The 144179-nt window shown below is 35.7% G+C and overlaps 1 protein-coding gene across 1 annotated transcript; it reads left to right on the top strand.

Moving 5' to 3' along the window:
* Positions 1-50535: 50535 nt before the first annotated feature.
* Positions 50536-138166, top strand: LOC145692610 (uncharacterized). The gene is made up of 17 exons (XM_081767931.1): positions 50536-50673; positions 67003-67124; positions 75938-76040; positions 84877-85165; positions 90297-90350; positions 98627-98723; positions 106943-107037; positions 108755-109022; positions 116015-116149; positions 122360-122539; positions 124930-125052; positions 126375-126459; positions 127454-127739; positions 131503-131556; positions 132558-132666; positions 135988-136094; positions 138054-138166. The coding sequence occupies exons 1-17, from the start codon at positions 50536-50538 to the stop codon at positions 138164-138166; spliced, it is 2358 nt and encodes a 785-aa protein (XP_081624057.1).
* The last annotated feature ends 6013 nt before the right edge of the window (positions 138167-144179 follow it).

Genomic DNA, 144179 nt, shown 5'->3' with positions numbered 1-144179 from the left:
GTACTATTTTTCAGCCCGCTCCAGAGCTAGGACTGTGTCACATAGAATAAAGCTCGATCACTGATTTTCCTCCATCGTAAAGCATTATGCTTATTTTCCATTCAAATTCAAAAATAGAAAACAATTCCAATGAAATATAGGACTCAGTCTTTTAAAAATACACTTTCTTTTTCGAAGACTGTATTCAAAATTTCACCAAGGAAGATCACTAAATAACGAACGACAAACAAATCTCGTAATTTTAAAACAGATGGCGGTAATTTGTATGAGTGTTTCTTTGTCGAAAGGATAGAATGAGATTTTAAAATTTCAAGTTACGAAATAACCTTTAACAATAAAGAAGCAACAATGGTTATAACAATGATAATAAATACATTTTTCAACATTAATAAAATTCTGTTTTCAAAATACAATCTATGTGGTAGTAATGTATGTACAATATTATATTACAATTACTGTATTTTTTCCGAGTTGACCTGACCCGACCCGACCCGTTTGAGAGCACTACTTGTCACTTTACAAGAACTTGTAGCTGTCATTAAAAAAACTTGAAACCCAATCTTTCTATTTACTGTGTACATATTACAACTTCTTGAAAGCAAGAAAGGTATTTCCATCTATGCAGCACTGCACTCTAGTGGACAAACAGTGAATCTCCTCATTAAAAACGTATTTTGGTGCACTCCCCCAACCCTGTCCAAAAGAATCCAGTTTCGGAAGCGGTGAAACTGTTTTTTTCCTTTAGCGGGAGGGCGATAGCAGGTAGCAAGCAAGACGTCCCAAAAAGTTGCACACTGTTCAACTCCTTGCAAGACGGAAAAATGTTTTATGACCCTTTCAAGAATATGTGTATATGGTGAAATATGGTACGATTTCAAGATTTTCTTTTTTAATTACAGCTACAAATTCTTCAACGTGGCAACCCCCTTTAACGGTCGTGACACCCGCTTCTGAAAAACGAGAAGTGAGATACCAAGGAAGCAAGATAGGTTTTATTAGGCCGCCCTGGAGTCAGGCGTTGGCAATCGTAGTTTTTGAAAGGCAATTTTCAGAAAAAAGTAGAAATAATGAATATTTGAATGAAAGTAACTTCGCAAAAATCATCAATGATAAAAAATTTGAATTGACCAAAGTGCACAGAAAAGACACACAGATTGGTATTACACACAAAATGCACACACAGGGAAAAATTGCACACATTTTGTGTAATTACACACAGATTGGCAATGCTGATATTATCAAAACTTCCCTTGTCTATCCAACAAAAATTTTCGCAAATCGAAAAAAAAACTAATAATTATTTTGAAAGGTTATTAAATATTGTGAGATTTGGTGTAGAAATTCTTTAAACCATTATTGCCTTATTTTATAAACAAAATCCATTATTCAAGACACAAGTAATGAACAACAAAGGTATTTAAATTGGACAAGAGACATTTTGAAACTAAAAAATGGACAAGGGACGTTTTGAAAGCAAATCTGTCGAACGAGACAATTTTATACAAAATAATGAAAATCTGGAATTACTTTCTTCTTCTTGATTACTACTCATATCTATGAAAATGAACTGCGACACTACACAGACGTCTGACAAATAACTTTTCTAAGTGCTTTCAAACTTCAAGCACCACTTTTATTAAGAAATAAGTGGAACAATATGGCTGATATGACCAACAATGTAATCACCATAAAATATAAAGTTACCGCACGAATCTTTTGCCAATTATCTCGGTTGAGCCAAAGGTACCAACCAACTAGTTTGTGGACTTAAATATCCATTAAATGTTCTAGAAAGCAATAATTAATGCACATTTGTGTCAAGTAATTGCTGAGGAAAATCCATGGACAAGAGACAGTTTGAAATTAAAAAAAAAAAAAAGCAAGAATCGTGTTCAAGTGTGAATAGACATAGGACGTTTTGCTTCGAAACTTTATTGCTGTAAGGTGTCCGCCATTTTGCAGTGGACAAGAAACATTTTGAATAAAAGTGCATATTTCAAATCCATTTTAATCTCCGTTCTGGGTCGTTTTGACCAGAAATAAAAGTACAAAGAAGTAAATAATTATTCGATGATTCCGTGTGTATTATCATCTCGATTAAAAAAAAAAAAAAAAAAAAAAAATAGAACAAGAGACGTAAGCTTCACACTTGATATGTTTCGAATTCACAACACTTAAATCGATTTGAAAATATTATAGAACCCCGCATTTTCCTTATACTAAAATCCCTTCGGTATCTTCTTTAATTTGTTATATTTTTATTGTTCACATCTTACTGAAAAAGAAGTCATTATTTAAACAACTACCGGAAAGGCTTCCTAACTCTTCTAAACAAGTCCCTAAACATTAGGATCAAAGTGCTGTATGGGACAGTGGTGCCTCACTGGAAGAGCGTTCACCTATGGTGCATGGGATCCTTGGTTCGATCCCAGCTCGAACCAAGTGATCTTTGTAGTAGACACACATCGTGTGTGTGGATTTTCTCGAGCTTCTCTTGTTTCCTAGTACTTGCTTCAATCCACCATTTCATTTATTTCTCAGAATCACCGTCTCCTTTAGCCTAGCCGGCATAAGTGTGGGACGTAAAACTTAAAAATTCCATTTCATTTCTTTTAGATTGTGCTGTCAGTACAAATTTCACACAATAACATTTAAACGAAACTGATTTTAGAATTATGTTTTCTTGCAATAGATATCGGTAAATTTCTCTACCGAATTCGTTAATGAAGTCAATACCGTGCAGATTAAGAATATAGGGGCAACATTTTTACATCCTTAAGAACACATAATAAACTATTGAACGGAATAGAATGTTTCAGCCTTGTGTCTGCAATAGTAGCTAGACCTATTATCTCGGATGTGTATGAAAATGGAGTCAATCTCGTGCAGATTAACAACATGGTGACTACTTCTTACTTTCGTTACTCCACACGCCAATTCTTGAACGAAACCGATCTTCTTATTCTGTTTTTCCCTATAAAGAGCTCGAGTAATTCTTTCGGTTATGGAGTCAAGTCAGTGCAGTTTAAACATATGGAGGTTACATCATTACTTTCGTTACTCTTCAAGATAATTCTTCAACAATACAATCCCGGCTTCAATCCCCGCCAGGAAACGATTGAACTTTGAAATTATTATTGTGATTCGGATTCCAGCTTAAATTTAGAACAACAGTTGTTATAGCGTTGGTGTCGAACAGAAAAGATAATCTTCAACAAACGAAGTGAGTACTACAGTAATTCTGAGGATCTACAACACGATCTCTCGCAGTCTCACTATATGGCTATTCTCAAGTCATTAATTGAGTAATAGAGCGTAAATGTTCACCGGTATTTTAAACATATTATAATCCAAAAACATCAGTTTCAAACACACAACCATGTTATCATTGCTACCATATTTGGAGACTGCCAATAATCTTTCTAACCCTAATACATGGTAAAAGATTTTATATATATATATATATATGAGGCACGTCCAGAAAGTAAATTCCGTTTGGTAATAAAATTAAATTGTGTACAGATACAGAAAAATTATTTATTGCACAAAATCTACAACTCTTAAACTACTTTTCCACATAACTGCCGAAATTTTGCAGGCATTTGTCATAGCGTGTCACAAGGTTTTGTATACCTTCTTCATAGAAGTTTGCCGCCTGTGTCTTCAACCAGTTGGAAACAGTTTCTTTCAGCTCGTCGTCATTGTTGAAGTGTTGACCGCCAAGGAAAGACGTGAGATGTAAGAACAGATGAAAGTAAACCTGCGGTTTTCCTGGATCTTGTCATCAATAGCGTGAACCAGTTCTTCTGTAACCAAAGGTGGACGCCCACTTCGTTCTTCATCGTGCACGTCACTACGTCCTTCATTGAATTGTCGGACCCATCTTCTTACCATTGAATCACTCGTCGCATTTTGTCCGTAAACATCGCAAATTTACCGATAAATTTCACTTGGTTTCACTTTCCTCGCATTCAGAAAACGAATCACAAGCGGCAGGATTTTCATTGAACACCGACATTGTAAACAATCACAACAAAGCGTACGTGACTGACAGCGATCTCCAAATAGCGCACGTTTCTTCTCCTTGATACAGAGCGTCTACCACGCATGTGCGGAACTGCGATCGCAGCACTGCAGCGGAGATAAATTGAAACGAAACTTACTTTCTGGACGTGCTATATATATATATATATATATATATATATATATATATATATATATATATATATATATATATATATATATATATATATACAAACACGTCCAAATTTTATTTTATAGCCCACAAAACAGCCTTTCACTTTTCTAACTTTAGCCACACCCTGTCAACATGACGTGACCACAACAAATTACTCAATTCTGTGCCCGTCGTTGTATGATGGTCGTAGCAGTGAAAAAGTGACACAGCAAAAAATGAGGTGTTGAAACAACACAAAGTGACTACCACTTTAACGGGTTACGTGTATGTTAATTCAGCACCAAGCACATCGCCTTTGGAGCATATAAGAAATAACTCGTTTCTACCTGGGAGAATTTGCATCGGTATTTATTCTTTGTTACGAGCAAAGATTTGCGAAATTTATTTGGCATTTATACCAAGTAACGAATAATAGTATATAGTTTCTGTAATCGGTCACAATAATATTCTTGTAAACCTGTGAATCGTCTGACAACAGTAACATAGGTAACCGTTCTGCCATCTTCTGTTCTTATATGCTAAGACATAAGAATAACAGACAAAGAAAATAGATGGAAGCACAGCCATTCTTGTAACTGTTGTCAGACGATTCGCAGCTTTACAACATTATTATGACCGATTACAGAAAACATAGAATGTTATTAGTTACTTGCCGTAAATACAAAATATATTGCGCAAAGCTTTGCTGATACCAAACAATGAAAACCAATGCAAATACTCACAGCAAGTTACGTGGTATTTCTGATATGCTCGGAAGCCGATGTGCTTGGTGTTGAATTGACAGGCAAGCAACACGCTAAAATGGAAGTCAGTTTGTGTTGTTTAAACCATCTCCTTTTTACTTTGTAATAACGAATTTAATGATCTTGAAGTAGACTCAAGTAAATTTAACATGCAGAAGATACCTCGTTTATATTTTCTTCAATGACAAGAATGTAGACACAAGGAAATATGTTTCATCTCAAGTCATCTGAGCTCGTACTGTTCACAATATTATTTGTTGTTATTTGTTTTCTACAGAGACACACATACACTGATAGATTGCATGACATATACAAATTGTATGTTCTATAGTAGATGCGACCAAGATTTTAACTATCTATACACTATAGAATAAAATTTAGCTTAATCAAACTAATTGCTTATATGTTGCATATTTATTTATTTTACCCTTTGTTTACTTTGCTCATCAACCAACCAAACGTCATACCATATTTGTTTTCGCAATTATTCAAAGACATAAATGTTACAAAGACAAAGGCCATGGCGATTGGAACGAACGGATCGGTGTCAAATATAGAATTAGGAGGGTAGAAAATGAAACCAGTGACTAGTTTTTGATAACTGGGTAGTAGGCCTATTATTAGTAATGATATGCAATGTGAACGTGAAATAAAAGCAAGGATAGAAATGGGGATAGAAGCCTTAAGAGAAAGAAAATACTATTTTGTGGGATCTGGAATAAAGAGTTACGAAAAGTGACTCATAAAATGTTTCGTGTGGAGCATTATATTATATGGGCCAGAAATATGGACATTACGCAGAAATGATGAAAAGTGGCTGGAAGCTTACGAAATGTGGGTGTGGATAAGAACGGAAATAATTAGCTGGGTTGGGCAGAAAATGAGTGAGGGTCTTAGAAATAGTGAGGGAGAAAAGAACAATTTTAGATATTATTAAGAAAGAGGAACTGGGCGGGGCATTGGCTAAAAAGGAACTGTATGATGAGAGACGTGCTAGAGGGTATGGTGGCAGGAAAGAGAGGGAGGGTCGAAGGATACTACAATTGATGGACAATATCGAAACAGAATTCATAAGTGATTACGAAGAGCTTAGCTGAAGACCGTGGATAGTGGAAAATTCTCAGTTGTAGGAAGAGACCTGCCAATAATTGCAGAACACCTATGTTGATTATCTTTATGCACAACAAGTAGGAACATACCGTATATTAAGCACAAGAGTGATAGTGCACAGGTAACATCTTTTATCTTCTTATTAGCTTATTATTAGACATTAGCGTGAAAGGAATTTTTACCTACATTAGAAACCTTTTAAGTGGTGTTGTATAATATTCTTAGGATAGCGTGACGCAGATCGGTGTATTGTCCGTTTATAATTACGATCATAAAAGGTTGACATTAATTAATTATTTCTTTCTATTTAATAGGACTTTTGGGATATACCGAAGCATTAGAAAGAGAACGTTCCAACATTCCTTAGGGATATTTCCATCATGTCTTCTTCCGTATAATTAACACGGTCACACTAGTAGAAAACAGGGTTTTGTAATCTATAAGAAAACTATACAAACCATAATTGCTATGCTGTTTTATTTAATGAAGATTAATGATCCATTTCAACGGTAAAAGAAGGAAATCATCGTAAGGAATCTAATATATGAAATGTTAATGAAGCATACTCTTCCACGGATACAATATAATTATATAGCATTACATCGGACTATGGTGAAAAGGTTACAAATTGCCCAATAGATATAAAGAAAAACTAAATTACATTCTCTGGTTATACACCCCATGAATGTCTATGGCTGAGTAGAAGAAATGAGTGACGTGTGGCCAGCTCACATTTCTTGTGCCATTATTTTTGGTATCGTGGTCTGAAGTTTGCTAGTTCGTTATCCAGGTAACTCTCTAATTACCTTCCAATTCTCAGTCGAGAAAGGAAAATTTTGCTGACCCTACGGGAATATAACCAACAACCACGCAAACTTCAGTACGTGCATAGGTAGAGTGGGCCAACGGGGACAATTTTCCGTTCAGATTTTTTAAAACCTACAATTTTGCTTCAATTGAGAAACCAAATAGAGCATATTAAAGACTGATACATTGGGAACAGAGCACATTTCTTGGAGGACAATAGCAAAATATCTCATTAAAAATTTGTTGAAGCTACTTCGACAGTGGACTTTGTCTCGTTTGTCCACATTGGCAGATCAACTGTGACACTTGTTGGGGTCAACTGGAACAAAGTAATATGTGTGTAAATAATGGGGAGTTTACATTAAATGATCAACATTACACGGCAAATCAGTATCAGTTTTAAATATATGACTAAAAGGAACATCATACATAAGACCTATTTTTAATTGCTACTATTAGTGATCAAAATTGCATAAGTAACCTTTAAACGTATGGTCAAAAATTATGAGAAAAATGTTGAGAATGCTTCTAACTTTTATCTTATTAATTCTAATTTAGAAACTTTGTGAACATGAAGCATCCAATAAGTAGTTGGCAGGTGATAAAACTAGCCACAATGCAATGAGCATAAAGTTTGGTAATGTGAAGTAGATTATTAATGGAAAACAAAGCTTATAATAGAGTCCTTACGATTAACTGCTATTAAGTTTACAAAAAAAAAAATATATTAAGCTATTTACAGTATTAGAAGCAGTACATACAGAAACATATCCAGTGGGAACAACTGGTACACTGTCCCAGTTGTCTCCACTCGAATGGTCCCAGTTGACCATGCACGGCCATTTTTCATATTCCATCTCTTACTCAAACCCGTTTAGCCTAGTGCATGGAATCGGTTTCTGTGTTGGAGTCCCAAAAAGCATTTGTTGAAGTAGACCTTAAGAATACATAAGTGTTCTAAGGGAAAAATTGCATTCATAATATGATACAAAGAATTTACTTTTACCTGTAAAAAAATGTTCTTCTGGCTTTGCTGTTCTTCGGTTTGTTAGATTGTACGTCTGACACGTCATAAACAACAACCGTTTGACACTTCCTCCACAGTACTACAAAAAGTTCTCGTTACTCCCACCAGATAGTACCAGGAATCAATGTCCCACTTGACCTGCCGTCCAAGTTGTCCCCACTCTACCCTACACGTACTAGCAATTAGGCTATACATGGACTGAGTAATATTAGGAAGAAGTCCCTATCGGTTAAATATAGCGTTTCTCGGAAGTTAGCTTTCTGAACATAGCTGTACAATGCTTACTTTTCTGATAAATTATATAAAAGAACGTAACATCAGAAATTACAGGCAGAACACTCCATGCAAGTAAAATGAACTTTCTATACCACTGTACAAAGGAGGCAAGGGCTGGATCATTGCCCTTGTCTATGCCACTGTGTGAGCTCAAATATGTCTCTATATGGGTTCAGCTTTGGAAAAACGTATAGCGAAATAAGTATAAGGTAGTAGCGTCGTTTTAGCTTTTGCTTGGAGGGAGGAAGCAGTTTCTCCAACTATAAGTACACCAAAGTTTCGTTTCTTTCGTTAGTATATTCGTATTTCTTGTACTACACTATTGACCAACATGCCATTTGAAACTCTTACGGATATTTACTCTTTGACCCCTATGAACAACATATAGGTATTTCCGTTATCATCATGAAATAGCAAAGCAAGAAAATCAGAAAATGGTGGGCTTCACATGGTATTACCTTATTTCGGAATAAAGTAATTTGGAGGTAATATAAACACGTTAAAGAATTAATTAGAAAGAAAACTACGAGATGATAAGAGTAATCTACATGAAACGTACTCATTTTAAATTGTTGTTTTTATTTATCATAAATTTAGCATGGCTCCAAAGTACATGTAATGTAGGGTAAATAATAAAGATTTTAAACATTCCAAATTGCACATTTCAACTTAATATTAGATCAATATGCACATACAGGAAATACGCATATATGTGTCACTGAAATAGAAATAAAACAATGTTGATATCACTACAATATATAATTATAGTTACAAACATGTAATATGTGTAAAATACGAGGCACATCCAGAAAGTAAGTTTCCCACGCGTCCTATAGTAGAAAACGTATGTTGCGCGAAGTGACTACATGTACGTGAGAGAGTAATGTCCTAACATGGCGCATGCGCCAGCAGAACTTCCCTAGTGCTCTCAGTAGCGTCGTGGCAGTGGTTGAACATGGACATTCCTATTCCAGCTCCCGCCGCGTGTGAAGTGCGAGCAGTGATAAAGTTTTTGAATGCACAGGGCATAGCACCAATCGAAATCCATCGTTAGCTGTGCCAGGTCCATGACGTAATGAGCAAGCAGTTCCTGCAGATTTTTAGCTCCTTATTGCACACCAGGGTCACGGAATGCCTGTTGATCAAGAAGTTTTGTGTTGAAGCAACCGACCCTAGAGCAGAAAGCAATACGCACAGGGTCAGCATTGACATTTTTGCAACGATACAGCTGACGATGGATTTCAATCGGTGGTATGCCCTGTGCATTCAAAAACTTTTTCACTGCTCTCACTTCACACGCGGAGGGAGCTGGAATAGGAACACCAAACTTCAATCACCACCACGACGCTACTGAGAGAATTAGGGAAGTTCTACTGGCGCATGCGCCATGTTACGACCTTACTCTCTCACAGACATGCAATCGATTCGCGCAATATACGGTTTCCTTGCTGTGCGACAAGTGGGAAACTTACTTTCTGGATGCGCCTCGTATATAACAAGTATGTGCATGGCATTGAGAAACTATATGAAAAATCAAAAGGTTCACTTGCGCTTCAAATATTGATAATAAGGGTATCACCTAGAAACTGATAATGTATTTTTTAACTATCATAAATCCGCCATTGCGTCACATACAAATCTAGTTCACATGTCGCAGGTTTTTTATAAAAATACTGACATACTATGTCAGAAACACAGTCGGTGTTGGCGAATAATGTTAAGTGTGTTCACAATAGGAGTCGACTCCTTATTCTTAGGTTGCGTATTTAATACATAATTAACATGCGTTATCAACAAACCATCGTTTTTTCATAAGTTTTGCAACACATTCTGCATGACAAAAATACAGGCATTTCATACATCTAACTCAGTGGCCTAAATACCAAGATATGATGGTGTTAAAACAAGTCGATCTATCTATTACTGTTAGCGTTATTTCAACAAAAAGACCATCTTTTTCCTAAAGTATCATAAATATAGTACACATAGAAGCAAAATATACCTGAACGTATACCCATGATAGCTCAAAAAAATATCTGCATAAAACATTACAAGAAATATTACATATTGTTTCTTACTTGGCATACATGTCAAATTTACTACGTAAATGTTCGTACGTAGCTAAAATAACAATACACAATGTGATTGTCGCTTATTAAATATTTGGACGATGAGTTTGGTTTTGAGATAATACGCTAAGAGTGTTAGACAAATTGGACGATGAGTTTGGTTTTGAGATATTACGCTAACAGTGTTAGACAAATTTAATTGTTTCAACATCATCACGTGATAATAAGCTTCACAATAGTTGTTTGAATCAATCAGGTATGACTGAAATGGACTTCAAGAGGACCATCTTAACCTTGTTATCACATTCTTGGGATATTGTTAGCATATACAATTTTCCTTACATGGATGTGCGCATTGTACACCAAAATAGATAAAAATGTTCTAATTGACAGCACTTACACAACGATATTAATCAATGTCACTTGAAGTACATCACATTACACACCAGGCTTGGTAGTTGACTCCCATTTTTGTTTAACCCTACAATGGTTGGGCGGAAAAAAGTTTCATAAGCGGTCGGGCTGGGTCTGAGAAACGCGAGAAAATAAAACTCCATAATTAATTTGTAAAGGATATTTTTTAATAATAAAAAATTCTTTTATGTAGTTACAGGTATTTCTATAGCAGAAAAAGGCATTTCAGCTCAAAGCTAGTGTTTTCGCTAATTTTTAAAAAATATTTGTAATTGTTTACACATTTTTAGTAAATTATATGAGGTTTTCTAGAAAATTATATAAAAAGGAATACCGGTACTTGCTTTAAGGAATACTTGTTGTTATAGATAAGTAATATTGTGAAGGACACTTATAAGTTTATTGTGACTGTGGATTCACCACACATAGCATCAACAACGTCTACACCATTCTTGTTTTTTTTTTTTTTTTTTTTTTTTTTTTTGTAATAAGTTATTATGCTAGGGTTTTCTTTTCACTGCTTTATAAGTAAATTTCATTATCATTATGCAAGTATCATAATCACCAAATAATTCAAAATCACGATCTGCATCGGAATCACCCAGTCCACTTTCATTATCATATAAAATTCTATGAATTTCACTCACATAAACTATTGCACGTTAGATTATGTTCTAAAGTTGTTCAAAATACCAACTGAAATGTTGTTCGTATATGCACAATCAAAAAAATGTCAAATAGGTCATCACAATAAGAAAGTAAACTACTTACAAGATTGTTGACACTTGCAAAAAAAGAAAAAGAAAAAGAAAAAAGAAAGAAAAGTTACGTGAATGGTCGGGCTTGGCCTGAGAGGCAAAAGCGAAGTTCAGTTTTGCTAAAGGCAACCTAACAATAAATCAAAATGGTTTACGACACCAGCGTCTCTTATTGTGTGTTTTGTGTGTTTCAGGAAGCTATACGAAGCTTAAAAATTCAAACCCCTAACTTTAAGTTGGAAATTTTATTTAAAATATAAGTCGATGGGTCTCTGTTCTAGTGGTAATTCCACTCTGAAAACGGTATTATTATATTCCACCATAATTATGGTTGAATGTAACTATAAAGTATTGTCAATATAGCGCCAGCAAGAATTATGACTCGGAGTGCAATATTATATTGTTAAAAATCTCTAGCTGAGTCAACAAAAATTATGGTTGTCCTAGACATATTTATGATATTAACAACTATGTCAATCATTGTACTTGCAACTATACAGCTATATAGAATGGTTGTCGAGACAATCACAAGATTTATAATGGCTGTCCCAACAATATAAGACATGTTGCTTTAACCGTACTTAAAATGTCAAAATGATTGCTGTCACGTACGCACTTGCTTGTTGTGACAATCTATTTGGTGCTGCGCTTACCATAAGCCTCGAACTCAAAAAGTATCTTGAGGGTGGTATTGTCTCTTTAAACACACTATAATGCTGCAAGAGCAAGCAAAAGAAAAAAAAAAGACAGTGTGACACACTTCTAAGGTTATCATTATTTAAAAGGGGTCTTCAGTAGTAAGATAGTGAAATCGGCCCTTGATCCAAATTGGGTTGCTATTGACCCAAAAGGTTACCCTTGACCTAAAACTACCTCAAAAAAATTTTGATCCCCACCCCCTCCCCTTACCGAATTATCGTATCATACGTAGTGATGGATAAATTTCCGGGAAGATTCTCCAAAATGGGAATTTTCCGAGAATTTATGTATAATCACAAGAAAATTGCATTCTATTACTACAGTATGATTTCAAAGTTAAATTCGTTTTTATATCACAGTATATTATTACTGTTGTCCCCAGAGGAGTATTTAAAATGTATATTCTGAACGATATTATGTCATTTTAGTAACAATTTATTATATTTAGAGAGTACGCATAAATGGATATTTATTTACAATATGTTCTATGAAAGTAAATGTGTGTCAAAAATAATGTAGTAAGTCCACATAATTTAAACCGCTAAACAGTTTAAATTTATATGTAAGTGGATTTTCTAAACTTGACTCCACTACTGGCTGATATTATAAACATATTGAATTTTTAAATATTTTAAACTAATTAGGTTGGGTAACTGCCAGAAGACACATGCCCCACCATTTTATCAACGTTTGCACATAAATATGTATGTTCACAATATTTGCAAGATGCTTTCTTATCTTTATAATTTTGCACGTAACATTGCCACACACGACCTTTCCTCCTGCCAATTTCTCGAAATTTCATGCGTTACGTAATTCATGCGTAAGAGAAGTCCGAGTACCTCTTCAGAGATTCGAGTCACAGAGAGGAAACAGACCGACGTCTATTACTAACGGAGGTTCAGGGTTTATTAATAGTACTACATCTCTATTTCTACATAATTCTACATTACTTTACAAAATTGTTCCTTTTAATCAATTGCAAGTACTTTGCTTCCTTTTAGTGCAAATGAAAATGGAACCTAAAAAGAACATATTATTAGTTATATAAAGTACAGTAAAAGAATTTTAAATTTTCTAATCTTCAAATTATTTAAAACCTAGAAGTAAATCATAATGTATCAAAATAAAGTAATTAATCACATGATTCTTATAATTTGGAAGATAAAGTAAAGAAATGGAAATGAATTTCTTCCCGGGAATTTATATGCCAGGGGGAAAAACCGGGAATATTCCCATTTTTAAATTCCTTCCCACAGGGAATATTCCCACTGCCCATCTCTAATCATACATGCTGAAAATTGAATATTTTTTTTTAATTTTGGTGGGGGTGATCGAAAAAAATTCGAAGTTTCACAGATTGTAGATACTATTTTAGATGCAAATATGCAATTTTTTTCAAAATCATCGATGCGTATTTTCTTTTTTTCTTTTTTTTTGCGTGTTGAAAATTTCAAAAAAATTGTAGGAATTTTTTTTGGGGGGGACACGTCGCTGATTTTTTGGTTAACAATTTGTTATACCCTTGTGTACAACATATATTTTATTCGGGGCCTAAAAGTGATGGCAACATTGTCAAAAATAAATAAAACTAAAAGCAAACGTGTTTTCTCGGGCTCAAAAGACCTCGCGTCTGCTGAACGTATCTATCAGTGCTTGCTTCACTGGCCGCACACAGTGGCGCTCTCTACCGCGAGCTGATTGTAACTTTGTTGTGCAAGAGTCGTTGAAGTGTAAGCACTGTTACGAAGATATATTTGATGGTTCTATTCCAAAAACGACCCAATCGAAGCATCCGAAGAACAGCAGAAGCGGAAGGGACGCAAAAGAAAGGAAATTGTCAGCTTTAGCAAAGGATTGTTTGAAGGGGCCCTCACCTTCAGGCAATAAATGGTGGAAAAACTGTGAAAAAAAACACGTTTTCAGTTTTATATATTTTTGACAATGTTGCCATCACTTTCAGGCTCCGAAAAAAAAATATGTTGTATCTAAGGATATATCAAATTTTTAACGAAAAATCAGCGACGTGCCCCCCAATTTTTCCTACAATATTTTGAAAATTTCAACACGCAAAACAGTAAAGAAAATACACATCGATGGTTTTGAAAAAAAAATACTCATTTACATCTAAATTGTATCTACAATCTGTGAAACTTTCAAAATTTTTCGATCAACCACACGAAAATTAAAAAAAATATTAAATTTTGAGCATGTATGATACGATAATTCGGTAAGGGGAGGGGGTCAATTTTTTTTAGGTAGTTTTAGGTCAAGGGTAACCTTTTTGGGTCAATAGCGACCCAATTTGGATCAAGTGCCGATTTCACTATCTTATTAGGAGAAACCTTTTGCAATACTCCTTGTATTCATACCAGAAATATCTCATAACTAACAGTGATGAATCTAAGTTGGTCCTACCTTTTTGTTATAAGCAAAACTTTATGACATTTTTTTTCAAAAAAATGTACAACGGAAGATAAAATGGTTACTTTTCTTGCCATCTAATGTGCTTATTTTTACTAGAAACATGGCTTATTATGTTATAGTCATTTAAATACAAGAAAATGTATAATCTTCCGTAAATAAACTTTCATTCACATTTTTCTATTAGTTCATGTAGAGTCTGTGTACTTAATAAATGCTTTGTATTCCTTTGGACATATACACAATTGATAAGACTCTTCGTTCTTTAAAATTGCAAATGGCGTCAGTGTTTGTGTTTCACTTTGGTCAGCGCATATATATTGTCAGAACCATGTATATTGTTCACGCGACTATGTGTATTATGCGTGCAACTATAAAAGCAACAACAATATGGTATGTTTTATGTACCACAAAAGAATTTCCTCACATGATTCTGGTAACATAGGAGGTAATGTTAATATTGTTTATGTAACAGGAAATATGTTTCCAACGGCCACACCGTGTTTAACTATACTTTTATGGTTCTTATAGCCCTACTCGTTTTTTAGAGTGTACGCAAAAACTTTGATTCTAGTAATCATGTGTACAATATCCTAAAGTTGCAACGAACTTTCACAAGAAATTTAATGTCGACTAAAAACAGAGAGTTCGTGTTATTACTCAATTCGAAATGTCTTCGCGAATATTGTCGAGGAATTGGAAGCTTAAAATATATAAAACGATAATCATTACTGTTGTTCTGTATGGTTGCGAAAAATGGTCCCTTACTCTGGGTAAAGAGCATATATTAAAAGTAGTTGAAAACAAGATGGAGAGACGAATATTCGGACCCAAGAGGAACGGGAATGTGCAATGGTGGAAGCTTTGTAACGGGGAACTACAAAATTTATATGGTTTACCAAACATTGTTAGAAGGCTCAGGTGGGCAGGTCATGCAGCCAGCATAGAAGAAAGTAGAAACGATTTCAAAGTCCTAACTGGAAGACTAATCCAAAAATGATCATTAGGAAGACCTTGGCGCAAATGCGAGTACAATATTAAGATGGATCTCGCATAAATAGGAATACAAAGTAGAAACTGGATTCAGTTGGCTAAGGATAGAAGTCAATGGAGAGCTTTTGTGAACGCGGCAGTGAACCTTTGTGTTACATAGGCCATACAGTTAGTTAGGTACAATAAAATTATTGAAATACAAAAATAAGAGCTTTATTTATTCTTTGCAACAGCTCTTCAAATAAACACTTTCACATACCACTCATCATTGGTAGGATGTTACGCAGTAGAATGTCCGCATTGGTAGAATACGGATTAAACGCAGTACTACACATTTTTTCGCATGTGTATTATCTTCGCAATTATTCTATCTAATATACACGAAACATTTTACCCGGTCTCAAGAGAATAACATGTATATTCAGATGTTGTAATGTTTGAACAAAGCCTAATAACTGTCTATTGTCTCTCTTACAGACTATTCCGTCGACACATAGTAACATGTATATGTACAAAATATGCTAAATTCATAAAGTTTGGGATATCTGATGGAATTTTCATGCTAAACGTCTAACACGACAAAGATAAGTAAATTCAATCGATGTAGGTATTCATACACGCATAGAATATCTTTGCATGTTGTGTTCAGAATTATTTGCATAACTATTCCACTCGGGTCCTTTTAGTTGTAGCAGGATCTTCAATTTTGAATTTTAACTAGATCAGAATTCTGTCCAACTTTTGCAAATTTTTGTCCAACCAAGCAAATATTTTCAGTCATTCCAATTCACAAAGGAGGACCATTTCAAACTTTAGGCCACTTCGATCACCTGTAGAGCACGAATCTTCAGATTCGAATTTTATCTAGCTCAGAATTTTGTCCATTTTTGCACAACCAAGAAATAATTTTGTACCACTCAAATAAACGAAGGAGGGTCATTTCAAAATTTTAATGCCACATCGATCAGCTGTAGTTCTTTAATTGTATATTTGAATATACAATATTTTTCTTGATTTGACTAAAATGGGAAAAAATTGGACAAAATTCTGCTGAGCTAGTTAAAATTCAAATTTGGAGATGTCGCATTACAACTAAATGGAACCATTCCACTGCAAATATTACGATAAGATTTCCAAACACTTTCAAAAGTAAGGAGAAAACCACTTCATAGAAACTAATTGTTTCATCTACTTTAGTGTTCCTCTGAACACTATGGGTTAAAGCTGTGTTTTAATTAGTAGATCTATTTATTTACTCTTCATATTAATATACAATAAAGCATATTTATGCACAGAATCATTATCATCATCAATTTTCAAATTGATACATCAATTTAAATTGATACAATATAGTTTAAAACTACAAATAAATCATTATGTAGAATAAATGTTAGTGCTCAAATTTAAATATAATTTCCGCCCATGTCCCAGTATGAAAAATTAAATTCCAAGTATTCAGTTTTGAGTCACAACTGAATCCTTACATCAATTTTTAATCTGCAACTTGCCTGCACACTAGAAATACTTATTTACATAATACAATCAAGTAGTAACAGATATTAGCTTAATTCATATGTATCGTTAGCAATTAATGTTACTTACATACTAGGGTCTTTTGTATTATAATAGTAAAGTTTTGTTATTTATTTTACGACTGAAGTATTGAAAAATTAATGTAAAATGTATTGAATTTTGTATGTAATAATGCCAGATGACATGTTGCATCACTTAACATATTTGTATTTTCTTCCAGTTGGTTAAGAATATGTTTTACCTAAAGCAATATCTCAAAGAGACTTCAATCCATGGCTTATCTCATATTTCAAGGAAAGGATCGCATCCTCTTCTAAGGTATCATATTTTGCGTATTATTAGTGTATTCGAAGTTTAACTACAACCGTTAATAGAATACACAATATATCACAATATTTTTTGGTTATTCTTCATAACACTGTAACTAAAATACACAATATATCACAATATTTTTTGGTTATTTTTCATAACAATGTAACTAAAATCAATTTATGGGAAGGCATTTGATCTTAATTTCTATTTTGCGTTTATTGTTAAGTTAATGGGAATAAGTAAATGCAATATCAACAATAACACTAAATATGAAGTCCGAAAATTTCCAATTTCATATTTACTGCCAACGCAAGTAGATGCTGGTGGCACGGTGGCTCAGTGATAGAAAGTTTATCTATGGTGTGTTGGGTTCTAGGTTCGATACCTGGCTAAGTAAATTTATGGTGGACACCATCCCATCAGTATGTTTCCTTGGGGTACTCTGGTTTCCGCCTACATTTAGATCCCACCAATTCTTGTATCATCATTCACTTCCCTTGATTACCCTTCTATCTTAGCGCTAATGATATAATCGTTTGACTTTGAAAGGTTTCAAGATGCTATGCTTTGACAAGACACCGAGGAGAGAAACTTTAAGTACACGTAAATTTCGGTAATGAAATCGGAAGTAGTAGGCATAGAATTTGCAGTTCAAATAGACAGAGATTATCAAAGAACAAACTACTTTTTAGAACGCTGAACCTATATTAAATAGCAAGTTCATGTTATTTCTTTCCGTTCATGGTCTTTGAATATTAATTTTGAACCGGCAATGAGAAATAATTTCTGCAACTCCCTGTAATACACTCAAAATGAATTCGGATGTGGAATTAGAGATGCCCACCACAAGTGTTGGAAAACTATGCTGTAACAATCATTATTTTAAATACCAGAAACCATAGAGTGGCAGTCTATATCTGCGTAAAAGAAGTCACATGTGCGTTATTAAAAATCATATTACGGCAACGTGCATTTACAGTCCAGGGCATAGCTCCATCTCAAGCCCCAAATACTATTCTCAGATATGTTTTGATTTCAATGTGGGTTTAATGTATGCAAAACTTAAGTCTTCAAAGCACTGAGTACGGAATGCTTCAGGATAGGGTGACCATAAGATTTGGGCTGAAAACGGGACAAGTTCCGGCTTTTTAAAAATCAAGAGAAATGAGAAACAGGTCAGTGCGTAAATAAGTTCCTGTTACCTAAATAAAACTGTTAAAACCTTTGCTGCCTTTCGAGCCCCACTCCGAGCTGTTATCATCATATTTACCTAGATAATGTAGGGACTTTAGTTCAATTCTTGCCTCTTTATTATTAATTATTAATATCTTTACAAGGAGTAAAGGTAAACAGTTTGATATTTACTTTCTTCGCTTGCATGAAACGAGACAAATACTACTTTCTCCCATCTACCGACGGGAGGACCAGAACACGTCCGTAAAATGGTACTGTCCTGGTCAAAACGGGACGCATCCTACTTCAGGAGGATATCTGATATGTTTGGGAACGCCAAACGCTACAGTTTGTCGTGTTAAGAATAACTCTTGGAGCGATGTATTATATGACACTTATACGTGTATACTCATGTCCAAAATGATTGCCTCATATCTATAATTGTCCTCTTGTAAGAATATAATTTGATGATGATTTTGCAGGATACTTTTAATACTGATACTATGTGCATAATCGGAAAATGTATATTTGTGGTAAATTTCATAGGAAAACAATTATAAATACGAAATTTAGAATGAGTGAAACAAAATGTTGCTAAATGGACAAGAAAATTTTATTTTCGTTTTATTGTTGTTATTTACTGCTCTTTTGACATGAAATTTGCCATATGTATACATGTATTTTTCGATTATGCACATACGAATATTATAAGAAATACCGGGCTAATTCGTTATCAAAATATATTCCTAGTACAACATATCTATAGACATGCGACAATAATTTTGGACATGAGTGTACATGTAAAACAATGTGAAATGTACCGTGGAGCAACACAAAACACCATGCGTTATTGCCAACTCTACACTGAGAAAAATCCATTATCCGGACAGCGGTATATTGTACAAATACAAGGATTCGTTATGTTTACTAAGGAAATCTGTACGGAGCGTACTTTATCCATATGCTACACAGGTATTGCCTTTTACCCGCTTAGATGTTACATTATGCTGCTGCAGGATATCTGACATCTAACAATCTTCTTTATATTACATACGTATACGTATGTTTCATACGTCAGCTATATATTATATACGTCCATCTGTGTGTGAGATCCTGACCGTCTATAGACACTCTTTCTTTCGCCATGGCTGACGTCATTGAACTACCGTCTTTTGCTTGGGAAACGAGGTTGTTTACAAACGGAAAAGAAGAGAGAAAGGAAACAAATTCCTGGGTAAGTACAATAGTTAACTATTATTTTAGTTAAATATTCCATTAATTATATATTCTTTTAGTGTAACTTGCTTTAATATAGTACTAAGTAATGTAGTTTATGACAATTCATACTATTGTAACTCGTTAATGATTGAGGAGAATGGAATGGGTGTATCTGAATTTTGAGAAATCTTTGAATATTAATGTTTTGAAACATTTTACGTTTCAAGGTAGCAAAATGAATGTTATGTGTTTATTCATTCCGTTTTATATGTGACGATTACTTGGTGCAGATTTACTACAGGACTGCTTAACATAATTGCTAATAAACCGTTTTCAGCGCGAAAATTTCCTTGTGTAGTGAAGATTTAGGATTTAGAATTCTGGGTTTTCGACATCAATGGCCTTGTTATTCCGTCACATATGAGGAATGACTTTCCTCGGTGAGTACACTATCCGGGGAAAGGAAGGGAAGAAAGGATTGGGGAAGGAAGAAAACGGCCTGGGACCTATATGTTAGGTACCACTCCGGCATTTGCCTGCTGTGAATGAGGAAAACCCAAGGAAACCTCATTCAGGATGGCTGGACTTAAAATCTTTTGATACTTTTTCGACCGAGTTCTCCCCCGGGATCGAACCCGGGACCGTTCGCACCGAAGGCGAGAGCGCTAGCGACTACCCTACGCGGGGCCACTTGTGTAGTCTAGAAAATTCATTTTTACTAGGATATTTGCAAGATTTTTTTTCTTTTAGTTTAACGCCCCATGATTGTACATCAATGTAAGAGAGAAGGTGACGATGAGATACATGATAATGGTGGAATCAAGAAAATGTAAGGAAACTGGAAAGTGTTAAGAATAACCACACCTACAGTGTTCACCAAAAGCCTATTTGTCGGGAGCAGGAATCGAACCAGGGACCTAACGCGTCAGAGGTAAGCGCTCTACTACAAAGCTTTCTTTTGTTTAAAGAACTTGTTTACATTGAAACATATATTTTACGAAGATATTGACATATTTTACAGCCTCACTGAAATTAAAAAAAAGTAGTCAGGGAGAGTTTACTTGTCAGATTTTTATTTTTTAATTTAATTTATTTTTATTTATTTTTGCTTTGTTATGTTCCCTAGTTAATTAATGTTTGGGTTACTGAAAATTAAAACCTTTTTAGTATTATTGTTATGTCATCACTTTGGAACCAAAAAAGTTAGATTTTTTTCTTGTGTTTTCATATAGGAAGTTGGTAAGTTTGTGCCTTAGCATTGGTTTGGTTTCTAGAACGTAATTGAAGGTCATGTTGAGTTGAGTCTTGGCGGGTTTGAGTTCGTGAAGTGTCAGGCACTGTTTGTGCTCCTGTCTTCTGTCTGTGATGTTTCCTGGCTTTGGGCTGTGAGGTACTTATGTTGAGGAGTACCAACGCAGGCCGCGTGATATACAGGTAGCTACAACACAGCTTCAACAGCTACGAGTGTCAGGTGTTTGAATTTCAGCTTTCGTTACGGCGTGACTAATGCAGTATAGTACTAGGTTCAAATTGTATGGGTGGTAAAAATGGTATATTACTTTCGTGGTGTGGTAAGAAATACAACGTAATTGTTATTAGTTTATTAGTGTTTCTTCATAGTATAGTTTCACTATTTCTAGAAGGAATTAAGTATTAACGAAGTAATGAATAAGCAAAAGCACACTTTGATTGACGTTAACTATTTCTCATACTCCATTGGGAATGTTTTGATCCTCAGTTGCGCAAACATCCAGTGTGTGTTTTTTTGTTTGCTTACACTGCCTTACAGATGAGCTCCCTCGTGGCTAAGTGGTTAGTGAACACACCTTTGGCGTGGGATACCCGGGTTCGATTCCCGGCTGGGGGCCGCGGTGGCTCAGTGGTAGAAGGTTCACGTCTGGTGCTTGGGGTCCCGGGTTCGATCCCAGCCCCGCCAAGTGAACCTTGTGGTGGACAAACACCGTGCGCGTGGGTTTGCTCGGGGTTCTCCCGTTTCCTCCCACTTTCTTCATTCCACCATTTAATTCATTACTCATCACCGTCTCCATTAGCCTAACCGGCATAACCGTGGGACATAAAACTCAAAGATTTCATTTCATTTTTTCGATTCCCAGCCGAAGCTTATGTGGTTCGGATTCCACGTTAATCTGTAGGTCCACGTCTCATACAGCCTTGCTGCTGAAAGGAACGTTAAAATCAACTCAGCACTGTTTTACAGATGCAATTGTTCGATTCCAAGTTCGAATGAAGCTTTTTACGGGCAGGGGGCGACTTTTATATATACAATCCAAGGATTTTAGTTATCAGCCAGTGATGCAATATATAGACCTATATATATTACAAAATTGAAAGTGACTATGTTTGTGACTCTTAATCTCTTAAGAGCTGCGGTGGCTCAGTGGTAGAGCGTTCACCTCCGATACTTGGGGTCCCGGGTTCGATCCCAGCCCCCGTCAAATGAACTTTGTGATGGACAAACACCGTGTGCGTGGGTTTCCTCGGGGTTCTCCCGTTTCCTTCCACTTTCTTCATTCCACCATTCAAAGGTTTCATTTCATTTTTTCTTAATCTCTTTGGAATCTTGTACTTAGGTTTACAGCGGAAGCGACGAAATAACTCGACTCATCCATTGTAGCTCTCTTCGCAACCAGTGTTGCCAAAATGTTGGCAATAAGTTTGCGAAACGAGAGGTGACGACTCCAATTTTGGGTGAAAAGTCGCTATAAAAAATAATCGAGAAATTCATTGTCTATAAGCATTGTTTTAAAGTTGTAGATGTAAACTAAACAATATGTTAAACTCACTGGCGCAAATCCGGGGGGGGATGACGGATACATGTCCCCTCCAATCCTGGAACTGAGGGGGACTTCTCCCCAATAATCCGATTTGAAATGTGCTTTTTGGGAGAAATTTGATTATTTTTGTCCGATTGCTACAAAGGAACGTGAGATAAAATAGATGTCCCCCAGAATAAGCCTCAAATCTGCAGCCTCCCAACGCTGAAGACAACTCTGATCCTCCACAACATTGTTTTTCAACTTCATAATTATTTCGGACATCGCCAAAAAAAAGTATGGTAGCGGTCTTACCCCCCCCCCAATGTTGAAGACAGATTTGCGCCGCTGGTTCTACTCACATCTTTGTAAACAGGGCGCAACCAATCCTTTAATTCAGGGATCATTTCAGGTTGCTTCGGGTACTTTTGTTCATATTGTGGTCAAAATAGTTCCGAAATAATTAACACTACAGTACTTACGTTAAGCAATTTTTTTGTAAAAGAAAAAGTGCAGAATAATTAAAAGACCCCAAAGGGCAAATATAACAAACATCTTCTTCGCCTTTATTCACGCATCTATAGCTAATCTTGTTGCTATCGGTAATGATGTATTACGTGTGTCTCTCAACGGAAACTCTGCGAACTAAAGGACATCAAGTTTGTAGTTGTTCTTCGTTAGAGGGCAAGGGTAACATAACAATGCAGGATTGTGGGGCAGTGAGTACGCTGTATTTCCAAACTCTTCATCAGTTGCGCTGATTAAAACAAACAAAGAGAAAAAAAGAACGTAAAAACTGTTTTGAACTAATAATGCTTCTCTACAGTTGAACATTTTGTTTGCAGCAAAAAGTCGCTAAATGTGTAAGTAGGTAAATCGTCATTTAAAAATCACCCAAAAAAAGTCTCCAATCGGAAAAAATATTTTTTGTCGCTATCGTAGGGCGACCATACGTCCCATTTTGACCGGGACAGTCCCGTTTTAGGGGCGTGTTCCGGCCGTCCCGTCAGTAGATGGAAAAAAACTAGTATTCGTCCCGTTTTATGTAAATGAAAGAAGTAAATAACAAACCCAGGACCTTTACTCCTCTTAAAAGTATTAATAATTAATAATAGCAAAGAGGCAAAAATTGAACTGAAATTCCCTATATTAAACATACTCTATAGTTCGCAGTACTGCTCGAAAGGCAGCAGAGGTTTTAGCAGTTGGTTGTGTGTTGAACAAATTTCAACGTGTCTTTCCTTTTTGATAAGTACCCGCTCTGTAACAAAGAGAGAGAGGAGGAAATCTGATATCAAGGCACTGATAAGAACAAAGGTAGATCTAAAAGTCTAGGGTTGCAAGAACCTGTCCCGTTTTTAGCTGAAAATTTTATGGTCAACCTACGCTATCGTTGAGGTCGAATTCCCCTTATTTAGCGACTTTACCCAAAATTGGCAACATTGACCCCCACCGAACAACACCCCGTTTTCTTTAGCCTAGCCAGTATAATAGTGGGACGTAAAACTTAAAGATTTCATTTCGAACAACACTCCCAGAAACCTATTGTTATACCATTCCCAAAACACCCTTTTGTACAGTTCTCCCTATTCGAAAAAAATTGTAAATAGCAGTGTTCATAGATAAATATGGAACTCAATTTCTCTGAATTTTCCAGGTTTTCCAGGTATTTATTTTGCAATTTCCAGGTCTAGTGGAAGAAACTAATAGTACGAGAACACATAAATTTTAAGAATACTATATTTATATATTTGAGAATGGCCACCCTTCTACCTTATGAACGATTGGAATTAAATATTGAGTCACAAGAAAATAAATAATTAAAATAAATAAAATTTAAGTTGAAAAATATTAAGTTGAGAAGCCTACTAAGGGAATTATATAATACTTTTGTTCCATACTTGAATACATTCAAAATATACAAAAATATTGGCTTGGGGAAGAAAAAAGGGCCCGCGAGATTTTAACTGATTCTTATAGTACTCAACGACAGAAATAAATTACTGAAAGAATGTTCAAAATCGTCGCAGGTAAACATGCAGAAAATCATATTTTCATGTACCGGTTCAAAATGGGGAAGAAAAGACAACCGCGAGATTTTAACTGATTCTTGTAGTACTCGTTGAGGGAAATCGACTAGTGAAGGAATTTTCAAAATCGGCGCAGGCAAGCATGAAAAAAATCGCATTTTCATGTACCGGTTCAAAATGGGGAAGAATAAAGGGCCCGCGAGATTTTAACTGATTCTTGTAGTACTCGTCGAGAGAAATCGATTAGTGAAGGAATTTTCAAAATCGGCGCAGGCAAACATAGAGAAAATCTCATTTTTATGTTCCGGTTCAAAATGGGGAAGAAAAAAGGACCGCAAGATTTTAACTGATTCTTGTAATACTTGACGAGAGAAATCGACTAGTGAAGGAATTGTCAAAATCGGCGCAGGCAAGCATGAAGAAAATCGCATTTTCTTGTACCAGTTCAAAATGGGGAAGGAAAAAGAACCGCGAGATTTTAACTGATTCTTGTAATACTCGACGAGAGAAATCGACTAGCGAAGAATTGTCAAAATCGGCGCAGGCAAGCATGAAGAAAATCGCATTTTCATGTATCACTTCAAAATGGGGAAGAAAAAAGGGCCCGCAAGATTTTAACTGATTCTTGTAGTACTCGCCGAGAGAAATCGATTAGTGAAGGAATTTTCAAAATCGGCGCAGGCAAACATGGAGAAAATCTCATTTTTATGTTTCGGTTCAAAATGGGGAAGAAAAAAGGACCGCAAGATTTTAACTGATTCTTGTAATACTCGACGAGAGAAATCGACTAGTGAAGGAATTGTCAAAATTGGCGCAGGCAAGCATGAAGAAAATCGCATTTTCATGTACCAGTTCAAAATGGGGAAGGAAAAAGGGCCTGCGAGATTTTAACTGATTCTTGTAGTACTCGACGAGAGAAATCGACTAGTGAAGGAATGTTCAAAATCGGCGCAGGCAAACATGGAGAAAATCTCATTTTTATGTTCCGGTTCAAAATGGGGAAGGAAAAAGAACCGCGAGATTTTAACTGATTCTTGTAACACTCGACAAGAGAAATCCACTAGTGAAGAATTGTCAAAATCGGCGCAGGCAAGCATGAAGAAAATCGCATTTTCATGTATCACTTCAAAATGGGGAAGAAAAAAGGGCCCGCGAGATTTTAACTGATTCTTGTAGTACTCGACGAGAGAAATCGATTAGTGAAGGGATTTTCAAAATCGGCGCAGGCAAACATGGAGAAAATGGCATTTTCATGTACCGGTTCAAAATGGGGAAAGAAAAAGGTTCCGCGAGTTTGAACCGCTACGATGTATGTTCACGAATGTGCCCGTCTTCTCAAATTTAGTTAATTACTGTGACACTGAAACATGTGACACAGAGTCACATTGTGGATGACTCTGCAATCGGCAACCACTGCACATATACTCCTCCCGCCCCACAGTTTGATAATTTCGATCCATTCCTCACGTGCTAACGGCATGGTTCAACATCTGCAAGAAAGAGGTAAATGTAACGTTCAATTGGCAATAGCTTTTCACCAAATTAAGCTGCATGAAATCTGATTGCATATTTGACATACTGAGAAAATTCTAGCCCGTGGCCATATGTATCACATATCCCATCAGTTCATAAAAATTTTGAACACAAAATTACGGTCGTCCGTGTGACGTACTCCCAAAAGGCCTAATGTGTATCACCCACCTCACATTCAATGAAACCACATCCGTGTAGAATTTAGAAAGGAACTTCTTATGATGTATACAGGATGTCTCAAACGTTCCTTGATATAGGGTAACTCTGTTATTATCAGAGTTACAACAAAATGTAAGAGGAAAAACATCTCGAAATATGACGTTTTCAATCTAAAGTGAACACTTTTTTAAAAAATCGGACGAGATGTTTGTGCTGTATACTCTTTATGCACCCAATTTTAAATGAAATTGCAACGTTGTCATTTACCTGGACCCACAACATAAGTGAATGAAGTTACTGTTTGAAACGGGGGCTGGCCATCGACATGTTAGCGTAAAAGACAGTAACTTCACTCACTTATGTTGTGGGTCCAGGTAAATGGCAATGTTGCATTTTCATTTCACATTGGGCGCATAGAGAGTGTACAGCGCAAACGGGTCATCCGATTTTAAAAATTCCTTCACTTTAGAATGAAAACATTATATTTGGAGACGCTTTCCAAAGTAGTATAATTTAGTTTGTTTAAATTTACAATTTAATACAAGTAGATTCGGATTTACATGCGTAGGATTTTGTATGCATCTAACTAATGAATTCTTTATTTTCATGCTTAACTTAGTGACTTGGCTTTGGACTGCAACTGATTATTGTAACCCATTATTGCTTGAGAAGAAAGAAGATATCCGAATCTTCATTTGGAGAAATCAAACGTCTATTGGAAAGCTGGGGATTACATTCATTAATTTCTACATTTCAAGGTGCGTAAATTATATATTCTGTGTTTATTGTTAAATTACTATTACTATTATTGGGTTTAGAATCAATCAACCACTTCATGATATTTTATGGGGATCAAGATGGGTGCCGGATAGATAAGTATTTGAGCGTCAGGCTCTTATTTCTTTTCAATTTAATATTTAATCAATGATTATTTTTCTCCCTCATTATTCCACCAAATCGTATTCCAAGATCATATATCCATTTTTGATCGATATATCCATATTTTTGATCTCTTTCATATTTCTATATTTTCGATTTTTAATATTGTTTATATTTCGATATTGCTGTATTTTTCGATATTTCGAACAAGTTTCGATAGTTTGTCGATATCGATTATCTATATCTAAATTCGGATATCCCAAAGCCCTATCGAACCCCCTCCGAAATGAAGTTTTTGGCTATGGACCTGATTAGGGATGCGCACGAGACAAGACGAGACAGAATTTTTGTTACGAAATTCGAGACGAGATAGAGCTCTTCCAATTGAAACGGATCCAGTTTTCGAGACGAGACATAATTTTCGCGGCACCTTTTCGAGAGGAGACAATCTCAAATCTTTTCTCTTGCGCATCCCTACACTTGATCATGAAGTATCAAAAAAAAAAAAGTTAATGAGAAATACCGGTAACATGTAAATACAATATAGGTAGCTAAAACATTTTTGTTTTCATTCTTCAGTAATGCATTGTTATTAATCTCAGGGGGCGCGGTGGCTCAGTGGTAGAGCGTTCACCTCCGGTGCTTGGGGTCCCTGGTTCGATCCCAACTCGCGCCGTGTGGACTTTGTAGTGGACAAACACCGTGCTCGTGGGTTTTCTCGGGTTCTCCCGTTTCCTGCCACTTTCTTCATTCCACCATTTCACTCATTTCTCATTATCACCGTCTCCTTTAGCCTAACCGGCATAATCGTGGGACGTTAAACTTAAAGATTTCATTTTTTTATTAATCTCTGTATTTTATAGTGTATTCTCAAGCTTAAGGTGATGTATAATTAAATTTTGAATTCAGTTAACTTATTTTGTTTCTCAGATTGTTTCTAAAATGTATGTACAAACGTTTATTTTCATTCTTGAGAGTTTAAAGTGACGTATAGTTATTAAACATAGTATTTAATATTGTACTCTTAACGTGGAAGTGATATACAGTTAACTTTTGAATTCAGTTAACATTTTTCTCTCTGAAATAGCTTTAAAACGTATGTAAAAACGTTTTTATTTTATTTCTTGAGTGCTAAAAGTGATGTAAAGTTATTAAGCTTACTACTTTATATTGTATTCTTAACCCTAAACTGATACACAGTGCGTTTTTGAATAAATTATATCAAGTTATTTGAGTGACGAACACTGGTAGAAAATACTGACTACTACTGGAACATTTTGATTTTAAGGTGACGACTACTGGTGCAAGGATTTTAAAATATTGTTTTTCCTCCAACGGCTACTCCTTTTTTTAATTCTAACTACATGGTCATTATAGGAAGGATCAGTGAGTCTTTCCAACTATGGTACAGCTCCGATAGATTCACGATGCTCAGAGAAGAGACAAAATAGTGTTTTCAACCTTAAAGTGAGAACCACTGGCGTTTTTACCCTGCTATGCAAAAGTAAGTGAGTACTCCAATGTGGTTCCAATGCGGTACTTAATTTCTGCGTTTTAGATATATGGAAATACATGTCTCTAAAATGTAAAGAACTGATTTTTTTTTTACTGAAAACTGCAACTCGGTAAGCCTTATGGATACCGAGGTATGGGAAAATAAACTATAGGTATGTGGGGCTTGCATACTTGACGCTACAATTCGGAAATTGAATTAAAATATGACTAACGGCTATCAAGATGTTGTCAAATAAAGGGAGGACCAACACAGTTAAGGGGTTTTCGTGTTAGATGCTAAAATTTCCGAAATCGGTCATGGAAAGTTAATAAACACCAGTAGCAATTTCATCTTAAAGTAATTAGATATCTTCATGGAGTGTTAGAACATCATGGAGTCTACCAAAATTAAATTTTAAAAGCTTTTGAAAATATAATCTGACATTTGTTAACAGTATTTGAAATATGTGTTTACCCAAAATTTCAAGCTAGTACATCTTGCATCTGGAGATACACTGTGAAAGAAAAGCGTACGAGATCTTGAAATTTCGGAAACAATTATTGGTGGCAACAAAATTAAATAAGATGGTACTTCTATGGGTTAAATGAGTACCTCAGTACAATTTCGATCGAAAGATTAGTTCAGTCCTAGGTTTTCTTCAGGCAATTCCAAGGGTTCATCGAGCTGTGCAAAAGAATGAAAATTCGCTGTCAATATCTAAGATAGTAACCAAGATATAAGGAATTATATATTTTATGACGTAAAAATAGAGATCTTTACGGATTTGTACTTTTGGGTCTTTCCTATAAGAAAAAAATTCAGAAAACTACTGTATATACCTTAATAGACAATTCAGTGGGCGGGGACACAGTAGCTTAGTGGTAGGGTATTTAACTAATCTTTTTTGCAGAAACTATTGGAGTATTCACTTAACCCGTAGAGATACGATCATACTTAACTCCCTATTTAATTTTAAAATTAAATAAAAGGAAATATTTCAGTGTAGCGACCCACGATTACGCATTTTAGTCTCAGGGAGATTATGATTAAAGCAAGTGAATGTTGTTGACAGAATTGATGGAATGCAAAGGTGGGAGGAAAGAGAGTACCCCGAGAAAACCCACGAATACGATGTGCACTACAAACTGACTTGACCGTGGATCGAACCAAGAACCCAATACACCAGAAGTAATCACTCTACCACTAAGCCCCCGTGCCCCCGCCCATTTAATTGTCTATTAAGGTATATACGGTTGTTTTCTGAAATTTCTTCTTCTTACAGCAAATACTCAAAAGTACAAATCCATGTGGGTCTCTATTTTTACGACGTCATAAAATGCATAATTCCTTATATCTCGCTTGCTATATTAGATATTGACAAAAAATGTTCACTTTATTTCAGAGCCCGATGAACGCTTGGAATTGTCCAAAGAAAATTTAGAGCTGAATTAATCTTTCGATCGAAATTGTAATGACGAGTCTGAGGTACTCACTTAACCCATATAAGTACCATCTTATTTAAATTTTGTTAGGATCAATAATTGTTTTCTGAAATTTCAAGATCTAATACGCTTTTATTGTCTCTGTAGCTGCTAGATGTACTAGCTGGAAGTTTTAGGTAAATACATATTTCTAATACTCTTTACAAATGTCAAAATATATTTTACAAAGCTTTTAAAATTTAATCTTGGTAGACCCCATGATGTTCTTAAACTCCATGGAAATACCTAATTATTTTAAGATGAAATTGCTACTGATGCTTATTAACTTTCCATGACCGGTTTCGGAAATTTTACCACCTAACACGAAAACCCCATAACTATATGGATCCTCCCTTTATTTGACAATATCTTGATAGTCATATTTTAATTAAATTTCTAAATTGTACTGTCTAATATGCAAGCTCCACGTACCTATGGTGTCGCTTTTTATTTCACCATATTTCGGTAACTGTTAGGCGTACCGACTTGCGGTTTCGGTAAACACACACCTCTAACGTTCTTTAAAACGTTATTAAGACATATTTTAGAATATTTAGAAATGAGAGTTCTGCGAATATCATGGTACCGAAAACCCCCATGAGGGCGTGTGTAGTGTATTTAATTGAAACTACTTTTGAGGTGTTGTAAGCCCTCGTAATTACGTTTCCGAAACTGCACCACCTAGTACGCAAACCCCACACTTCTATGGTGTCGCTCTTTATTTTCCCATATCTCAATATCCCTAAGGCTTACCGAGTTGAGGTTTTAGGTAAACAAATGTCAGTTCCTTACATTTTAGAGACATACATTTCCACATATCTAAAAAATACAGACATTAGGTACCCCATGGTACCCCAAACACCATTGGGGTACCCACTTACTTTTGAATAGTAATACATTTTGAGTTGTTCAGCATCAATAAACACTTTAGTTTTTCTACGTGCAACCCAAAAGTCCATACCTGACCGAATAGATTTTGTCCATTTAATCTCAAAAATGTTAAGATACTTTGTATTGTTAAGTACAACCAAGTAAAGCACACTGAATTTAATATTTTAAATATTTTCTGATTTTTGTTTCAGGTATTTCGTGCATCAAAACAAAACCAGGATTCTGCTTGGAAGACAGTGAAAAGAAGCAGTGTAGGTTGTGGCTAAAAGTACGTCCTTTCTGAAGACAGACCCAATTGTATTTACATTCTTTTGTACGAATATATAACCCTAATAAAGATACTGTACTACAAATTATATCTTTCTCCCATAAATTAGAATAAAATATTATCTCTGTTTAAAGAAAATGTTTGTTAGTGTCAAGTCATTTCAACTCTTTTTCTCTGTAATAAGAATATTATTCCTCGCAATATTTTTTATCTTTGTGCTATTACGATTGGATGAAGTAAAATTCTATACGAAGCACTATTATTTCAGACATGCATTAATAACTAATGTATTGTTCTGTATGTAAGGCAATGTGTATACTGAACATGTCTAGCGAAGGTGTTGTTTTACTGGGAATCCGAAGAAAGAAAGAAAAAAAAATTTGGACTTACCAACGTATACGTCTTCGAATTCTGGACTAATCCAAATTATCCAGAGAAAACATTATATATTTCTTTGTTGCTATTTCAGATGTATCCTTTATCCAAGTCATATGAAACGGAGACTTCATACATCGCTATACTTTGTATGAACTATGTTCCGTATTTACTTGATCACTTTGTAACTTTATCTAGTGTTGACAAGGCCGCAGGTGTTAATCGAATAGTTTAGTGTATCACTCATGTCACCTTGTGACTAAGGTAGGTCCTGTCGGTATATATATGGTACTGGGTTCAATTAGCGATAAAATACATTTTTAGCGTTAAACAAATGCAAAAATCTACACGAAATGAGATACCGTGATCTCTGACTTACGGGTAACACCAAGCAACTAATGGTACTGAGTGTGATTGAGTTTACTAATTACTATTTGGCTAAAATCAGTGTTCCTTTATGTATAGTTCTTTTCGTGCTTTGAATTGCAAAGTTTGAAATAACTGTTTTAAATTATTGTGTATATATATCTTCCGAGTAATTCTGAGAATCATTGCTCTTTCTTTAAGCAATGTATGAGACTGTTAAACTGCTCGTTGCTTAAAATGTTGCACTAAGAAGGATGCATCCAGGAAAGTCCAAATTTTGCAGAATGTCTAGAGCAGGGAAGAATAAATATGTTTAGTCGATGGCTGCACAACGCCTCCGCTGTCACCACGTTGTCACACAGCGAATACAGCGGACGTTTAAGAATATTCTGCACTTACTATTAGGTATCTGCCTGGGAACTTTGGTGCAGCTACCCAGTCTCCTTCTTGGTGTTGCATTTTTAATGGCGAGTACTGAGTAGGAATCATCTTGTGAGCGAACACGTTTTCGGCTTTCAGCATACTTTTAATTATTGCGACATTAAAAAGAAAAGAAAAAACATACCTGTTAATTAAAATGTACACAGAATTTATTTCTGGAAAATTCTATTCAAGCCTCTTGTGGTAACAACTGCACCTTAGAAGAAGATACTATTAAGGAAAAGAATGAGGTAAAATAATCTTTATATCGTACAAGCAATGGATGATAACAGCTTAATAAATGATTGTACGTAAATCTTGTTTGAGTTTGAATATAGGATTGTATATGACTGTGCATTTTGCATTATTATTGAAGTGCTGCAACTAACTAACTGCAAACCATATGATAAATTCTTACAGTAATATATCACATATTGATTTACTCTGTATGAAAACGAAAATAGTTTAACATATGGTTAACCTTCTTTGTGCCCATAATTTTAAAATTAACGCTTGTGTCACTTTTCAACACTTGGCTTTGCAGTAGCTTTCCAACGAATTAGCAGGAAGCCCAAACTTACAGGACACCCTGCAGGTAAATACATTTCTTTGGACAGTTTCACTGCTCTAAACTAAGATTTGAAAAGTGTAGCATTGTTAATTTTATTATTATTGGCACAATGGAGATCAACCATATATTAAGCTATTTTTGTTTCCATACAGAGAAAAACAACATGTGACAACATTACAGTAAGAATGTATCATGCATTTCCCAGTATGTTGCAGCACTTCAATAATGGTGCACTATACGTACAATCTAGATCCTGAATATGTCCAATGCATATATTACAACAAGGGCAATACGTATGCGATACAGGTAAAATCCGTATATTTCATATGGACAATCTATAAGCTACATACATCCAATCCATACATTACATATGGCCAACCTGTACGCGACATACGTATAATCTATATGCTGCATGCAGACAGTCTGTAAGCTACATATGTGCACTCTGTATGGTGCATACGGATATTCTGTATGCTGTATTGGGACAAGCTGTGTGCGACATAAGGAAAATCTGTATAATACATACGTACAATACGTATACTGTATCTAGTCGTACGTACGGGGCACAAGTACAATATAGATGCTGTCTCGGGGTTGAACGCAAGAAACACACGTACAGAACGTATATTGCATACTTCTTGAAATTATGCTCCGTCCTGATAGTCAGTGTGTGTCGTCATTATTAACCCACATGCTACATACGATCCTGACGTCACAAAGCTAGATATCACCTCCGTATATACTTGTTATTAAAGATTACGTCATACGAATGACGTCATTGCACTTATGCAGACAGTTTGTATAATACATACATCTTCAGCTATACGTTTGCTGCAGGATGTTATATACGGTTGTACGTTAAGTCCAGAAACTACAGGAATTACGAATGTAACCTACGTTTTTAAGTATGCCACCTACATTTTTTTTCTCAGTGTATAAAATGTGAAACAATCATTTCGTAACGCTTTATATTTTCGCTGACACATTTGTTATTAGATGCTGCCAAGGCTTACCTCTTGTCAACTTTGGTCCAATCTTTAAATCAGAATATAACTGAGCATTCTGTGCGGGGCATGTCTTCAAATTGTAACATGTAGGGAATCCATTGTGCCTTTATTGTACACTGAGAAAAATCCATTATCCGGACAGCGGTATATTGTACAAATACAAGGATTCGTTATGTTTACTAAGGAAATCTGTACGGAGGGTACTTTATCCATATGCTACACAGGTATTGCCTTTTACCCGCTTAGATGTTACATTATGCTGCTGCAGGATATCTGACATCTAACAATCTTCTTTATATTAGATATGTATACGTATGTTTCATACGTCAGCTATATTATATACGTCCATCTGTGTGTGAGATCCTGACCGTCTATAGACACTCTTTCTTTCGCCATGGCTGACGTCATTGAACTACCGTCTTTTGCTTGGGAAACGAGGTTGTTTACAAACGGAAAAGAAGAGAGAAAGGAAACAAAAGCCTGGGTAAGTACAATAGTTAACTATTATTTTAGTTAAATATTCCATTAATTATATTTTCTTTTAGTGTAACTTGCTTTAATATAGTACTAAGTAATGTAGTTTATGACAATTCATACTATTGTAACTCGTTAATGATTGAGGAGAATGGAATGGGTGTATCTGAATTTTGAGAAATCTTTGAATATTAATGTTTTGAAACATTTTACGTTTCAAGGTAGCAAAATGAATGTTATGTGTTTATTCATTCCGTTTTATATGTGACGATTACTTGGTGCAGATTTACTACAGGACTGCTTAACATAATTGCTAATAAACCGTTTTCAGCGCGAAAATTTCCTTGTGTAGTGAAGATTTAGGATTTAGAATTCTGGGTTTTCGATATCAATGGCCTTGTTATTCCGTCACATATGAGGAATGACTTTCCTCGGTGAGTACACTATCCGGGGAAAGGAAGGGAAGAAAGGATTGGGGAAGGAAGAAAACGGCCTGGGACCTATATGTTAGGTACCACTCCGGCATTTGCCTGCTGTGAATGAGGAAAACCCAAGGAAACCTCATTCAGGATGGCTGGACTTAAAATCTTTTGATACTTTTTCGACCGAGTTCTCCCCCGGGATCGAACCCGGGACCGTTCGCACCGAAGGCGAGAGCGCTAGCGACTACCCTACGCGGGGCCACTTGTGTAGTCTAGAAAACTCATTTTTACTAGGATATTTGCAAGATTTTTTTTTGATTTTAGTTTAACGCCCCATGATTGTACATCAATGTAAGAGAGAAGGTGACGATGAGATACATGATAATGGTGGAATCAAGAAAATGTAAGGAAACTGGAAAGTGTTAAGAATAACCACACCTACAGTGTTCACCAAAAGCCTATTTGTCGGGAGCAGGAATCGAACCAGGGACCTAACGCGTCAGAGGTAAGCGCTCTACTACAAAGCTTTCTTTTGTTTAAAGAACTTGTTTACATTGAAACATATATTTTACGAAGATATTGACATATTTTACAGCCTCACTGAAATTAAAAAAAAGTAGTCAGGGAGAGTTTACTTGTCAGATTTTTATTTTTTAATTTAATTTATTTTTATTTATTTTTGCTTTGTTATGTTCCCTAGTTAATTAATGTTTGGGTTACTGAAAATTAAAACCTTTTTAGTATTATTGTTATGTCATCACTTTGGAACCAAAAAAGTTAGATTTTTTTCTTGTGTTTTCATATAGGAAGTTGGTAAGTTTGTGCCTTAGCATTGGTTTGGTTTCTAGAACGTAATTGAAGGTCATGTTGAGTTGAGTCTTGGCGGGTTTGAGTTCGTGAAGTGTCAGGCACTGTTTGTGCTCCTGTCTTCTGTCTGTGATGTTTCCTGGCTTTGGGCTGTGAGGTACTTATGTTGAGGAGTACCAACGCAGGCCGCGTGATATACAGGTAGCTACAACACAGCTTCAACAGCTACGAGTGTCAAGTGTTTGAATTTCAGCTTTCGTTACGGCGTGACTAATGCAGTATAGTACTAGGTTCAAATTGTATGGGTGGTAAAAATGGTATATTACTTTCGTGGTGTGGTAAGAAATACAACGTAATTGTTATTAGTTTATTAGTGTTTCTTCATAGTATAGTTTCACTATTTCTAGAAGGAATTAAGTATTAACGAAGTAATGAATAAGCAAAAGCACACTTTGATTGACGTTAACTATTTCTCATACTCCATTGGGAATGTTTTGATCCTCAGTTGCGCAAACATCCAGTGTGTGTTTTTTTTGTTTGCTTACACTGCCTTACAGATGAGCTCCCTCGTGGCTAAGTGGTTAGTGAACACACCTTTGGCGTGGGATACCCGGGTTCGATTCCCGGCTGGGGGCCGTGGTGGCTCAGTGGTAGAAGGTTCACGTCTGGTGCTTGGGGTCCCGGGTTCGATCCCAGCCCCGCCAAGTGAACCTTGTGGTGGACAAACACCGTGCGCGTGGGTTTGCTCGGGGTTCTCCCGTTTCCTCCCACTTTCTTCATTCCACCATTTAATTCATTACTCATCACCGTCTCCATTAGCCTAACCGGCATAACCGTGGGACATAAAACTCAAAGATTTCATTTCATTTTTTCGATTCCCAGCCGAAGCTTATGTGGTTCGGATTCCACGTTAATCTGTAGGTCCACGTCTCATACAGCCTTGCTGCTGAAAGGAACGTTAAAATCAACTCAGCACTGTTTTACAGATGCAATTGTTCGATTCCAAGTTCGAATGAAGCTTTTTACGGGCAGGGGGCGACTTTTATATATACAATCCAAGGATTTTAGTTATCAGCCAGTGATGCAATATATAGACCTATATATATTACAAAATTGAAAGTGACTATGTTTGTGACTCTTAATCTCTTAAGAGCTGCGGTGGCTCAGTGGTAGAGCGTTCACCTCCGATACTTGGGGTCCCGGGTTCGATCCCAGCCCCCGTCAAATGAACTTTGTGATGGACAAACACCGTGTGCGTGGGTTTCCTCGGGGTTCTCCCGTTTCCTTCCACTTTCTTCATTCCACCATTCAAAGGTTTCATTTCATTTTTTCTTAATCTCTTTGGAATCTTGTACTTAGGTTTACAGCGGAAGCGACGAAATAACTCGACTCATCCATTGTAGCTCTCTTCGCAACCAGTGTTGCCAAAATGTTGGCAATAAGTTTGCGAAACGAGAGGTGACGACTCCAATTTTGGGTGAAAAGTCGCTATAAAAAATAATCGAGAAATTCATTGTCTATAAGCATTGTTTTAAAGTTGTAGATGTAAACTAAACAATATGTTCTACTCACTGGCGCAAATCCGGGGGGGGGGGATGACGGATACATGTCCCCTCCAATCCTGGAACTGAGGGGGACTTCTCCCCAATAATCCGATTTGAAATGTGCTTTTTGGGAGAAATTTGATTATTTTTGTCCGATTGCTACAAAGGAACGTGAGATAAAATAGATGTCCCCCAGAATAAGCCTCAAATCTGCAGCCTCCCAACGCTGAAGACAACTCTGATCCTCCACAACATTGTTTTTCAACTTCATAAGTATTTCGGACATCGCCAAAAAAAAGTATGGTAACGGTCTTACCCCCCCCCCCCCCAATGTTGAAGACAGATTTGCGCCGCTGGTTCTACTCACATCTTTGTAAACAGGGCGCAACCAATCCTTTAATTCAGGGATCATTTCAGGTTGTTTCGGGTACTTTTGTTCATATTGTGGTCAAAATAGTTCCGAAATAATTAACACTACAGTACTTACGTTAAGCAATTTTTTTGTAAAAGAAAAAGTGCAGAATAATTAAAAGACCCCAAAGGGCAAATATAACAAACATCTTCTTCGCCTTTATTCACGCATCTATAGCTAATCTTGTTGCTATCGGTAATGATGTATTACGTGTGTCTCTCAACGGAAACTCTGCGAACTAAAGGACATCAAGTTTTTGGTTGTTCTTCGTTAGAGGGCAAGGGTAACATAACAATGCAGGATTGTGGGGCAGTGAGTACGCTGTATTTCCAAACTCTTCATCAGTTGCGCTGATTAAAACAAACAAAGAGAAAAAAAGAACGTAATAACTGTTTTGAAATAATAATGCTTCTCTACAGATGAACATTTTGTTTGCAGCAAAAAGTCGCTAAATGTGTAAGTAGGTAAATCGTCATTTAAAAATCACCCAAAAAAAGTCTCCAATCGGAAAAAATATTTTTTGTCGCTATCGTAGGGCGACCATACGTCCCGTTTTGACCGGGACAGTCCCGTTTTAGGGGCGTGTTCCGGCCGTCCCGTCAGTAGATGGAAAAAACTAGTATTCGTCCCGTTTTATGTAAATGAAAGAAGTAAATAACAAACCCAGGACCTTTACTCCTCTTAAAAGTATTAATAATTAATAATAGCAATGAGGCAAAAATTGAACTGAAATTCCCTATATTAAACATACTCTATAGTTCGCAGTACTGCTCGAAAGGCAGCAGAGGTTTTAGCAGTTGGTTGTGTGTTGAACAAATTTCAACGTGTCTTTCCTTTTTGATAAGTACCCGCTCTGTAACAAAGAGAGAGAGGAGGAAATCTGATATCAAGGCACTGATAAGAACAAAGGTAGATCTAAAAGTCTAGGGTTGCAAGAACCTGTCCCGTTTTTAACTGAAAATTTTATGGTCAACCTACGCTATCGTTGAGGTCGAATTCCCCTTATTTAGCGACTTTACCCAAAATTGGCAACATTGATCCCCACCGAACAACACCCCGTTATCTTTAGCCTAGCCAGTATAATAGTGGGACGTAAAACTTAAAGATTTCATTTCGAACAACACTCCCAGAAACCTATTGTTATACCATTCCCAAAACACCCTTTTGTACAGTTCTCCCTATTCGAAAAAAAATTGTAAATAGCAGTGTTCATAGATAAATATGGAACTCAATTTCCCTGAATTTTCCAGGTTTTCCAGGTATTAATTTTGCAATTTCCAGGTCTAGTGGAAGAAACTAATAGTACGAGAACACATAAATTTTAAGAATACTATATTTATATATTTGAGAATGGCCACCCTTCTACCCAATGAACGATTGGAATTAAATATTGAGTCACAAGAAAATAAATAATTAAAATAAATAAAATTTAAGTTGAAAAATATTAAGTTGAGAAGCCTACTAAGGGAATTATATAATACTTTTGTTCCATACTTGAATACATTCAAAATATACAAAAATATTGGCTTGGGGAAGAAAAAAGGGCCCGCGAGATTTTAACTGATTCTTATAGTACTCAACGACAGAAATAAATTACTGAAAGAATGTTCAAAATCGTCGCAGGTAAACATGCAGAAAATCATATTTTCATGTACCGGTTCAAAATGGGGAAGAAAAGACGACCGCGAGATTTTAACTGATTCTTCTAGTACTCGTTGAGGGAAATCGACTAGTGAAGGAATTTTCAAAATCGGCGCAGGCAAGCATGAAAAAATCGCATTTTCATGTACCGGTTCAAAATGGGGAAGAGTAAAGGGCCCGCGAGATTTTAACTGATTCTTGTAGTACTCGTCGAGAGAAATCGATTAGTGAAGGAATTTTCAAAATCGGCGCAGGCAAACATAGAGAAGATCTCATTTTTATGTTCCGGTTCAAAATGCGGAAGAAAAAAGGACCGCAAGATTTTAACTGATTCTTGTAATACTCGACTAGAGAAATCGACTAGTGAAGGAATTGTCAAAATCGGCGCAGGCAAGCATGAAGAAAATCGCATTTTCATGTACCAGTTCAAAATGGGGAAGAAAAAAGGGCCCGCGAGATTTTAACTGATTCTTTTAGTACTCGACGAGAGAAATCGACTAGTGAAGGAATGTTCAAAATCGGCGCAGGCAAACATGGAGAAAATCTCATTTTTATGTTCCGGTTCAAAATGGGGAAGGAAAAAGAACTGCGAGATTTTAACTGATTCTTGTAATACTCGACGAGAGAAATCGACTAGTGAAGAATCGTCAAAATCGGCGCAGGCAAGCATGAAGAAAATCGCATTTTCATGTATCACTTCAAAATGGGGAAGAAAAAGGGGCCTGCAAGATTTTAACTGATTCTTGTAGTACTCGACGAGAGAAATCGACTAGTGAAGGAATGTTCAAAATCGGCGCAGGCAAACATGGAGAAAATCTCATTTTTATGTTCCGGTTCAAAATGGGGAAGGAAAAAGAACCGCGAGATTTTAACTGATTCTTGTAACACTCGACAAGAGAAATCCACTAGTGAAGAATTGTCAAAATCGGCGCAGGCAAGCATGAAGAAAATCGCATTTTCATGTATCACTTCAAAATGGGGAAGAAAAAAGGGCCCGCGAGATTTTAACTGATTCTTGTAGTACTCGACGAGAGAAATCGATTAGTGAAGGGATTTTCAAAATCGGCGCAGGCAAACATGGAGAAAATGGCATTTTCATGTACCGGTTCAAAATGGGGAAAGAAAAAGGTTCCGCGAGTTTGAACCGCTACGATGTATGTTCACGAATGTGCCCGTCTTCTCAAATTTAGTTAATTACTGTGACACTGAAACATGTGACACAGAGTCACATTGTGGATGACTCTGCAATCGGCAACCACTGCACATATACTCCTCCCGCCCCACAGTTTGATAATTTCGATCCATTCCTCACGTGCTAACGGCATGGTTCAACATCTGCAAGAAAGAGGTAAATGTAACGTTCAATTGGCAATAGCTTTTCACCAAATTAAGCTGCATGAAATCTGATTGCATATTTGACATACTGAGAAAATTCTAGCCCGTGGCCATATGTATCACATATCCCATCAGTTCATAAAAATTTTGAACACAAAATTACGGTCGTCCGTGTGACGTACTCCCAAAAGGCCTAATGTGTATCACCCACCTCACATTCAATGAAACCACATCCGTGTAGAATTTAGAAAGGAACTTCTTATGATGTATACAGGATGTCTCAAACGTTCCCTGATATAGGGTAACTCTGTTATTATCAGAGTTACAACAAAATGTAAGAGGAAAAACATCTCGAAATATGACGTTTTCAATCTAAAGTGAACACTTTTTTAAAAAATCGGACGAGATGTTTGTGCTGTATACTCTTTATGCACCCAATTTTAAATGAAATTGCAACGTTGCCATTTACCTGGACCCACAACATAAGTGAATGAAGTTACTGTTTGAAACGGGGGCTGGCCATCGACATGTTAGCGTAAAAGACAGTAACTTCACTCACTTATGTTGTGGGTCCAGGTAAATGGCAATGTTGCATTTTCATTTCACATTGGGCGCATAGAGAGTGTACAGCGCAAACGGGTCATCCGATTTTAAAAATTCCTTCACTTTAGAATGAAAACATTATATTTGGAGACGCTTTCCAAAGTAGTATAATTTAGTTTGTTTAAATTTACAATTTAATACAAGTAGATTCGGATTTACATGCGTAGGATTTTGTATGCATCTAACTAATGAATTCTTTATTTTCATGCTTAACTTAGTGACTTGGCTTTGGACTGCAACTGATTATTGTAACCCATTATTGCTTGAGAAGAAAGAAGATATCCGAATCTTCATTTGGAGAAATCAAACGTCTATTGGAAAGCTGGGGATTACATTCATTAATTTCTACATTTCAAGGTGCGTAAATTATATATTCTGTGTTTATTGTTAAATTACTATTACTATTATTGGGTTTAGAATCAATCAACCACTTCATGATATTTTATGGGGATCAAGATGGGTGCCGGATAGATAAGTATTTGAGCGTCAGGCTCTTATTTCTTTTCAATTTAATATTTAATCAATGATTATTTTTCTCCCTCATTATTCCACCAAATCGTATTCCAAGATCATATATCCATTTTTGATCGATATATCCATATTTTTGATCTCTTTCATATTTCTATATTTTCGATTTTTAATATTGTTTATATTTCGATATTGCTGTATTTTTCGATATTTCGAACAAGTTTCGATAGTTTGTCGATATCGATTATCTATATCTAAATTCGGATATCCCAAAGCCCTATCGAACCCCCTCCGAAATGAAGTTTTTGGCTATGGACCTGATTAGGGATGCGCACGAGACAAGACGAGACAGAATTTTTGTTACGAAATTCGAGACGAGATAGAGCTCTTCCAATTGAAACGGATCCAGTTTTCGAGACGAGACATAACTTTCGCGGCACCTTTTCGAGAGGAGACAATCTCAAATCTTTTCTCTTGCGCATCCCTACACTTGATCATGAAGTATCAAAAAAAAAAAAGTTAATGAGAAATACCGGTAACATGTAAATACAATATAGGTAGCTAAAACATTTTTGTTTTCATTCTTCAGTAATGCATTGTTATTAATCTCAGGGGGGGCGGTGGCTCAGTGGTAGAGCGTTCACCTCCGGTGCTTGGGGTCCCTGGTTCGATCCCAACTCGCGCCGTGTGGACTTTGTAGTGGACAAACACCGTGCTCTTGGGTTTTCTCGGGGCTCTCCCGTTTCCTGCCACTTTCTTCATTCCACCATTTCACTCATTTCTCATTATCACCGTCTCCTTTAGCCTAACCGGCATAATCGTGGGACGTTAAACTTAAAGATTTCATTTTTTTTATTAATCTCTGTATTTTATAGTGTATTCTCAAGCTTAAGGTGATGTATAATTAAATTTTGAATTCAGTTAACTTATTTTGTTTCTCAGATTGTTTCTAAAATGTATGTACAAACGTTTATTTTCATTCTTGAGAGTTTAAAGTGACGTATAGTTATTAAACATAGTATTTAATATTGTACTCTTAACGTGGAAGTGATATACAGTTAACTTTTGAATTCAGTTAACATTTTTCTCTCTGAAATTGCTTTAAAACGTATGTAAAAACGTTTTTATTTTATTTCTTGAGTGCTAAAAGTGATGCAAAGTTATTAAGCTTACTACTTTATATTGTATTCTTAACCCTAAACTGATACACAGTGCGTTTTTGAATAAATTATATCAAGTTATTTGAGTGACGAACACTGGTAGAAAATACTGACTACTACTGGAACATTTTGATTTTAAGGTGACGACTACTGGTGCAAGGATTTTAAAATATTGTTTTTCCTCCAACGGCTACTCCTTTTTTTAATTCTAACTACATGGTCATTATAGGAAGGATCAGTGAGTCTTTCCAACTATGGTACAGCTCCGATAGATTCACGATGCTCAGAGAAGAGACAAAATAGTGTTTTCAACCTTAAAGTGAGAACCACTGGCGTTTTTACTCTGCTATGCAAAAGTAAGTGAGTACTCCAATGGGGTTCCAATGCGGTACTTAATTTCTGCGTTTTAGATATATGGAAATACATGTCTCTAAAATGTAAAGAACTGATTTTTTTTTACTGAAAACTGCAACTCGGTAAGCCTTATGGATACCGAGGTATGGGAAAATAAACTATAGGTATGTGGGGCTTGCATACTTGACGCTACAATTCGGAAATTGAATTAAAATATGACTAACGGCTATCAAGATGTTGTCAAATAAAGGGAGGACCAACACAGTTAAGGGGTTTTCGTGTTAGATGCTAAAATTTCCGAAATCGGTCATGGAAAGTTAATAAACACCAGTAGCAATTTCATCTTAAAGTAATTAGATATCTTCATGGAGTGTTAGAACATCATGGAGTCTACCAAAATTAAATTTTAAAAGCTTTTGAAAATATAATCTGACATTTGTTAACAGTATTTGAAATATGTGTTTACCCAAAATTTTAAGCTAGTACATCTTGCATCTGGAGATACACTGTGAAAGAAAAGCGTACGAGATCTTGAAATTTCGGAAACAATTATTGGAGGCAACAAAATTAAATAAGATGGTACTTCTATGGGTTAAATGAGTACCTCAGTACAATTTCGATCGAAAGATTAGTTCAGTCCTAGGTTTTCTTCAGGCAATTCCAAGGGTTCATCGAGCTGTGCAAAAGAATGAAAATTCGCTGTCAATATCTAAGATAGTAACCAAGATATAAGGAATTATATATTTTATGACGTAAAAATAGAGATCTTTACGGATTTGTACTTTTGGGTCTTTCCTATAAGAAAAAAATTCAGAAAACTACTGTATATACCTTAATAGACAATTCAGTGGGCGGGGACACAGTAGCTTAGTGGTAGGGTATTTAACTAATCTTTTTTGCAGAAACTATTGGAGTATTCACTTAACCCGTAGAGATACGATCATACTTAACTCCCTATTTAATTTTAAAATTAAATAAAAGGAAATATTTCAGTGTAGCGACCCACGATTACGCATTTTAGTCTCAGGGAGATTATGATTAAAGCAAGTGAATGTTGTTGACAGAATTGATGGAATGCAAAGGTGGGAGGAAAGAGAGTACCCCGAGAAAACCCACGAATACGATGTGCACTACAAACTGACTTGACCGTGGATCGAACCAAGAACCCAATACACCAGAAGTAATCACTCTACCACTAAGCCCCCGTGCCCCCGCCCATTTAATTGTCTATTAAGGTATATACGGTTGTTTTCTGAAATTTCTTCTTCTTACAGCAAATACTCAAAAGTACAAATCCATGTGGGTCTCTATTTTTACGACGTCATAAAATGCATAATTCCTTATATCTCGCTTGCTATATTAGATATTGACAAAAAATGTTCACTTTATTTCAGAGCCCGATGAACGCTTGGAATTGTCCAAAGAAAATTTAGAGCTGAATTAATCTTTCGATCGAAATTGTAATGACGAGTCTGAGGTACTCACTTAACCCATATAAGTACCATCTTATTTAAATTTTGTTAGGATCAATAATTGTTTTCTGAAATTTCAAGATCTAATACGCTTTTATTGTCTCTGTAGCTGCTAGATGTACTAGCTGGAAGTTTTAGGTAAATACATATTTCTAATATTCTTTACAAATGTCAAAATATATTTTACAAAGCTTTTAAAATTTAATCTTGGTAGACCCCATGATGTTCTTAAACTCCATGGAAATACCTAATTATTTTAAGATGAAATTGCTACTGATGCTTATTAACTTTCCATGACCGGTTTCGGAAATTTTACCACCTAACACGGAAACCCCATAACTATATGGATCCTCCCTTTATTTGACAATATCTTGATAGTCATATTTTAATTAAATTTCTAAATTGTACTGTCTAATATGCAAGCTCCACGTACCTATGGTGTCGCTTTTTATTTCACCATATTTCGGTAACTGTTAGGCGTACCGACTTGCGGTTTCGGTAAACACACACCTCTAACGTTCTTTAAAACGTTATTAAGACATATTTTAGAATATTTAGAAATGAGAGTTCTGCGAATATCATGGTACCGAAAACCCCATGAGGGCGTGTGTAGTGTATTTAATTGAAACTACTTTTGAGGTGTTGTAAGCCCTCGTAATTACGTTTCCGAAACTGCACCACCTAGTACGCAAACCCCACACTTCTATGGTGTCGCTCTTTATTTTCCCATATCTCAATATCCCTAAGGCTTACCGAGTTGAGGTTTTAGGTAAACAAATGTCAGTTCCTTACATTTTAGAGACATACATTTCCACATATCTAAAAATACAGACATTAGGTACCCCATGGTACCCCAAACACCATTGGGGTACCCACTTACTTTTGAATAGTAATACATTTTGAGTTGTTCAGCATCAATAAACACTTTAGTTTTTCTACGTGCAACCCAAAAGTCCATACCTGACCGAATAGATTTTGTCCATTTAATCTCAAAAATGTTAAGATACTTTGTATTGTTAAGTACAACCAAGTAAAGCACACTGAATTTAATATTTTAAATATTTTCTGATTTTTGTTTCAGGTATTTCGTGCATCAAAACAAAACCAGGATTCTGCTTGGAAGACAGTGAAAAGAAGCAGTGTAGGTTGTGGCTAAAAGTACGTCCTTTCTGAAGACAGACCCAATTGTATTTACATTCTTTTGTACGAATATATAACCCTAATAAAGATACTGTACTACAAATTATTTCTTTCTCCCATAAATTAGAATAAAATATTATCTCTGTTTAAAGAAAATGTTTGTTAGTGTCAAGTCATTTCAACTCTTTTTCTCTGTAATAAGAATATTATTCCTCGCAATATTTTTTATCTTTGTGCTATTACGATTGGATGAAGTAAAATTCTATACGAAGCACTATTATTTCAGACATGCATTAATAACTAATGTATTGTTCTGTATGTAAGGCAATGTGTATACTGAACATGTCTAGCGAAGGTGTTGTTTTACTGGGAATCCGAAGAAAGAAAGAAAAAAAATTTGGACTTACCAACGTATACGTCTTCGAATTCTGGACTAATCCAAATTATCCAGAGAAAACATTATATATTTCTTTGTTGCTATTTCAGATGTATCCTTTATCCAAGTCATATGAAACGGAGACTTCATACATCGCTATACTTTGTATGAACTATGTTCCGTATTTACTTGATCACTTTGTAACTTTATCTAGTGTTGACAAGGCCGCAGGTGTTAATCGAATAGTTTAGTGTATCACTCATGTCACCTTGTGACTAAGGTAGGTCCTGTCGGTATATATATGGTACTGGGTTCAATTAGCGATAAAATACATTTTTAGCGTTAAACAAATGCAAAAATCTACACGAAATGAGATACCGTGATCTCTGACTTACGGGTAACACCAAGCAACTAATGGTACTGAGTGTGATTGAGTTTACTAATTACTATTTGGCTAAAATCAGTGTTCCTTTATGTATAGTTCTTTTCGTGCTTTGAATTGCAAAGTTTGAAATAACTGTTTTAAATTATTGTGTATATATATCTTCCGAGTAATTCTGAGAATCATTGCTCTTTCTTTAAGCAATGTATGAGACTGTTAAACTGCTCGTTGCTTAAAATGTTGCACTAAGAAGGATGCATCCAGGAAAGTCCAAATTTTGCAGAATGTCTAGAGCAGGGAAGAATAAATATGTTTAGTCGATGGCTGCACAACGCCTCCGCTGTCACCACGTTGTCACACAGCGAATACAGCGGACGTTTAAGAATATTCTGCACTTACTATTAGGTATCTGCCTGGGAACTTTGGTGCAGCTACCCAGTCTCCTTCTTGGTGTTGCATTTTTAATGGCGAGTACTGAGTAGGAATCATCTTGTGAGCGAACACGTTTTCGGCTTTCAGCATACTTTTAATTATTGCGACATTAAAAAGAAAAGAAAAAACATACCTGTTAATTAAAATGTACACAGAATTTATTTCTGGAAAATTCTATTCAAGCCTCTTGTGGTAACAACTGCACTTTAGAAGAAGATACTATTAAGGAAAAGAATGAGGTAAAATAATCTTTATATTGTACAAGCAATGGATGATAACAGCTTAATAAATGATTGTACGTAAATCTTGTTTGAGTTTGAATATAGGATTGTATATGACTGTGCATTTTGCATTATTATTGAAGTGCTGCAACTAACTAACTGCAAACCATATGATAAATTCTTACAGTAATATATCACATATTGATTTACTCTGTATGAAAACGAAAATAGTTTAACATATGGTTAACCTTCTTTGTGCCCATAATTTTAAAATTAACGCTTGTGTCACTTTTCAACACTTGGCTTTGCAGTAGCTTTCCAACGAATTAGCAGGAAGCCCAAACTTATAGGACACCCTGCAGGTAAATACATTTCTTTGGACAGTTTCACTGCTCTAAACTAAGATTTGAAAAGTGTAGCATTGTTAATTTTATTATTATTGGCACAATGGAGATCAACCATATATTAAGCTATTTTTGTTTCCATACAGAGAAAAACAACATGTGACAACATTACAGTAAGAATGTATCATGCATTTCCCAGTATGTTGCAGCACTTCAATAATGGTGCACTATACGTACAATCTAGATCCTGAATATGTCCAATGCATATATTACAACAAGGGCAATACGTATGCGATACAGGTAAAATCCGTATATTTCATATGGACAATCTATAAGCTACATACATCCAATCCATACATTACATATGGCCAACCTGTACGCGACATACGTATAATCTATATGCTGCATGCAGACAGTCTGTAAGCTACATATGTGCACTCTGTATGGTGCATACGGATATTCTGTATGCTGTATTGGGACAAGCTGTGTGCGACATAAGGAAAATCTGTATAATACATACGTACAATACGTATACTGTATCTAGTCGTACGTACGGGGCACAAGTACAATATAGATGCTGTCTCGGGGTTGAACGCAAGAAACACACGTACAGAACGTATATTGCATACTTCTTGAAATTATGCTCCGTCCTGATAGTCAGTGTGTGTCGTCATTATTAACCCACATGCTACATACGATCCTGACGTCACAAAGCTAGATATCACCTCCGTATATACTTGTTATTAAAGATTACGTCATACGAATGACGTCATTGCACTTATGCAGACAGTTTGTATAATACATACATCTTCAGCTATACGTTTGCTGCAGGATGTTATATACGGTTGTACGTTAAGTCCAGAAACTACAGGAATTACGAATGTAACCTACGTTTTTAAGTATGCCACCTACATTTTTTTTCTCAGTGTACGTTGCTGAATTATGTATTTTTGGTTTACGTACGCGTGACTTCATTTGAATTGATATGGACCGCTACCTACAATTTCTCATATTCGAAATAACGCATGGTGCAGTGTAGATTTTCCGCACTTTTGGACAGCTTTAGCTGTGAAACAAAGCACTTTTCCCTTAAGTCGGTATGAAATTTGCTGATATCTTCGTATCACGAAGCAGCTCCCAAATGTTGTAAGTATTCCCTTGAACCAAGATATATTCAAGGTGTTGTATTGAGACAAAACTCAAAAAGTTCTTAAAAACACAAAGTAGGCCTAATTTTCGAATATCTCTTAATAAGATACTCTTTCTGAAACCAAACAAATTAATGCCTACTTCCGAGTTTCATTGCTTTGAATAAGGCTTTATTCTACTTTATGATAAATGCAACATGTAGTCAACTAAAATAATGTACAGATTATATAGATATGTTCTAAACTCATGTTCACTCTTCGAAGCAGTATGATACTATTACACTGAAAAAAAAATGACTTGGTCAGTAATAACAAATTTGTTTGGTCAGGGCATTTGGTCACTTTATTTGGTTAGTTTTATCAAAATTTACTCATTTATATCAAATGTGTTTGGTCATGAATACTATATTTATTGGTCAGAACATTTGGTTGACTAATTTGGTTATACCAACCAAATCTTAGTGATTTGATAAAAATTTGTTTACAAAGTGATTAGTTACAAAGTCACATGTATCAACTTGACTTCTGGGTAATTTGTATGGAAGCAGTTTGAAAGTACAGTGTTTTAAGTGTGTGATTAAGTGTGTAAATCAAGGTAAGCTTACTTTTTCGTATATATTACTTTGCTGATATTTAATATGTATTGGTTATTTTAGTGGCCGTAAATTTTGCGTAAAAATAGGCCTTTATATACATATGAATCCGGCAAGTTCTATTGATGTCGCTAGAGCAGGAAGCAAAATTGTAGGGGCAAGGGTTGGGGCATTTCCTATTCCCCCACTAGAAACTTTCGGACAGCGGCAAATATAGTGCGATTAACACCAGGAGTCTGGGAAATAAACTGGTACATTCACAGTTTACAGATGCACAAAATCTAAAATATACGGAAGAAATGAGGAGTATTAGGATATTTAGTTTCTCACCCATATCACTTGGTATTGACTCCGGCTCACTTGGTAGTGGTCACCATTCGTTATTTGTAACTTTGATGTAATCATGAGTACAAATTCAGTGTCGACGTATGGTATAAAAGTACGGTTTATAAAACACGAACCAACTTGTGCTAACTGGCCAATAAAAAACACGAATGCTATCTAACCGAGTCAGGGCAGGAACGCTGCAAAAGTATCCAAGTGTAAGCAACGGGGTGCGTCCATAGGGAGCAGACGCGTGACGATGGGCATTCGTAAACACGAGGTTGTTATAACGGCTCACTCTATGTCACAGTACTGGCTCCGGAGCCGTCGATGGATTTTAGAGAAGATACTAAATGTCATCGAAAATATTAAGCATAAATTAGAAGAACTTTTCATATGGAATCTAAATTTGGTAATCCTTAACTGTGAGATCAATATTTCCTGAGAAAGATTTTAACGACAAAAATCTTCTGATTCACTAATCCATAGGGATTACCCGTTATACTCGTGACTATTGAGAAGAGAAAAGGAAATTATGTTAACATAATTTTATATAGGAGTTTGAATAAAACTTAATCGTACTGGAAGTAAATACAAAAGAAACCAATATCTTCCTGAATTGCACAAGAAGAAGAAATTGTTATAGAGCACTGTATTTTTAATTGCCTACACTACTGTTAATAGTCACATAATCTACATTACTACCATGCTTTCATGTGATATTTATATTCTTGTATTTATATAAAATACATTAAGTGTGGCCAGTAGTTGAAGGAATAAACAAATAATAACGTTACATCGAAATATGATTTTTCAGGTGTTTATGGTTGTCTATAATCATCTTATTTCTCATATTTACTATTCAAATTATTCTATTGAGATGGAGAAAATACCAAGACGAACCCACAGTTGTAACAATTCAGAGAAACTACATCGATTGGAAACTCCCCCTGCCCGCGTTGTTCATGTGTCCGGAAGACGGAGTCAACCAGCGGACAATGAAACGGGCCATCAAAAAGTAAGTAAATATCTATAAAATGTTATATAACATTAACTATCTAACGTATGAAAATAGGATATATATATATATACGAAAATAGAATTTAATATCGTAGGCCAAAATATTGTTAAATATGTGTTGTATATGCAGGGTCTGTACAGAAACTAAGGAGACCGACCGTCGCGCGGCGCTCCAGTCGCCAGCAACGCGCTCCCCGGCAAAGGAATTTGTAGTTGAGAGTCTAAGCTAAGCAACGCCCTGGACATCATTCGCGTAAAAGCTCTGATGCAGGAAGGATCACGCGTGGCGCAAAAGCTTGTTTTGAGTTTTTGTCATGGCAGATTTTCAGAAATAATTTTTTGAACTGCTGTTTCTCACATGTTGAGGTCTTCGGCGATTAACCTTACACTCAAACGACGATCGGAGTTCAGGAGACTTTTCGCTTTGGCCACTATGTTTTGTCCAAACCATTCATTGGAGGGCGATGCTCCATGTCTTCAATGGTCTCTCGTCTGTTATTGAGCTTACTGAAGCAACGGAAAACTTAGTCCCTTGATAGTTCGTTTCTTTATAAGCCTACTTGATCAAGACAAGAGTCTCGCAAGCATTTTTGCCCAGGTGAAAGAAAACTTTAATGCGAATGCTCCATTTGTTACGTTTTCTGTCGTGACAAAAAAATCAAAAACAGCTTTAGCACCACGCGTGTTCCTTACTGCATCAGAGCTCGGACGCGACTCATGTACTAATGTGCGCTATCGAATGAATACTATCGAATTATTCGATAGTTTTGTACTATCAAATATATTATCAAATATATTTGATAGGCAAGGCAGTCTATCGAATGATTTTTCTTTGTAGAGGCACTTGACTTAACTACACTGGTCGGCAAAATGAAACATTTTTTTTCGCTCCCACGTACGAAAATAGGTGATTCCTATTTCGAGCTCCTGAGTTCGAATCCGTAACGTTTTTCTCCAGAACGTACCAGTTTTCAGGGAGGATGGGGGGTTGTTTCAATATCCGCCCAAAGATGCTATTCTCCAGTCATAATAATTTGCAGGTTATAATTTAAATGTCAATATAAATTATGCAGATAAAATTGCATAAAAAGTTAAAGTTTAACACTTACGTGTCACTTGGTTTTCCTACTCCTCTTGTAATTACTGCAAGGTGTCTCGCATGTCACATTCCAACAGAAGTCTGCCAACATATTCGCACTCCACTTACCACTGTAGTGCCTCTCCATAGTAGCTATTTGCTGGTGAAACCTTTTCCCGTGTTCATCAGAGACCTCCCAAAAGCTGTACATTTCAAGCAAGAAGTCCAGGTGGCAATGCAGGAAGTGTAACTTTAGGGACATATTACATCCCATGTTACGAAATAAAGTAATTAACCTGCCCACAATATCTGTGTAATATGGTGGGTGACAATATCTTCAGGTGACTTATGTTTCCCTAGAAAGTTACTCGTTCATCTCCACTTCATTAGCCACGTTCATCTCCCCTGGGACCAGTTGCTTCCTTGGCGGCCATTTTGTGATCGTGTACTGATCTTTGGCTCGACTATCCCAATGACACAAGAAGCAGCAGTGCTTTGTGTAACCCCCTTGTAAACCGGTGAGGATGGGAATAACCTTAAGGTCAGTTCATACAGACCACTGGAACTGTTCGTACTTTCTGCAATAGGTTTGGTATGTTCTCGTATGTTTCGTTCATATGTACAGCATGAGCAATAGGGATGGCTGGCTTTTCATTGCCATTGTGTAGACATTGCCTTGAGACTTATCCTAGAGGAATCTACGAATAGCCTCCAATCTTCAGTGTTGTAGTTCAACTTCAGTTGTCTCATAAGCGATGGAATGTCACTGCAATACACCAAATCACCATCCTTTGTAAAACTAGGAACTAGGCTCACCTCCCTTTTCCTATACATCGATATATTCATATCTTAGTTTACTAGATTCCATTATTGAAGTCGTGATGCAAGCAACAGGGCCTTAGACTTGGGGAGGTTTAATTCTCTGATCAGATCATTCAGCTCTTCCTGACTTACCAGATGTGATTCATTAGTGTCAGGCAGTGTGCGTAATTGGGATCTGACTGTGTACTCGAAGATTGTGCAACATCCTCACAAGCAACAGGCTCTTCATCGGATGAAACACTGCACAGGGTGTATGAGTCTGGTGGTACGGGTACAGGCAGGCAAACATCGTTTCACAGGTCTCCTCGCGCAATCCAAGTTAGGGTACTGTATTTTATGCTTCATGTTTTTTGAGAAACCTTTTATATTAGTCAGGCAGAAGTAACAGTCTGAAACATGATCACGGGGCTCGCGCCAAACCATAGGTACGGCGAACGGCACCGATTTATGTGTACCTTTCAACCATCCTGTGAGAATACGCGCACACGAGTTACAACTTCGTTTCGGAGCCCAAACGCGATCCTGGTCGCCGATTTTATACCCGAAGTACAGATGGTAGGCTGTCTTCAGGAACGGTGACAATGGCCTACTTTGTCCCTTGAAAATCCTTCCTCACATATGTAGCAGAATTAATCTGTCGAATTGTTGCAAGTTCTCGGCATGTTCGTTTAACACAAACATCAATATTTCACGCAGAAATATTTTTCACCTATGGTATATACAGACACAGCGTAACACCACCTTCTACCTCGAAGATCAACTCGAAACTGAAATATTTGTTTCACGCGACAACGTGGTGTATGTCTTACCGCCTTTTTCAACAATCTGTCTGTCGTCTAGACAAAAGGGAGCCGACGAATGATCGCAAGTTGATTACGAAACCTTTCTCCATCAATAACGCCTAGATTTTAGTACGCAGTGTGGAACGACAATAAATCTTTGCAATTCAAGGGGAGGGGATACGTTTCCGGGGGGTCGTGAGCTAGAGAAAAGAATGTTCCTGGGATATAGCCTAGTAACACTTATTGGATTAAGATAAAAATTAAGAATTATGCACTCCAAACACGGAAAGCACATATTAAATACGAAAAATACGATTTTTCTGTCAATTATGGAAACAGCACCCTGACAAAGAAAAAAACCTTACGTGCTGGAACTTTCTCGCTGACTCGTAATCAGCGTCTCGAAATCTATCCGGCACACCCTTTCACCCTCTTTTGAAAATTTTCGTGCCAACCAGTGCTACCTGAGAAACTGCTTTCGTTCTCCATACCAGACTATCGATAATTTACCATTTCAGCGGTCCTACCGCCTTGCTGTATGTTGAAAGGGAGAAACTAGCAGTGTTATTACGATCTCTTCCCGGCCTAGTAGAACGAGTCACGTGAATGAATGTTTTTGAACAGCGGCGAGTAAATTCCAGCCTGTTGAAATGTGTGGTACTATTATAACTTATAAAAAAAATATAGAAGTTGTTTTCGGATATCGCGTTTCCTGGTTCGCTCTGGATTGGAACCCCTGACGGCAATTATGGCGGTTTTATATGTTATACTATACAGCGTTTCTTAAAGAATAGATTGTAAATGACGTAAACTATAAAGGAGTAGACTTGCAACGAAGCGTACATTCACCTTTAAAATTATCTGTGTATATATATAGTGGCGATCCTTAAGATTAGGTAAACTTTGTGATTACTATTATTCGGGATTCTAACACCAACTTCCATCTGATTCAGTTCGGCATACATTTGGCTCGAACTCAAAATACTCTTTATAGGTGGAATCCATATATACAACCACTCGTCGACTCTATATTCATATCAGCCATCTCATACATATCAGACAATATACAAATATACGGTACACTACTTCAAGCCTCAACTAACAAAACAAAATACAGTTTTGACGTCATCACAAATGGATCATATGATATGCATTTTATTAACTTAATTGCATTTGTTTAATTTACAAACGAACGCATGCATATATAAGTACGTATTAGATGACACATTAGCACATCGTAAGGTGAGATGAAGAGTTGAGGAGACCCCAAACTTATTTATTCAGACATAGCTTCCATCTTATTCATATCACAAGAAATACACAGGACACTGATCAATAATAATCATTAACAGGAATATACAAACTTTCTCAAGATTTATCAATCAGTGAACTACACAAATTTAACGTTTTTCACTATGTTCAGTTCGTCGTTATATATTTAGAAGTCATAGATCATACACTTTCAATCAACAACAGTATATATATTCTTTTCTTCTCTTCTAATATGTTGGATTATAAACCTAACATCATAAATATATTTACAACAGTCGAAAAAGGACATAATTATATTGTAGAATATTACAATAATCAGATTTATATAGATATTCATAATTTTAAGGAAATAGATTAAATAATAAGTCTAATTTTAAATGTTAAAATAAAAGAAATCTCTTCTAGAATGATATAGATTTATGGCCTTTCTGAACATAAAACATCTTTGGAAATAAACAATAATTCTCCAAGTTAAATTTTTCTTCTTATGTAAATAACTATTACGGGAGATGAAATGACACTATTTAGTGAAGCGCTAAAATGTCTGTAACGGAGCGAGGCCAAAATTTGGTCCGTTACACTATCAATAGTTATATTAAGACTTCAAGTCAGGAGCTGTAGTGTTTTGTTAATGAGGCCCTGAAGAAGGCTTAATATCACTACTAGTTATCCGCTATCGAATGAATTTCAACCAATAGTAGACTGTTAAAAACTATCGAATGAATTCCAGCCAATGACAGGCAATGGAGAACTGAGGAAACTGGTACAATTCGCTTTCAAGTTCCTTTCAAGGTGTATTGCATCCTGAAAAGAGATATCCCGATCTAAGGGGAGAGTTCATTTACCCTAGGTGGACTTAGCATTTTTAAGCACGCACCGATTATGATTAAATATACGTAGGAAAATCTTACATATATTACATGCTGCGAAGAGGAAACTCTTATGATTTTACTTACCGTAACTGAAATTTTGAAAATACTGATAATTCTTCTGACTGAAAACACTTATAGGTTCTTAACTTAGTAATGTTTAAAACTGGGAAATAAAATGAAATCTTTAAGTTTTACGTCCCACGCTTATGCCGGTTAGGTTAAAAGAGACGGTGATTATGAGAAATGAATGAAATGGTGGAATGAAGAAAGTAGGAGGAAACGGGACAACCCCGAGGAAACCCACGCACACGGTGTTTGTCTACCATAAAGTCCACTTGGCAGGGGGTGGGATCAAACCCGATGTTTAAAACAGGTTTCGCAGGGAATTTAAAATAAAAATGAAATCTAATTTAATGCTCAACAGCTATGCCTTTAAGTGGAAATTCTAATTTTTTCTGCATATTATTATAAGATAAGAGCAAGGGACATTATGATACGAGTAGCTTGAAGACGCTTTCTGACTGTATGCGCAGTCATCATATTAGTATTCTTAGACACTGACACAAATCCTAGGGTATGAGGGGGACATGTCTCCCCAGTCTTGGAACTGGAGGGGACTGTCCCCCCAATAATCCGATTGGAAATGTGATTTTTGGGAAATGAATTTCTTTTGCCGCCGATCTTTTATTCGAACAACGCTTGCCCTTCTACTTGTAAATAACGCTCTTCTCTCATCATCCGCCTTGTTAATCTGCAGACCTCTCCTTAGAGCACCGTTTCCCAACCTTTTTCAACTTGCGGCACACTACGCGTGTAACATGCATTCTCGCGGCACACTTATATATATTATTATTTGTAAATATAAAAAACAGTGGTATTTTTTGCTTTGATTAGGTAGTTAGAGGTAGGGTTAGGTGGCAGAACAGCTATGGCTAAACCTCCCCCGCTTCAATAAAGACATTTTTCATTTTTTTTCATTGATTGCTGATCTCCTTCACACAGAGAAGAAAGCTCGATCACTGTTTTTTCCCCGTGGTAAATCACTATGCTTATTTTCCATTCTAATTAAAAAAAATTGCAATGAAATATTGGAATCGGGTTTTTAAAATACGCTTTCTTTTTCGAAAACTTTATCGAAACTTTTACTAACAAGGAAGATCATTAAACAACGAACGAACAAATAAATCTCTTTTATTTTTAAAACACAAACGTAGGTCATTTGTCCAAAGGATTGAATGTCATTTTAAATTTTCAAGTTACGAAATAGTCTTCAACAATAAAGAAGTAATAATGGTAATAACAATAACACATATTTTTTTCAACATTAAAAATGTACAGAAAGTAACACGGTATGAAACTTACAATTGTAAATTCATAGTAGAGTTTCATAGTAATCTGCAATACAAATATACATTTTCTCCTACATTTTGCGATTTGATTGTTATAGAATTAATAATTTTGTTTCGATTTTCTCGCGGCACACCAGCGACCCATTCACGGCACACCAGTGTGTCGCGGCACACCGGTTGGGAAACGCTGCCTTAGAGACTCCAGGGAATCTAGTTCAGAGTACACTTGTCAGTAAAATTATCGAATGAACGTTTAGGTAGCAGAAAAGCAAGTAGGAACACAATATTTGAATGAATAATAGAACGATACTTGTATTTGAACATCTTTATTATATCTTTATTTGTATTCGTGGGCAAAATGTACTTTTAAATTATGCACAAGCTATTCAAGAAAAGAAAGAGGAGAATATGAAAAGAAAAATAGATGTAATTTCTTTTCTGGTTATTATGCGATTATATTTTGTTATAACACTGATTCGACTATGTGAGTTTAGTTGTCATAGCAACGAAAAATAAATAATGCATGAGAAAGGATTCATCTCGTGAAACTTACATGTACGGTTTTTAAAGAGTGTATTTGTTTAACTTGTTACCTACTACAATAAAAAGGTAATATCTTGATGCAGTGTGTAAAATGAATTTTGATATATCAGCAGCCTTTGTTATATAAATATACAAACTGAGGACCTTTGAATTATATAATATATATGAACTGTGTGATTTCGTCTTATAATAAAAACACTATCGGTAGTTGAAAACAACTATTGAATAAAAGGTATCGATAGGTCGAAACAACTGTCGAATGATCATTCGGTAGGAGAAAGTATTCGATAGTGCCCATCACTAGACTGATATCCACTGCGTTGCTTTGCATAGACCCCCACTACTAATCCCCCTGCTGGCGACCGGAGCGCCATGCGACGGCCAGTTTCATCACTTTTTGGACAGAACCACTAGCCGTATATATTTTTGCAGAATCAATTAATCAATTTCATACAGGGTGTTTCAAAACAACACCGACAACGTTTGGGAGGTGATTCATGACACCAAGGTAAGACAAAAAGTATAGACCAACCTGGGTGCACAAATGTTTTTTTCGTAGTTATAGGCTGCTGAATACATGAAAAAAAAAGAACTTTCAAGGTCCATAGCTCCAATATGATGAGATCCAACGGAGTCGGGTCAAGATTTTGTTTTGGAACTAATATGTGGCCTATCCAAATATCCATGTGTCAAAATAATACGGTACTTCCGCAACAAGTTTTATAGAGATATTTGGTAAGTACTTCAGATTATATGCTCGTAGTCAAACTGCCTTCATAAAAACTGTTCCGTGAGTACCTTAGGATTCTGAAACATGTATTTTTGGATAGCGCATATATTAGTTTCCAAGCGAAGTTTTGACCCGATTGCGGTAGGCCACATAGTTTTGGAGCTATGGATCTTTGAGCTTCATTTTTTCATATTTTTGGCAGCCTATAACTCCGAAAAAAGCATTTGTGCACCCAGGTTGGTCTATACTTTTTGTCTTAACTTGGTGTCACGAATCACGTCCCAAACGTTGTCGGTGTTCTTTTGACACACCCTGTATGAAATTGATTTATTGATTCTGCAAAAATATATACTGCTAGTGGATCTGTCCAAAAAGTAAAACCAAATAAAACGAAATATTTATACCAAAAACTTTTGTAATATTCTCTATACTGGATTCTGCAACATGGCTCATCCATTTCAATAATCCGTACCTTGGACATTATCGATCAAATTTTATTGTGGAGAACGAACTCTGTACATCTACTTCTATAAAATAAAAAGAAAAACTGTTGTTCTGATCATAAAGGTGCAGCTGCTTTTGTCCATGGAATCAAAGTATGAAGATAGAGAAACATGATTTCTAGTACAGTAGAGCGTCGATTATCCGAACGTCGGTCAACCGAACGACCGCTTAAAAAAAAGTGTAGTAGCTCGCACCTGTTACTCTCCCACCCTACTGACCATCAAGTTTCCCACAGTAGTCGCCGCACTGAGTCACCGCTGGCGGAACATTGCTTCTAATGGGGCCTTCATAAGGCGATGCTGACCGGCCAAGCCGCCAGTCGCTGTGTTTCAACAATCAGCACACTTCTGTCGGTTTGGCACTGGCTGTAGAAGTACAGTACAGTACAGTACAGTACAGTACAGTTCGATTATCCGAACAAACCAGTTTTCCGAACACCCATGTCCCCCAATTACACTTCGGATAATCGACGCTCTACTGTATATTTACAAGATATATGAGACAGAATGTATTAAAGACTTGATCACTAGGGTGAAACGAAAGATCATTTTCTACCAACTTAAAAAGAACGTTACTGAATTCTCTCTCTCTCTCTCTGTGTGTGTTTGTGCAGTGGTGCCCACCCCCCCTCATGTCCATGACGCACCCCCCCTCAATTGTCTATCCGTAGGTGTTCTTCCATGGAAAAAAAATCTTTTCGATTAATTTTTACACCCCCTCAAACATATTTATATAGATTTTTACCCCCCCCCCAAATATTTCAATGACGCAGTTTGCGTCATAGCCCCCCTTGTGGGCACCCCTGGTTTGTGTGTATGTCTGTCTGTCTGTTATTTGCATTTTTTTCAATGTTGGGTCTTCCATTCGATAGAGCATCAAAAAGTAGGTGAGACAAGGGCTGGTTGAAACATTTTTCACATTTGCCCACATGACTTTTGTAATATTTCTTTAAAATTCACAAAAGGTGAACCAAATTAAAATTTGAAAACTCACCCCATATTGTGTATAGTTTCATTCTTACATTATTGGTTCACATTACGGAGTAACACACGATTTTCTTCAGGTGTTGATTGAGACAAAATGAATATATTATTCTAAGTTTCATTTTAGCCTTTATAAAATGTAATTAGCTATCATATAATGTGTATTCTATAGAAATTGTGAAACAGATCAAAACTATTTTCATAGCCATGCACAAAATGTGCTTGTGACAATGATAAAACATAGCAATGCAGTACTGCATTACTTGTTTTGTAGCTTCAAGAAAACTAAATCTCTAATCATCGTCGGAATTGCGGTTCTGGCATATGAAAGGAACTGTTCCATCAATGCACATTTCATGAGCCAATAAAACAGACATAAGTATTTACCTTCTGAACTGGAACTGGGGTCATATTTTTTCTCCTTTCTTGATTTCTTATTTGGAGGTAGTGTCTTTGATTTAGTGAAAACTTTCTTTCTCGGTAGCCCTACTAAGCTTTTGCTTCTCCCTGTTTGTAGTTTATGAAATGACTAAATTATTTCAATCATAAGAACTCAAATCATTTTTCGAAATCAATTCATCGTTAACATAAGATTTGACTATATGGAAATATAAGCGAGGGTGGTTGAAACACTACAACATTTGTGTTTCAACCAACCCCCTGCTGTCCGCCATGATAACAATGAAAATAGTGACACACACAATTCGTTAAATCAAAACGTAAGCATTGCAAATTGTACGTGATACTTCAAATCATTTTCTGGATACAACCTATGTTTCCATAACTTTGTTATTGTGAAATAATAAAAGAAAAAAAATTTTTAAAGTTACTCACCACATTCAAAAACATATTTTTCAAGATATACTGTGAACAATGACCGCGATCTCCATGAAAATCGTACACATTGAAGACAGTTGACTAATGCTTCTGCGCTAGGCAGACAGAGCTGCTAGGCCTCTTTCTTCATACTTTTTCGCTAATACTGTTTCAACCAGGCCCGATTTCCTCTATCTAAGAAAGTGATTGAATATTTCCCGTCACTCTTACCGTTTCCGAGATATTGGCCATAAAATTGCCGATTTCCCGAGATTTAAGGAGAAATATCTCAGGAACGATAAGTCATAGACAGATGATATTTTGCGAGAAAGAGAAGAAGGTGCGTATAAAAAGATTTATTTTTACATTTAGGAACAATCCGTTATCCTTATCACTCCATCTTTCCATTCTTTTTAAGTTCCTTCTGGCAATGCTCCTGAAGCATTCTCAAGTGGTTTAAAATAAATTTCTAATTGTATGGAAATATATTGTTTTGGTAACTGGAACAGGTTTTGAGATGCAGTAAGTATGATAAAGTTTCATAAATTTCACATTTCTTTTTCTATTTCAGCGTCTATCACTCTTCTTTTATTTACATTATACAAAAAATTCAATTGTACTTGTTGCATCTTTGTACCAGAAACAGAATTTCATGGGACAGGAATAAGAAGTAATAATGCTATCTTTTGTACGGTAATATTTCGTTTTAAAAAGTTGAATTTGGGCACAGTTTTGGTTTGTAGTTTAATTATTTGAAGCTTGTCATAAATTTGAACCCCTTCTCTTCCCCCAAAAGTATGTTTCATCTACTGGTATAGAAAGACATATCAAGCACAATCAAGTTTTAAAAAGCACAAATAAAGAATGAAAGGGGCAGCAATGGAATATAAAATGAGAAAGATAAAAAACGTTGTTGTACTAGTTGCACATTAAAGTATGCTCCGACAATTGTCTTAAAATTTTGTCTTTTGCACGTTAAAAGGTAATTAATTTTTTGTTCGATCTACTGCTGATATTACAGGCCCTTAACACGATGCTTGGTGAGAAAGCCATAAGTAAGCACACACTGAACTTATGATTCCAGAGCTCCAATCGGCGAATTTGTAACATAAATGGTTTTAATAACACTGCTTATATGTTAATAAATAAGAACACTATTTTTTCTTATTGTTGCCTTGCATAAACAATTGAAAAGCAAATGGGAATTGTCAGACGATAGAATAACTTCATAAATTCTTTAACACTCCTACTTCATAAAATTTAATAATTATTTTTTAAGTGTTTTACCTAAAAGTTTCCTTCCTTAATTTCTTTTCTCTTCAGACATTTCGGAAAAGTAAGCAAAGCAATGAGAAAGTTTTATATGGATTTCTTAAGCACCGTGGCCAACATGAACGGAACAAACTTAAATCTCATCCTAAAGTATGAAAATAAGTCTGTTCCTGATTTTAATTTGACGGAAATACATCAGATGGTAAGTTAAATATTTTTTATGAATCATATTTAATATTTTATTTCTTTCATATTAAAAGAATTGACTTTAACGGTTATAAATAGGAATTATTTAAATAAAGTAATTTGTTCTTGGTTGTTTTCAATACAGAAATGTCTACTTTAGAGATTAGCAAATCAGAATCACGGAAAGGTTTACTTAACCCTTAACTGTGCTAGTAAAAAAAAATCACGTTTGCTGTTGGTGAAGTATCTGAAAATCCCACATTAAAATTACACTATAAATATTGTAATAATTGTTATATTAATTGCAATAGTTGCGGATATGCTTACACATAATTAGGACCAACGTGCAAATGAAGTACCTTGTAAATACTTTCCTTGGAATTACATTGAACGGCTACAACAAAGAAATGTACTTGGCTGAAGAAAGGCCGTGGAGTATTATTTAAATACACCACCAGCACAGTTAGTGGTTAACCCTATTATCCTTCCCTTAGGAAAGGAGGGTTAAATTTGATTCAGGGAAGTACTATGACTCTTAAAGTACACTTGTTAAGAATTAATAGTATTTACAATTCTCAAGCCGTTCATGGTTGATATGCTAGGTTGATGATAATGAAATTTCCGTTCCAAGTGCATCATTTACAAAGGCAAAGAAATGAAAACTTAATATGTGGTGAAATAAGATAGTTATCTTCTGGAACTATAGTTTTTCTTTGCTTATACAATATTGGATTCGGTGGAGAAAAAGGTTTAGTACCTGGTTACGATTAAGTACGCAACACGTTAAAACCCTCGATCATCTGAGGATGTCTTCCTCCTGAAGAAGTGCTGGAGACGACAGAAGAGATAGTAGTCCGTGAAAAAGACACCAGGGGTATATGATGAGGAGAGATTATACGCATATTGCTCATGTTGCGAAGTCTATAACTGGGGAGAGACAGTAATGTTCCTTGCAATATTCGCGTGTACATTGTTGTACAACATTAGAAGAAAAAACATGTTTAACATTTCTAGAAGTTTGCTGAGGACATTCTGGTGCATTTCATTAAGTTCAGAACTATAACGATCAACGCAGGAAACGTGGTGGATTCTATGGACCATAGCAGTAGTAAAAACACCTAATATGGGTGAATGGGCAGTTTGGCAAAGCTTCATGGAAGTTTTTTATAATTCAGCCAGTTTTGTTGCCTTTCTCTGTTGCCACAACGATTCCATTTTTCATTAGAAATGATTATCTGGTCTGTAAAGCATTTCAACTTATTTCTCACAGAAATACAAACCTTTGGACGATGATTCATGTAAACTGCTGTAACTAATGTGTTACTTGTAAATTCAAATTTTCACCTTACCAACTGAGAGGACAATCGAATAACAGTTCATAATGTATGAATAACTCATTTCAAATTGTACGCACATTGTTCTTAGAGCAAACTTTGTGGATTACTTATCCGAATATACTGTTAGTCAGTAATCACGATATATCTTAATGGAACTGCGGAGAACAACGATGTATCGTGGATTGATTCTCCATTCTCGGATCAAATGCTTTGAATTTTTTTTATCGCGTCTACATGTACAGAATACACCGCTTTGAATACATCCAATTACTAATAAACGTGAGTTCTATGTGGTGCACTTTGACACAATCCAGTTTAATAAAACAGGAACTCCTAACTGAGTGGGTACCCTACTCGGTTTTCTGAACATAGACGAACTTGTGACATCGCACAAGGGACTATGTTCACTATATCAGATGCGTGAAGTACCGCTATTTCTCTAGATGCAAAATCAGAAACGTTTAATGCATTAATAAATTTTAGTGTACACACAATAGGTAAGATGTAGACAGGAGTCAACCAGAGAAATGGCTTGATTCAGGAACTGTTTCTATGGTTATACTTGCTCAAACATTTCTTTGTTTCCGTTTACTTATTCTACAGCTTTTATTATCAGATAAGGTATGAAAATACAGGCAACTTTTAACGGGGACTTTCTTATAGATGAAATAGGCCATTCTATGGTGACGGTCGGCAGAATTTAACTCATTCTGGAATACTTTTAAATATATCTTTGTTACTATATTTTTTAACGAAATGTAGATATGTACTAGTTTGACTTTTAATTGTATTTAAATATTATGTTTAAGAACACATTATTTGCTGCAACTATTCATGTTAAACTTATATTTGAGTGTGTGAGTCATAGGGCATTAATTAATTTATCCATATTTGTATACAGTATTAAGAAATTCAATTTTAATAAGAATGGAATTCAAACTATTTACCTACCTTCAATCACTTGATTGAAGACTACAGGAGAAAAGGAGGTAAGTCAGTTTTTTAAAAAATATAATTTTACACAATTGCCCTGTTTTCCACAGAATTACCTACATCTTCCCCTGTAGACGAGATCTTTAGCATTAATTTTCTTATTGACTAACCTTGTTACTGTGCGATTTAGTCCATGAAAACTACACCTCGCAGGCTACGTTGTTCTGTTGTTAACTCATTTCCGATCATTTCTTGACTTACCTCCTTTCTTCTCTGTGGTCTTCATTTGAAATATAGATTGTATTCGTAGATTATATTGATAAATTCTTTCGTGATCATAGTGAACATTTATTCAGCTGTATCTCCGATATGATACAATACGTACTCACTGTGGTTAGAGGCAAAGAATTTTGTTCTATCTTCAGAGCTTAGTCAGACTGAAGGTAATATATTTTACTTTTTTTTTAGTTGACCTGCATAGTCATCACAAAATGTAAACACTTCCTATGAGATGAATATTGGAGTTTCAAATCTACTCTAATTTTACTTAACACTCATCGATGCCGTATAACATTGGTCGCGTTAAATAAATTTTGAAAATGAGTGGATCGGATATTTGTCAAAAATTCCTGTCGTTCACACACTAAATATGTGAAAACTATTCTTTGCCATTAGTTTGTTCCAGCAATCACTATGATGGTCGGGATAACCTTTTAAATATCATGTAAATATTCTAATTCATTTTTGTAGCATAGGAAACAAGTAGAAGTAACAATTCCTAGGTTTATATTTCGTTCTTTACGGTGATAAATTGCATTATAGGTTATTATTATTATTTTTTTACGTTTGCCAGTAAACATCAGGACATAACTTATATTAGGGTATATTCTTGAAGAAGAAAAGAGTCGCGGTGGCTCAGTGGTAGGGCGTTCACCTCTGGTGCATACGATACTTTTCTTGATCCCAGCTCGCCCCAAGTGAGATTTGTGATAGACAAATGCGGTATGCGTGTTTTTTCCTCGGGGTTCTCTCATTTCCTTCCACTTTCTTCTTACCACCACTTTATTTATCATCACCATCTTCTTTATCCTAGCCGGCAAAAACGAGGCACGTAAAACTTAAAGATTTCATTTCATTTGAAGAGGAAATCTATTAAGTAATTTAATTACGGGAGTTCCTTTGTGATATGTAAAGTTTGAGTGAATGTGTAAACTTCTCCATCTCATAGCATTAATCAATAATATAAAATGAACACAAACAACGTTGCTAACTTACAGACAAAATATGATCTAGGTCAGAGCAGTATTGAATATATGACCTAGGAAAATAAAAATGGTATGATTTTTTTTAAAATCTGTACTCTCCTAAAATATATACTTTCTACTACAATTTAAGTCTGTTGTTTTTTAAAAAATGTTATTGAATTTTGGTTTTAACCTTCTAGTTATTTTGATATACAGGGTGTCTGGAATAGGACTGACGGTTTTTAAAAGTCTATAATTTTAATATGGTCAGAGATACAGAAGAAAAAACATGCATTTTAAAGGGGAACTCAAAATGTTTATTTTTCTTACTTACAAGTCATTCTAACTCAGTGTAACTCCAAGTGAACTCCATGTTTAACTCTTACAATATCTAGCCTGAACTCAATCTCCCTCTACGTATTCTGTAACATCTGAGGTGTTACTGGAGAAATCACATTCCTAATACGGCTCTTCAGTTCATCAAGGTCACGCACCTTTTCACCAGAATACACAAGGTCTTTCACATACCCGCACAGGAAGAAGTTCAGGGGGATAACATCAGGAGAGCGTGGACGCTACCTAACTGTCCTATCCAACGGCCAGGAAGTTCAGTATTAAGGTACTCCCTCACTTGTAGGCTCCAATGTGGCGGGGCACCATCCAATTGGAATATCACTTGAGGTTGCAAATGTTGTAACTGGGGAATAGCAAAGTGTTGAAGCATGTCTAAGAACATGTTTCCTGTTATGGTTTGCTCTATCAAAAAGAAGGAGCCTATAAATGCATTATGTGTTAAAGCACATCAAACATTCAATTTGGGACTGTCTCCAGGGTGTTCTATATACGCTTGCCGAATCTCAGATCACCATGTCCTAACATTGTATCTGTTAACACAGACCGACAAGTGAAAAGTTGCCTCATCAGATTAAACAACGTTCAATAGGAAATTATGGTCATAATCAATCCTGTCCAGAATTTCAGTTTCAAATGCTGCCTGCTCTCTGTGGCTTATCTTTGGGCTTAAATACTTGCAACAATTGCACCTTATTCGCTTGCAAACGTAATCGTTTGTGTACCATATCGTGCACTGTTGATTTTGGAATTGCCAATCGCCCGCTCGCTGCGCGAATTGACTTCCCCGTGGTACGTGAGAAATACTCTATCATTGCTTCCACATTTTCTTCTGACACACGCGATTTACCACCGCTGTGTTGTTTCACTACACACCCCAATGATAAAAATTGATGCTTCCACGCGTGGATACTGTCGCGTGATGGAGGATTCTTGTAGTGAACACGTCGAAAGTTTCGTTGAACTTGAACAACACTTTTTGTCTCTGCAAATACCACACGCATTGAGCTATTTCGACTACCGACGCCATTTCTGTTTATTGGCGATACTAGCGCCGTCACCGGTAGTTGTTCAAGTACGAAAATTTGCTGAACAAAACTTTTGGACTTTTCCTTCAATATGAATGTTTTCTTTTGTATCTCTGACCATATTAAAACTATACACTTTTAAAAACCGTCAGTCCCATTCCAGACACCCTGTAAATTATACCATGGAAAGTTCTAACTATAACTCAGTACTGTTGTTTGTTCCAGGTGAGATCTACTCCAACTTCCTGTTCGGAATACAGCACGAAGAAAGTACTGAAAGAAACGATTCTATTCACGAAACATGGTTTATGCCACGGTTACAATACAGCACTTATTTCTTCGTTTAGGTAAGATTCTTTAATTCAGGTGTTAGTATTGTGTAGGATCCTAGACATGATTGTAGTTCATTTGATCAATTCGTTACCTTCCCTCAATTTGGCTTCAAAAAAAGATCAAGTCAGTCGGTGAGGCAGGAAGGTTTTGAAATGTCCTTAATCTTTGATTTGAATTTTATCTTACTCTTCCTTTTCACTAATGAGCGATGTGGTATATACACGCAAATAACCATGAATATACGTACGCATACTTATATATATATATATATATATATATATATATATATATATATATATATATATATATATATATATATATATATATATATATATATATATGTATATATAGGGCGGGCCATAGGCAATTTGCCGCCCTCTTTTCTACAAGAAGAACAAATCTTAAAAGACACGTTTTTAAGTATGTTTCCCCATTATAATTTTATTTACTTTAGTGTTAATGAAAATATAGAATTCCCTGAATAATAATATTAGTAAACTATAAATAGGAGAGTTATAGCGTCGGCAAGAAAGTATAAAATACCTGTTTGACGGGAAAGAAGTTTGAACTACAGAATTATAGTTACTTACAGCCCCATGCTGACTTCTCATCTTGTGGAATGGAGAACCATTCTCGGCACCTGGTAGTTTTTTTCCGCAAGACATTACAAGGTTAGAAATTTACACCTATTATTTGTCAGTTTGTCACAGAAAATTGTCACTTCACTATTGAACAACGAAGGGGAGGGAATGACAATCGCATTGAGAAAGGCATAAACACTACAATCTCGTTGTGTATGTTTTTTTCTGTAAATAATTATTTATTATGTAAGTGAAAAATAAACCAAACACGGATGCAGAGGGAAGATGGTAATTCTTTTTATAGAATAATTCAATATTGAGCTTCTATCTTAATATATCAGTTTGCAATTACAGTGGAACTAGCCCTTTATTTTTATTTCTTGATTTGACAACTACATCTGTAAAATAATAATAATAATAATAATGAAAATAAAAAATAAAAATTGTTTCCACTTTCAATGATAAGGAACTTGTTTATGACAAGAACAAGGCTAGTTTCATATCAAAATTGTGGTAACTAACCAGGTGAAACAGGTGTTTGCTACCATGCACGCCGAGTACATGGGTTCTCCGGGGTACCAGTACTCACATAAATAATCTTGGTGTGCCGCACCCACAAGATTTTTAGGCTGATAGAAACAAAATACATATTTCTAAATTTCCATTACCAAAATAATAATAATAATAATAATAATAATAATAATAATAATAATAATAATAATAATAATAATAATAATAATAATAATAATAATAATAAGCAATTTAAACATTGAGATGGAAGTTAAAATTTCTAAAATCTGAAACATAATTGTTAGTTTCAGATGTGTTTGTATCTGGCCTAGTCAAAGGCAGTTCCCACAATTAAAAATGGAACTATATTGTGAAGATTTTAACTTAAAGAAAATCAATCAAAGAATATCGTCACTCCCTGGTATAACACGATCCGCAATTGACACGCACCCATGTAAGTTTTGAAAAGTTAGCGCCGTTGTTTGCTACTGTCTATATGACCATAAGTTTTCGTTCACACGAGCGGGAAAGTATGCTGTGACCCTGCGACGGACTCGCAGTAGACGCGTGGGCATCACAGATCAACCAGTTCAGACTATCGGGAAATGTGCTGCGGGCTCGTAACGAATTCCGGAGTGCGTCTCAGCCCAATTAGTTCACATAGACATATAAAACAGCTCATTTTGTTTTCAGCTGCAGTTTTCTTTCATGTTTATTGATTTACGAAATGACGAAAATAAAAGTTATTTAATTATTTTCGCTTGAGCTGCACTTCGTTGATGAACTCTTAACGAAAATGAGTGATAAAATTAAAGCAGAAGATACTATCTTGCGACACATGAGAGACCTTGCGATATCTTACGCTATGAGAGACTTGCGATACCACCAGTTGAAATGTTGATTGTTACATTAAAGGAAGTTAATTATGTTAGCTAACTATCGTTTGTATGAATATAGAAAGTAAAACATTGTGGGACCTATTCTTACACATTTTCAGTTGTTATTAGCGACCACTGGCGTAGTTTAACAATCTAATTTCGATTTTTTGACATATGTTGGCGAATTTATACTAAAAATGAGACACTTATTTGAGCGTTTCCGAATATCCCACTTTTAATGGGCTTAAGAGGGGGCATTTCAATAATAGTAATATTTCCCTTTATTTATTCACAAAGAGCGAAATATGAGGATTCGCTTAGATAGAAATGTAAAATTCTTAATGTTAACTCCTAAATAAAAACAATGGAGCACAAGATTCAACGCTTTTGAACATTTTTTTCTCTTGAAGGGGAGAAAAGAGGATTTCTATAGTAGTAGGGCCGTGGTGGCTCAGTGGTAGAGCGTTCAACTCTGGTGCATGGCGTCCCTGGCTCGATCCCAGCTCGCGTGTAGTGGGTTTGTGTTTGACAAACACCGTGTATTTAGGGTTTCTCGGGTTCTCCCGTTTCCTGCCCCCTTTTTCATTCTACCATTTCATTCATTCTCATCATCATCACCATTTCGTTTAGCCTATCCAGCATAAGCGTGGGACATAAAACTAAAATATTTCATTTCATATTTGTAGTAGTGAAATTTCTCTTTATATGTTGAGAAAGTGTTCAATTCACTTAAATTGGAGACAGGGCCGGATTTAGCATTTTGGCGCCCCTAGGCCCAATAATTTTTCCGCCCCCTAGTCTGGTTAAAGTTACTTTCCTAAAAACCTTTAATAAAAAATTATATCAGGCCTATATGTGAATTGCTTAAACACCACTCCACGATGCAATTTTATCATTGCAAGTTTTTTGAGGAATTTACTTGGTTCTGGGCTTAACAAAATACCGTTAATGTATTAACAAAAGATTGGTGAACTTTACCAACCATTATTTGTTCCAATGAACTTCAAAATCAGAATGCTTTATTAGCCTGATTTTTTTAATCAATTCAAAAAAATATGTTAAGTTATGGCTAATTATTTTTATTTCTAGATATTTTTAATTTTTTTCTCTCGGCCGTGCGCCCCCTGGTAGCTTGCGCCCATAGGCCCGGGCCTACCGGGCCTATTGGGAAATCCGGCCCTGATTGGAGATGTGAAATTCCGAATACCTAGGTGTAAACTCTTAAATAAAAATAATGTTTCCGAATAGTCCACTTCTAAGGTGTGAAAGGGGAAACATTTCTTTAATTGTGACATTTCCCTTTATTTATTCACACACTGTCCCCGGATGTGGGAGGCCCTTAAGGTAAGGAAATTCGAAATCGCTATGAACTGTTATATAAAAGCAATGGAAAATGTTTCAAGGCTTTTGTAGCTTCCCTGCTACGAGAGGAAGGCAATCATTTATATAATATTAAAATTTCCACTTATTTATTTACAATCTAAGTGGGTAGGGTAGTTCAAAATTTATGCCAAAAATAGAGTATCTAATGAAGTTTTGTAATTACACTTTAATTGGAATGCGATCCTCAGGGGAAAGAATATTCAACTATTTTTCATAAACCCGTTTGCCCCAAGTGAAGAACTGGTATTCCAGCTAGTTTTGCATAAAAGCTTTTGTGGAAGCGATTGTTTTAAAGCGAATTCAAAGTATATACACAGTTCATTTAAGAAATATGATTGGCAATTCGATAATGGGCACAGTAGGTCTAGGAATTTCATATCATGATGATTACCTTTGCAAAAATTAATATTAAAGAAGCATGTAATTCTCCAGAATGATCAAAGAATATGCAATAGAATTGCTTTCTTCTGGTTTAACCTCATAAGTATCGTGTTAAAATTTAATACATTAACTAACAAAGACTGGAAATTGTCAGCCGAAAAATTGTATTCTTTATTCTTTTTGTTCTGTTATTATGTTCATAATTGTTTTGGACTTTAGCATTTCTTTCAGCACAGGGGCTATACAATAGGATGACCTCGACCTAAAGTATAATGCTGTGTTATAAATGGTCCTTTCATTCCGAAAGGAGTGACATAAGAAATGTCATTAAAGAACCTGCATTAACAATGAAGGCTCGTTCTCCAAACCTATTTGTTGTCTATTGTTGTTATCACAAAAAAAAAAAAAAAAGTTCACAGCCTCGCTGCTGAAAATGAACGCTAAACGAAAATCAGTTGTAAATACTACTTGGATATATGATTTTTATATAAAAAAGTAATACCGTAACGATGTTGTTTTTCTTCTGTTTTTTCATTAAATTTCTTATATACGGTCTCACACACTTTGTTCATTGTCTCTCGGTTTTTATTTCTGTCTTGATGTTGTTTTACATTTTAATCCCATTTTTCGGGATATTTTTAAATTTCATTTATAAATAGTTCTACGTTGATTTTTTCGATTTTCATTTCTGCAGGCGCAGGAAAGTCTGCTCGTGTAGCTTGACTGATTGGCAGCAATGATTTGCTGACCGGCTCCACCTACGAGGACTCGCTGTGAGCCAGCAGTCCCCACAACTTAATTTTTGCCCACCGCGGGTCCGCAGCTAGTGTGGCATGAATGATAAGAGCCAACGTATTTTCGGCTCGCGCGGGTCCGCAGCAGAATTTCCCGCTGCTGGCCCGCAGCAGACATTTTTCCCCATGTGGACCGGGAGTAAACGAATGCGACCTAAACATGATTTATGAATGTAGTATTCAAATAGAAGGTCAGCTTAGTAAATTTTGTTACCATCATCATGAAGACCGTTTCCAACATGAAATATTTATTTTCAATAATATAGTTATGACAAATTTTGTTGCCCCTCAAAACTTGCCGCCCCATGGAAACGCACGTGTTGCTTATATTGTAGAGCCAGCCCTGTAGACCGTGGTGCTCACCCCCTCATGTCCATGACGCAACCCCCTCAATTGTCTATTCGTAAGTGTTCTTCCATGAAAAAGAAATCTTTTCGATTAATTTTACACCCCCTCAAACATATTTATATAGATGTTCAACCTCCCCAAATATTTCAATGACGCAGTTTGCGTCATAGCCCCCCTTTGTGGGCACCCCTGCTGTATATATACGTATTCGGTATTCTAAAACAGGTCAATGGTAATTACACGATAAGGGTGATTGTGAAATAGTGACATGAGATAATCAGACTAAGCAAGTGAGCTCTGTGAAAATGCACAGACTTCATTAGATGTACAGAAACGCACATTGTCTGAGATTGGATCTTTGACTCTTCGCATAGGAGATGATCACTCTATTCGCAACCCAGCGTGTCTTAAATTATCGAGAGTAAAATACACCAGTCAAGTGTTCAACTAATATGCTGAAAGTTTTGTCACGATTTATTCAACATGTGTACAGGCAAATATCATAAGGGGCTATTATGTTCAAGAAGGAGAACAGGATACCTTGCCATACTACTTCAATTCTGAATATGAGCTCCTTCGTGGCTAAGTTGAGTTGCGCCTGAGTTTTCGTCGAGGCAACACGTCCTGTGTTGCTCGCGCCTTGGTGCTGATTCTGCCAGTAGTGATAGTTTTTTTTTGTGCGAGTTTTTGCTGTGCTTTTTGGCCTTGAGCAGAGTGAGTTTACCACTTGATTGGGTGATTTCTCCCCGTTTTTGTTAAGTGAAGTGCAAGATTACGACTGATTACGATGGCCAATATTAGGCTTAACACTCTTCGCATCAGCTTTCAACCTGTCTCCAAAGTTCCCAATTCGATTTCGCTCCATGAGTGGATACGAACCACCTTTGAGCTTGCAAAAGATGCAGTATTAAGTATTGAACTAGACTTTCTACGTAAACTTCTATATATCAAATTAATTACACAACAGCTCTGTGAACAGATCATTACTAAATTTGACTTACTACTTATTAATGACTACTAATTAATGACTTTCGATACTTCAGCACCTGCTCGGCCTGAACCTGTTGTTAGTGATTTCCTTGACACTGTGCCTTCTCTCTCCGATGTGCTCAACTCGACTGGTAGTGGTTCCCCAGTTACGCCTACATCCAGTGTTGATGACACTCCTGAACCCCCTATTAGTGAACAACTGAAAAACAAGAAACGTTCCAGTCACGAGGTGAATACTGGGAAAGTTCTGAAAGTGACCGGGAAGACCTATGATTCGACCAGTAGATTAACCCGCACTAGATTAAGACAGATGTCTCAATTAGATGCTACTACATGTAATGATGGGGAGGTTGTCCCCGAGACTTTGGACAGACCCGCTACGCAGTGAGAGTATGCTAGTGGTCTGTTTGGGACTTTTGTTTTTGTTAATATTGCATCTTTTTGCTGCTTTCCTTGGGCCTGCCGGTTCTTTTGTGTGTGCCTTTTCCTCCACACCAAGCCTTTCCTTGCAGCTCTTAATGTACTCTTTTAAAATAGGAACGGTCAATTTTAATGGTTTAACATCTTCTACCAAGCAAAATGCTGTTTTGGATTTCATTAAATGTTATTATCTTGATATACTGTTTATCCAGGAAGTGACCTTGACCGACCTTCAAGGCCTTTATCAGCACACCTTTTTTTCTAACGAAACTGTTAACGGCACGGGTACTGCACTTATATTTCGTAATGATATAGAATTTGAACAGTTATACAAACATCCCACCGGCCGGATTATTACTGGAAATGTGGTCAATATCCGGTTTTGCAATTCGTATGCCCCTGCAGGTTCACACCGACGGCGTGAACGTCATAATTTCTTTAATTCCGAGGTAGCCTCCGCCTTACATGACAGTTCTCGTTTGATTATATGGGGTGGAGATCATATCAGTATAGTTTCCGCTCAAGATTCCACTTCTACTTCAAACTTCTGCCCTACTTTATTACAGGCGATTAACCAATTTAATTTATGTGATGTCTGGCGTCATTTTCATCCCCACAATCCTGGACACACCTTTTCTTCGCCACTGGCTCTTCTCGCCTCGATTCTTTTTATATCTCACGGTCATTACTTCCACATGTGCAATTTGTGGAAAGGATTCCTGTTTGTTTTTCGGTTCACATGGGGCTAGTTATGACTATCCAGCTACCGCTTCAAAAGCTTCTGAACCATAATAGTTTATGGCACCTCAATACCGGCATCCTTTCTGAGCCAGAATTCCAGCAGTTGCTACGCCAACGCTGGAGAGAAATTAATCAGCAACTTTTGCGACGGAACAATATTATCCAATGGTGGGAACAACGGGGCAAACCAGCTTTGAAACAAATCTGTAAAGAATACAGCAGAGAACGGTCACAGCGATTCCATGAACAATATAATTACTACTCTCAGCTTCTACGCGACTATCATATGGTATTCCTTAATGGTGAACCTGTACTCTCACAAATTAAACAGGTAAATGCTTTCTTGTTAACATTACACCGCAAAAGACTCCAAGGTATTACTATTCGCAGCAAAATCTCATCAATGTCACTCACTGAGCCTCCGAGTCTTGTACATACCAGTGCTGAACGTCCTAGAAGCAAGCAACAGATTATTCATAATGCACTGGATGATAAAGGTGTTTTATGTGAAGGAATTGATATTATTCCATACTTTGTGCGCTATTTTGCTGATTTATATTGCAACCATGATGTACCAGCTAGTAATGACGGTGTTTAGGATACCTTGAACCCTCTCCCAGTTGAACTCCAAGCAGAGCTTGATGCTCCCTTTACTGAAGCAGAAATTCAGCATGCCCTCCACCAGGCAAAAAAGAATAAATCTAGTGGTATTAACTCCTACCTTACGAATTTTACCAGACATTCCCAGATCTTTTCATTCCTTTTTTCACTGAACTTTTTAATGCCTTTCGTTCTAATTTACAAGTCGGCAAAACATTTACGCACAATATTATAGTGATCATTCCTAAGCAGCCCAAGAGCACGCGAATCACTCATTTAAGACCGATCAGTCTCGCATGTTGTGATTATAAACTTCTCGCAAATATTCTAGCATCCTGGTTACGTAATACTTTAAGTTCCATTCTGTTACCGGAACAATTTGGTCACGATCCGCAGCATCCTACATATCTGGCTTTATCGAATATTAGGGACACGATCGCTTATTTTGAAAGTCGTCCGAAATTAACTGCAGCGCTTTTGAGTACTGATTTTTCTCAGGCCTTCGATAAACTAAGCCATCAGTACTTATTCACAGTTCTTGAGATGCTTCATTTCGGGCCAGTATTTTTAAATATGGTTAAGACGTTATACTCCCAGCGTACTGCCCAACTTAACCTGAACGGAGCCTTAACGCGGGTCTTTCCAATTAACCGGGGGCTTATTCAGAGCTGTCCCTTGTCCCCCATGCTTTACAGCATTGCCGTTATGCCGGTTCTGCATAAGATCCGGAATGAAATGACGGGATTGTGTGTTCCTCCGGCTACTATTAAAGTTCAGAGTTTCATAGATGATATTTGTTTTTTCTTTCTCTCCCAGCGTGATTTAGATACTATTGTACGATTGTACAGTCGAACAAAGTTTATAAATTAACTCTTTTGTTTTTACATTTCATAATTTGGAACTTCCATCTGGAAATTTAACACTATTCAAAGCATTACTTCTTGTTCTCAATTTCAAGACCTACAGTTTCCATTTAAAGATCTATATGCAACCTAATTTTTTGGGGGATGAAAATATTCAATTTGACCTCTTATCCAACAAATCTGGAGAAACGGTCTTTGAACGGTGTTATGAATATTTATAGGAAACAACCGAGTTATGTATAAGATGTTCCTGTAGATAACATGTAAAGTTTAAATTTTAAATATACCATATTGCCATAAGGTGTGAAGAAATGAAATCTATTTATAATTTATTCCAGCGATATTTCCGGGACTCCACAACGGGAAAACGAAGTTAAAAATATGCAGAAGAGTGAAGGATATGCGAGAATTACTCTCTATTCTCCTCTGGAAAAGTCAAAGGTAATCATTTTTTATAAACATTTATATCGTTTTAGCAGTATACTATTGTGAGTACTTTTATAGCCATCAGAATGGGGTGTTACTTAGTAGGGTGTAATTCTCATGTTCTTCGTTTGTGGATCAGCGAAATTTGGCATTCATTGCACTTCGATAAGTAAGTCAAGAAATATTTAAATTAGGTGATAATAAACTCTGTTTCAGAAAGGCAGTTAAGTAATGGAGTGGGAATGATTTTGGTGGTCATATCAGTCTGTTAATGATCATCTGAATTGATACAGCGTTTTTCGTAGCATCGATTTTCGTAAAGTAATTTTGATTTAGTTTTAATCTTTCTAATTGTTATCGTGATAAAATACACTTAAATGTCCATATATGGTTCAAGAAGGAATACAGGAAGAATTGATAGTTATATAAGTTAACTTTGGGTTAAAGTCTGACATGAAATAATGTTTTCAGTTTCCTGTCTCATCTCCTATAGTGGAAACTACGGATTATTTTGGTATATGTATCTCAAATAGATTGAACTGGTAATCATCTCTAGTTTAAAAGATCTTGAACTTGTGGTGAAAATTGATATTGAAAGTTACAATGCTAAGTACTATACCTTGATTATGAACTTTTCCAAACTGAACAAAGTTAAACAGCCACTTGTAATTAAGATAAAGATATAATCCACTCTAAACTTATTAAAAGCAGTCGTTAAGGTTTAACTAAGCCAACGATCATATAAAGCACGTAAAAGAATCGTGAGGCTTTCAATGGCTCTGGTGTAAGACTAAAAAATCAATTGTTAATTCACGTTCTTTTATATTCATGGATCCACACATTACTGAAAGTGGCCTATCTTCAATTCCATCCAAAGTAGAATGAGTATTTTGCACATGAAGAGAAGCATATCAAGGAAATCAAGTGTATACGAAATGTTACTTTTTGTGTCCCATTGGTGCATTCACTACAGCTCTTACGTCGGGTCTAGGTCAAAACCCCCACAGCCAAAACCCCCACACTCAAGAAATGTCAAAACGCCCACACGATCGGTCATAACCCCCACACAAATGGACAAATCCCCCAAACGCACGAACGGTCAAAACCCCCACAGCCAAAACCCCCACACTCAAGAAATGTCAAAACGCCCACACGATCGGTCATAACTCCCACACAAATGGACAAAACTCCCACACATAGCAACGGTCACAATCTCCACATAAATGGACAAAACCCCGACACAAATGGACAAAACCCCTACACAATCGGACAAATCTCCCACACTCTGAAAATATCGTGATTGCACGTCTTTGTTGCGGCTCTTTACGACGCCCACTTTAGTGTTTCTGTCATTACAAAACAGTGCAAGAAAAATAGTTGCAACATCGGTTTAAGTGGAATAAAAAATGTTATTAAAAAGTACAAGTGCAAGACATACAACCAGGATCATTTCAGAGTGTGGGAGATTTGACCGATTGTGTGGGAGTTTTGTCAATTTGTGTGGGGGTTTTGTCCATTTATGTGGGGATTGTGACCGTTGCTATGTGTGGCTGTTTTGTCCATTTGTGTGGGAGTTATGACCGTTGGAAGTTATGACCGATTACCAGTGTGGGGGTTTTGACTGTGGGGGTTATGACCGTTCGTGTATTTGGGAGATTTGTCCATTTGTGTGGGGGTTATGACCGATCTTGTGGGCGTTTTGACATTTCTTGAGTGTGGGGGTTATGACCGTTCGTGTGTTTGGGAGATTTGTCCATTTGTGTGGGGGTTATGACCGTTTGTGTGGGCGTTTTGACATTTCTTGAGTGTGGGTGTTTTGGCTGTGGGGGTTTTGACCGGTTCCCCTTACGTCACTATGTTTCAGCAGACGAAGACTATGAAGAAAACGTTATGTGGCTTAGTTCAATGTGTTCACAAGAAATAACTAGGGTATGCTTATTTTTTCGGATCATAACACTAGATTAATAAATCTGTTACGATGACATTAAGAATAAATGTAAATTTGTCATGCCTGTTAAGAATAATACGATATTTGACAGCAACAGTTTACTGTTGAGAATATGTATTTTCATTAGAAGTTATAAATGTTCACTACACGCTACAGTATAAAAGATATTGTAACATGACATCTGCAATCAGTTGTGACCCGCATAAGTGAATTATAATGTGAGTCCCTCAACGTGGTTTACGAACTTCATTATAACTTGAATTCTTCCTATAATTCCCACATTATTCTTGGATTGATTATGAAGTATAGAAGGAAGAAGCATGAAGCTACGTAAAAATAACGCTTGTACCCATTACTTGTACTTCTCACATGCTAATGACATCTAAGATTCATTGTTCAAACTGATTACTGATAATGATTTCTTGCACTAGATGGCAGCCCAAAAAATTGTCTGAGATGTCGTCCGAGAATTACAATTGGTTTCAATGGCAGAGGTGTAGTTTAAAGGAAAAGAGTCACTGACCCTTTCAACGTATAACATTAACACATAGAGTTTATAGAGATCTTAAAGAGAGAAATTCATGCTTTTCATTTATATAAAGAAGGTCATATAGGGCATAATATAACAAATGGTAATATATGATTTGGGCTTTTGTTCTATGTAACTGTGAAGATATGTGTATTTGGACACATAATAAAACATTTTATTTCGAAGTTTAGGACGCAGTGAAATGATTGATCGTTTATTTAAAGTTCACTTTTCATTTTTTTCAAGATCGAAGGAATCACTTTTCATTTTTTTCTAAGTTCATTTACTATTCTTATAAGGAAGTTTTCTTGCTGTTTGCTAATTCCTTCAACATGTAATTTTTTAATCAATAAAAAAGACAGATTGTTTCCCCGTCAGCATTCCTATCACCACCTCATCTTTGGTTAATCTACGAGCACGCACTTTTCATCGAGACTGAAGAAAGAGTCAACGACCCAGGATATTAACCCGGAAGGGACATCGAACAAAACATTGAGAGACTTTTGGAAAGAGGTAGTCCGGTTTAGATTGGAGACGAGTCAACATGTAGGAACTCGAGCTACAATTTCGAGTTCATCAGAAGTTTACCTTCCTCTAACCTAGAGGGCACCTTGTCTTAGCTAACGTTATAGCTATCAACTACGATGGAAAATTCGTCAAAGAGCAATTTAAATTTTGACTAAATTTACTGTCTTCGCAACGCTAGTTTTCCTGCCTGGGTTTCATAGTCCCTTAACTCACGACTACCTGGACGTCCAGCAGATCACAGAAAAAGCACGGGCGGATATCAATTCAATGGAAGAATCGTCGAGGAGGAAACGCCGAGACCTGCAAGTAAGTGCAAGTAGCTTAACCAATCCTAAAAGTTACTCCCTTCTCACCCTTCCCAATCCCTTCGACATCACAATCTCTTTCTTTTTTAACATGCGTGATTTTGTTCGTATACAACCCAGATCAGATCCTGTACTTTATGCTCTACCACATTCAATGTTTACAAAATCCTGGGCGAAACTTGTCAGTTCTGACATCCCCAATTACACAATTAATTAGCACGTTATCTGAGCTTTCAGACTGACAAGGGGCGACTGCACATAACGGAACGGTCATTTCTACACCTTATATGGATAATTATATTACTCAGTGATCATGATGATTTCATCCATTTCAATAGGCATTAACACTGCTGACTACTGTTGATTAGACTCTATAAATTCACAGTTCCCACAGCTTAATTCGGTTGCTTTTAGATGACAAATAAACACATGTTTTGCTTAGACTTGTGCCAATAGATGGAAAACTCGAAAATCAACAATGTACTTTCTTCCCAAGTGATTTAGAACGAGCTAGCATTCGTATTTGCAGCAGCGAAAGTACGAACAGATTACTTTGGTTGATCAAACAAAAGAAATGGAACTGACCTTTGTTTGGATAAACAAGAAGTGGCACTTCAATACTTCTTCAATGAGTTTGACAGAACTGTTCTGTGGGCAATTAATAAGTGTCAAATCAACAGGTTTAAATTTATCACCACATTAGAAGATAATAACTTTATGTTTTGCACATAAATGGCACATAATTTAAAATTAAAATTTTAACATTTATTTATTATGCATGTTCTTAAAATCGTAAATATCAATATTACAACTTGGTGAAAGGAAATTGCTTCCTTATATATATATACACACGTACCCCCATGCTCAAAAACAAAAACATGCGTGTATACTGTAACTCACAAATTGTCGCATTTATTCAATTTTCCTTACATTTATGGATAAAATACTGTTATTAGTAAGTGAAGATAATAGAAAGCAATCCATGAAAGGAGATATTTCCAAATAATATAATAAAATAATAAAAATATAACAAAAAAACAAAATTATGCTCGGTTTTGCGTATACTAAAGTCATGCTTTCTAGGGATTTTTGCAGTAGCACAGCACGATTGTGCAATGAATTTCAAATTAACAGTCGGAGAGTTGAATGAAGGAACTGTAAAGTGGAGTAAAATATTGCATTTATTTGTTTAAACCTAGTGCCAAATATAAATTAGCTTCTATAACCAAGATGTCATACGGAAATATAGTAATCTCTTGTCTTGAGGTTGGAAGTGACATGCGCTATAGCTATTGGCAGTTATTTGTTAAGAGAAGGGAACAAGCAAAGAGCAGTTTCCATGGTTAAGTGGGTAGCGTGGTGGACTAGTAGTTCTTATACTATTTTGACACCAGATCGAATCCCATCCCATTTCATTTTTTTACAACTGTAATAGGTATTGTATAATTTCCATGTTAATAAGAATCGAAACAATATAATAAGGAAATAACTTATTGATATTTTCCTTTAGTGACGTATTTATCAAATTTTCTGGGCTACGACCATTGCCACGGGTGTGCTTTCTTCCCGTTTTTAACATGTACTAACTTTTTCTCCATGTAATATCCGTCAAGATTTTTTTGCAATAGTTTATTCACATACAGAATTTCTTTGTAGCATAAGCAGCAAATTTTAGTACTTTGCCCTCCTGATATATTACGTCCCAAACATGGCATCAAAATCACAAACTTCAATTTTTGGACTCCCATAAATCGGCGATGCTAGTGCTATCATGGCTGTGGATATTTCTATATACTCTTTATATGAAATAGTATACACCACAAAACTTATGAATCCTCCACTTTGTGCCATTCCAAAATACAGTCCCTTCAAAAGTTTAATTTCTGTACTTTTTCTATTGATTTCATGTTTTTGGATTGCAACCCTGCATATTTATATAGAAGCAAGAGTGTATGTTTTCTGTGTATGTCAGTCTCTCCTCTAAATATTCGTTTTTGTTTGATGTTCGTCAGATGCGTACGTCCTGAGCAACTGTAGTGTTCGTAAACGCTTGCAAATGTAAGAAATGACACTCACCGAGAACAAAGATGGCTGCCATTCAGGAATACTTGTTCATGAGACAACGTGAATGATGTTATTGACTTTTTCATACACAAGGTTAATTACAATTCAATTTCTATAATTTTCGGAGATGTTCGAGCAACAATTTTCCCCATCTTTGGACCACTTCAGATAGATTGATCCTCCGTGAGAACACAACTCCTTCTGGATGTTTTCAGGACAAACGAGTTATGTATTATATTGGGTTATTACTGAAACTTTTCTTTACGAAATATGAACAACATTGCATGAGGCGTTAATGGAAAATCGTTGGAGAAAAGCTCATAAGAGTAAACTACACCTTCCGAATGTTTACATGAAGAACGATTTATGTTATATTGTTGTGCTATTAATGATACGTTTATTTATGAAATGTGGTTGAGAAAATTGTTCAAGAAAACGCATTCCATACAGTAAATTACACTTTATATATTTTTTCAGAGCAATGATTCATACTACGGTGAAGAGCTGTTAACAAAATATATATTTGTAAAAATAAACAAAATGTTACAGCTGTTTTTTCGGAAAATTTAATTATTTTAAATTATTGTCCTTCAGCAAACTACCCTTATTTTTAGGTGTCGGAGGGTATAGAATTCGAAACGATAGAATGTTATAAAAACCTCACGTGTAGAATTCGGTCCAGATAGTTGAACAGTATGGCCTCTATTTGAGTGCATGTGAAAGCGTGACGAACCGACAGATGAACAGATGGACAGATATCGAAAAATCATTTCTTCGATATGTCGAGGCCATGAAATTTGAATTCATTGAAATCTCGAATTCGATGTTTACCACTATCACCACAATTTCTTCTTTTGTCGCTCGAATGTGAAAACGAATACGCCTACCCGGAAAATAAGGTGATAATTTGTAATCCCAAACATTTAAGGAGTTACATATAATGTATTGTCATGCTAGAAAAAAAACTTATGTCTGATATCATTTTAATATCAGTTTTTCACGCTACTGTATAATTTAGAAGAATGGTATAATTATCATTCATATCTATACTATCTTTTGAAAGCATTCGTGTTCGGCACACATAGATCTGTATAATATAGTTTTGTTCAAAGAAAGTATTCTTTATTCCTTACCCAAACTTATGTTTGCATTTCTTGCACTTGTGGATATGCAAAAGAAAGAGAAAGTCAATACTCTAAAAAGAAACACACACACAAACACCAGAACAATAATTTAAAATCAGCTATTTTCTATCTGTTTTTTTCAAGACAACAAGCTATTCTACTTCATTTACTGGAACAGTAAGGCTGCACGTCACATGCTTTTTTCCTGTTCCTGACTCTCACACACTGATGAAGTGAGTTGAACTTTGTCTACTGTGCAAACACGAGGAGGGGAGGAATAAGCATACATAAACTGAAAACAATCGCTGTTACCAATAATTCTCTAATCCTGAATAAATACGCCGATTAATGGACACTATAAATATGTTATTTCCTTATTATATTGTTTCGGGTTCTTATTAACATGACAATTATACACTTCCTATAATATTTTGTAACAAAATAATAATAAAAAATTGGATGGGATGGGATTCGGTCTGGTGACAAAATAGTAATAAACCTACTAGTCCACCACGCTACCCACCTAACCACGGTAACTCCTATTTGCTTGTTCTCTTTTCTTAACAAGTAAATGCTAATAGCCATGGCGCATGTCACTTCCAACCACAAGACAAGAGATTACCTGTTTGTTTCTTTATTTCCGTATGACATTGGTTACAGAAGCTAATTTATATTTGGAAGACAATCTAGACACTAGGTTTAAACCAATAAATGCAATATTTTACTCCACTTTCCAGTTCCTTCATTTAACTCTCCGACTGCTAATTTGAAATTCCCTGCACAATCGTGTTGTGCTACTGCAAAAATCTCTCGAAAGCATGATTGCCAGTATATGCAAAACCGAGTATAATTTTGTTTTTTCTTATATTTTTATCATTTTATTACATTATTTGAAAATATCTCCTTAGATGGATTGCTTTCTATTATCTCCACTTACTAATAACAGTATTATATCCATAAATGTAAGGAAAATGGAATATATGCGAAAATTCGTGAGTTACAGTATACGCGCAATTTTTTTTAAATATGGGGGTACATGTATATGTGTTAGGACTTTCACAAGTCAAATTTTGGTAACCTAAATCTAAACTCGATCGTTATATCATGATAGTTGTGACAAAATTTCATAACTCGATATTTAATTCTATGGAGAATTCTCTGGTATAAAATTCAAAAAAAAAAAAAAAGAAAGTATCAACGTTCATCACATATATAGCAAGAAAAATATACGTAGTTTAAGAAACTCGAAGTCAACTGGAATCTTACAACTAACAAACGTCACTTTTTCACATTTCTTTATTAGCTAGCTTATACTATTATATGTTAGTAAAGTTCTAACAAGAGACTCTGAAAACCTATTAAGACTCATATTTCACCGTCGGTCGTGACTTATACTAAAACTTTCAATCCTAAGCAACAAACCTATTCAGTTCCTAACAAACACATAAAAAAACATATTTAATTCACATTAAACACATCTTAAAGTGTAGTTCTCAAAGAAACCACCTAATAGAAAGATATACTAAAGCAAATACATTGAGAAAAACTTGTATGTGTCGTACTTAAAATGGACGTATATAACATATAGCTGAGGAATGATGAAATGAAATCTAAGTTTTACGTCCCATATAGCTGAGGAATGTAGCATAAGTATATGTATGTGATATAAGGAAGAATGTTAGATATCAGATGTCCGGCAACGGCTTGATGTAACATCTAAGGGCAGTGCCTATGTAGCATACGGATAACGTATGCTCCGCATTGCTTTCTGTAGTAAACAAAAGGAATCCGTATATTTGTACAATATACCGCTGTCCGGATAATGGATTTTTCTCAGTGTATAAAACATTCAAAAGATATTTAAAGTTTGTCTCGTAGTAAAACTTTTCATATTTGTTTCAACTCATTCAGTACATCACAAAACACTATTCCAGTATCATAAGGGAAAAATATATGTTTTGCAATGAAATTATTAAAGATCAAATGTTACCAGTAAGGAAAGCAATTACCTACTAGTCAGGAGACATTGTCAAATAAATGTGACTAAGAGATATATCAATTCGTTAGCTAATCCGTAATCCGTTTCCGTAGAAATACATAATTCGGATTACGGAGAGCGAATGTTACAACACGCTCTCCTACATATTTGAATATTTTACTTTATGTTTATAGCTGTGTTATTTATAAATTGTATATTCTCGAGCGTGACTCAAATCTATAAATACTAGATAAATGAACCCATTATTACACATTTAAGAGTATATGTGTTCGATAATAGAAGTTTACGTTACATGACTACTTGACAGCGATAATTACGAAACATTCATGCTATATTCCTAGTAAATTTTTGCAGGTATTTTTCATTTCTCCGTACGAATTTCCCAACGAGAGATCTACATTTCTTCCATTCAAATACCATGAGAAAGATAGTGCTATAATTGGTGTCATTTTTGAAGTAACTCCATTGGTGAGTTCACCCGCTGTGAGAGAGTTAAGTGTGAGCCAAAGAAGATGCTTTTTCAGGGACGAAGTAAAGTTGGAAACAAGCAACATTTATTCCGTGGTAACTTGTGAAAACGAAAATATGTACAAAGGAATCATACAGAAATGTGGATGCTATCTACCGGGATTCTACAATTCAGGTATAGTAACATAATATAGAAAATTAATGTAAGAAACTGGGTATAAAATGACTTCACAGTTTACCAAAAAGAAACTTTATATTGTCATTATATATATAATTATTATATATCACAAGGTTGTTACATATCAAAGCAGAATACAAGATTCCTCCATCTGTACGATTACTGAAAGTGCTCAAGGTAATTGAATCAGTAGTTTTAGAAAAGTCATGACTCAGAAAAGCAAAGTTATGAGAACATCGAAAAAGTTGTTTAATTTTCGAAAATTCTTGTAGAAATTAAATTATTAACATTTTCTGAGAAAGTAGTTTTCTTGTCATTGTACGAAATTAACAACTTGTTGTGAGCAATTGATATCACAACATAAATACATAAAAAGTTTGACTAAAGAAAAATCATTTCCTGACCCATAACCTTTTCAAAAGTACTGATTCAATGCTTTTTGTAGTCAAGCACATACAAGGACGAAAACCAATGGTTTAGAAATGTATTCACGGGTATTGTAGACACTTTTGTGTAATTTCTTCAAGGTTTCCTGCAATGCACGATGTATTTCAATGTCCCACGAAGGTAAATGTCCAGATTTTTTTTTAAAATGGGGAACGTGCTGGAAGCTAAATTCCAAATCTTCGTCATTATCGATTTTCCTGCAGATTCTCATACAGGAAATCCCGCAGTTCACGATGGTAATGTGAATATGCTCCGTCCTAACTCCAAAAAGTGTAGGTATAACTGCCAAATTGATGAGCGTAGCACTTCCGAAAACCTATTACTAGTAATAGTACATTCACAGAATATGTGTTAATGTACTACTAAATTATATTTTCTGGTGGTATCTCAGAGACCTGAGTTGTTGTTCTTCTTTAATCGTTGTTCCACTCTAAATTTAAAGGTAGTTAAGAGATTGTTTGAATTGATTTGATTTTCAGTTTATCCTCCTTTCTAGAGGCGAGGCTATATGAGACGTGCACCCACAGTTTAACGTGAAATCCAAACCACATGAGCTCCCACCGAGTTTCAAACCCGTATCTTCCACTCCAAAGACTGGTACTGTGACTGCTTAGTCGCGAGGGAACTCAGATAATAGAGTATGCTGGTATTTAGCCTATCTTCACATTTGAAAAAAAAAAACTCTCATCGTATTAACAGAAACAAGCATATGTACTCTGCCATTTTGCAATATAAGTTAGGTAATATGATAACATCACAAACTTCTGTTCAACTTTGTGAATGGTAAAGTCGATATATATATTGACTTTTGTAATTAGTTATATATATGATACGAAATGAAACAACAGATGCTCTGGCCCTAGTGAAAATGTAACTTTGTACGGCTAACCGATCTTAAAACAATAATGAAATTACGTTTCATAAGTACATACATGTATCTTTACAAGTATATGTTGAAGTGTGTATGTGATATTAGATTTTACTTGAAAGTACCAAAACATGGAGTAAAGATCAAGAAGATTGTTCAGCATTGGAGTTAAAAAAATGGAACCACAAAATTGAATATTCGTGAAAGAAACAGTTGTTGTCGGTCAGATCCTATTGGACTGTAAGTTTAACTTATTTTCACCAGAGTAGTTAAGCGTTGAACGTGCAGCTGACAGTGAACTCATTTCCGATAGATTGACCGCCTTGCTGACACCAACTTGTGGATTTTCTCGTAGCAATTAAACAAAGTTATATCATTTCCTGTACCATTAAATTTGAATTGAAAATCACAAGATCACGTTGCACACATTCCACCTAGGGCCTCCTAAAAATTATTGCTCATCGCATCGCTCATTTGAAAGTTATGTGGAAAACTTCTATGCGACGATATTGCAAGTTTTATTAAATTATTTATGGTTATATATATATGAAGCCTTCAGAATATTATCCTATTTAAATCCCTAATGGAACCTTGATTCTCAAATGTCAAGCGTATAAGAATTTCTCTTCTAAACTCACGTCTCCATTGATGTTAAACTTCAGTGATATTTTCAAACCTGAATACCAGTATTTGATAGATTTCTTTCCCTCTTATGTCCTAAAGGCATTTAGTTTCACTGCGATACAACTTAGTTTTATATTAGACTCTATATATATACCAAAATCTGATTACACCATTTTCAAATTTCTTAATTAACATTGTAAACTTGCTGAGCAAATTTTGTTCAAATGCGTCTGGAATAATTATTTCGTGCCTTAGTTTATGGAAGCGATGAGAGCGAGTTTTACTGTGCTTAGAAAAATCACAGTGAGAATAGAACTAACACACTAGAATAATTTCAAAATATTCTTTTGTTTCGTTTTGTAATTGTAATACATTTTTCATTGTAGTGAATTAATGATATATGCTTTACTAATCTTGAGTTTTATTACAGCTCGCCCTTGGCTAAAGCAACTTCTTGTAATAAAGCACATCTGGTACCCTTGGTTGTTCAACCATGTGATTTATTTCACATATTATTACTTTTAGCCTTGAATGGTATCATTTAATACCTACACAGTGTGGTCTGTTTCTACTCTTTCAGTATCCTGCAATATATTATGGTGCGCACCTCATGGGGGCTTCTCCATATCAGCCTAATGTTGTCTTTTATGTGCCTTGAAGGTTACAAAAGGTTTCATGTTTCTATCTGCCTTGGTTTCTTAAGGAGACGGTCCTTAGTGTTATTCTTGGAACGCACTGTATATATATATATATATATATATATATATATATATATATGTAAATGATATTCATACGTCGATATATACCACGCTGATAAGGACCACCACCTAAAGTTTATCGAATTCAAAATAGGACCTCTCGAAATTTGGCTTTATAACAATTGTGGACAGCCATACCTCAGAAACTATACACTTTTCGCCATAGGTCTATATGAACTTTTTATTTTATTTTGATGTGAGGAATCACCTCTTACAGTTTCTCTGTATAGTTCATTAACACCCTGTATATATATATATATATATATATATATATATATATATATATATATATATATATAATCTTTCATTACCTCTGTATTTATAGTGTCTGATGAAGCCAAAGTGGATGGTTGACGCAACTGTTACATGTTATTTATTTTCACAATAAATGTATTGTCTTCTTGAGAGAGTAGTGTTAATCGGATGTAAGTGCAAAAGTGGTATAATAGTGGAATTAGTACATAATACAGACTATTTCTAAACGAAAACCCATTTATACCCTCTTTTTATGAACGCATTAATGAGCCAGAAGGCATTTTAAGGCATTTTGTGGTCTCGAATTCATCCAGATGGCAATTATTGTAGTGTCCGATTTTCCAATATTTCAAGATTAATCTTATTGACGCTAGTGGCAACATACGTTTGTCGTTATTATCCATAATTTATTTTGTGTAAGAAAAGAGTTTAATGGTTTCAAGGACCTTAAATGAAAATGTATGTAGAAGGAATTGAAGCGGATTTTCAGAGAAACCTACCAAGGTCATCGTTACATTACAACGTGCCGGGTTTTTTAAAAAAAGAAATTTCCAAAGTGTGCTTTAGTTTAATTTTCTACGACTATGCACCAAGAACAATGAAGATGATAATTTGGATAAAGAATAAAATTTTGGAATGATCGAAGTAAGAAGAATAATAATTCCTGAGAATAATTCCTGAGTAAATCCTGAGTAAACTCTCACGCGCGGTGTTTTCCACCCGAAAGTCCACTTTGTCGAAGCTTGGGTCGAAGTAGCATTCCTATTAGAAGTGAGCTCTTTATCGTTAACCCATCACAGTTTCCTAACCATTGTGTTATTGTTTCATCAAATTCTACTAATCTTTAAACGCCCATTGACGCAACAGCTGAGTCGGTGCTTTAAACCTCAATACCTCAGCCTCTAATTAAGGAAGGAAGATTATTTTCATACCAATGTATTCCTGAAGGGTACAGCGTTCCGCTGGTGTCCATTTTACGTATGTAGGTGTACCACGCCGGGAGAGAGAAGGATAAAGGTTGTGTTTTTTTCAACAGGTATTTTGGAAGGACCATTCCTCCTTTGGGGATACAATACACTCATACAAATTGGTATGTGAAGCAATGAGATAGGCCACTATATGGTAATATCCTGTGTTAGTACTTCTTTTTTATGTGGGGGGAGTAGAGAGGGTACAAAGTGGGCCAATTTTTGGAGCTCCAGTTTCTTCACATAAGTTGCATTTATTTTTGTGACGAACTCAATAGTTGTGCCCCTAATTAAACTAGAAAGATGTTTTGGTACCAATGTATTCCTGAGGGATGAAGCTTTCCTCTAGTATGCATATTATGTATGTGGGAGGGAAGATGATTTTTTTTTATTATTTTCATGATACACAGTGCGTTTTTATAGGAATTTCGTTATGAATTTTTGTTTTGCTTTCTTTTTCAGTAATGGCTACATTTTTTAATATATTACTGTCACAAGTGTCTCAGCTACACATTACCATAATTTTGTCAGCGTTGGTGACTACAAGAATTGCCAGGGTCACGAAAAGTCTTTTTTAAATTTTTGTAATGATTTTTTTACGTTTCTCCTTCCAAAAATATGACGAGAATTACACAAATTTTATTTTGTTATAATTTATAGTCTATAAGCTTTCCAATGGTGCATAAATCATGATTATGTGATAATTAGTGGGCCACTAACGTGAGAGAGTCTATGAGGTTTTTTTTTAGAAAAAACCTTTGGCGGGTGTCTAAACACTGAAGTTGATTAGTATAAAAACAAGAACTTCTTTAACTCTCTGGAATTAGTCAGCGAGTTGAGTATGTTAGTATTGGTTAGATTGGTTAGGTTGGCAAATATCACTTTAATGTCCGCCAAGGAGGTATTTGTATTTTATTGTGAACGGTTCACCTAGGAGTTTAAATCTTGTTTTAATTTTGAATGATGAATATAATGAAGGTGTACTTCGGGATTCATTTCACTGAATACATCTCACTGTTGTTGTTCAATATCAAGTTTTAAGTTTACTAAAGTAATATCTTTCCTTTTTAATTGCTAACCTATATATATCCCTATCATGTAATTAATCACAATTACATTTACAGATAGATAAGTATTTAATATTTAGACATTGTTTTTTCCTTAAGCGCTAATAATATTCCATAAATAATGTATTGTGTTTATTTCAGGAAAGTATATAGAATGTAATCTGGAGGGTTTGTTTTGTTTCAGTCGAGAAATGGGTAAGTTTTGTATTTAATGATTATCTCACGGTTAATGATTGATTTGTATTAATTTTAAGGCTACTATCTCTGTATACTGTTATTTGTACAATTTATCAAGTTTAGAATTACTTCCGCACTATATATTACTGTGAATGATAGCCACGAGAAGCAAGAAAGAACTTTACTTATTCGAAATAAGTTACCTTTACTATTATCTAATATATACAAAGTTTCAGTTTTACAGGTAAAAGATGGAATGAGTTTGGTTTGTGTGAAGACGGAAATATGCTATTTTCGCCGTTAATATAGCAATAGGTTTACATGAAGATGGGAATATTCTTAACGCGCTTAATTGATCATAGGAAACCGCTTCTCATGATCTATCAGTACACACTGGAAATATTTAAAGATGTATAGAAAAGATTTACAAGATCTTTGTAAAAGTTTTACGGTACAGCAATCCGCGTAAGAAGAGCTAGGACTGATTTCTGACATTTCCGGGTTTAATAGAGAGGATTGAGAAATAATGGAATATGCTTGTGGAACGCCTAAACAGAAAAACACTTTCGTTATCTATTACTGTTTTTATTCTGTAGTGCACAATGTTAAAACCGAAATGATCCATTCCTGGCGCTTGCAGTTTTAGTAGAAAGATTTGAGCAGCGTTTCCTAACCGGTGTGCCACAAATGGACCTCTGGCGTGCCGTGAGGATATCGTCACAAAATTATTAATTATATAGTAATCAAATTGCAAGACATAGGAAAATATGTAAATTTGTATTTCACACTACTATGAACCTCTACAATGGAAAAAAATACTCTAGTAGATATACTGAATATTATTCAACATACATTACTGGGTAGCAGATAGTTTTTTCGGCAACAGAATTTTATTTGTTGGAGGTTCATACACATTTTTACAGCTATTTTTTACAAAGGCTGTGTAAATTCTCATTCCCTTTTCGACACCCTACTAACGTGAAGCAGGATTTTCTGCAATGAACATAATCACGTGTAAGAACAGGTCACAACTGTTAACTCCGGAGGAGGATATGAGGGTGTGTTTATTAACTATCCGTCCACAATTGAAGAAAGTTATGGTAGAACATCAAACTCAAATTGCACCTTAATTTTTCTTCTTTGCACCAACTTGTTTTGCATATTGTTTAAAAAATGTAACCTTCGTATATTATTATTAAGCAATTGAGGGGTAAATTTGGATAAGGGAGTAACTAGCAACTCTTCAATTTTTCAGGAGAGCAGAAAAACAAATGCCCTTATCCAATTAACCAACGTATTCACACACTATTTTTTTAGACAGGCATTTGGTACGGAGCAGAGATATTATCTTAACACCACCTAGACACATACGGGCATGCTCAAACTTGCAGAAAATATGTGTATCTCATTTTACCGGAAATAGGTCGATACGCCCTTATCCAAATTATCCCTTCAATTGTAACTTAAATAGATTTTATTGAAAAATTGTTACACTACTAATATTACTGAGCAATTCTAATCTTCATATAATATTTAAAAACTCTAACGTATACTAATATTAGCCATGTTAATAAATTATAAGTTTCATACTATGTTATTTTAACGTCGAAAAATGACAATTATTGCTTCTTTATTGTTGCAGACTATTTCGTAACTTGCAATTTTGAAAACATTCAATCCTCCCCACAAAGCGAACATGCATACAAGGTACCTACATTTGTGTTTTAAAAGTACAAGAGATGTTATTGTTCTTCGTTATTTAGTGATCTTCCTTCTTAGTGAAATATTAAATCCGGTTTTCGAGAAAGAAAGAGTATTTTTTTTAAAAAAAGAAACGAGTTCTAGAATTCATTGCCATTGCTACCTATTTTTAAATTAGAATGAAAAATAAGCATAATGATTTATCACAAGGGAAAACCAGTGATCGAGCTTTCTTCCTTTTGAGAAGGAGATCAGTAATCACAGAAAAAAAATTACCATGGTATTTTATATTTACAAATAATAACAATAATATTTATGAGTGTGCCGCGAGAATTCAAGCTATACCTATAATGTGCCGCAAGTTGAAAATTTTGGGAAATACTGGATTAGATTAAAGATGCACACATACTTTTCTGACATTTTATTGATTGCAAGAAACCACTTCTCCCTACCTATTAGCAATTTTATCTTATAGGATGAAGGTTAAAAACGGAAGTATTCATTTCTATAACTTCGGGTTCGACAATAAAAGGATATGAAATCTTTGAGTGTAACTTCCCACATTTATGTTCTTTACGCTAAATGACTCGATCGTTAAAGCAAATGAATGGTAATGGAAGAGTTTGTGGAATGAGAAATTGGGAGGAAATTTGAGTACCCCGAGAAAATACACAAGTACGATGTTGTCCACCACAACCTTATTAACCAAGGATCGAACCAGGGACCCCACACAGCACAGATAAGTGGTCTACCACTGAACCTTAGTGCCTAAACACTTCTATAATACCTAGTCCCGGGCATGCTATGAACTACTGAGTATATCCGATCCCATCTGAGGTCCACTATGGGCTAAGACAAATATCCTTTACTCCCGAGATCACGTGGTATGCCGAGGGACTTCGCAATTACTGCGCACTGAAAACATTTAAAGATGTATAGAAAAGATTTACAAGAACTTTGTAATAGCTTTATAAGGCATATTTTACAATAAAAATGGTGAAGGGTTAAAATTTTCGAATACATTATTTAGATTCTACCTACAGAACATTGCAATATATTTGGCTTATCCGCATTTTAGTGTAATATGGTATGTCACCCCGTAGGATTTGCTTGCTGCAATTGATGTTTTGTGTTAATTTAGAACCAGATTGTCCAAAGATGGCAGGGTTCAAACTGTCTAAACCCTACACTCCCTCTGGAGGGTATTTTGAATTCGGAACTGACCCTGCACCTATCTTCGGTATTAATGAAGGGATTTTCAGGATCTTAAGGACGTTTTAGGTGGTTTAGATGATATAGACCCTATTTGCGATAATTTGGAAGCGATCTGAAGTACCTTTATCACTTTAGTCAATTTCTAGTGTTGCTTAAAGTCGAAAAACAAGGTCATTATAAAGTTAACGAATAAGAACCTACTCACGAAGTACCACTTTTTAAAGGCTTTTCCAGAGATATTATGTTGCACAAAGGTTTCACACAATTTGTTACTAAATATAAATTTTTATGACAGATTCAGGTTGAGATTTATCAAGCATTAACACTCATTACAGAGTAATCATGTCTGAAAAGAAGTTTGTCATTTGCAACCAGGGTGCTACCTCAAAAAGTAATCTGATTAACAACACTGTATGTGCTAAATTTATAGATTGCAACTAGACATGGTTGTTGTGTACAACGACCTAGAGTCCTCATATCCAGTGACTTTCAAGTCACTCCAAGAAGGAACTGACATAGGGGTGCTCGCTCAGTTTCTCCTGCAATACCTTCCACAGGTTGAGTATCTTCTACAGCTTATCAGTGACTGCCGCTCAAGTGACTGGGAAGGCTATCTGTCTGCATTAGAGATAAGATCAAATACTTCTTCGCGTGTGATAACTTGAATTATGCTAGACTCAAGCCAGTCCATCTTGCTCAAATGAACTCCTTGGAACAAGATGATCCAGCTACAACAGAAGCACTGAAGTCTGGTGATTTTGTTTTGTAAAAATCTGAGATCCCTATCACTCACCTTTTCACTGACCAGATACTTGAACAAGTAATCAAGAAGTTGAATTGAAATGATGGTATGGTTGGCTTGAGTCAAGATGACGCTGCTCTAGATCGACTTGTAAATCACCACAACTCACCTTAGTCATTTGGTGCAACAGTTTCTGAACAGTTTCGCAATGCTTCGAAGCATTCTCAGCGAAGTAAACACTTTCAACTCTCAGGAGCGGGTGCTGTCAGAAGCGAAAAAATGCTTACGAACTACTCCAATGCATAGAACTACATTGCAAAGGCAATCCATTCATAGTGAAGATGCACTTGATGAATCTTATACCTAGATGTACAGTGACAGACAATGCAAAAGATGACATTCGGCACCTTCTAGAGAAAGGAGAGAAGAGCTTCGAGGACTTCATTAATGACAAATTGCTGCAAATGTCAAAATGGTCCATTTGGGATCCAGTGCGATAGCTCAAGATAAAGATGTTTTCCAGTTGGACGGATTAAAGCAAATTCCATGTGGGTGATCATTAAGTTGCGTGAAGAGCGTGTACGTCTTTTCAGATTTCTCATTATCTAAGAAAGTAGACCTGAGCTAGTACCAAAACATGAGGAAATGATTGGTGAATACGAGATGTATGTGGTGCCATGCTCTCTTTACTCCGTAGAGGCTCTCTTTACATCCATCTCAGAAGGCCAGCCTGATGCACGCTATTCAAGGAGCTACGACTGAATACGTACCTGAAGTATTTCCATCTTATCCATTCATGGTGATACTCAGGTGAACATTGCACCACGCAGTGAACAACCACAAAAGTGCTCATTGTTAACGCAATGGCTGTACTTCAGAGCATGAAGAGAACATCAGTGATGCGGAATCTCTTCAACCACCAAGAGGAATTAATCAAACACATTGAGTTCAATATGGTTGGCTATAACGAGAGACTAGTGGTAGGTTACCGTTACCAGGAGCAATCGCTGAAAACAAAACCCGTAAGAAAAGAGCAGTGACATCCACAGATTTTAAAATTCATTTACAAATGAAACTAACCATATCTCAGAGAAAGCTTCTCTTCTCATCAATGGCTAAGGTCAGTCTTACATCTATGTTCGCCCAAGCTATTCTACAGTATTTCCCCAGCAGTAACACCTTCAAAATGTCTATGATGTGAAAATTAAAAACAACAACTTCGTGGAAGACCATTCACATGAAAAGGTCGACACACTGATACCTCATCAAGTCCTTGCTTGTAGCTGAGATTGAGTAGTGGGAAGTATGTGTTTGGTCACCAGATACAGAGGTCCTGACAATCCTTTTCGATCTGACCACTTGGGACGCCTTAGAAGTCGCACTCATCTCTAGTTTCTAACTGGAAACGCCACGAAATACAGAGAAATAGATGTTATGAAGAAAGTACGAGTGATTGGACATCGCAAGGGTCAAGGTCTAATTGGACTCTACAACTTCTCTGGAGCAGACTAAGGAGGCAAGTTTGTTGGTGTCACAAAAAAAAATATGGATCAGTGCAGACATGGAACTGAATGATGATGATTCCGTTCTCAAATATATTCGAGAGCTTGGAAACAGTAATGGCGAACTTTCAACAGAGATCAAGGATATGGAACGATTTGTCAACTAAGTGTATTCTTCGTCAGTACCGATACACTTATCAGCACTAAGATGACAATTGTTTTGTTTAATAAACTTGCAAGGAGAAATGTTACCTCCAACTCGTGAAGCACTCCTACAACATATAATAAGATCTAATTATATGGTCATGCGTGACAAGTAGCATGTGACCAACAGCTTCAAGCTTCCCGAAACTGAAGAAAATAGTTGGTAGTTGGACAAATGTGTCTACATGCCAGTGCGATGCCTCACCATGCCTACTCCTCGAGCTCTGACTGAAGTTACAAAATGTGCGTGTAAGGCAGGAAGTTCCGGCAGTTGCTGCGAAAATGGACTTCGTTGTACGCCGCTCTCCAAGTGCTATGGCGCGGACTGTAGAAATATGATCAGAGATGTCCATGAGGAAGAAGATGATGAGTAGTATCACGTAGTGAAGTAATCTCTTAATAATTCCATTGTGCTGTTTTTAGATGTTCGTTAAATCCATTAGTTATTTCCTTCGGTATATAACGTAACAAGCGTAATAAGTAACTGAAATATGTCACATTAGTTTCAGTTTCCTAATAGTAATAAATATGTAATCAACAAAACGATTGCACCAACGTTTTCTCATGTTTGAAATCCTCCAAAAAGTGGTACTGCATTACTAGGTTCTCACTCGTAAACTTCATAATGACCTTGAATTTTCACTTTAAGCAACACTAGAAATTGAGTAAAGAGATAAAACTACTTCATATCGCTTCCAAAGTATCATAAATAGGGTCGGTATCATCTGAAACACCTAAAACGTCATTAAGATCTTGAAAATCATTTCATCGTTACCGGAGATAGGTGCAAGTCAGTTCCGAAACCAAAATGCTCCACAAGGAGGAAATAGGGGTCAGAAAATTTGCTACTTTTGGACAACCTGGTCCTAAATCAACCAAAAACATCAAAAAGTAATTTCAGCAATCAAATTTACGAGAGCTACTTTGATGACATGCCATACCTCAGTATTTTCATATATCACGTGATTTTTCTACGGTAGTCTAACTGAATTTAAGAAAACAGCATATTTACATGCTGTACATGAGAGTTATTTTTGTTGGACGACAGATATCACTCTTGTAATTGTAACATTAGGCGAAAATAATGGGAGGTGACATTAGCACTACAGAGAGCTACTTCTCATTTGTTCCTTTTGCAAATCATATTTCATGGCAAAATAATATAATCTCAAATAGTGTAATAGACAGTTCCTTATAAAGTAACATCTTAAACACACATATTATTTTTGGGTGTACTACTAGACACAACATACAATGGAAAATATGCTTAATTGTAACTAGCCTTAATATCAACTTAAAATTAAAATGTAGAGGTTTTTGCTTTATGGAAAATGAGGAAGAACGATCAACAGATATAACAACTTTGCAACAATATTTTGTAATGAACAATGCAAAATGACAAGAACTATTAAGCGAGTTTCGAGTATTGTTATTAGTCAAATCCGGAGTCTTATTTCTAAATGAAGAAGGGAAATCTATTTATTGCTAATATAACTATTAAGTCGTGGCTAATAGCACCGGCTAAAAAACTAGAAGTTTTGACTTTTAAAGTATTTACCAGGCAGTTTAAAAGTCCCCATTATTTTGTTGTTGCTCTATATTACCACAATATAAGACAAATTTCCTTAATCGCCTACAAAGTTGGTACACTCATGCCCAAAATTATTGTCGCATCTCTATAAATATGTTGTAGGAATATAATTTGATAACGAATATCCCATGTATTTCTTATAATGTTGGTATGTTTATAATGGGCAAAGACATGCATGTGGCAAATTTTATGTCAAAAGAGCAGTGAAAAAGAACTATATAATGAAAAAAATATTTTATTGTCCACTTAGCAACATTTTGTTTTACTCATTCTAATTTTCATATTTATAATTCTTTTCCTATGAAATTTACCACAAATATACATTTCCCGATTATACACATAGTAACATTATTAAAAGTACCCTGCAAAATCATTATCAAATTATATTCTTACAAGAAGACATTTATAGATATGCGACAATAATTTTGGACATGAGCGTACCTTTGAAACATACACATGTGCTCTGCCGCGCTTGTGATTGCTGGAAACAGTGACAAATGTCCTCTTTTGGTGTCTTCCGAAGTTCAGAAGTCGCGTTGATTTGATCGCTTCCACCCACGAAACTCATACCGTTCAGGGCCTTTTTAGCTTTGGGAAGAGCCAAAGATCCGATGGTAGTAAACTGTTTTTTAAGGCTATCAAACTCTCGGAATCATATTTTCCCCAAAATTGCACATGAACTAATGTTTACGCGTTGCTGGATTTGTGAAATTGCTCCAAATGATCACCATGTACTCCTCTGTAAAGGTACACTACCCAGACACTGTTTGTTATGACCTGTTCACACTTGTCAAATTCACATTAAGGCAGCTTAAGTACTGTACTGCAGAAGATTCATTGTGATTTCATTGCAGACATCAAAAGTACTACAATATTTCGGGAACGTTTTGACTGCACTGGAATGTATACCGTATAACTTTCTCTCCATCATATAGACTTGACTACTTCTTACGACATTCTTCGATAAGACGATAAGTATTCTTTTATCCTGTTATTTACTAAACCATATATAGTGAGAATATATTTGGGCAACTAACTACCGTCTTCACATTGAAAACATAGGTGTTTAATTATAGGTACAGTAAGTGACAAAAGTCTCTTCCGCTTGATAATATTAATTGTACAAATAATTTCAGAATGGAAGAACAATTTGAATACAGTTTGCAGTAAATAAAAATAATGTCATTTCCTGTACCTTCCAGTCCTAATACTGTGGTTCCCAAAATAATTTTTACGAAACGGACTGTACATTTAGTTGTAGTTTTTTGTATCATGAATAACTGACGAACGTTTAAACTGTAAGTTCTACATGTTACCCTATGTTTTATTTTTCCTTTAGAAACAAACAACAAACATATGCAGGGAGAAGACCATATTAACTGTCTTCCGACATGTGAATATTTCGCAATTATACAAAACGTTGCGTTTGGAAAAAGGTAATTTTCTCAAATTATATTCTTTTAAATGTTGATAATACATGTCAAATGATTCAATTTGCTCCACGTTAATTTATAATAACAGTTTTTCTAATAGATATCGCCGGTTTAAACTGAACAAGCAATTAGCTGTTTAAAAACTATGGGTATCATTGACATAGCTCTAAAATTATTTATTTATTTATGACTTCTTTTACGTGACGAAGTTAAGGCTTAGCAGCCTTCTCCGAGCACTTAACCACCTGCATAATTTTTTTATACATACACAAAAAAACAAATAATTAAAAAAGAAAATGATTTTACCAATATAAAAAGGATATGCTGTTTAAGTTAAAAAATAGTTAAAACTAATAATCATGAAATTTAATAAAATACCAGAGAAGAAACAAATACAAAGCAAAACACTAAAAGACGTCTATATGGGAAGAATACACATTGATGCTAGTGGTCTACTATTTCCACGCTTAATTGCATGAATTGAGAGCATGCCCGCGACCGTTCGATCACTTTAATGGACGTTTACCGCTTACATTGCACCCTGCCCGAGATTGTTCGAGTTTGGACCTTAATCCTTGTGCACGAAGTGCACTGCCAGGATTTGTTCCCTAATCCTGACTCGCCTAAGCGATGTAACCCTTATTCTCTGAGAGAATGAAATACGCCAACTGCACGACTAGACCGAAGTCTTGGTCCTGAATGCCTACCAGTTAACCTATTGCTGGAGGCAGACTGCTAGCAAGCTAGTACTACTATGCTCTGCAGTCATGACGCCCGAGTGTTGTAAGGCAAGCTCACTTCCCGCCCATGCTCACCGTTACCCAGATTCCTGGCATTGACTCCCAAGGGCTACCGAACCCCACGGTAGGACCACAGCCCGGAGAGTCCAACCTAAATCCGGGTACCCAGGCAATGCCCGAGGGGGCTTGTTCAATCCCGGCTCTGCCTACATATATCGTTCAACTGGCCACTGACTTCGCGTGTAGAGGTACCACACACACGTCGAGATGCTTCTGCATCTGATCCCGGATCCAATGATACGTCTTAAGTCATTATTTGAGTTTAGTACCGGCCCATATCTTACAGAGTTTCCTCCCTTCCGCGTTATCGGCGCCGTTACCCAAATTCCTGGGATTAGCCCTCCACCATTTTCATTCAGTTCCCCCGCAGGCACGAGTCCCTCACTCCCCTCACTAGAATCGTCCAAGCAATACGAGACTTCCTCTAATTACGGTAGAGGTACACCGTATATTACCAGAGCCAATGAGTGATGTAGACAATCTACTCAAGGCAGACCTTGTCATTTGAGAGCTGTGTCTCCACTGGTAGACCCGCCCAAACAATACGTGTTTAGGTACGACATACATGTTGTATCTGTGTTATTTGTCCGAAACCCAATGGTATGTGTAACCCACCATTAGAAGGGACACCCACCCACACCCTTCGTCGGTAGGGCCGTTCAAACAATACGGAACTTCCTCTAGACACCCTTGGTTGATGTAGACTGTCTACCTTTAAAGACAATGGCTATTTGGGACTGGCGATTCTTCTGGTAGTGTCGTGGTTCCTGCACCCAGTGGAGCTTCTGGGACGAAGGAGTCCCACTTTCTCAGCGCTCCTGAGGTACGAGTGTGCGTTAGGATACTAGGTATCCCATCCCAGAACCAAGAGCACGCACTACAGGCTCCTTGAGGACAGTACCTACATCATCCTCCTGGTAGGGCGTTGGATCCGTCTACACTTTGGACACACCAACTATCTGCTCTTTCATACATGTTCAGGTACCACGTAGCCTTATCTCCCGAATCCAAGGGCATGGCCTAGTTGCCCATTTCGGTGCATAGCCGAAGCCTCACCTCCGCCGGTAGGGGCGGCAGTCAAAGACTTCCTACCTCATTGAGAACGTGATGAGGTCACGTACTCTTCCGGATCCAATGGCACGAGTTTGTTGCCCATTTTGCAGGATAGCTGAGGCCTCACCTGCGCCGGTAGGTTGTTGACCTCGCTGCCACGCGCTATCATATGGCAGTTAAGGTACGGCCAGCGCGCCCGGCTCAGGGTCACCTTATCTACCTCGCAAACTTCCGGAGCCCGGAACCAGATGCGAGCCCGGTAAGGCATACGGTAGTCCCTCCCTCTTTCTTATTAAGGGCTTGGGACCGGCATCGCAGGGTTACGAAAATACATAGTTTACTAGTGGTCTACTACTGCCACTCTTAGTTGCATGCATGGAGAGCACGCTCGCGACCGCTTTATCTATTTGATGGACGGGTTCCGCCAAACAAGGCACCCCGCTCGTAGTTCCTCGATACTGGTATCGTATCCTCCTGCACAATGTGCACCATCAAGATTTGTCCCCTAACCTTGACGCCTTAGCGTGTAACCACCATTCATAAATGGAGTGAGATACGCCCACTGCACGGCAAGACGGAAGTCCTGAGTGCTTCCAGTTAACCTACTGGTGGAGGCGGTCCTGCTAGCGAGCCAGGCCCTAACATACTCTGCAGGCGTGGTGCCCGAGCGTTATAAAGAAAGCTCACCTCTCGCACATGTTCTCCGTTATCCAGGTTCCTGGGATTATCTTCCATATGTTACTGAATCCCACGGTATGACCATAACCCGGCAGAGTCCAACCTAATCCGGGAACCCCAGGGAATGCCCGAGAAGGCTCTGCCTACCTCTATCGTTCAACTGACAACCACCGTGTGTAGAGGTACCACACACACGTCAAGATTTTTCCGTCTCATCCAGGATCCAATGGTACGTGTTAACTCACCATTTGAGTTTCGTGTCTGACCATGTCCTACAGAGTTTCCTCCCTTCCGAGGGACAGAGCAGTTACCCAGATGCCTGGGATTGGGCCCTTCCCCACCTCCGTTTAGTCCCTCTAGGAGGCAGGAATCCGAAACTCCCCTTCCGGTAGGATCGTCCATACAATACGGGACTACCTCTCTTTAACGTGTTGAAGTACCACGTACTCGTTGAGATACTCAGTATCTCTTCCCCGACCCAACAGAACGTGTAAGTCGCCATTTGGGAGAAGGGCCGTGGCCACTGCTCTCCCCTGGTAGGGTCGTCCAGAGGATTACCTCAGGAAGAATGTATACTATAATAAAAATAACATAGAGAAACATGAATTAAATATAGTATGTAGCGGTACTTGAAGTATGCAAGGTGTTTCAAAACAACACCAACAATGTTTGGGAGGTGATTCCTGACACAAGATAAGGCAAAATGTGTAGACCAACCTGGGTGCACAAATGCGTCTATGAGAGCCTGTTTTCAGTCACATGTTCAAACCCAAGTTGAATTATTTGTGAAGGTTGGATTTCCTAACATGTCTTATATTCACCCATTTGTATAAAGTTGTGGTTAGATAAGTAATTGTCTTATGCGATGATAGTTCACTTGCCATTGGTTGGCTCCCTCAAGGTATAACTACACCATTTATGAACCGCCAACTATGGATTCGAACCCTGGATGAGTGACAAATATTTCGATGCCATGACGCTCCGAAAGCATTGAATGAGGATGTCAGTATAAAGTGTTCCTGATGAGGCTTTATTCTGACAAACTCATATATCTTATAAATCCAATCACACAGTATTACAGTAACATGAAATTTGAAGTAACTAACATATATGACAAAGAATGAAGACCAAAAAGCATTTATTTTTGTTTCTGATGTATTTAAGGGGGGATGTCCATGTTTGGGGTCAAAATATTCTAGTTTTGATAAGTATCATTTTCAGAATCTACAGTCTTTGAAGTTTCATTGCCGGAAGTTTCATGTTCGTACGTCATCAGGTTCCCTTCGAGAACTGCAAATTATTTTTACTTCCGTGTATTTTCAGGTTTAAATATATACTCGGGATAGACAAGAAAATCTAAAAACACTTCATACAGAACACGTAAATTTGGTTTTCCAGTGTACCACATATGTTGCGGTTGTCGATCGTATTTTGTTTTCAATGTATCATGTGGACCTCCCTCTTCCGTCAGCAATAACCAGTTCATCTGTGAATGTCGTGGTGTGAAAGTGATGCGGTAAAATGAGCGACCTGACTAACTTCCAAAGAGGCATGATCGGTGGTACGTGTCTAGTTGGAGCTTCAGTGGCAACAGTGGCGAACATTGTGGGGGTATCGAAAGACACTGTGTCCAATATCACGAGGGCATACACAATTCATGGGCAAACGTCGTCTGCAAAGCACACCAGTGCTCAAAAGACAATCTTGTCAGATAGGGACCGGAGGGCATTAAAACGGATTGTAGCAACTAAAAAGAACACCACTGCAATGAAAATTACGTCTGAACTCAATTCCGGCCTACCTACACCTTTTTCATCGTAAACAGTGCAACGGGAACTTCATAAAATGAAAATCATTGCCAGCATGTATGGCCAAACCCCTGGTCACAACAGTAAATGCGAAGAGGCGTATCCAGTGGTGCAAAGACTACAAGACGTGGACTCATGAGTAGTGGAAACACGTAATGTGGTCCGACGAATCGACCTTCACCTTGTTTCCAACAACCGATCGTGTTTACGTATGGAGAACACCGTCGCAGGCCTGTGATACAGGCTGTCTGGTCCCAACTGTAAAGCATGTGGATAGTTCTGTTACAGTATTGGCAGTGATATCGTGGTTTTCTGCAGGTCCCATTATGACTCTGCAGGGAATGATGAATGCTAAGGCATATGAGATCATTTTGGGGAACCAGGTTCTACCCATGGCCCAAATATTGTTCCCTGATGATGATGCCATCTACCAAGATGATTTGGTACCCTGTCACGCTGCAAAAAGCGTGAAATCATGGTTTGAGGAGCATGACCACTAGCATTCACACATCCCCTGGGTCCCACAATCACCAGATCTGAAAGTCATTGAACCATTGTGGTCTGAGTTAGAAAGACGTGTTCGGTTTCATTACGCTCCACCAGCATCGCCTAAGGAACTGGAGCATGTGCTGGAGGAAAAATGGTACAAAATTACACACACCACGATTCAGGATGTGTATACGTCCATTCCTAGTCGGATCTAAGCGGTTTTGGACTCAAAAGGAGACCCCACACCATACTAGTTATGATTTGTACATTTCTGCAAGCGTTTTAGACTTTTTTGTCAAACCCCTGTATATCTTCAGTTTCCAGTTTATTTTATCATCCCATTCTTCTGTAATGATGTAATAAATATACTTTTGCTTTGTCGTTCTGAAAAGAATACACACTTCATTTTGCTTACTGTTATTTCTGCGTTCACAGTTCTTTATTTTCCTTACTAGTATGTGTTAGTAAACTTAGTCAATAGGAGGTAAATGTAGACTGAATGTCAAAGAAATTGATAGCTTACAGGTATATAATGGTAAAGCAATCAGGGAAAGCTTTGGCAACTTTCAAAAGATGGGGAAAGCAGTGTAGGCAACTTACTTTATAAATATTCAACTGACGAGAAACCAACATATATGCTTTGTCCTAAAGGAGAGTTTTCCTGGAGTAGGTATAACAGATATCAGACAAGTGTAGGACATTACAAACATAAGTACTCGTTGCCTGCTGCAGTGATGGATGCTATGAAACCTATCTAGACAGCTCTTGAGGATCCTCTTTTTGGAAAAATGTTTGCATAGGAAAACACAGAACCCCATTGAAAGTTGCAATGCACTGATATGGCAACGATCTAAAAAAAACTACATTTGCAAGTTCTAAAATTGTACCAATTGAAGTGTATGATGCTGTCTTGTGTTTTAATAGCGTACGTGAATCAAGAAACGGTGTTCTGGAAAAAACGGGAATTTCAAAAGGTGAATACAACTTGAAGCTGATGAGAGACATGGACAGAAAAGTATAACAAAATCAGAGTTGGTGGTCCTGAACCTTATCATTGGAATCAAGAATGGAGAGAAGAACATGGAGGAATTCCGAAGAAAGCACAGCATAAGGGGGAAAGATATGGTTATGATCCTTTCTGAATGTTGTGATGCGTCTTATTGCTGAAAATCTATTGCATATTTTAAACGCTTAATTCCTCAAAATTGCATTTTTGGACATACATGTAACACTTTCTCACAAACTATTAACGCTAAAGTAACCAAATTTTGCAAAAGATATTAGTGAACTAGCATTATACCATAGTTTCTTTATTTCCCTCAATTACTGTTTGAAGAATATAAAAAAACACAATATTAAAATTCTTCGAAATTTAAAAAAATAAATAATTACTGGCTTTATATGTAACCTAGAAAAATAATCCTAGTTCGGTAGCATTGCCAGTTAGTGTAGGGTGCGAGAAATAAAAATTAAACGAATCTCTTCAGTAGTTTCCAAGAAAAAGGTACAAACACGTTTAGAGCTATGCTAAAATTTTGAGCCTATGCCATATGCGTAAAAGGCAAGATCGAGAGACAAAAATTAACATACAGATGCTGAACTTCTATACACATCTACCGAACAAACATTAAACTTCTGCAAGCAATAACAAAGCGTGGGTTGGCAAAATTCCTCGTCAGCAGCCAAAACACAGACATCCCTCCTTAACTCAAAAATGTACTTGCTGCTTCAGTGTTAACACTTACTGTGTTCACATTAAAAATCATTGAATACAGGACATTACAATAAATTTAACTTGCACTATGGAATATAATGTAACAAATAGAATTCTAATATTAATATACCCTTTTTCTTTTTTTTTTTTGATAATAAAGGTCTTTTATTCTCTTTGAACGTAATGACTTTTCGTTTAAGTATTTTCATAGCCCATTGTGCCACCGTATAATTCACTAGTGGTAACTAAAATAGATGTGAATACTGTCACTTTGATTACACACTGGCTTCAGCTACTTCACCAAGATGGATAAGAGAAGAGAGGGAGCAGAGTTTCCCTTATTCCATCAAGTAGATTACACTGTATATCTAAGGAATTAACATCTTGTAGCGTACTATTTATTGAACATTACAGCTGTGTATTCAGTCGTGAGCCAAGTAATACTTTACCTTAGAAATTTTCGTTTCAGCTGACCAACAAAATTGACATTTTTTCGTTCCTTTCGCGTCCGTTTAAACTATAATATGTTGATTGCGTATTGGAACCCATTTGGATATACAATACTTTAACAATCACTAATTTTCCAGCGAACATCATCATTTCCACGTCATGAATTTGCGTTTTACGCAACTATTACGTATGTTAATATTTATTTCACGTTGCATTTGTTTGATATTTACATTTCTAACACTTCACGAGCTGCATACTTTATTTTGTTATATATATATATTGCTAATTTTGGTTCATTTTGTCTTTGTGGATGGCACTAATAAACAGCTCTTATCTTCTGATTTCGCGCGTGATCTTGACTTATGTTCTCTTTCGCAAGATGCAACTCATTATCACTTACAGCAACTGGGGTTCAATTCACGAGCGTCTGTAAGTTTGCTCAAGCGCCAAAACGTGGAGATTCATTCTGCATAAACGATTAAAACTATTGACACTGTATAATATACTTATGCTCTGGTTTTAAAACTAGCAATTGTTGATACGGCAAAGTTTCAATGCTCACAACACTAACATATTTATCGATGTTCGCTGATTAACTTGGACTACATTTTACCACCGTGCACACCATTGTACTCTCTTTATTCATATTCGACGTGGGATAACAACGTCTATTACAGTTTGCTTGCAGCATAATACCAAAAATAATACGTTGACTAGGACAAAACTTCTGAGCTACAAAACATGGGACCTCATTCCGTATTAGTATGAGAATTTTCAATATCTTTTTAATGACGGGGCGGTGGCTACGCCCATATAGCGAAATTGAATTTGTCCACCAAAATAATTTTAAGTATTCTTTTTATATTGTCCACAGTTTGATAATCGCTTTAACACTACAATGTGTTGGAATATCTTTGACAATGTGTTGGACCCCATGAACCAAAGGTTAGCGTACTACCACTAAGCCACTACGACCCCTTAGAATGTTGTGGATCTCAAACTAGAATGATTTATTGGTCTCCGTGAAATAAATTGTGTCCGGATGATAGCAATAATAAACTTGTACTAGGTCATACTTCAAGGTACTTTTTCTGCATTCTGTCCTTTAGTATGAAACTGAATTGTAAGTTGTAATTTCAAACAAGAGTTAATGAACTATATATCGATAAAAATATTTATGTAAAGAAATACAAAGTTTTATGTTTTTTATTTTTCATTTTTGTTTCCTAGGACTGGAATAGCGAATGTTGTTGGATATGTAATGCTGGATTATCCAAAAGTGAGATACATGCGTGACTTGATATTCGGGTATTTTGAATTACTTGGTAAGTGTATGTTATTGCTTCTTACTAATCAAGATAGTGTTATGTGAGATTTAATATATAAGTATATATATATGTAAAGACCAAGCTATTTTTGAATGGCTTGAATCTTCACCATACACATGCGTCAGTAGAAATAGTTATTTTTGGCAACTTCATCCATCATCCTACTTTCCTATTGATATTAAAGGAAGTCTAATTGGTAGAGAGAGTACACCAAATTGTTATTTAGTTCTTCATTGCAAAAGAATACTTTAATTGTTGTAGAGATAACATTAATCGGCTTTATTCGTGGTATATAATTACAAAACTTATTCAAATACGCATAAGTTTGAGTATAGAACTTGTTAGAGATAGAATGTTCCTGAAATATAGGAACATTTCTCTTCTATTTTTCAAGCCGTTATATTAACAATTAGAAGACGATTCCAGAAAGCGACTTTCCATAGAGTAGTAAACGCGAAGAAGATATAGTTACTCCTAAACATTTATCGCCGCAGATACAAGACAGTTGACTGTATTTTTCGACATATTCACCATTGTAATTCACACAATTGTCAAAACGTTGAACTACGTTTGGTATTCCAATGAGGTTAGAATCTGTCACTTACGACTGGGAACAGTGTCAATTCCTTTGGTACTCGTCTGGCACACAATTGAAACCAAAGTACGTTATGACAATTTCGTGTAACATGAATCAGGAAATATGTCTGAAATGGATGCCGAATTCAGTTATCATAATGGTTCTTCAAAATGAGCTGCTGCACAAAGTTCGTAAGATCCACAGTTGCAGAAATCAGTTACCACAGATTTTTAATCTCTGTTTTATGAAATATCTCTTATTTCGCTTCAATCGTACGGAGAAATAGTGTAGCTACCAAACATTCTATTGTTTACATTACATATGAGGTAGTTACAGATGTGAAATTGTGATTAAAATTGCAAAACATTTTGCAAAGTATTGTTAAAGCAACTCACTCCCACTGTATACATCGTACAAAAGCAAATTATTAATAGATATTTCTATTTGTGATTTGTATGTTTAAAGAACCCGATTTACTTATTGAGAAATATATTATTTAGTGTAAATGTTAACCGAGGAATAAAGCAAAAAGCCATGTCAGAATTGAAGAATTAGAAATCATTCAAATCAACATGCAATAATACGTATAAAATCTCAAATTGTTTTCTTTTCTTGACATAGGATACAGCCTTGCATGTTCACTGAACTTTAACTGCTGTATGTGCCTGTCGTTTTAATAACACAGAACTGCAAAATGTGCCCAAACTCATAATGCCAGAACCCTTGTGCTCGAACCTTACGATCACTAAATCCCAACGTCTCAAACTTAGGGCGAGGTCAAGTAAGCGTGATGCTAGTTTAATGAGATATGCAGGTTGAGTGAACGTACAAACACATTGGAAATATGAGCGTAAAATCCAGTGATTGTGATTTCTTATTAATGGAGTGAACATTAGGTTCAGCAGTGTTATGTCAAAGTGAATATATCTGCTAAGAAGTGTAATATTTTAATATCGTGTTTAGTAAATGGTTCATTGCCTACAACTCTTGGTATACCATCGAGGGATTGTAAACTTCCCACTAGGAGATAAACACGTATTTGAAATGAAATGTACTGTTTTCTAATTAGTAATTTACTTATTTTAATATACACCAATACTTTATATGTATATTTTTGTATTTGTTATTCTTTTGTAGTGTCCTTTGGGAGCGTCTATTCTTTATGTTTTGGAGGAAGCGTATTGTCAGTTGTTGAAATATTATATTATAGTGTGCTTGCTGTTGTTAATTCCTTATCGAGGATGAAAAGAGAAGGAGAATCAAGAAGAAATAACAACTTACATCACAGATACAGCCACATAGGAAGAAAGGAAGCAGACACCTCACAAAGGGTGGTACGCATAGCTTGGACCTTGCCTTCAAGGCATAATACCGTGGTCGACTTTGATACAGGCAGATCATCTGTGTAAGTTCTTAAATGTATCCTCCAATGACTATATAATATGCATGAACCAAAACTTTGTATTAACTCAGAACGATATAAACTAAGCAATTAACTAACAATATGACCTATGGAACCCGAAGGTTCAATGCCGCGTTCACTTAAACTCTCCATTGACTATTTTATCTTTAGTCAACTGGATCCAGGTTCTACTTTATATTCCTATTTCTGCGGGATCTTCTTAATATTGTCCTTATATCTGCGCCTAGGTCTTCCTAATTATCACTTTTGATTGAAGTTCCAGTTTAAACTTTGAAAACGTTTGTAATTTCTTCCATTCTGGCTACATGAGCTGCCCACATAATCTTCCTAAATTTTTGATCCGAAGGAGAGAAACCTATTATTGAAATTAATGACACATTCCAAAATTATAATTAACCTTATTAATTCTAATATCGAGAACCAGGAAGCTCATGTATAAAATCTATAAGGTCTAGGGTGTATTAATATAACAAACATGGCTAACACACAGCGAGCTACCCTTGCAGCTTAAAGTCGAGCATACGAGTAAATCAGTCTATTTTCCTTGACCATTTTTTCCATGAATCAAACGCAAGACCCCTTGCAACAAACACATAAAATTGTTATGAATATCAAAATGGAGATAATTTACGTTGGTAACTTACCAATAAACTTGTAGTATGTACAGTAGAATATACATCAGAACAACGCAAGATTTTTTATGAATTGTATGTAGTCATGTCTTAAGTTCTCTAGTATCAGAGCCATGATCTAAATATAAGCTGTCCATATATGCGTTAACATCCTATTTTATGGTCTAGCATAATTCCTAGTAGCTGTACTAGAAAACCAAAATCTTCTTTACTGTAAATGGTCACTATTATATATATATATATATATATATATATATATATATATATATATATATATATATATATATATATATATAATCATACCTAATTGCACCTTCTAATTTATGTAAATTTGACCTAAGTAACATACGCAAAACACTTCAATTTAAACTATCTAACTCCCAATAAGTAATCTTCCACAGCTTATGTCTTTACATATTGTTATATAACTGAGTAACTTTCAATTAAGGAAACACATCTAACCCACTCTGTTTTCTTCAGTTTCATCTATGAATACATAGAAGCTAGACGCTAGACTAACCACGATGGTCCAGTTTCCCTATATTTGAAAAAAAAATAAAATCAATTTAGGTTTACCACGTGCACTTCACCAGTAAATGTGAATTAAACCTGCATTTTTCCTGAAACTGCGTGCGTATAAGGATTGTAATGCTAAAATCCGTTAAGTCTACTTGTCTCTCCGAAAATGCTTTCGTAGCTGGAAAATGAACTCTTTGATGCCTGGTATACATAGCCTATATCTAAAACGATATTATTTAACATATCTTAGATCGAGGTGAAGGTAACCGTTAAAGTTGCCATCTTGTGCAAAATCCTGTAGGGTCCATAGTTGATTCTTTCGATCTAATTGGACCTCTAATCTTTCGATCTAAGCAAATTCGATCTAATTGGACCTCTGATCAATCATCAAAAGAGTTCAGTGAAATAATTTTGCTTCAAGTGCGTATTTACATTAACATTCCGACAACGAATGCCCTGCAAAAATCTTAAATTCAAGTACATGATATGCTTTTGCTAGTAAAAGCCATTATTTTTAAAATTGAAGATCGATTGTACACAATTAATGAACTAGATTTTGAAGAATATTACGTTCACAAGATAGAATAATTATTTGTTCAAAAATAATATTTCGTCTTAAGTTATTTAAATTATACTTAAAATAAGTCTAACGCAATCCTATAATTACGTAAGTCCAATACAATATATTATTCTTAGATCACTGAAATTCAATCCGTATGCAAAAGTGAAATTTAATACCTGCTCTTATAACGTATTTATTCACATCATTGCGGTCTAAATATATTATTTACATCCTAAGCAAGTGTGATTATATTGGTTCTTATTTAAGATTTGCCAAAATAGAGGTAACAAGATTTAGGACATCAATAATTATAATTTGTCTTAGATATCCAAATTATGCTAGGTTATATACTAGTAAGGGAAACCTTCTATAACGACGTTACTAGCGAGTGTTTCTGTTTCCATATAAAAATGCAATAACGCTAAGGCACACACGGCTTTTGTACGGATTATACAGACCCATGTCACATGTAGCCTCGTTGTTAGAAAGGGACTCTAAAATTAAGCAAGTAAATAAATGACTGTCGATATCCGTACATTGAAAAGATAAGTGGCTTCAGTAAAAGATTTACATAGTTTCAAAATCTATAAAAACTTCACGATATAAGTAAATGTTTATTTTCCATACTATAGTTTTCACAATAATGAACATCTCAATTAGTGTCCTGATACTAAATAACAAATTGTTTATTATGATAATATAGTGGAGATTACTTTAAAAAAGCAAACAGCTGATATGCGTTTACATTCAAATATGAATTTTAAACTGGTAACCGATATAAACTATATTATGCAGTTTCTGCCGTCCTAATAAATACTACATGAATCTTTAGTTTTATAATAATTATATAATAAAAAACTTGCTCCTACCACTTAGGGTTTATCCATAGCATTGTGCATACTCACTTGCAAAAATTAAGACTCTTTCTGCTACATAACATTTTCTTTTATGATCGATTAATCAATCCTAAAAGGACACACACAATTTATAGTTTCACTATTTTAACTAATATTGCTCTCGACCAGGTGGTCCTATTTTCTATTCCTCGTGAGTGAGCAAGGAAATATGAAGTTCTCCTTCTTGGTTTTGTCACTATCATGTACAATTTTAGTGTATGTGCACGTTTGATTCCCGATGAGAAACTGTATGTGCAATTGTCAAGTCCATCATATTTACGTTTTCAGCCTCTGTCATGTTAAGTAGAAAGTAGTAAAAATAGTATAATTTGCAAACAGATATATAAGTAAAGGCTATAAACATATTCGAACTATCATCTTCACAAATCATCATAGGTTTTCTGCCACTGTTGGCAGGTCTCTTGCTGCAACTGAAAAGCATCCATGCTCCACGATTTTCCGTTAATTTCTTCGTCTTCACGTGCGAGTCTTTTCTTGTTTTTATGTCGTTTATTAACTACGTTGTCCTTCGCCCTATCCCTGTCTTTCCTGCCATCATACAGTCTAGCACGTCCGTCATGATACACTTGCTTCTTAGCCAATATCCCAATCAGTTTCTCTTCATTTTCTTAATTATATCTAAAATTTATTTTTCTGTTCCTTTGTTTATAAGACTCATTCGTTTTCCGCTCGACCTAGCTAATTTTTTCCATTCTTCCCCACACTCATATTTCGAAAGTTATTCATCCCTTTTGATTAATGTCTATGTTTGAGACCCATACAACACACTACCGGTACTCCCCACGAAGCATTTTGTAATTCTTTTTCTCAACTCATTATTCAAAGTCCCACAACATAATATTTTGTTTCTCCTAAAGGTTTGTTTCGACATTGCTATCCTTGCTTTTATTTCACGTTCACACGTCATATCATCACTAGTAATATTGCACAATCAAAACAAAAGGGAATAATTCAGAAATTTCATTTTTTATTTTATAATTTGAAATTTGTGGTTGGGCTCTGTGTATTGTAAAAAAATGGCACTCGTAGGATAATAAATAAGGAGATATAAGCACGCTTTCGTTTTGAATCTGTCAGTATCATTCAAAGATATACACAGTGAAAGGGAATATGTCGACTTATTCCCTTCTGTCAAATGCATTTCTATCTGAAACAATACTAAAACACCCTATTCTTAAAGTAACAAATCATTAGAGATTGCATTTCTTATGGTTACCTCTGTCGGCAAAGTGAACAATGTCACATAAAACAATTGACAAGGTAGAAAAAAGAAAGCGGCAAGCTGGTGCAAACTTTCATCTAGTGTATTTTTCATACAATCAAAGAGAGCAGTAGGATTTCGTTAAATATTTTCAGAGCGGTTGGTGCCACTTTTATTTAATCATTATCATGAAAAAAAAATGTTGACAACAGTCACTACTTGTTGTTGCTCATATTTAGATGCTTTAGTTTTTCAGTTAAACGCTTATATGCACAGTTTACATGTCTTGAACTTAACCTGCAGTAATGACAATTGAACCAAATTTTGTGTGCAGCACATTAAATAAATTATGCGATTCCATTATCAGTGATTTACTTTCGTAAGAAAGTGATGGCACATCGGCTTCTAATTCTTACCGAAAGAACTTTAAAGGAAGAAAACATGCTTTCAAAGTAAATAAGAACAGTGTTGGACATACTAAGTAACGAATATTTTTCTCCCAACCCGTCTTGGATTCGCAAAGCAAACACAAAAAGAATAAAGACCTTAGTGTCAGTTCAGAATACGAGGAAACGAAAAACATTGATACTGTATTTAGTAATCGGAAAACAGATGAAGATTTTCCTAGTAGTAAACAGTCTAACGATCGACAAGTAAAGAAGATTAAAATGTCGATAAAGGATACAAAGCAAAAGAAGAATTTAGGACATTTCGACTAGTGGAACTATTGTCCCTGAAAAGAAGAGGATACCCCTTTCCCCATGTCGTTCCAGATGCCACAAGAAATTTTCAGAAGAGGAACTCGAGACGATTTTTCACGTCTTTTGGAAGCTCGGAGACCGCAACTTATAAACTCAGTTTATTAGGAATCTTATGTCGATGTCAGAAAAAGAAAGCTCAAGACCTCGAAAAGAAAATCACGAAATTGTAATGTGACTTGCAAGTGTTTCTTAACTAATCCTGGTGGCAATAAAGTTCAAGTGTGCAAAGGCTGCTTCAGTAAAAATCTTTTCCATTGGGATCAAGTAGTAGAATGTTATTGTAAACAAAAAGAAGAAATCTGTATCAGGAATATTATCTCCAGATGGAAGAGGTTCCACTACACCATCGATTAAAATATCCGAGTACAGTTTATTGTTTCTTCCTGAACATTTTTTACAAACTCTCTGCACGTGAGTCGCATTATGGACTACAAAGTAGCAAGAAATTCGTACCAAGGTATTTAAGCAAGCAAGTTATACATGAAATGTATAAATCTCAGTGTGATGAAAGCATAAATCCTTTGAGCTACACATTTTATCGTAACTTTATGTGTAAAAAATCTATTTCATTCACTTAAAAGACCGAGAATTGGTCGTGCAAGTTTTGTGACACACTTAACATGAAACTAAAATATTATTCTTCATATGAGACAGACGATATTCAAGGGCAACTATTTAATCATTAACTTAGAGCTGAATATGCTTATGACATGAAGAGGAGCGACAAGGAGAAGTGCAACAAAAATTGAGGAAGTGGAGTTCTTACATTCGACTTACAGCAATGCATACGACGACAAAGCAATTTTTTAAGCACGAAAGTCTAAGAGGAAGAGGGCCAGATCAAATTGCGTCCTATATGTTTGAGTGCATAATGAATTTGTCTGAATCAGTGAAAGCCCTTACTATGTATTCTGACACGTGTGGTGGCCGGAATAGAAATTTCAATTTAGTGACAATGTGTACTTTCGCACTCAAACAAAAAATCTTAGAGAATAAATAGATCATTAATTTTTGGAGTCTTGACATACTCATCTATAGTGTGATAGTGATCATGCCCGAATTGAAAAATCTAAACAGAGTTCTAATATTCGAATTCCTTCCCATAGGAATATTACATCATTGTTAGAATGGCTTGAGGAAGGAGACCATTGACAGTTGCAGAAATAGACAGTCATTCTCAAATCTGCTAAAGTCATCGCTTCTCCACAAACATCACAACGCTTTAGAACAAAAAGTGAAGTGGCTCAAAATAATTAGTGTAGTCTACTACAGAATAAGTCTTCGAGATGATGATGCATTTCTCACAATGGACCTTCGTCGACGAGAAAGCACTGGCGAGAATGCAACGGATTGTTCAACCTACTCAGGATCAAATCCAATAAATCCAGAAAAGAAGAAAAATCTTCTGTCTTTGTTACTCATAATAGATCAAATATATCATGAATTCTACACATCTTTGATGTCGTCTCCAAATGAAAGATTCACAGACCCTGACATTATCGAGTCAGAAGAAGAAGAGCTGTAAGTGATTGAAATGGACTTGTATTATCTAAAAATGTAAATATTCAAAGTTAGAATGTTTTTTTAAGTGACTCTGTTCTATCATATTTCAAATTAGTTGAAATGTTAATTTTATCAATGTAAAATAAATGTAATTTTATGAAAATATTGTCACCATAGATGTAGAAGGCTTAACAAATAAAGAAAACTGAAGTTAAAACTAAAGAAATAAATAAAATCACAACATTTTCTATAACATGTTATAATCTTACTGTGGATTATACCATCCCGTCTCCCTTACTAACTAATAACTAAACAAATGCAGAGAGCTAATAAGTCATATTTTGCTTATTGTAAAAGAATGTTACTATAAGTACAAGCAAGAAACATATTTGCAGAATTGTATAGGACCAAGTGTGTTACTGTTTAACATTCACATTTATATCATTAATACAAAAATAAATATAGGCGACTGAACTTCTCAAAATCTTTAAACGTCTCAAATTTCGCCTTGCAGATGCAGAACCCAGGTATCGAAAACTAGTCACTTCCTTTAAAACATTATATAGTGGTTAGCAGCTGGGCCCTTGAAGCACGTTGTCATGGGTGCATGTATTGGGAAAGTGCCAAAATTCATATTCATTTTCATGAGTCAACCCTATCTATTGCCTAAAGGAATAAATGTGAAACCTTGCAAAATATATCATTTTACTGCAGTTTTAAAAGCTTATGATATATTTTCCTAACATGTTAGGTCTAGTTTGATAGTAGAAATCAATTATATCTGAAAAGTGTATTTGATAATAGCAAATAAAATTTGTTAGTTAGTACCAACCTCATAAATGTAAAAAATATGCAAACTGAACAAACCTTTCTTTCTAGGAGAAGAAAGAACGCATTGCAGTTGGTTCCGAAATGGCTCTTAGTTACCTTATGCTCACTTGTAAACGACTGTCTTTCGAACACAACATTGCACGGAGTAAAATATTTTAAATCTGCCTCAAATAGGATTTTTAGGTAAGTTGCCTAAATCTGTTAACTAGCCGTCCCGTAGTTTTATTTATTTTTATTTTATTGTAAATTTAACACAAGAAATTTATATTGATTGATATTGTTCATAAATATACAGTACATTTACAGTAACAATTCATTCATCTTTCTTGTCTCTACTAAATTATATGTTCCTGATTATGTTTTATATTCACATAGAACATCATTGTAATAGGATTTCTTAGTTGATAAATAATATACAGAGTGCACACTCTTATAATAAAAGTACTCAAAATGTATTCGCACGCTGTGATATTTCATGTGAATAAAAATGTCATAACTTAAAGCAAAGAGTGGTCGCCGGGTACTACCATCAGATATCGTGATTTATTAAACGAAGTGGGGTTGATCGCTAATTTTAATATGTATATGCATTTAATGAACTATTTGACATTGGACTTCCGAAGATATATCTGAATCTAATTTATTGAGCGCGTATTATGGCGGTGACTCCTAGTTACGATGTCAGCTCAGTTTAATTAAAATATAAACTGATAACAAAGAAATAGGGGAAATCAACTGAAGGTAAGGGGAGAAGAGGAAGAAAAAGAAGGGAGGGTAAGAAGGAAAGAGGGTTAGAATGACCTTATAAGGAAAATGTGTTGTCTCGGTAATAGTAAAAGGCAAGAAGAAAGTGTTACAGGAAAATTATATTGAATGGTTTGTGGTAAAGATGGAAGAAGATAAAAAGGAGGAGAAGAAGAGGTAAAGAAGAAAAACACGAGATAAACTTCGGAATATAGTAAAGAAACTAGAAGAAGTACTTGAAATATTTAGATTGTCGTTGTATTGCTTGACAATCGAATTTAAATGGTTTGTTTTAAACGCATATCAACCAATACAACTCTGACTTGGATCCAGATAAGTACGCAAGCATGAGTTACCCAGATTCATCCCAGATGATGAGAAATGTTATAATGATTCTTGGAACTGTTGTTTTCATTATAAAGTAATACATTTTGATTATTTCATCCTCCTCAGTAAACCAGAGTCGTATTGAAATTCGTGAACAAAAATCAGATGACAAACTCATTATCCATGACATGGAGTTCTTGAAGTCTCTAGACACAAGAGTTACCATCTATAGTTCCGTTCCGTTGCTTCTGCTCGCTTCTTAGAACCATTTTATGAGTTAATCGAAAGATTACTAACCTTCAGGACATAGGTCTTGAATAAAACATAACCACAATCTTCAAAGGTACACTTATAATAAGATAATGATCAGTCTTACTCTAGAACGTAGTTTTCACTACTTATATCTATAGAACCATTCCTGCATTCAAGCATTCACACCAGATTGGACAATATAGGAAAATGGGTTACATATTGCTTCGGAAAAGGAACAATCAACTAACTACTGGTTTACAATATTTATTACATCGACTGGAAAGAAGAAAAAATTAAAATGATGTTAATTACATATAGAGTGGATTACATAAAATTTTTAGAATATACCCATTAATATTCAGCTTCACGAATCAAATCGTGTAGCTATAAGTTTAAAGTTTGCTCATCTTATGAGTTCGAGATTTGTTACAAGGGATCGAATCTCTTGTGCTATCACCTTAAAAGATAAAAATCTATCACACGAGTTCAATTTTTCGTATGTTTAATCAATCACACTCATATTGTGTGTCCATGTTTGCACTCAGAGTCTTTGCACGCTCTTTTTTTCGCTGAATTAACCAATACATATATTTGGATAATTACGAGGGAGAATCAAAAGTAATGCCTCGTGTCAGAAAAAATGTATCGATGAACATAGAACAAGACAAGCTATTGCAGAGCATAGCCTGAACTGTCCTCTACAGAATCCTACCCTTCAACATAGTTTCCATGAATTTGAACACATTTAGCATCTTTGAACCCAGGCGTCAAAACATTTTTGAAAAAATTCAGGAGAATGCTTTTTGACATATGATTTTACAGCTGTTTTAACTTCATCCAAATCATTGAATCGGCAACCAAGTAGGTGTTCTTTTAAAGGGCCAAACAGATAAAAGGCAGAAGGGGCCAAATAAGGGCTGTAGGGTGGGTGAGGCACAACTGACCAACCCATGTTCGCAATCGCCTGAGTTGTGAAAAATCACGTGTGTTGGCGTGCATTATCGTGATGGGGTTTGATGGAAAGAATTTCTTTCAGTGGTCTCTTCTTCGTGGCGCTTCCTTAAGTTTTCGAAGTGTGTTTACGTAGGTTTCACTGTCAATTGTGGCACGATCGTGCAGGAAATCAATAAGAAGAACATACTGTGGATACCAAAAGACTGTTGCCACAATCTTCTGGGTTGATCTGGAAGACTTGAATTCCTTGGGACGGGAACAATCACTGTGGCGCCATTTCTTGGATTGCACTTTGCTCTCAGGGTCATACAGGTATGCCTACGTCTCATCTCCAGTGACCATATGTTTGAAGAAGGCTTGATCTTTTCAACTGCAAATGCGTCCAGGAGCTCTTGACAAATGTCCACTCGCCTCCTCCGATTATCAACAGTCAATTACTTAGGTGATATCCCAAGTCAGCAATTATTCCTTAATGCGCCTGTCTCCTCGAATCAATCCCTCAGCACGTTCCCGATTTGCATCTGTAATCGATGTTGTCGGCGGCCGTTTCTTCTTTTATCAGCGATTTCTGTTTCTCCGTTGCTAAACTTCTTCACCCAATGCCGTACATTGCTAATGTCCATTACCAATCCTCATAACCATTGTTCAAGCGCATAGGAATTTCCTTAAGTGAGCAACCTTCTTTCCTCAAAAATTCGATGACGACTCTTTCTTTTAGCTTCAGATCCATGGTTCTAATAACTCAATCTGAAAAAGAAAAGACTACATTAGTGGAGGAAAGCTACCTCTACAACGTCATGCATAGATAAGTCAGTAGCTGTAATAGAAAAATATATAATGAGAGAGGCATTACTTCATGATCCAACCTCGTATAATGGTTAACACGCTAATCGTAAAGTGAACAGGTCTTCTCAGGCAAGCAGCCAGGTAAACACTGTTATATCTAGCGACGTTTCGAGGGCTGACATCGTCCTCAACTTCAGGCGAATGATGGTGCAATAGAGTGTATGGAATATATATATACTCATATATGTATGATTGGACTCTTCTGATTGGTGGTTAAAATGGCAGCTCCTGATTGGTGCCGGGAATGGCGGGATATGATTGGTGTCCATGTTTTGCTCAGTTGGAATCTTGTGTCTCTGTTATGGTTCCTTTCTTCTTGTGTCATTGCAACACCTTTTATCCTCCACCAATCATATCCTGCCATTTCAAGCACGAATCAGAAGCCACCATTTCAACCACCAATCACAAGAGTCCAATCATACATATACGAGTATATATATTCCATACACTCTATTGCACCATCATATTCGCCTGAAGTTGAGTACGATGTCAGGCCTCGAAACGTCGCAAGATGTAACAGTATTTACCTGGCTGCTTGCCCGAGAAGACCTGGTAACAATAAGTAGCCAGGAGAGCTTCAAGATACGCTAATCGTAGTATACACACTAGCGTAGGCATTGAAACATGTTGCTGTAAGGTCTTAGTAATACAAATCAAAGTAATTACATTTGACATGTATTAAGTATCACTACCAAAGTCTTCAAGCTACTTAATTCCCAAAATCATATGAACTAGTTTAGTTTGAAATTATATTTTTTCAAAACTTATAGTCCATATCAAGCTATGTTGAAACTTAGTTAATAATTTTGGAAAAGGTTCAAGTTGGTATATATCTGTAGATGGGCTATACAATCTAGACTACGCACAACACCATTATCTGCAACTCATGTCTGTGTGTGCAGTTTGAAAGGACAGATAATATTGTGTAACTTAAAGTGAAAGGTTTTTATTCTACGGCAATCGCAGGACTCCGCGAGAACCATTAATGACTTCGTGAACATGATAAAGTACTATATACTGCAACACGGTCCGAGTCAATGTGTAAAATTCTGACCATAGAGGGTTTCAACTAGAAATCCATGGTCGCCGTACCTCGGTAGTGGAATGCATGAAACAATTGAAACACTTGTAAAACCCGTAAGCGCTACAACACATAGCTATTGTACGCATCCTATACTATCTGGGGCTTTGCTGTCGCCGGAGAATGTGTTGTGTTGATTGAGCAAAAATGAGAGCTCGATCCAATAGTGAAGAAGACTGTATTTGGACCACGGATATCTAGCTGCTTAAGGGTCTTGCAAATTTGCAAAGAAACATGTTCAAACATGTTTGGATCAAGTGTACTTTTCTACAACATAATGGAAAACTGTCCTATAATAAGATGCGTGATCATAGTGAGAACACATAACGCGAAATTGACCTGAACGAAAAGGATACAACGCTTGTCACAATAGCAAGGAACTAACCTGGAAATCACAACCACAGTACAAGTATGTACTTTCTTCTTCGCTTGTGCATAATTTATGACCTCTGAACTACCTTCGTTACTAATTTTGACATTTCGTGATAATACCTTTGGAGGGACCTCTGAAGAAAAACGTTAAAACATGTTGCATTTTTTACGTCTCAGCCCCTGTGGCTAAGTATGTCTGTGCGCAATTTCGTATACTTCAAATTATTTGTTTATGCGTACTTGGCATCGATTTTCAAAATTTGGTCAGGGGCTTTTACTCACAAGATCTAATTTTTTTCAGAAAATAAAAACAACCGGAAGTTCGCTTGTTTCATACATAGAATCTCTAAATACACTTTAATCACAGTCCTACATATACTTTAGGGGTTCTAAACTACTTTCATTACTAATTTTTCCCATTTTACAGTAATAAGTTTGGAGGGACATGTGTTTCGCTAAAACGTTTCTGGTAGGATGATATGAAAGACGTATTACCGTATTTATAGCCAGTATATTTTTGGCACTTGATTCGCTTCGGCATACCTTTTATTGCACTTTTTGCATTGTGTAACTATTTCTGAATAGGTAATTTTGTCCACAAAAAACGTTTCTCCTCAGAAAGTTAAAAAAAACACGAGTTCATTTATTTCATGTGTCAAGTTCCCAAATATTATAGAACATCGGCTTGAATCATAAATTTGATGTTCTTGTTTGTTTGATCTATTATTTTCTGCTATTGCCAGACTTACTTGCGTACAATACTTAGGGTCACCATAAATTGTTCAGCTGAAAACGGGACAGGTTTCGGCTTTTATAAAAATCATGAGAAATGAGAAGCAAGTCAGCGCTTAAACTAGTTGCTGTTTACCTTTCCAGTACGTAATATATTTATATTGTAATATACTGACTTCTGCAGTGTTGCCAACGCCCAACCAACACCCTAACCTGCCAAGTGTCAAGCTGCCAGCATCTCTCGCCATGTCCGTAAGAAATTTGGCGTTAAAAAATTCGCGTTTAAATTTCCTCTACCTACATACACTTTACTAATAATGATTATATTTTTAGAGACGTAAGAATGAATATGAAAATAGGTTATAAAATGGCAAGAAGTGAACAGAATGTGGCTAAGATTGCTATTAACAACCGTGCTGAATTAACAACCCTGGCCTTTTAAGCTTACGTTTGTTCTTAACAGTCTCATATCATAGCTCACTCTCTTCTCTCTCTCTCTCTCTTTGTTGCAGGGCGGGTCAAATAAATTGACACTTATGAAAAAGAAAAGGCATGTTGAAGTTTTTGAACAAACGAGCAACTTCTAAAACCTCTGCTACCTTAAAAGCAGTAGTGCCAACAATAGATCATGTTTAATATAGGAAATTTCAGTTCAATTCTTACCTCTTTGTTATTATTAATTATTTATACTTTTGCAAGGACTAAAGTTACTGGGTTTGTTACTTGCTTTTTCACTTGCACAAAATAGGACAAATATTACCTTTTTCATTTACTGACGGGAAGGCCGGGACAAGCCCCTAAAACGAGACTGTCCCTGTGAAAACTGGGCGCATGGTAGACCTAACTATACTTCGAAAGAAATTCACTCTCACTCGCTTGTGTACCTCACTCGTTCCTACATATTTCGTGAAAATAACCGTCCGTGATTGAGACACTGTGACGTCCCTTTAAATGTTTGATACATTCTCGTCGAATGTCAAAAATATTTAATCATTAGAGAACATTTATCAGCTAATTTTGTTGAAGCTATGTTTAAGTCATTTTTAAGAAGGTTTAATTTCGATATCTAATGCACATTTTTCTAGATTCCTTTGGTTCATCATCTGGATTTTGTTTGCTGTAATTTCCATAGTGGCAGCTACGTCATTAGGATTAAACTATTTTCGTAACAGCGTATCATATGAAATAGAAGAATGTAATTCATCAGTGAATATAAGCATTCCGTCCGCTATATTTTGTGACGTATATAACCAGAAAGCTCTTAGGTAAGTTGTAAATTCAACTAGATTTCAATGTATATAATTTATTTCTTCATGCATTTTTTGTTCTCGTTCATCAACTATAATTAATTAGTAACGTTTCTAGTCAGAGAAATATTAAGAAATGCAAGCTTTTATTAATTATGGAAAACTTCCTGAAACAATTTCCAGATCTCTATCAACTAATCAGTATTCTCATGAAGTTTAAGGAACTGTTATGCCATGTGAACTGAGTGATTTTAAAACTCATAGTAACGAACATAAACACGTTATTGACTAATTTCTCTATAACATGGAAACAGTCGCGTAACGGAATGGGTCATATAATACTAATGACCGATGTAGAACTTTATAAAAAAAGGGATGGGTTATTTATACTCGGAGACACCGCTATTTCCTACTAACATATTTCAATCCAAATGATAGTAGAAATCAAACATTGGGTGTGAATTTAAATGTTAGACCCGAATCCGTTCCTAACGATTAGTCAGCATTAGTACAGAAAAATCTTGTAAACAACTTTTTAGCATTAACGTGATATCACTACCATTTAGTAAATTACAAAAAATATATTTATCATACTCGAATAAAGTGTTAGTATTTCAAGATTATGATAAGATCCATAATTATTGCTTAGCCCGAGATGAGAGTTTTGGAGGCTGTTATGACAGACTGAAGTTTGCTTAGACACACACAATGGGCTTTGTGTCTTTCGAATTGTTATGACATTTTCGGTAATAATAACATCAGTGATCATCCTGTTATCCAGCACAGTTGCCAATTATCCAACTTCATTTTCTGCAAGATATCAAAAATCATGTTTAGATGAACTCCTCAGGAATACTGTGGATGCCGACTGTTGGCGAAAGTGCTTTTGCAATTGCAGACGAGTTAGACATACATAATACCACTATTATAGGCTACTCCACGTGATCGATAAGGCGAAAAAATTGGGTTAACGAATGTAATAGCCGTTAGTTGAAACCAGCAAATAACAATTCCCATCTAGAGGTATGCAGCTTCTTGTCTTTTTAGTGTACAGAATAACCGTTAAATGTTCCTGCATCGAATTGTCACTTTTGAAGAGAAATACGTCAGCTATTAGAATCGCAACTGTCAGACCAATGGCTGGATTGTCCACGATGACTTCTTAAATCGTCTCTAATCACATACGTAGCTACTAGAATCGTAGTGTATGGTGAAGTGACCCTTCTTGTTTTTCTCAGGCAAGATGAAACCGAGTTGAACTCCATGAAATGCACCGTAAATCCACCAGCAAGTATATACCAATAGTCACAGGTTCGTCAACATCATATTGTATATTGTTTGGTACATATGTTGCGAAAAGTATGTTGCTGGATGTACTTAGGTTGAAGTATGAAATCCCTCCTTGTCCATCACATTCCTCAATATCTCTCGCACCGATTTTATCTCTTTCTGTATCTCGATGGTTTCTTGTGAAAAAAGGCCCTACATGATGTTTAAGAATGAAGCGTTTGGTTGAGTATACAAAATTTGTTTCGACACGGCCTCCAATATTTGGTGAGCGAGGGTAATAGCATGTGGTTGCGAATGGCGACTATTTGGGTTATCCGAGTATATAATTTTATTTATTGAAAATATCCATTAGAAATGACATTTGAAATTGACATATATTCGATATATTACTTTGTATATGATGTTAGTTAATAAACTTTAGAATCCATCCCAACTGCTGCCATTAATCGTTTTTTATACCAGATTACGCTATTAGAGATACAGTAATGTTTCAGACACATGAGATATGGTCTTTGTTACTTTCCTCATGGTTAAAATATGCGGAAAGATGACAGTTTTGATTCCGTTCCGATATTCTGGCTTATATGTTTCGCGTCCATGGTACAATCCATTGTAAACTATCGACCAATGCAATATTCTAAAGCAGCATAAAAAACTAATGTAGAAATTGGAAATACGACATAGCTTTTCATGTATATCACTTTTTAGTGATGTTCTATTGGATTACACTATACCCAAGTTACTTCCTTCTACTTGCTTTACATATGCAAAATATAGTAATGATAACATTCATAGTTCGTATATTGATGTAAGTTTTCAATTGCTTTTATTGAATAATTTACGCGAAACGTATAAATATATTCAACTGCAACCACTGCCTCAAATTATGAAATTGAAACCATGTTTAGTAACATAAAATTCACATAACTCTGTTACCTATATTGTGTGGACTTGGAACCACATAGTTAAACTTATATTCTTAACTTGAAAATATTGCGAGAATTAATTTCACCTAGTTGCTTTTATAATGTGATACATTTGGAGTAGCTGTAAATCAAAATTGCTATAATCCATAAATTGTGACTGATAATAAACATTTCATATTTTTATTTATTTAGATCTTGCAGGGATTTTTTTGTAAAATGCTCCTCCAACGGACTAGAATTCGACTGCTGTAAGCACATTGAAATACTTCCTTCTCATGGACTTACATGTTATGTCTTCAATTCTAGACAGACAAGGTATTGTTCTTTTTCTTCTCTGCTTTTATATATTGAGTCATATTTGAAGATTGTAATTTCGACATTATTTACTGGTATTTAGAATACTTGATACAATAATTTCCAACAAGTAAAAGATCTTCGATTGTAGTTCACGAAACATTTATTAATGTTATTTAAATATTCAACATACTGTGTTACGTATTTAATGCTACTTTGTTCTCTGATAATGTAATGACATTCTGCATTCTATATTGTTATTATTTACTTTCAGCCTTTAACTGAAAGGAACTTTGCTTCCCTTTGTCTTCTGCTCTTCTATCTATTTAGGAAAATTACTTTTGTTTTCTTCGAAATGAACTGGACTTTGTCGAAATATAAATTTGAATTACTTGACCTCTTGGAAGTGTGTTATGTGCTAGGCAGTTGTTAATACCTATTCCTTCAATATGATAAGATCCACGTACCTCTACCTTCAACATACAAAAAATAACCAATAAAAAATATATAATTGTTTGTTCAAAATTTCTGAGAATTTAAATCTCTGTTTTTAGATATAGAGGCGTATGTAACTAATTTGCAAACCATATTTGCCTCTCGCCAATATAACTGGGTATCTTCAACGTCCATTTCTTCTTCTCAAAATAAAATAACATTCATGTCCTACAACAAATCATCATTTAGATTGCACTTCTTTCCAACATACAGTTTCGTGTTTTCCAAAATTGAGCTATTGATAACCGGAATCAATTGTTGTACTGACTTTTGTTTGAAATCATTATTTTTAATCTCCTTGCTACATGAAATTTATGTTTTACAATACGTAATTTTAATATTAAATAATGAAATTTAGTTAAAGTAATATTATTATCACATATAATATTAATTCACTTTGAGAAACAAGAGCTGTTTAACTAAACATAATGAAGGAATAAGTAAAACCTCATACATTAAAATACAATCAATTTCAAACAAAACAAAAATACTTCGCTATATAAATCAAAGCTGTATGAACCAAAAATGACTAAAATGTTTCGCATCGTAAACGTGAACTCTGAATTACGAGGAAATTATTAAACATAGCGTAATACGTAAATTTGGGTTGACTTTCGTTTGCTATGAAACGCTTTTCTTCTTGTTAGCACTTACCCAAGTAAAATATAATAAACGCATTATTAATTTGTTAGGCGGCACGTTCCATAACATCAGATATTTCATGGATATTGTATGGTACGCATTTTGCTTTTATTAAATGCCAGTCTAAAATTTGATTCATATTCTCACTTGTAGAACTTGATTTCCAGAAATGACATCTGAGTGATATGATTTTATTACATTCACAGGGCACAAATTCTTCCAGGAGAAGTCAACATTAATGAAAAATTAACATTATCATTTGTAATGTTAGTGAATGGTGCAAGAATTATGGTTAGTATGACACTTTGAACATAAAGTGTATATTTATTTACAGGATGATGAAATCACAGTATACTATAAAGTAGTTAACATTGATATTATATTATAATTATCTAAGTTTAGAATAGTCTTTTTATACATTTTATAATAGATTGAATATTTATTGGCTGCAGTTCTAATTACTGCCGTTAGAGTAGTTTCAAATAGTGAATAGCAATCGTAATGAATCTCCTTTTCATCACATTTCTAATGCTATTTTTCACTGAAGCTTGTACCCAATATTTAACCTATTTTCTGTCCAAGTTATATTTTACAACATCGGAAATAAATTATAAAATCTATTATTTAATAATTAAATAATCCATTGTTACCATAAACGGGATAATTATGCAATAATGCAATATAGTTATTGTTGGGTATTTGTATAATTTCAGTTAACATTTTTACATTGATCTGGCAACAGTGAATACGGTAGTGTGAAATGTGTTGGAGCATTAAGGTTAGCATTTCAATTAGTCTCATCTGAGCAATTTATTTGTGCAGTGTTATTGAAACCATTCTACATTTGAAACCATTTTGTGTATTTCAGACATCTTCGATGTTGTAGTGTAGTAGAATTTAATTGTGTTTCATTTCAGTTTGAATTTCAGTTCAGTATTTCACGTACCGCAAGGTATTTCATACAAACAGCTATGCTATTCAACATTTTACGTAACCTTCAATGACTTATCGTTTGCCTCTATGTTACTCTTAGTCCAGGTTGGATACCACTGTCTATAATACTCTTTATTCTTTGTTACGTTTCTTTATCCTTTCTTTTACCTTAAGTTTATCACAAAACTTTTTAGACACAGAAGATCAACTAAATGAAATTTACCTAGCAACGGAATTATCAATTTGCACACTTTTTATAATCTCCGAATTCACTGTTTTTCAGAATTAGCTTCAATATTGCCAAGGCAGGATAAGTAATAATATAATGTTTATTATATATTTAAATTGACAGGCAAAAGTTATTTCTCAAATGGAAGTACCTTTGGTTCTAACTTGGATGACAGCCGAAACTGGGTTTATAAAGGAAGCACATGTTAGATACAAGGTATCAACTGAAGTGGCTGATGAGGCAGTAAGATCTATTCCCATTAATTCAAGGAAATGTAGAATCTCTGATGAAACAGAAGGTTTATGGGCCTTCAAGTTCTACAGTTACAGCGCTTGTGTTTCTCAATGTATGACCCATAAGAAAATGAAAATTTGTAATTGCACCGACAAATTAATTGGATACTCTAAAGGTAAGGGAAACCATTTTATGTAGTGCTTAGTAGAAGACGACACTCACATAAACACAATGCTCAACTTTTCAATTTCTAAGGGGTGTTGTTTAATCTGTGTTTTCTAACAGTTTTACTAAGTCCATAGAACAAATGGTAAAAGAAGATGTATCTTAAGAAATATATGATCTATATATTATTTTATGAAATTAATTTGTATGGTCAATGCATTACATCGTTTCTTTAACAAAATAAACATTATATATAACTGTTTTGATGTTAAATAGCTGCAAATCCCATCCATGTATTATAAGCGTTTGGATTTTGATTTTCACCAACCTTTACAGATGATTAATTAAGGATATTTCCGTATAAACAAAACTTCTTAAAAAGATAATGCAATAAAAAGATGAACTTACCACTAACATATATTTACGTGATTTCTTCGAAAAAAAGGAAAATAATCTGCGAGTAACTGAGGAACAATCAATATGTGGCACAAAAGAAACATTTATATTCTAACTTTAAAAAATCCAATTTTATTAGGTTTCCCGGGTAAAGTATCCGTCAGTATCTATTTCAATGTATAATAACTAGAACGCTATTTAACTAAAATATTAATACGTTTAGTATTAATGTTTACACCGAGTTCATTACACACTGTCAGTGCTCCAAAAGATTGCAGATATCCTCAAAGAAGCTACTCGCAGCCTCACTGTCATTCAAATTTAGCATATCAGGTTTCTGCTTCTAACAGGCGGATGGTCTCATTGATGGCATCAATATACATGTGTAGCACTCATACTGTGCTTTGGAAACTGCTTGCAAGCACTTTGAGGTTCCCTGTTTATTATACAGTGAATAATCAGCTTACGAAACCTCGAACCGCCAGTAGTAACTCAATTAAGGAACTAATATCGAAAACATTTTCTTCTCCGCTTTTGAGTTGCAAGGATCCATTCACGCTTGTAACGACAATTTCACGTGTTTGCCCAAAACAGGATTTATTACTATTCTGTATTTTTATACATTCTTTGGATCACTTTTCCATAATTTTTTGTGTTTTATCACGCGTAGTATTTAAATGGTTTTTATTTACTTATCATTGAAAATTATAATCTTATATCCGTTCTTTATTCTATATTTCAGGGAAAAATAAATGTAAACACAATTTACCAGTATCGTGTTTCTTTGGCTGGAACGGATTCGTTGTATTTCAAAGGGAAAAATGAATTGTGTACAATATATGGAAATGGATTAATCTTGTAATTCGAGGATCCACCAAATATTAAAATAAGAGTTCAAACGTGCTTGATTTGGACAACCTTAAAATGACATTCTTTGCTGACGTTTCTTAGAAAGCGTTGTTTTAGCTCGTATTAGAGTAATTATATCAAGTTTCGCATGTAGATTAAACATTTAAATATAGTCTTTCTTTGACATCATTTGCTGTTTAGGCTCGTTGTAGTCTTTGATATGAGGAATATTCTGATTGTAACATTAACACAAAAATTTAGATAAAATTTGGAACATTGTAAGTATTGATAACCAAGTTTATGAGTGCTTCTAATATGTAAAGACATTTCCAACCCTAGATCACATGCACTTCCCTATCATTATCATTACACACAACTTCGTCTTCTCATTCTTTTCACAATCATCACCTATACCATCTCTCTCAGTTTTCTTATCACTGAAACGTTCACTACTAAAACCTGACCTAAAACCCATGTCTTCTTCATCAATATCAAATGCATCGAAAGTTTTATTAATCTAAGGATACAAAAGAAATATTGTATTTTTTCGTTCACGCACAATTGAGAAACAAACCAAGTAACGACATAGTTATTCTTCTGTATTATGTCTCAACGCCTTCAAATTATTCCGATCAATTGCCAATAGCTAATCCAAGTAAGATTACAATGAACCACTGTTCCAGCACCTAAAACACCGCTCATTACTTCCTTCCACTTACAAACAACTGCAAAAGCAAATTTCAGTTGTAAGTATACAAAGAGAAATACTGTAATGTGGTGAAAATGTCATATAACTAATTTCTTAATATATGAGCATGAATTGCTTACCAAAATAAGAAAAAAAATACTGATGTTTTTTCTCTATTCGTTGCTAAGCAAAATGTAAGATGTTACTCTGATATCCAAGACAAGCGGACAAATTTGTCGGTAAAACGGTATTGCCCTATAGACAAAGAAAGGAAAACTCATTTTCTGTGAACGTTATACTTGCTAGACATGAGAAAAAATACTTTGAAGCAACAACTGAAAGGATTGAATAATTAAAACTTTGTACAAAGAACTTCCTGGAATACAGTATGAATAATTATCATTATAATCATGATGTATGAATGGGGTTTTAATTTTCGTGTTTTGTCACAAGAAAAAATTGAAATGTTTCTTGTTAGGTGACACAATTATTATTAATGATCTATATTTCTATTTCCGAATATGATATTATCTTGTTTAGATTCATATAGTTATGTGTAGAGCACCTCATTATATTTTATTTTTTGCTTAATTATGCTTTATATTTTTCCAAATTATGCTTTATTGTTAATTTCAATGTTTGTTTAACATAAATCGTGTATAATGTATAATATTTACTATACATTGAAAATTCTAAATATCTTGATCTATGTATTAATATTTTATGCAACCTGTTTCTTTCATATTTAATGAGCTTTCTACTTAGTGCACTTGCAAAGAGATACGCTTTACTCGAGTCAGTTTTTTATTACTTGTGTGCGCCTTTGAGGTGCATATATGCAGAAAGAGAAAGTAAAAGATGCCACCAAAAGTTCTCAAGTTCAAGAGGTACGAGTACACAAGTGGAGTTCTTGTGCGCTTTTTGTACATTTCGAATCATCATACACAACTGCGTAGTTACACTTAGAATAAAACTATTGTTTATTCATTGTTAGTGGTACGTTTTCTTCTTTATTTCCTCTTTTCTTTTCTCCACTTCAAGAGATTACGGTGAAAAGTTTACAGAAATAACCATATGGTCTTCATTGTTGCATTGTTATGTTCTCAAAGGTTTTGCACTGTAAATATTGATTTTAAAAATATTAATACAGTATGTTAAACTTGCAGTTAAACAGAATTTTCCAAGAATCGTGCTATATATTTTAAATTATGCTTTATGCTTTATTTTCCGAAATTATGCTTTTAAAATTAGTTTCTTCTGAAACCTTACGGAACCACAACCATGTTGAAGGTACCAACGATATGTGTAAATTGTTGTTATGCTTTTTATGCTTTTGGGTTGCCTCAGTTATGTGTTTGGTAAAGCCAGTAGCTTTCCACAGTCAGGTATCAGGAAGAGTAATTGGATTTTTGAGCTTTCAGCATCAATGCCCATGTTAGCCTGTCACGTATGAGAAATAACGTCCCTCGGAGATTACACTGCTCGAGATATTGGCATGGATGATAGTAATAGCAAAGGAAGGAAAGAGTTTTAGACCATTATGTAAAGTACCATCTTTACATTCGACTGGTGTGAATGAAGAAAACCCAGGAAAACCTTTCTCAGTATGGGTGAGCTGAAAGAACATTTTACATTTTCTCGACCGAATGTCTTCAGTGGAAATCGAACCTTCACCAAAGATTAAAGTACTAGTGGCTGCGATACACGGGGCCACATATCACAATACAAGAACATCAATTGTTAATCATAAATGATTGCTTTGTTCGGCAATTGCAAAACTAGAGTGAGCAGTTTGCATAGAGTAACAAACATTTTTTAATATTGCAAATTTTTCTTTCAGAAAACCAGAAGCTTTGTGATAGTGATGGATTGATATGCATAAGAGAGTTAGAGTGTGAGTATTGATTTTGTATTACTAACTACAGTCAAATCTGTCAATGTTGGTCACCAGACAGGTGGCCAACTTAGAGAAAATAAGTGTCATTAATGTATTTTAGGATAGGATTTCTAGTATTACTTGATTGTAAAATTTTAGTAAGCAATGGCACGACTGATACTTTTAAATAATGGATATATAGTAACCATAACAATATACAGTACTAGAAAGAAGCACCACAGTATGTTTAATATTGAGGTTAACTGCCTCTTGTTAATGAGTTACAGTAAAGGTGTTTCTCTCGGAGCAAAACATGTTTTGAGAAAATCTTAGGGGAATTCATATCTCGAAACGCCCGCTACCTTTTGACAAGCTGTCAGGTGCCAATAGTTGACAATTGAGATTTTTAGCTTTACCTTGAGAATTTTCAGGAATTAGTAAAGCTCCTCACTGATGAAAGAGGCCGATATAGCTAGTGGTTTTACGAAAGCCGACAGCGTAAACAAATACGTACAGCCATTTCCTGAATTCTTTTACATGCTTTTTCTTATTCACGTCTTCCTTCAACACCCCTTTATCACGGCAGTGTTCTGCCATTGATCTCCAAGAACAAACTGTAGGAATACTTTGTTCTTTATCTCCAGTCACAAATAGGGAACATCTGCCGTTCATATGGGAATACGAAAGAGTTAAGAAAAATGACAGAACAGTATTTTGCGTGGCCAAGATGCGCAGGTAAATTTGCAATTACCATCATAGGGTAAAAATTGCTTCAATGATGCCAACTTCGAAGATAGATAGGTGGCCTAATTACAGAGTAATAAGTCATGAATGGCTTATGGAAAAATGCACGTTCAAGACGAACCAAACCAAGATGACCAGGTGGCCAAGCTAGAGAGTTGCTAAGTAGATAGAAATTGTTATAATATGATTTTATCTTTTATTATTTAATGTGATTGGAGAAACTTTTATTAACATTTCCTGTCATAGTTTTCTCTTATAATAGAATTTTGTTTCAGGGAAGGATAGAGAAAATCAAGCTTCACAGAAAAAATCAGGTTCCGACTGCAACTGCCTCCCGAGTTGTACAGAAGATAGAATTACTAACACATATATGAGGACTGTGTTGTAAGTATGTATTTCTCTCTATTAATTATATATTAAACAATCAGTGAACATTTAATAATGATAAATACGAGGGTAACTCAAAAATTATCCGCAATTTGGACACAACTCTTCTTGTACACTGACCTCTGTCCTCGTTTATTTTATTGTTAAGCTGTTCTGATCATGAGTATGAAAGAATGGCCCTAATTCCTCCATTTGTCTCCCTTTTGTTTCAGATAGATCATGGCCACTCCATTAAACGTTTGCACCAAGCGAGGAACAACGAGCAGTGATCCGGTTTGTGTGGTTGGAAAGTACATTAGAAACCATGACTAATACCAGACAATGTACCACTTTATCAATAATCACTCGTCTGTGTGACAGAACCATGTTATGCACACGCTCATTGTCACCATTTGTGACCGTAGGTTGCATCCCAGTTCCTTCCTCCTGCGTAACACTTGTGTGACCATTTTTGAATATTTCATTCCATTCGTAGACACTCCGTTTCGGTAAGACAATATTTCCCTACCGTGTCGAAAGTCTTTCATGGATTGCAGTCCCTGATACACTTTTCGACCAGAAAACCGGATCATTGTTCGTTGCTCCTCTTAGGTGCAAACTTCTAATGGACCGACAATGACAATGATCTATCTGTAACAAAACGAAGACAAACGGAGGAATTAGGATTAAAATTTCGTAGCATGATCACAAGAGCATAACAATAAAAATAAACAAGGGCAGAGGTCGGTGTGAAGAACGTGAGAAGAGTTATGACCAAATCACATAAATATTTAACTTAACCTCGTATTTATCAGTTTTATTAAAATTAAATAGTTCATTCGTAAATAAGTTAGGTTGGGGTAAATATAATTATATATTGAATTAATTATTTTAACAGTTTACGACTTTTTCCATTTACACTTTCAAAGTCTCTTGAAGCCTCAAGACACAACTCGCAATAACCAGAGGTTTAACCTTTGAATCTTTCATTATCCTGAATACGGTGAGCTTATCTGTGGTTCCTTGAATTTTACACAAAAGAATATCGTTGCAAAACGAAGACAGCACATCTATATCATGTTCGTATAATTTTAAATTTTCTTATATTAAAATGTTTCACATAATATTTCGAAGTCAACTTTGAACATAAAGTTCCCTATCGCGTACCTCAAACTGGAGTTTAGCATGTGAGTTTTATTAAAATGTGGATTGTAAGTAGGAAAAAAGGACTCAAAAAATATGTCAAAAATAAATCACTTCACCCTAAGAATGAATTACGACAGCTTTCTTCGAGTGCAGATTACTCTAAATAGAAATTCTTGTAAAAAAAATAATAAAATCTGATTTCCTATAGATGTAATCAAGAGAGGATATATATATTATCTTGTAAGTCACATTTCAATCAGTCAACATCTATTTTTCAATGTCACATTTCAATCAGAGTGAAATGAAATTTCTAGTTTATTTGGTTCTCATTTTAATAAAATTTAATGTACGTTGGTTTCACACACTTTTTATCATGGATATTTTTCTTATTTGTATTCAAAATCGTGTGTTAATTTTATTTATATATATGATTAAAAGTTCAAAGAGTAACCCGATTTCAATAATAATCAGTGGCGCAAATTCCGGGGGATAAAGGGGACGTGTTCCCCCTACTCTTGAAACTGGTGGGGACTGTCCCCCCAATATTCCGATTTGAAAAGTGCTTTTTGGGGATAAGCGTGATGATTTGTGTCCGAGTTCCACAAAAGAAAGTGAGATCAAATTGATTCACCTTGGCTTTTCCATTTCACCTTAATGATGTAAAGATTTGAAACTTCATTGCATTAAATTTGTCATTAATTATTGTTAGTCTATTTCCAACTATTTGTTTAACTCTTGTAACGATTCCTACAATGCTATTGAGATCATCATAATTTTGCTCTCGTCATACATAATTGATTTTCTTTCTTTGGGGAACTCATTATTTATATTATTATAAAACAAGTGTCCTAAAATGTTAATGTGGATCATTGTGGATGCCTCAGTAGAAACATATCAATTATAAATATGAATATATTCAGGTTTCAGAAAGTGTTCACGGAACTGATATGTACCACTACTTCATCTAGATCTCCTGATATATAATACAACAGGTTCAACTCAGAAATCAGATTCATCTACTGTAACATGAGTCTCATCTTCCCCTCCCTAGAATAATCCTCAAATCTGTCCGCCTTCCAATGTTGAGGACAAATATGCTCCCTTCATCTTCCGCTGAGCACTGTTTATCAACTTCATAAATATTTTGAACATCGCTATATATATGGAAACGTTCTTACCCATCCCCTCCAATGTTGAAGACAGATTTGCGCCGCTGATCATAATTATCCCAAATTTCATCGAGACATCAAAGTAATTACAAAGTCTTCGATTACCTCTCATCCACAATTATATACCTAGGTACTATGAAGCTGCCATTAATATAGTTTGTGAGAGGCCATAATGATCAACTTCGAAACCGTAAGGCAGGTTGACAATGGTTTATATTATGGATAATTTTGCGTCCTACTATAATTAAGTGTAATCCGTATTGGAATCGTTTTCTCTTGTTTAAAGAGCGTGTGTGCAATAATAAAAAAAAGGTTGTCGGAAAACGACTAAAACTCTTTTCTCACGAGCGTTTTGGTTTATGAAAAAAGAAAAAACGTTATATTTATAACGCGTTTCAAGAAACACAGGTTTTTTAACACAAATTGTTATATTTATTTTTAAAATATTCATTTATTTAAAAAAGCTAAAATTCTGAAAAAATGCTACATACGCTCTTCTAACCAGTGGCGGATCCAGGGAGTTCGATCGGGGCGATCGCTCTCCCTAGAAGAAGAAACTTTCTTATTTTATATATATAAATAAAACCCATCCCAAAGTTTGAAGCTCTTAAAAGTAGCTCTAAGTAGCAGTATGACAAAACACCGACCCTCCAGAAGTCGGTCCTGGATCCGCCCTTGCTTCTAACATAAAGCGATTCAATTCTTAGGCATACTTCGCAATGGTGAAATTCTCCTTAAGATTTGGAGTGTACCACCTGATCGGGGATAGGTTAAAACTCTATCAGCACCAAACAATGTTGAAAATAATAAGTTTCATATTATGTTACTATTAATATACAAGACATTAGTGCTAAACAGAAGATATCTAAGAAGAGAGTAGATATCTAAAACTTAATTGTAGTGCGTTCTGAAATTTTAAACAAGAATTTTGCATTTGTGTTAGAGCTATTGCTGTCTGTTTAGTAACTAAATAAATTTGTTAGTTCTGAATTCCAAAGTTATTTCGTAAATTTATTTTTCTTAGGACGTCAGACAAATCAGAAACCGATTACCATGTATCTACATATGTGTTTGAGTTAGATAAATTTAGAACGAGACTTGCAGTTGTCCATGATTATTTAGATATCGCAGGTAAGTGTAAAGTTTTCCATTCCTTGCAATAGATGTGATGATGAATATATGAATGACTGTAGTTGTGCAATGAGGTAGGTTCAAAAGAAGCAATTTGCGAATTTCAGCGACGGAATTGCGCAAAATATGTGAAAGGTGGCATTTAGTTCATATATAAAAGTGAGGTCTTTAGGTCCACTTGTTGAATTGCCGATAATGTCTTCAGTAAAACGCCTATTTTTAATTATTTTAAACAATATGTTACTTCGATTTTTACTTGTGTGTACTTTACATTGATGATGCTGATTCTGATGATGCTGATTCGCTATTATCTATGTACCTTCTAAATAAGGTGATTTTCTAAATGTTACTAGTAAAAGTTGTATGTCTGCTTCTGCCTCCTTTTCGTTTATTGGTTTTCTCTGTTTATGTTCCTTATATTTCATTTGTAGCTTTCTTTTGATTTGTAGATATGTCATATTTTTGGAAGATGTTCTGCAACGCAGCTGATTACAAACACGGAAGAGAAGGTTAATTTAAAATGGGTGGAGCGCAGTGTACCCAAATGTATAGGCATATCCCGAAATGTACGGATTTTTAGACATTCTTTTCTCTGGTTGCCGTTCTTCTATGAAAAAGACAGCAGCTGGTAATTATTGATTGAATGTCGGATGATCCGATTATATTTTCAACAGTTATCTCGAAATTTTTATTCACATCTTGCACTACAGTTGAGATCTATTGCTTATTAGCTACAGAAATTTCGAACCCCTTTTCATTAGAAAATTACCAATTATTTATAAATGTATATCCGACTATTATTATTTACGAAATGGTGAAAAGGGTATGGAATTTCTTAATAAAACTCCTTGTTTTACAGTAACTAATGGATATCTATATTCGTAATACTAAAGAAACTAAAGTTACCTCCATTTGCACTGAGTAACTTTTAACTAAAATGTATACTTTTTTGTCGGTATTGTTTGACTTATTTGTTATGAAATATATTTGCAGAAGAAATGTAGTTTATGAGATATAAAATTAGTTTCTTTTATAAATTTCTAATTACGTTCTTATTTGCATTTATTTCAATATAATTTCACACGTTTCCATGTGCCATTATTTATTCTAGTGATTTTAAACCGACAAGGTTTATAAGTATTTGTTTCAGTGCTTATAGTAAAAGAAGTGAAATATAGGCATAAACGACCAATTTTGACCTCAAATCATTAAATTTGAAATTTAAATGCTTAACAAATATTATAGTTTTAATCATTTCATCATATCTCCATCTTTAAAAAAATAGATGAACATCAGGACCGAGTTTCGAACCCTGAACCGCCAAATCTCACAAGTTTTTTATGAGTATTTTGTCTCTCACCACGCTCGGCTACCGGCGACACAAGTACGACTTTCACCTAGTGTCTATATAAAGAACGGAAGGAAAATACAATTCCCTCTGTACAGATCTGTGGGAATTGTGATGGATCTAGGTTCACATTTTTGAACTTAGTCTTTGAAATGTATTCTACCATTCTGTGAACAAAACATATATTTCAATAGTTCTGCGCACAAAGTTATTTTCAAGGCAGTCTGAGACTTGATGCGGATCAGATATTGGTAGAGAGGAAAGTGAATCTTTGTTCCTGACTTGTTATGAATATTACTTACAGGATTTGCGTCAGTTTGTTGTATATCTCGCCAACAAAACTAAGTCTAGTTTAACAACAAAGCTGTGTCAAAAGATAAAATATTGTGACTTTATTTAATTCAAACCTTGGAAGAAGGAGCAAATAATAAATACGAACAAATTAAGATAATTTAGTAATAAATATAATAGCATTACAAGAATACAAAATTATCTTATTTCGCTTGCTGATGATCGATGATATAAACTAAAAAATATCATGTAACTAATTGTTAATTAACGAAGCCTTATTTCGTGTTATTTTTTAACAATATTTTTCTTTTTCTTTTCAGTATCTATTGGCAGTGTAGTGTCTCTTTTCCTTGGAGCCAGCATAATGAGTGTTCTTGAAATTTGTTATTATTTTTTCATAAGACCCTTATGCACAGCATACAGTAAAGTGTGAAAAGAAATATAGACATCAAGATCCCATACACTATTCAATAATAATATTAACGCATATTAAAGGATGTTTATTTCATTGGAAACACTGATACGAAAGGTATAACATGAAGAATACAATTTTTGTACTCTTAGTAAGTGTTCTATAAATAAAAGTTGATAAAGTTTGAATTACTTGAACATCTTACAAATATATAGATTTATGTTAGACGAGGAGTAGTTATAAGTAAGAGAGCAGTATAAGAGAATTTAGAACTAACGCACTCATGATTTAACTATGTACTTTCAGGTATCATTAAGTTTAAATTTGCATAATTGCATGTGTAAAATCATAGTAGCTGATATTAGTTTCCTATTTTCACATGAAAAAAACACGCATTATACATATTTTTAATAGGAAGAGAATAGCACTAAGATTTTGTGAAATATATTTATTTTGATAAAACTGAAAAGTTCAAAGGCTAAATTCACTTTCGTATAATGACTCCATGCTGTAAGTATCGGTGGACCACCGATTGGCAACTAGCAACTTGTCGCCAAAAAATGGCGGTCCCACACCAACGATCTGCGGTGGCCCCACTTCCGTTTTGAAAATTATACCACCAGCGGCAGAGATGCGACGGAACGCCAATGGACCCCAAATGTATTCCCCTAAAATACGTTAAATCGCCTATATGCTTAATTTGTTTGCATCTAGGTCAGTCTAAAAATATTATCGAAAAGTTTTTTAAAAAAATAGTTTCCTTAGCTGGCGCAAACCACCAATCTTCGGATTACTAGTCAACTGCTTTTCCGACTTTGCCACGGAGGCGATGAGGAAAACACAGCTTGTAAATGGTTGAATCATTGAAGTCTTTTTAATATGGCTAATTACAGGACTGCTTTAACCGTGTATATTTGACGATATTTATTTGGAATCACATCAAATGCACTCGCCATGTAATTTTGTAACAAAATGGCAAGCGTCTATTTACTTGATTTCATATTACTCCCATATTCACTTGCCAGTGAACGGCGACAGTTGCCACCTAAATCCACACAATTATAGGCATAAAGGATGGGTCATAATAAGGGCCATTTTCTGTCTTTCAAGGAATTGTAATGAAAGTTGGCATCTGTAATCTACACCATATTCCTCGTGAAAAGTCGTTTAGACTATGTTGAGATCGTTTCCAGTTGTTCCTGTAGAGCTTCCGGAAATTATCTACTCCTTACTCCAAACTTCGAAAACTCGAGGTGGGTGCGTGATAAACGGATTTGTGTGGAAAGTGGCAGTATGACGAAAAAATTCGCAATAATCTTTTGTTTCAATTATAAAAATACATAAAATTACCAAATATCAAGACCACAGGTTTGTTTGTTACATTATGAGAACAATTTGTTTAGGAAGAAAGCGTGTTCAGTGAACCTGAATTTTGACATCAATATTTATTTCCGAAGTTGTATTAACAATAGAGCGGACACTCGGAATAACTATGTCAAACTTTAGTTTGATGTATTTTCTTGAACATAATACAAACTCAGGTTGTTCTGGAAATCCGCTATATATTTAGAAAAACTGTACACTTTAAATCCCATATATAATATTAATCTACAGTGAAGCAAAAATTGTCAATTGCAAAAAATAAACTATCAAAGAAAAATATATGAATTCATCGAGGTTAAATATCATCCTGAAGAATGCTTAATCGTCTTCTGCATAGTCCGTCCAGTCATCCTCCATCTTTTTCTGAGCATCTTCGACGTAATCCTCATATAATGCAGGGTCATGGAATGCGGTTGAGTCGTGTCTGCGAAAGGCAAGGTGCCACAAAACCGAAGCTACATAAGCACAGCAGCCTATCACCCTGGCACCGGCCTTGCACTGATAATGCCATCCCAGGATATCAGCAACATCGTATTTTATCCCCCGAGTCCAGGTGTTGGAATCCGTGTGGCGAAATTGAATTTTAACACGAATGACATCATCATCTTGCTGATTAAGAAATAATTCATAGGCGCCTGCAGTGTTCACATCTCTCTAGTATAGGTTTTCACTTGTTTAAGATGGCGTACGTCGAGAGTTAGTTCACGCAGCATCTCTGCGGGCAATACAAGAAAGTTCGGATCTTGCGCATCCATCCAAGACCATTTTATTTTGCTGTGCTTGCGGTCCCAACCTTTATGGTTTACCGTTGGTTGGAGTTCGTTTTCTTTGTGAAGAATAGCCCGGATCTTTCATGCAATATATGTCGTGGGAGATGTGAAATATGAGTTAAGGCTGAAATGTATTGCAAAGCGCACAAACAATTCGCACATTGTCCCCAGTAAATGCAATCTGGTTATTATTCTCAATGTGTTCCAGGGTCTTCCATTTCTTCATTCTGGAATTATCGGATTCGACAACCCATCTTATTTTTGTTACCATACGAGAGTGGTTGGCTTCCAGTGTTGTATGTTGCTTTTGCGTCTTTGCAAAGAAGCACGACATTTGACTATGGAATCCGAGGTCTTCAAGTAGGTGCAGTGAGTCTGAAACCCCGGTTTACGACAAATACATCGTCTTCTTTTAACCAGGCATACATCTCTTCAACATCACCACGGAGCATTTAGTCCGTAATCACTGCATCGGAATCTTTAGACCAGCAAGGACCCAACATGGGTAGCAAATACCCGTCACTGCGAGGACCATCATAATTCGCTTTTGCCTGAGGGGGAAGTACAATCAACTGTGAACTGTTTGGGCAGATAATGCATTTGTTGTGAGCATAAGAGGTCGTCCTCAGGGAAGTGTTATCGTTATTACCTTTTTACATACTTCTGATTTGCTCCTGGAACAAACTGTGGTTCCTGATCCGCGTTTTTCATGAAAAGTAGTTTGGTAAACAGTTTACTCTGACCTTCCGCTGGTTTGTCTCTGATCGGTGTTGAGGGTGGTTCTGATGGGTGACCATGGGTTGACGTTGAAGGTTGGTTTGATGGTTTGCCTTTGGCATTGCGATAGAGATTGGTGGCTTCTTTTGGGCCGAGGATGAAAGCTAGTTGGACTTTGTATCCTGCGTAGTAGTCTTAGTTGTTTTGGGTTTCTTTGGTATCGCCTTGTAACAGCGAAGGCACATAAATTCTTTCGTTTCACATCCCGCTCTATACGTGCGAGTAACATATCCGCTTAGTGTCGCGTTCTTCAAATGCTTACTGCACTGTATACATTTCACTGTCTTCGATTTTGGGGGCATTGTGCCTAACAGTATGATACCCATGCACTTCGAATGACAACATTAAGTGCCAGTTCCACTATCCACACTTTTACAGTCCCCCTCACATTCTCTTCGAAGGGGACCTTTTGTTGACTAGTATAGTCTATACAAAACAGAAATGGAAAATGTAATTGCTATTTACACTATCCACACTACATATTTGACTCTAGCACACGGTACGCTATATTCTTATACAGCACACTGGCATTATCTGTCATTATTCCCATCCTTCTTTTCACTCCTGATTTGGACTAAGAATAAGCGTCACACGTCAAGTAACATTTTCACACTACAATATTCTTAAAAACAACAACAACTACCCATTTATCGGAAGTTCCCTATTTGTGGTATTTATAACACTATTGTGAGCTTATCAGAAAGAACGTCTCCCTCCTCGCAAGCACCACGAGCAAATCAGAAGTTCAAAGCGCCGTTATGGATGGATGGCGTTACGTCAAAGATGCCTAGAGTAAGGTGGATGATGACTGGACTAACTATGCAGAAGACGATTAAGCATTCTTCAGGATGATATTTAACCTCGATGTCTTCACATATTTTCTTTGATAGTTTATCATTTGCACAAATGCCTTTTTTCTTCTGTTTTTGCTACACTTTGGATTCATATCATACATACATTTTAAGTGTAGTTTTTCTTAATATATAGCGGATTTCCAGAACTATCTGAGTTTGCAGTGTGTTCTACTAGATATATCAAGCTACAGTTTGACATAGTTTTGGTGTTGTTCTGAGTGTCCGCTCTATTGTTAATACAAATCCGAAAACGAATATTGATGGCAAAATACAGATTCTCCGAAGATGCTTTTTCCTAATCGAATTGCTCTCATAATGTAACAAATAAACCTATGGTCTTGCTATTTGGTTATTTGTGTGTTTTTTTCAGTGAAACAAAATATTATTGGGAATTTTCCCGTCATGTTGCCGCTTTCCACGCAAATTAATTTATCACGCACCTACGTCGATTTTTCGCAGTTTGGAGTAAGGGGTGACTTCCGGACGCTCTACAGGAACAACCAGAAATGATCTCAAGATAATCTAAGCCATCGTTTACGCGGAAGGTGTATATTACAGGTATTAACTTTCATAGCAGTCCCTTGATAGGCAGAATATGGCACTTATCATGACCCATCCTTTCAAGATTTTTACTTCATGATGTTAAGGCAGGAGTGACTCTTGACCACTGGAGCTCAAATATTGTCCTTATAATAACAATTCGTCATGAAAAAATAATATATAACAATAATAACCACATTCACATGACTGGCGATAGTTCGTGTTGGTCCCTTCGCGATTCTCCTCGACGAATCGAAGGAGCGCGGACCAAAACGAAGTCCTCGCGGTTACGTAGGTAACTTCAATACCCCGACTCTAGATATCTCTTTTGACTCGACAAATCCCTGCCACTAGTTGCATACTAGCGGCAATCTTTCGCCTCGTCGCTATATTGACGATCGCTATTTATTTTTCAAGTGGGCCACTATGTATTTACTTAGAAAGGATTTTCATAGCATTATTGCGCTCCAATTTCACCCAGACGAATACACTGTTTACAAAAGTTAATATTGATGTTTTTAAAGAGTAAGGTGTAAGCCAGTAACTATCGTAGCAATCACCCTTTACGACGGATCTACCTACGATATGCAACTCCTAAATGTGATGGAAGCTCTTACCATATTTTTAAATTTACCTCTTGAATTTGATAATAACGTTATTGTGCAAGTTATTAAGCAATAGTGAACAATAAAATGAAACAAACGAGATGTGGTTCCAAACTTGCCAGCCAGCAGTGTGAAATGGAATTTGAACTTTCAATATTGTTATTAGAAAACCGATACATTTACGGTTAATCTTTAACAGATTCCGGGACTTGATATCATACGAAGGAAATTTCGTCGTGTGATTTTCTTGTCGATCCTTAAATCACAGAATTAGTGACAGTGATAACGAAGGAAGAAAATACGCAAACGACTCCCAAATATCTAAATATGTGACATTTTATTTACAGAATTCAGACCCACCAACACTTTTCTACATCTTGTGAACCACCATTGCCCTTACAAAAAGTCTCACTTAGACACTATTCACCCAAAAGCAGATGAAGAACTTGTGCTATTACCAGACACAAATCAAAACTATTAAATAACACTTCTACCATGAAAGCTATCTATAAAGCTAGGAACTTTAACTCTACATGCTGTGTTATTAAAAGCGCACTTGACGTCACAAATAATGATTTATGTTAATCATTCTGACCGGACAAACTCTAATTTCTGAGGTCTCCGTACAGGGGGAACGCCGAACGCCTTCTATGCAATTCACTGCCCTTCCTTCAAATACAGACGGTAACAATCTAGCTTAGATAATGAAACAAAATCATCTATTCCTGACACAATGCGAGAATTTCGTTCCTGGAACAAACGTGGTACACGTGTTTCTTCCCCTCTGCTAGTGAATGTAATAACCACACTAATAAAGGAAAGGCGGGTTGTCTTCGTCATTGAATATCTCAGGATGATATTACATCACGTAGAATCAACTACCTGAGGAGTTTCTAAACGTTTTTGTCTCTAAAGAATTACCAATTCACGTTCTCCTATTCGCCACTAACACTTTTGTATGTCAAAATATTATAGCTACATTGTTAGCTTTTTTAGGTTATCCTTCTTATAATACTGTACATTGCACGTGTTATTTCTGTCAATGCTAGCGAAATAGCGTTATAAAAGAAGTGTTTAAGAACATTAAAGCCAAGGTAGTTGAAAT

The sequence above is a fragment of the Thermobia domestica genome, chromosome 8, assembly GCF_964235325.1.
Source record: "Thermobia domestica chromosome 8, izTheDome1.hap1.1, whole genome shotgun sequence".
Lineage (NCBI taxonomy): Eukaryota > Metazoa > Arthropoda > Insecta > Zygentoma > Lepismatidae > Thermobia > Thermobia domestica.
The sequence above is the reverse complement of the archived record's forward strand: the minus strand, read 5'-3'. Positions and strand labels throughout refer to the sequence as shown.

Bases quoted from the DNA above. Each gene is read 5' to 3' on its own strand.
- LOC145692610 (XM_081767931.1), top strand. From the start codon at position 50,536: ATGGAGAAAATACCAAGACGAACCCACAGTTGTAACAATTCAGAGAAA. The intron at 90,351-98,626 runs GTAAGTTTTGTA...TTTTTCCTTTAG, and splicing joins TTGTTTCAGTCGAGAAATGG to AAACAAACAACAAACATATG. The intron at 98,724-106,942 runs GTAATTTTCTCA...TTTGTTTCCTAG, and splicing joins AACGTTGCGTTTGGAAAAAG to GACTGGAATAGCGAATGTTG.